The 144,179-nt window shown below is 38.2% G+C and overlaps 1 protein-coding gene across 4 annotated transcripts; it reads right to left on the bottom strand.

Moving 5' to 3' along the window:
- Positions 1-40,347: 40,347 nt before the first annotated feature.
- Positions 40,348-115,903, bottom strand: SNCA (synuclein alpha). 4 transcript variants are annotated; one of them, XM_012774024.3, is made up of 6 exons: positions 115,880-115,903; positions 113,249-113,394; positions 108,325-108,366; positions 102,382-102,524; positions 43,766-43,849; positions 40,348-40,956 (listed from the first exon to the last, which is right to left on the bottom strand). In XM_012774024.3, the coding sequence occupies exons 2-6, from the start codon at positions 113,367-113,369 to the stop codon at positions 40,924-40,926; spliced, it is 423 nt and encodes a 140-aa protein (XP_012629478.1). In that variant the 5' UTR covers positions 113,370-113,394; positions 115,880-115,903; the 3' UTR covers positions 40,348-40,923. The 4 variants fall into 4 exon arrangements, with proteins under 4 accessions (XP_012629478.1, XP_012629476.1, XP_012629477.1 ...); XM_012774022.3 differs by lacking the exon at positions 115,880-115,903 and adding an exon at positions 114,820-115,021; XM_012774023.3 differs by lacking the exon at positions 115,880-115,903 and adding an exon at positions 114,469-114,732.
- Positions 115,904-144,179: the final 28,276 nt, after the last annotated feature.

Below are 144,179 nucleotides of genomic sequence, written 5' to 3'. Positions count from 1 at the left end.
GCCTCCCGAGTAGCTGGGACTACAGGCATGTGCCACCATGTCTGGCTAATATATATATATATATATATATATATATTAGTATTTTATATATATATATATATATATTTTTTTTTTTTAGTTGTCCAGCTAATTTCTGTCTATTTATAGTAGAGACAGGGTCTCACTCTTGTTTAGGCTGGTCTCAAACTCCTGAGCTCAATCTGCCCGCCTCAGCCTCCCAGAGTGCTAGGATTACAGGCATGAGCCACCATGCCTGGCTAATTTTTCTATATATTTTTAGTTGGCCAATTAATTTCTTTCTATTTTTAGTAGAGATGAGGTCTCACTCTTGCTCAGGCTGGTTTCAAACTCCTGACCTTGAGTGATCCTCCTGCCTCGGACTCCCAGAGTGCTAAGATTACAGGTGTGAGCCACTGTGCCCAGCCTGCTTTCTATTCATTTTAAAAGCTAATTCGATTGGCTAAGGAAAGACACCTGCATTTGAGATGGATTGACGCCATATTGGATGGTGAAGACTGACCCAAACAGGCCTTATCTATATAGGGGAAAGATGACTGCTAAGTGTGAAAAATAGGAGAGGGTAAAAGAGAGCGAGCACAGTATGCTGATTTAGCAAGGGTGCTACGCATAATGAAAGGTACAAAGCCACATAGTTCTGGTTCTTTATCAGGTTTTCTTAAAAGTTTTTAGGTTCTAGAATTACAAACCCTCTTACTGAAAAGTATTCAGGCAACAATAGAAAGACTCACTGCTGTTTTTTTGGTTTTTGTTTTTTTTGGGCATATTATGGGGGTACAGATTTTAAGGTTTCAATAAATGCCCTTCCCCCTCCCCCCACAAGTCTGAGTTTCCAGCATGACCATCCCCCAGATGGTGCACATCTCACTCATTATGTATGTATATACCCGCATCCCTCTCCCCTCTCCCCTCCCCAATACCCTATTACTGTAGTACCTATGTGTCCACTTAGGTGCTACTCAGTTAATACCAGTTTGCTGGTGAGTATATGTGGTGCTTGTTTTTCCATTCTTGGGATTCTTCACTTAGTAGTATGGGTTCCAGCTGCTGATTTTTGAGTGCCAACTCTGAACTAGGACCTGCACCAAGCACTCCATTCAGTCCAATCCTACCAAAAGCAACTCTGTGTGGTATGAATAGTTGCTGTAATTGTTTACTGAGGCTTGATGAGATGAATTAAATGTATACATTCATAAATGTATTCTGCAACAAGGATGTGATCCAGTCAATGTTCTTCACCATTACTCCTACTACCTCCTACATTGTTACATAACTAAGACAGAGGAAGAGTTAATTGGCACAGAAATGTATTCTACCCTTGATTTAATCTCCATCCTGCAAGATAACAGCACTAGACGTTTCAGATAGGAATCAAAAATAGAAAAAGATTGAGTTCACTCAATAAATGTATCATGAAATTACATTTTTCATTAGCAGTCTAACTTTCAATATGCAGAACTCCAAATTTTGTTTTGTTTGAGGGGGTATGAGGGCAACATTTTCATATAGGATCCATGATAGTGTATCTTGAGTCTCGCTCCTGTTTTACAAAAGAGGAGATCTGTTAGGAGGCATTTTTAAATGTCAGAAGCAAATTTCTACAGTTGTTAAACAGAGAACTGCATATCCAAAGACAACGTTTTGCCAGCCATTAAGCTAATGATAATAATAACTAATATTTACTGAGTACTTGCTCCATGAGAGGCATTCAAGTATTTTATTTAATTCTGACATAAAGTTTATCAAGTAGTATCTTAAAATCTGTCTCATTACTCACTCATGACTGAGACTCAAACTGACAAATATACCAAGGGATCACAGCCCCATCTTCTCCTAGAAGGACAAATAATTAATGACGGTTGCACTAAAGATGCAGAGAATTCTATGTCTTGCTACTTTATTCGAGAAGCTAATGTGCTTCTTCTTATGTCATCATAATATTAAAGACGACTCAGTATCTTGAATGCAATACATTTCACTGTAGAATTTTTCTATTTGAAGAAAATACTTTTTTTTGTTTGTTTGTTTGTTTGTTTAAGACAGAGTCTCACTCTGTTGCCCGGGCTAGAGTGCCGTGGCATCAGCCTAGCTCACAGCAACCTCAAACTCCTGGGCTCACTCAAGCGATCCTCCTGCCTCAGCCTCCTGAGTAGCTGGGACTACGGGCACGTGCCTGGCTAATTTTTTTTTCTATATATTTTTAGTTGGCCAATTAATTTCTTTGTGTTTTTAGTGGAGACGGATCTTGCTCTTGCTCAGGCTGGTTTCGAACTCCTGACCTCGAGCGATCCGCCCGCCTCGGCCTCCCAGAGTGCTAGGATTACAGGCGTGAGCCACCGCGCCTGGCCAAGAAAATACTTTTTAAAAAGTTGGAGAAAGTTAATGTGCTATGAAAAAGTTCTTGTTTATCTACTCACATGTGGCCAGCTCCACGTCCCTAAGTTCTCAGTCACTTACAAAGATGGTGCCATTATTGAATGGAAACAGCTGTGTGTGTTGGGTCAGGGGTGACTTTGAACTCTTCACTCAGCCATTATCCGAGGGTGGAAGGCAAGGATGTGCATTAATTAGGTGTGATGTCAGATTTTGCTGCATTCTGGCTTTCCGACAAAAAATTCAACCAGTAGATGGCACTCTTCATTTCAGTGAGAAGAGAGCATGTTCAGGCTGTACAAACAATTGCTGAATGTGAAAATGAGTGGAATCCTTCACAGATTACTGTGAGTCTCTTCCGACTGGCTTGCATTCTAATGCCACAAAGAGACAGAAAATCAACACAGGTCTCCTCATTTGAGAACGGACCAGCGTGCTTGCTTCTGGGGCTTTCTATATGTTTTTAAAATAACAATGCAGGAAAAGATATGATAAATTTAAAAATATTAATTCAAAGACTTTGTTATCAACCTGAAAAATATAATGTGTGTATATATATATTTTTATATATATTTGTGCATCAATATATGTGTGTGTGCTTGTATATATACATACACATATATTGATGTACAAATCTATCTACTTTTTTTTTAAATTATATTTTTTACATAATCGATAATAAAATATTGTTACTTTTCTTTTTGGGGGGGCCGTTCTGAGCATTGTACAAATCTATCTATTTTAAAATGTAACTCAGAAAACCTTTCTCTAGCACTAAATTCGCCTTAGGTGATAATACTGGAAGTAGCATAATTATGTATTTTTTGTGTGCGTGTTTCTATAAGCCAGAAAATCTAATTGGACTATTTGTGGTGTTTGAGAAAACATCTAAATTGGCAGTGCTACTAATGAAGACAAATTAGCCTTTCCCAAATTTAAGGCTTACTTGATCCACATAACTAGTTTGGCACATAAATAAATTTAAACCTGAGCACACTAAAGGACATCAGGGGTTACCCTTAGGTAAGGGATCTTATCCCAATACCATACAACCTCTACTTCTGATATGAATAAGATTTTCAAAATTTCAGCTTTGCATAAAATCAATCAATAATTCTCCCATGGAGAGAAAAACTACCTTGTTTATATTCAGAGGCAGCCAAAAATTATGCTTGGGCGCAGGACGAGGTAAAATAATTACAGAAAACCTTCGAACACCAATAGGACTTGAAAGGCCTGATGGGAAAAAGTAAACTCAGGTGAATAGATTAGAAAAAAGCAGCGGTGGCAGGACTCGAAAAGACAGATTGAGCAGCACACACTGATTCTCGTAGCCTGCCAGCAATTCTACTGATGTAACAGAAAGAAAATATATTTATAAAGAATAAACCTGGGAACCCATACTACTAAGTGAAGTATCCCAAGAATGGAAAAACAAGCACCAGATATATTCTCTAGCAAATTGGTATTAACTGAGTAGCACCTAAGTGGACACATAGGTGCTACAGTAATAGGGTATTGGGGAGGGGGGAGGGGGGAGGGGGGCGGGTATATACATACATAATGAGTGAGATGTGCACCATCTGGGGGATGGTCATGATGGAGACTCAGACTTTTGGGGGGAGGGGGGGAAATGGGCATTTATTGAAACCTTAAAATCTGTACCCCCATAATATGCCAAAATAAAAAAAAAATAAAAAAAAAAACAGCAAAAAAAAAAAAAAAAAGAATAAACCTGTAAAACAAAGAATGGATTTCAACAACCAGCCAGGAATTGTGGGAAATTCTAGAAGCTGGAAAGTAGATAGGATCAGATGGTAGAAAAACAAGGATAGATAAAACTACATCTACATGGAGAATGTATGCAAAGACAAGGAAAGGGTGGTTTGTCTCACAAAGCCTGGAGAAATCCCACCGTTCAGAATACACAAAAACAAAGCAGGAAGCAACTCTAGAACAACCTCCGGCATCATCCAGGAAAGGTTGCAATCAACACAGGGGCTGCAGACAGACCTTCCTCCTGCTCATGAATGTGGAATGACCAACGATCCCTACAGTGATGACCTGTCCCCTCCATGAGTCAGTGTGTGGCCCACAAGGAGAGAACAGGGAGAATGGAGGGGAACAACATTTCCAGAGGCAAGAAAAGATATGTCTTCAAAAGGGTCTACATAGTGTCAAATAGTATTAATAAAAGAATAGTTATATTTCTATATGTCCTAGAGAAATTTTAGAAGCCTAGTGCATAAGTTTCCTAGGACTGTCAGAACAAATTATTAATACCACGAACTGGGGGGCTTAAAACAACAGGAATTTATCTTCTCACAGTTATGAAGGCTAGAAGTCTGAAATCGAGGTGTTGGTTGGCCCAGCAGCCCTCCTCTGAAGGTTCTAGAAGATCTTTCTTTGCCTCTTCCTAGTTCCTGGTGGTTGCTGGAAATTCTTGATGTTTCTTGACTTGTAGACACATCACTCCAAACTCTGCCTGTGTCAGCCCATAATATTCTCCCTGTGTATGTCTGTATCCAACTTTGTATTTTTTAAGGACACCAGTCAGCAGGATTATTTACCCTAATCCAGTCTGCCATTATTTTAACATAATTACATCAGGAAAACCCTATTTTCTAAAAAGGTCACAATCATAGATTCCAGGGGTTAGGACTTGAGCCTATTTAGGGAGGTCAATATTCAACCCCCAATACCTAACAATAAAAAAATCCAAAATCTTCCAGAATGACCATCACAGTCAGCACAAATACAGGTTACTTATAAAGAAACAAAAATCAAATCAGTGATAGCCTTCTCATAGACACTGCATGGGAGAATAAACTGGAAGAATGTCTTCATTGAAGACATTTAACTTAATTTAATTCAATGAAATGCTATAGTTTGAAGCTAAAATACTGTATCAGAAAGCAAAACAAAACAACTATTACTCAAGTTGAGGACAGAATGAAGACTTTTTTCCAGTTATGTAAATTGCCTATAAGCATCTTGGACAAATTGCTGTTTCCAAGCCCCATTTCCATTCTTTTTCCCATAGTTAGGGTTGCTCACATTATATGGTTTTGGCCAGTGATAAGAAGAATTTGCCATAAGCTTCCTGGCAGAGTTTCTGATTTCCTGATGCAGATGCTATTCTTTTCTTTTTCTCGTAACTCTCACTACAAGGCTTGCCTGAGACCTGTAGTGGTAGCTATTTTGCCACTATGAAGAAAATAAAATTGCAGAGATATTGGACTGATATTATATAGTCCTGAATAGAGTCCAGCAGCCACCACCTCCAGTCTTCTAGTTATAGACACAAATAAATTCCTCTTTATCTAAGCTATTGCCACATGAGTATTTTATAGGTAAAGACATTCTTAATTAATACATCACCATTGTATTTTTTGGAATGATTATTTTATGAATCTAGCCTCCAAAAGGAAAAGAGAATCTAAGAGAAGGATAAAATGGAAGGCAGAAAACAGTGGTGAGCAAAAAAAAATCAGTAAATTTATAGTTTAACGCTATACAAATGTTGATTGAATTTGAACGAATATATAATAACAATTTTGAATTCAATTCCAAGACACTTTCGAATATGTGAGGTGGTAATTTGGGAAAGCAATAAGAAAAGTACAAATGGAATAAGGCTTTTGATATATTAGGAGAGTTGATATTAATTATTAATATGTAGAAGGGAACATAAGTCTAAATTTTTTTTATCAAAATTAAGATGATCACTGAAAGAATAAGAACAAATTAAGTTATAAGCCAATAGAGAGAAAAACGCAATAAAGAAAACATAATTATACCAATGAACTGCAGAAAAAGTAAAACAGAAATAACAAAATCATGCTAAATAAAAAAACACAAAATAAAGTGTAGAAAAAATTCTAAACATTATCACTTCTCATAAATATTCAGTAAATTATTCTAATCATATTTGGTAGCATATAAAATATACAGCTACAAGCTGTTTTTAAGAGCAATACTTAGTACAAAATGAATTAAAGCCTGAAAACAAAGACATTAAAATAGAAATCTTATATAACTAACAAGTAGAGCAAAAATGACAATAAAATAACATACAAAATAATTTTTAAAAATCATAAATTTTTAGCATTAAATAATATGCCATTTAGACAAATGAAGCAAAATCTGATAGAAATATAAAGATAATTTAATAAATTCCCAATTGTAATGGGAGACAAAGATTATTTTTCAGAAACCAACAGATTAAATATATAAAAATAAATTGGAAAATGAAAGATTGAACAAAGCAATCATGAGTCTTTATCAATAACCATATGATAAACTTTATATATAACCAAGCAAATTCTTTTTTAAAAATATCCAAGAGATATTTATAACAACTGACCATACATTAAGTCATTAAGAAATTTTCCAAAGTACAAATTATCTCAGCATTTTCTCTATACATAATATATTTAACAAAATATTAAAAATAAAAAGAGAACAGAGAACAGTTATAAAATAAAAACTTATCCACATTAACATAAAAATTTAACAAAATATGTGCAGTACTCATACATAGGAAATTAAAAGACATTGTTGAAAGAAATGGGAAAAGACCTAAATAAATGGAAAGAGGCACCATATTCATGAATTGGAACACACGATATTGTTAAAATGTAAATTTAAGCCATAAATACATTTATCAATAGAAATGGCTAGCATTGGTGAGAACCAGTGACCAGAAGCTGTCATTTTCCCTGAGTTCATTGTTAGAAATAATTTTTCATTAAGGCTGGCCTTTCAGCTGTTTACTCGAAGCCACTTTACATATATTAATGCATTCATCTTCATAACATTGTTATGAGGAAGGTATTTTTGCCCATTTTACAGATGCAACTGAGGCCCAAAGACACGAATCACCTTTCTCTAAAGAATATCACTGCAGCAAACCGAAGAACAAGAACGAAATTCCAGGTCACTCTTCTTGTGTCTGGGAAGCAGCAGAGATTGGGGCAGGCAGGTGGGTGATATGGTTCCGGGTTGATGAGCCTGGAGCTTTAAAGTGTGGGGTGTTTGGAAAGGGAACTCCCGTAGAGTGACAAGTCAGGATCAGACAAACAGGTGACAGTTAGGAAAGATCTGGGAGGAAGTTATAGATTCCTGGGTGTACAAAAGGAAGAAATGGAATCCTTGCCATTCCAAAATGCACACTGTCTGTAAGAGGGAGATGATACTTAATAAGAGCATTTGATTATGAAAGACAAAAACTGGAGGGAAGGCTGGGAAAGGGTGAGCAAAGGGTGACCAGAACAAGGCACAGAAGACCAGTTTTGGAGACATCAGTCCTTTGCCTAGAGTTTGTGTTGCTTCCCCTTTTCTGGGTAGAGACAGAGCTGTGCTGTATTTAAACAAACTTGGTCATGTTCAGCTCTGAGTGCAGGCAGCTCTGCTTAGAATAAGACTTTATTATAAGTGCAGCATTTTCCCAGGGCTATGTGGTTACTTGAGAAAGTGATATTAAGCCAGGGCTCCTTAAGTTTTGGGGTGTGGTTAGAGTGGGTCTCAGTGGGGACTTCCTGAAGGGCAGGGAATTGGGAGATCGCTGGAGAAGAGGCAGGGGACAGGATGCAAAGGGCTGGCAGAAAGGTTGGTGGCATTTCTCAGTTTCCCTCTCCTTGGTCCATTGGGCAGATCAGATGGACCAAGTCAGTTGGAACACCATTTAATTTAGGTACGAGGCCTCCAGGCAAAGGAAGAATTCCTGCCTGTAGCAGTCATGGGGTCTTCCTTTAATAATGCATATGTTCTGAGAGCAAATTTGAAATATTAATAAGCTCATTCCCCTTGAAGACCTTGAAGCAGCTTTTAATTATTATGCCTTCTATTTTATAATCTGATTTCTTGGTCTTTTTCTACTTTCAGCACAAGGCCCAGATACAATGATGAGATGGGCAAAGTTTCTTTTTGAGTCTCTTTTTTCCCAGTTCACATAAATTTATTTCTCAGACTTGCTCCAGCAAGTGCCTAGAATACTCATGGCCCCTCACCCAGATGTACCCAGCTTCCTGTCATCACAGTGGCTTGTCCCTGGTCCTTTCCCTTGCGAATCACATCGGGAGAGACTCCTTGCAGGTTTGGAAGGCTGCTTAAAGATCAGTGCATTATGCCTAGCAGAGGTATTTACATTTTATCTAAAGATACCTGAAGACTGAGGAGCCTTCTGATTTACAAATGAATCTTTTTTTTTTTTTTTTTTTTTTTTTTTGAGACAGAGTCTTGTTCTGTTGCCCGGGATAAAGTGCCATGGCATCAGCCTAGCTCACAGCAACCTCAAACTCCTGGGCTCAAGCGATCCTCCTGCCTCAACCTCCTGAGTAGCTGGGACTACAGGCCTGCACCACCATGCCTGGCTCATTTTTTCTATATATTTTTGGTTGCCTAGCTAATTTATTTCTATTTTTGGTAGAGACGGGAGGGGTGGTGGTCTCATTCTTGCTCAGGCTGGTCTCGAACTCCTGACCTCGAGCGATCCTCCCGTCTTGGCCTCCCAGAGTGCTAGGATTACAACAAGTGTGAGCCACTTTGCCTGGCCCAAATGAATCTTTAAAAGTGGAATTTCAGGTATAAGGCCAGCTATGGTAAAAAGATTTGTAAACTTTGCAAAAAAAAAAATAATAATAATAATAACTGTGTGTATTTGTGTGTGTGTTTAAATCTACAAACCAAGAGAGTTCCTTTATAGTGGTAACACATTATTTTGAGCTGCATTATAGAGTATTGGGAAGATACGTTCCTTCCAGGCATTCCCTAATTATAGTACAAAGGATTACTGCAAAGCTGCATACTTCGTCTGTGCATAAGGCTACTTCTGGCTATTGCTATTGGACACATAGTACAAGCAATGCCAACAAACTGACTTTACCACTTTCTACCTTTAGGTCAGGAGAAGTCCCATATTCCTCCATTATAGTTTTCAGGAAACATGTGAGAACACGATTCAACAGACCGTATAGCTTTCTTTCAATACATCGTGAGAGTTTTCCTTTATTTGGGAAGGAAATTCAGATAGGTGATGGTTGTGATAACTTCCCCGGTGAATGAAAATAGCCACGTGTTTGGAAAAATCACAACAACTTTCAGAAATGTAAACATCATGGTCAAAATTGGCTTTGGTAGTCATTGTCATTCAGTCTTCAATTTCGGGCAAAGTTCATTCTATTTCATTCTATTTTATTTCATTCTATTCTAGTTCATTCTATTTTTTTTTTCATAAACACATGCATTTTTACTGAACTTTTTATTTTCATGGCCCATTCCTATCCAACTGCCTCCCTTTAACATTCCAAGACTAACCCCTGACATGCTCATTATTGCTAACAATTTAAAGTTAATTACCTTAAATTAACCTGCATGGAGAAAAAAGATGGCGGACTAGAAGCATCCCAGGAGCATGCTGCTGAGCATGGGAGTTGACCAGGTCACTGCAGGCCACTGGAACTGACCAACGCCCATGTGTCTTGTCATCTGCGCGGTCCCCAAGCCAGAGGTCCACCCCAGCACCTGCTTAGCCCTGGCTCTGCCCTCCAGGCCAGCCCAGCCCACCATTCACCTGGCCCTGCTTCTGGCCATGAATGAAGTCTGCTCAGAATGAAGTCAGTACCTTTTTTTTATCTTTGTTTTCATTGGCCAGCTAAGAAAGAAGCTACCTCACAATTGTCCTGTAACAATACCTCCCAAAGCATGGTGGCTTATAACACAGCAATTCACTGAGCTCATATATCTGCAAATTGGCCATTTGGGCTGAGCTCAGCTGGGTGTTTTTTCTAAGTTAATAATGTGTCTAGAGTCTGCTGCTGGGTCAGCTGGAGACTGGGAGGCCCAGGGTGGCCCCAGCTGGGACAGCTCCTTGCTTCTCTGTATCTCTGGTCCCAGCTGGCTAGACCAGCCTTGTCCACACAGCAGTGGGAGAGTTCTAAAGACAGTGTTCCATGAGGGCTTTTGAGATCAAGCCTTGGGAATAGCACCTTGTCACTTCTATGGCATTCTATGTACCAAGCCAGCTCAGATATAGAGGCGAAGAGATTGCCTCCATCTTTTGATGGGAGGAATTGAAAATCCATTGAAAAAAGGGCAGGGATAAAGAAAGGAGTGGGGACTGTGACCATTTTTGCAATGTACTGCACTTATCATTGGCCAGGAAAATTGATGGTATGTCAACACGGAGAAAAACTGATCTTGGTTGAAGGCAATGACTTAGGTCATCTCCCATTCTGGTAAAAGATCACCTATGTCGCATCGGATAGGTTTGAGGCAGGGAAAGGACCACACATCGGTTTCTGCTTTGTCAGCAGATTTTAAATCATGTGCTGTCTTGTTGTAATTGTTCTATGGAGGAAAAATAAGAAACATTTCCAAAATGTAGCAGCATGCAACTCTATGCTTCCATCAGCATTAAATTAAAATTTCTTTGCAACAAAAGACAAGAGAGAGAGAGAGAGAGACATACAGACAATCATGACTGTTCTACTAAATTAGCTTCTTCGTATCAAAATCTGTCAAGTTTGTGATTCATTCCGATGGCACTTGTTTTTGGTATAATAACTGAAGTGTTGATTTAGTCTACTGCCTTCTCCTCTATTATTCTGAATTCTCCTCCTCATTATTTTGTTCAAGCAGGATATTGTGCTGAATTGAACCATGAAATGAACTGCATTGAACAATATTAACAACAGAAATGTTCTGGGGTGTCATTGGCATTCTCATTTCTGGCTGTTCAATTCTTTCTACAGTTATCACTTCGATAATAATGTAATGTTTTTCATTAGAGATATCAAATCATAGAAGATGATCACAAAGATGTGTTAAGTTAGCACAGTTTAATGCAATAAAGGAATCAACAGCAGCAGTAAAAAGCAGCAGACACCCAATAAATCTTCCCATTCCGTTATTTTACAATGTACTTTTTGCTGACTGTTCTTGGCCAAGGATCGTTGTTTAACCTGAATACATCATATTTGAGAACGGCTTGAAGCAGGTGAGAGAGTAAGCCAAGCAGGTGTTAAGGGAAGAGAATAACAGCAGTGGGAAAGATCTAGAGTCAGGAGGACTCCTGGTGTCCCTAGGGACAGCAAGCTGGTCATTGTGGCAGGAAAAAATTGAGTTAGGGAAAAAAGAAGCAGATAGCATCAAAGGGGCAAAATGGGGGACAGATCATGTAGACGCTGTAGGCCACTGTGATGAGTTTGCCTTTTCTTTTTGAGACAGAGTCTCACTCTGTTGCCCTGGCTAGAGTGGTGTGGCGTCAGCCTAGCTCCCAGCAACCTCAAACTCCTGGGCTCAAGTGATCCTCCTTCCTCAGCCTCCCCAGTGGCTGGGACTACAGGCATGTGCTACCATGCCTGGCTAATTTATATATATATATTTTTTTTTTTTCTTAGTTGTCCAGCTAATTTCTCTCTCTATATATTTTTTTTCTTTTTTTTTTTCTTTCTTTTTTTTAGTAGAGATGGGGTCTCGCTCTTGCTCAGGCTGGTCTCGAACTCTTGAGCTCAAACCATCCACCCGCCTCGGCCTCCCAGAGTGAGTTTGTCTTTTACACTGCAAAATGGGAAGACAATTGCAGGATTGGGGGTAGCAAAGTGAAATGACTTGTCTTTATGTATGAAAGGATCGCTTTGCCCACTCTGTTGGAACAGAACATATATGCATTAATTGGGGAATGGGGTGAATGGACAGCTGTCATGGAAGCCGGGGGACAAATTAGGAGGTATGATGTTTTCTCTCAAGTTCATTCTCTGCCTTTCCTCTCACTAGATCCATACAGTAGAAGTCTAATCCCTGCAAAATGTATTTCCCAGGCTCCCTTGCTAATGGGGTTCAAGTTGAGTTTGGCTAAAGAGAAGTAGTGTCATAAAGTTAAAGGCACAAAGAAGGAAGAGGGTAGGGTATCGCTCCTTTTATCTGTTTGGGTTATGCCACTAGTGACTGCTACACATGCTCTGTGTCAAATCCCTGCTGAGCAGGCCATGGTAGTTGACACGTGTTGGGTGATCTTGGCTCTTGGGTTCCAGTAATACCACCTCTAGGGGTAGCAGCTGCCTGTAATAACTGATGTCTAGATTATCCTAACTCTGTTCTTCCAGATATTCTAACATTTTTGTAACTAGTTGACTTCTATTAATTCCCCAGGGTAGGCTATGTTATCCTACTGGACCTTGACTAATAGAGTGGGCTATGACAATAATCAATAATCAATATCAATTGTAATCATATTACAATGATCAAGGCTAAAGATGCTGGTGGCTTAGAAAGAGTGATAACAACGAAAGTGATGAGAAATGATTGCATGCAGAATATATTTTATGAATAGACTATGGTATGATAAAAAATAAATATGTGGTCTTGGACCCTGGTTTCCAATATACAGCTCCTAAAGATGTTGGCGTCTCCAGAGTGATGAGCGTCTTTTCTATGCTGAGGTGACCGGTGGCTATGAGCACTTAGAAAGTTTCAGGCTGGGACCCCTAGAAAGTTTCAGGGTGGGGGCTGGTCACCAGAAAGGTCATGGCATGATTAAAGGGTTGGCACTTTCAGCCCATTCTCTGACCTCTGGGGAGGCTGGGCATCTCTGGGCATTGCTGGGCGTCTCTGGGCACCACTGGGCATCTCTGGGCATTGCTGGGCATCTCTGGGCATTGCTGGGCATCTCTGGGCATTTCTGGGCATCACTGGGCATCGCTGGGGATCTCTGGGGATTTCTGGGCATCTCTGGGCATTTCTGAGCATCTCTGGGCATCACTGGGCATCTCTGGGCATCACTGGGCATCTCTGGGCATCTCTGGGCATTGCTGGGCATCTCTGGGCATTGCTGGGCATCTCTGGGCATCTCTGGGCATTGCTGGGCATCTCTGGGCATTGTTGGGCATCTCTGGGCATCACTGGGCATTGCTGGGCACATATGGGTATCAATGGGCATCACTAGGGATCTCTGGGCATTGCTGGGCATCTCTGGTCATTGCTTGGTATCTCTGGGCATCGCTGGGCATCTCTGGGGATTGCTGGGCATCTCTGGGCATTGCTGAGCATCTCTGGGCATTTCTGGGCATCACTGGGCATCGCTGGGGATCTCTGGGGATTTCTGGGCATCTCTGGGCATTGCTGGGCATCTCTGGGCATCACTGGGCATTGCTGGGCACATATGGGTATCAATGGGCATCACTAGGGATCTCTGGGCATCGCTGGGCATCTCTGGTCATTGCTGGGTATCTCTGGGCATCACTGGGCATGGCTGGGAATATATGGGTATCACTGGGCATCGCTGGGCATCTCTGGGGATTGCTGAGCATCTCTGGTCATTTCTGGGCATCTCTGGGCATTGCTGGGCATCTCTGGGCATCTCTGGGCATTGCTGGGCATCACTGGGCATCGCTGGGCACAGACAGGTATCTCTGGGCATTGCTGGGTATCTCTGGGCATCGCTGGGCACAGACAGGTATCACTGGGCATTGCTGGGTATCTCTGGGCATTGCTGGGTATCTCTGGGCATTGCTGGGTATCTCTGGGCATCGCTGGGCACAGACAGGTATCACTGGGCATTGCTGGGTATCTGGGCATTGCTGGGCACAGACGGGTATCACTGGGCATTGCTGGGTATCTGGGCATTGCTGGGCACAGACAGGTATCACTGGGCATTGCTGGGTATCTGGGCATTGCTGGGCACAGACGGGTATCTCTGGGCATTGCTGGGTATCTGGGCATTGCTGGGCACAGACGGGTATCACTGGGCATTGCTGGGTATCTGGGCATTGCTGGGCACAGACAGGTATCACTGGGCATTGCTGGGTATCTGGGCATCGCTGGGCACAGACCGGTATCACTGGGCATTGCTGGGCACATATGGGTATCAATGGGCATCACTAGGGATCTCTGGGCATCGCTGGGCATCTCTGGTCATTGCTGGGTATCTCTGGGCATCACTGGGCATGGCTGGGAATATATGGGTATCACTGGGCATCGCTGGGCATCTCTGGGGATTGCTGAGCATCTCTGGTCATTTCTGGGCATCTCTGGGCATTGCTGGGCATCTCTGGGCATCTCTGGGCATTGCTGGGCATCACTGGGCATCGCTGGGCACAGACAGGTATCTCTGGGCATTGCTGGGTATCTCTGGGCATCGCTGGGCACAGACAGGTATCACTGGGCATTGCTGGGTATCTCTGGGCATTGCTGGGTATCTCTGGGCATTGCTGGGTATCTCTGGGCATCGCTGGGCACAGACAGGTATCACTGGGCATTGCTGGGTATCTGGGCATTGCTGGGCACAGACGGGTATCACTGGGCATTGCTGGGTATCTGGGCATTGCTGGGCACAGACAGGTATCACTGGGCATTGCTGGGTATCTGGGCATTGCTGGGCACAGACGGGTATCTCTGGGCATTGCTGGGTATCTGGGCATTGCTGGGCACAGACGGGTATCACTGGGCATTGCTGGGTATCTGGGCATTGCTGGGCACAGACGGGTATCTCTGGGCATTGCTGGGTATCTGGGCATTGCTGGGCACAGACGGGTATCACTGGGCATTGCTGGGTATCTGGGCATTGCTGGGCACAGACAGGTATCACTGGGCATTGCTGGGTATCTCTGGGCATCGCTGGGCACAGACAGGTATCACTGGGCATTGCTGGGTATCTGGGCATTGCTGGGCACAGACAGGTATCACTGGGCATTGCTGGGTATCTGGGCATTGCTGGGCACAGACGGGTATCTCTGGGCATCGCTGGGCACATACAGATATCACTGGGCATCGCTGGGCACATACAGATATCACTGGGCATCGGTTGGCATCGAGAGGTAACTTGTAGTACATTACTTGGCTCAGAATGAACACATCATGATGATGAAATTAAAATTTGTTGTTTTTCAATGTTTGATGAAATTTTGATTAAGCACAGATGAACAGAATATCATTTTTTTGTCCTTTTGACATTATAATAGTGACAGTATCTACATGGAAGCTTGAGAGGAGAAGATAATGATATGACAGGGTCATTCATGTCTGCCTATTACATGGCAGGTAGCTCAGATACTTGTCTAAAGCTACGATCATGAGAATGAATGGCTTAGGAATATGATTTAAAATTACTAAGGTAACCACAGAAGAGTTAAAATATCAAGTGTAAAAATGACAAAGGCAAGAAGAAATGGTAAATAATGTAAATCCTGATCCTTCAAAGAGGGAAGACAACGCATAATGTCTAAAAAATTGTTAATCTGGAAAATAGAGCTATAATTATTTTATTCAGAGGTAAGGAGATAATGACCAGAACAGCACAAAATAGAAGTGGCAAAAGCGGTCGCCTCTGGGAAATGTGATTATGGATATGATGATATTTTTTGCTGTCAAAAATTCTGTGTTTAACAAAGAGGAGGCACAAAGAAAAAAACTTTTTATTTGAAATTCATATTCTCAGGGAATGTCAACAAGTTTATGTATCCACAAAAGAAAAATAGCTGCTATTTGAAAAGATAGCTTTTTGGAAAGTTAAAACCGTCATAATTGTCTCAAAGTTTTTTTAGTTTTGATCTTCTCTTTATTCTAAGCTATTTAGAAGAGTGTTTATTTCAAATTACGCAGGGTTTATTTTACTGCTTTTTCCTTATTAAAATAGGGTTTTATCATGCTCATAAAATGTCATGCATTAAAAGTCTGCTTTTGGGGCCAGGCAAGGTGGCTCACACCTGTAATCCTAGGACTCTGGGAGGCCGAGGCAGGAGGATCGCTAGAGGTCAGGAGTTCGAAACCAGCCTGAGCAAGAGTGAGACCATGTCTCTACTAAAAATAGAAAGAAATTAATTGGACAACTAAAAATATATAGAAAAAATTAGCCAGGCATGGTGGCGCATGCCTGTAGTCCCACCTACTGGGGAGGCTGAGGCAGGAGGATCGCTTGAGCCCAGGAGTTTGAGGTTGCTGTGAGCTAGGCTGATGCCATGGCACTCTAGCTCAGGCAACAAAGTGAGACTCAAAAAAAAAAAAGTCTACTTTTGGGAATTTTTAGGGATTCTCTTTGTAGCTGAAGAGACTTTTGTAACTGTACCATAGGATTTTAAAAACAGTGTAAACAATCCTGTTTGTCGGGTATAAGGATTCATGAAACCTAGATTATTAGAATACTGTGTGATACTCTAATACTGTGTTACTCTTGGATATGTGTAATTATTTCCTACCATGATTGTCAAAGTCTTGGCCCTTGTAGCTCTATTTCTCTCTCTACATCTATATATTTTTTCAAAGCCATGTTTTTTTGCAAGGCAAAGACCATTCCTACTGCATATTTAATCAGAATAAAAATACTTCAGCTGTTTATGTTTTCACGTTGAATGTTATTTTGTTGAATATCAATGCTGTCGATTATACATCCCTTCATTATTATCAATCACTGGATATATTTGCCAATGATTGGAAAAGGAAGAGAGCAAAGCAACTGGAGAAAGATGGAGCAAAACCCTCCCCAAACTCCTGCTTCGTAAAAGCAGTGAGAATGCTGGCAAAAAGTGTGAAAGTCAACTTTTGTAGAAGTCTGGAAACTAACCAAAGGTTTTCAGTAATCTGAGAGACATTTATTTTATAAAAATTGTTGGAAATATTCCCAACAAAGTAAACAAAAATACAAAAGACAACAAAATAAACAAAATAAATAAACAAATAAATAAAAAACAGTGAGCTTTGTGGAGTTTTAACTTGCTTTATTCTCATTCCCCTTTCATCAGCTCCATGACAGCCTTGAAAATAACAGATTCATGGCCACGGTCATTGTGAAAGTCACCAGCCTGGCAGTCAACTGAGCCAGAGAAGGGGTCTAGAGCTCACCCGAATGTCCATCCCGTGTTACTGTAACCGCTTGACCTGTGTGGACGTCACCTGAAAAACTCCATTCTCAGGGCCTGTCCTTATTCATCCTGATTTAGAGCCTTCTCCATGAGAACGGCCATGTTCCCAGGTGTGTGTATAAAACAAACACTGGCAACCGTTTAATATCACGGTTTCCGGAAGTGGAGAGACCACTTAGCGCTAATAAGAAGCTAAGAAGCTTAAAAGGGGAAACTGAGGAATGAGAGGGCTTTTGAGGGCTTTGAAAACCTCTGCGTATTCCTGGAAATCTAGAAGGCCACATGCATGTGCAGGACTGTGAACATGTACAGGAAACACCCGAGGAGGCCCTAATCTCTCACCTGTGGCTACGGCTGACCTTGAGTCTTTGCACGATCAGGACATAAAGGTGAAGGCGGAGTCGTAGATTGTCTGACAGAAGGTTGAAGATGGGCCTGAACACAAACACAGGGTCCATCAACAAAAGCTGTGAGACTCATTGGTCCAAGGCATTTAAGGAGATCTCTCTCCAACCATGAGCTGATGAGGAAATTAAAGAATGCAGACCATGCAGCCTCCTGTTTTTCAAACAAAAAAAAAAAAAGAATGCAGACCTAATAGAATTAATTGAAGACAGTCACAAGTAAACAAACGAAAAGTTACAGACAGAGAGAAGCAACAACAACAAACAGCAACAGCAACAAACCTTGGGAGTCTGATTTCCATATCATTTCCAGAGTTGTCACAATATGTTGTTTTAAAGGCCTCATTTTTCAATTAAAAAAAAAAATAGGAGACACACAAAGAAATGAGATAGAAGCATTTCCCATACATGAGGGGTGTACACAGGCAATAGAAATTGCCTTGAGAAAGGCCACTTGGACTGGTAAGACATTTGAATTACTGGTCAAAAGATTTTAAATCGGCTATTATAAATAACTCCAAGAACTAAAGGAAACCAAGTCTAAAAGTTAAAGAAAAATATGAGACTATTTCAAATAGAGAATATCAATAAAGACATAGAAATAATTTAAAAATTAAGTACAAAGGGGGGAGGGGGGGCGGGTATATACATACATAATGAGTGAGATGTGCACCATCTGGGGGATGGTCATGATGGAGACTCAGACTTTTGGGGGGGGGAATGGGCATTTATTGAAACCTTAAAATCTGTACCCCCATAATATGCCAAAATAAAAAAAAATTAAAATAACTGATATAAAAAATTTATTGTAAGTCATGGGGTATGGTTCAGAGGAGCCTCTGCTAAGTCTGCTCCCTCCCCAGCCTAGGAGGGGCCAGGTGACAGATACTGCTGCACAGCTGAATCCCGAGCCCATCCGGGACCATGCTCCTGAGAGCACACGATGGCGTCAGCTGCACAAAGCTGGGATTGGCTGTCGCCGGATCCTTATTGCCCCTGCTGTCTAGCACAGTCATTCTGCACAGACTCTAGGTGGCTCCCTGGTCTGTGTAAAGTTTTCTGGTGGGGAAAAAAACACAGAGAGAGAGAGAGTGGGGCCAAACAACATGGCTTTATTGAGCACTCCTGGGCAAGGTTCGTGGGTCCCAAGAGAGGGGGCCCGAGAAGTCGCATCTGTTTGGAGGCGGTTATGGCTTTTATACTGTTTGAGGTGGACCAGGGACTTTTGGTGGGAAGAGCTGGGGATTTTCCACTGTGACTTTCAGCGGTTATTGAGAAATAGGAGGGGCTGGTGGTATTTGCGGAATCCAGGAACCGAAAGCTTTCTTATCTGGGTGGACATCCAGGTGTGGTTGTTTTCAGTGGGGCCTGGCAGTTGTCCTTGTCGGGTCTGGTCTCAGGAGCCTTTTCTTTTTATCTAGTGAGGGGAGGGGGGCCCCCGCCACCAGCCTTACAGTCTGTCCAGACAGAGGCTTGTGGCAGTGGGGGGAGCCCTCTCACAACTGGGCCACAGGCCCTGCAGGGTGAGCAAGGCTCCCCAGCGCTTAATCCTCCTCATTCTCCCCACGTGTAGACGCCTCCCCGCAGATCCCTTCCATCTTGTTGAATATGTCACCCGTCACCTTCCTTTGCACACCAAGTGTCCCGTGTTGCTTCCCTGTGATTTCACGATGCTAGAAGGGCTATCTATAGATAGGCATCTGCTTGCAATTTACACTCCTTTCCTGAGAGTGGTGCTCACAGACTGCTTCCAGTGCACCGTTTCCCCTCCTTCTGGTCAAAAATTTAAAAATTGCACCACTCTATGGTGTAGATGTTACCACCTGGCCTCCCTTCCTGGTGACAGTTAGGGAGTTGCACGTAATTCATCATCATGCTCTGTTCTCTAGCACTCAACAGAGCCTACTTTGTTCACATCCTTATTGTTTTCAACCATCACTCAAATGTAGACTCTTTGGAAATAAGACCCCCTGATCCTGTCTTTCTTCTGTTTCTTCTAAACTCCTTCCCCAAGTCCACTCTTCCATGATTAATGGACTGTGGAGGTCATTCACCTCTTTGCAAAATATTTGTCAAGCCTGGGATTTAAATGAAATCTCATTCTCCCTGAAAGACTGATGAACACATTTCCTCTTTCAAGCAAAGCTCTGTATTCTCCTGCCTTTTCCCTCTTAGCATTGAGAGGCAGGGTCTGAACACTCTTGTGCTCTTCACCGTCACTTCAGACCTTTATTCTTTTGCCATCTCATAAAAATCTCATGCTTCCTCATGGCTCATGCCAATAAGCCCTACTGTCTTCATCTGTTTTAGAGCTGAGGGAGGATGGAGCTGTTTTATAAACAACGAGGAGTTGCTTTATGAACAGTGTCTAATTCTCTGTGACGGATGACAGAGTCTTGTTCCAGAACCCTCAGGATTTATGCTGTGGAACTTCTACTGGGGTTTGTAAGAAATTTCACGTGACGTGTTTTTCTAATGCAAATGATGCGTTGCATTTTTAAGTTTGCAGCTGTGAGGATCTGAGATGTTACTCTACTTGTCATATAACAAGTTAGGCTATCTATCTATCTGTTTATCTAACTATCTACCTATAGAAATCTCTAGATGAGAGAAGAGACTATTTATTCACAGAGCATATCAGCACTATCTAAACTCCCTACTGAGTAATGCAATGAAAGGCAGATGTCACCTGTGCCTGAGGCAGAGGTTGCATTGCAGAAGCCTGAGATATGAGTCAGAGTTTCTACAGAGCAGCTAGCACATCTGTTCCTCCTCCTCTCTAGGGAGAGACTTGTGCTCTGCAATGTAAACAAATCTTCCTCAGAGAAAGGAAGAGAACATCTCTAGCTTTTGTTTACCATTTTGGGATATAAACAAATGGCTCCAGGGGACCATCAAATATCTTTACTAAAAGGTATTTAGTATTGCTGTTCCATCATCCTTTACTCCCAAAGCCCAGACAGTACAGAAATGGAAAATACTAGTTTCATGACACTTATGGTTCGGATGGCAGAACTGCTTTCGTAGCAGCCTGGATCTGCTGCAGGGCACCTTTCTGCTCTACCGTGTTTCCCCGAAAATAAGCCCTACCCATAAAATAAGCCCTAGCAGGATTTCTATGCATCTGCACAATAGAAGCCCTACCCCAAAAATCAGCCCTGGTGATGGGCGTGGCTATGAAAATCAGCCCTGGTGATGGGCGTGGCTATGAAAATCAGCCCTGGTGATGGGCGTGGCTATGAAAATCAGCCCTAGTGATGGGTGTGGCTATGAAAATCAGCCCTAGTGACAGGCGTGGCTGCGCAGCGCATCTGCACAACCCATGCGTGTCCTCGTGGAGCGGGAAAGAACACGAGCAGCCCTTCTCATCCGCCCCATAAAAGCTCTATTGCACGACCTGAGAGGATGGGGCCAATGGTTCTAAAGGAAATAGAGTCGCAAGAAATTCAGGATGGAATTTGGGGTTTGGAGAGTTATGATGATGTTCCAGAAGAGGATGACTTAATTCTATTTGAATAAATGTAGATTGTTGTACTGTACTTAAAAAATATAACACATCCTCTGAAAATAAGCCCTACTGTGTCTTCTTGAGGAAAAATAAATATAAGACCCTGTCTTATTTTCAGGGAAACACGGTAGATGCCTTCAAATGTGGCTGCCTTCCACGCCATCCACTAAGGGTCAGAGTACTATTCCCAAGGATGGAATATTCTGCCTTTTGGACACAAAGATGCTCTATACTTAGTGGTGGGATGTGCAACATGCAGTGATTTTTTTATTTATTTTGGAGGGGACGTTCAAGCATTGGACACCTAAAAACTTTCTAGTGTAGTTGGTTCTGATCCTTCACAAGGTTTCTCTCCCATCTTGTGTAGTCCATTTATTTAGCAAAAATCATAACTGGTTAACATATTTGTCACCTCCTGCTCATCTGATGACATTACATAATACTGTCCATATAGTGGTCTAATATGGTGTTCTGTAAATGTTCAGATGGTGTGAATCTTTTCAGAGCATGCTAGGAATGATGACAGGAGAGTTCACTTAATCTTGTGGCAAGACCATGGAAGTACATTACTGTCTGCATCAAATGAATGCTCCCCCCTTCTTTTTTTTTTTTTTTCTGAGTCAGAATCTCACTCTATTGCCCGGGCTAGAGTGCCATGGCATCAGCCTCACTCACAGCAACCTCCAACTCCTGGGCTCAAGCAATCCTCCTGCCTCAGCCTCCCGAGTAGCTGGGACTACAGGCATGTGCCACCATGCCCGGCTAATTTTTTCCATATATTTTTAGTTGGCCAATTAATTTCTTTCTATTTTTAGTAGAGACAGGATCTCACTCTTGCTCAGGCTGGTCTCGAACTCCTGACTTTGAGCGATCCTCCCGCCTTGGCCTCCCAGAGTGCTAGGATTACAGGCGTGAGCCACCGCGCCCGGCCTGCTTCCCCTTTCTTAATAGGAATGGAAATAAAACCATCTGCCAGATCAATGGCCACACACCGTGTCTTTGAGCCCATGTGAATTATTCCACATCCAGTACAGCAAACAGAATTAATCTGGCTGATTAGCGATTTAATTTAAGATATAAACGAGATGTATCCATCACATAAACCATCACTTACCTACATGAGTTATAAACCATCACACCTACATTTCTTAAGCCTTTGAAAGCAGCACTCATCTCTACCGTTCCCTGCAAGATGCAGTATGGTTTTTCGATTTAACAACTTGGCCAGCGGGGAGGGGGTTGTTGACATTTCATAGGCTCTGTGTGGCCGTCCCCATTACAATATATTCCACCAGTCGGGACAGGATCACACGTGGGAGTGCTAATAACAACGTAGCGTATCTCTGCCAACTTTAGATTTGGGGCTAGCACTAGAGAAGTAGTTCTGGGGACCCGCTGGACTCACTGTGAGGACAACCTGTCACAGTGCTGTGTTTATTATATGCTCCGTGAGTGTCGTTGAGTAAATAGCTGTAAGCCCCTTGGAGGAAAGATGCTGAGAGTCATTTTCCTCCGTACTTGCCCATTTGCAGGGTTAAGCAGGATTCTTCCTCCTGAGGACCCAGTTCGTCCTTTAGCGCATGGGTTACAGATCTCAAAACTGGCTCAGATTTGGAATCTGGCAAGTCTCTGGAGTATTTTACTAAGCCTGGTAGCCTCAGCCTCCTTTCTTGATTTATTTTGCGTATACGGACTGAACAATATCATCTGAAGTTACCAATGGATCTTGCCCCTAGGGAAGCTGTGTTTTGGTAACCATTTCCATGGTGCCTTCTGGTGTGGGCTTGCTGATGGCCAAGTCCATCTTGCTGTTAATTGCATCAGTTGTAACTGCCTTGATTCTAGCAGGTAAGCACCACCGTCTAATATCTATTAGTTTGGAATTCTGCCATTCCCAATTGTATTATTATTATTTTTTTTTTTTTTGAGACAGAGTCTCACTTTGTTGCCCAGGCTAGAGTGAGTGCCGTGGCGTCAGCTTGGCTCACAGCAACCTCAATCTCCGGGGCTCAGCAATCCTACTGCCTCAGCCTCCCGAGTAGTTGGGACTACAGGCATGCACCACCATGCCCGGCTAATTTTTTGTATATATATTTTTAGTTGGTCAATTAATTTATTTCTATTTTTGGTAGAGACGGGGTCTCGCTCAGGCTGGTTTTGAACTCCTGACCTTGAGCAATCCGCCCACCTCGGCCTCCCAAAGTGCTAGGATTACAGGCGTGAGCCACCACGCCCGGCCCCAATTGTATTATTGAGCCCAGTTCTGCAACAGAATCTCCTGCTATTTTTCCTCACCTATGGAGGAAAAGTCGCCGCTGAGTTTATCAGTAACTTTGATACCTTTCTCACTAGAGCATATTTTATTTATTACTTTGGTAAAAGAAGTGTCTTCCAGCTCCACCCATGGACTGTGGTCAGCTGGTAGGCTTTCTAACCTTACATCAATATTCACTCTAGCATGCTGGTTTCCCCTACCTGCCATTGCAATTGTTCCATTTCTATTTCACTAATTGCAGGCGACTGCTGTCTCCAGACTTCTAAGTGCCATCCTAACAGCATATTAGCATGATCTCCTGGAGTTCTTATCAGGTAATCAGACTGTGTATTATGGGAGCATATGACGACGATGTCAATAAATTCTTCATTATGTAGACTTTTGTTCCATCCAACCCCCAACACTCAATCCAGCACATGCAGGATCCAGAACCATCCATCTTTTTCTGGCTCCTGCAGTACATGTTGCCTAGATCGTGGAGCTTCTTTGGGGTGTAGTCCATTCCCCTTTTTCTATCCCCAGCACTTCACTGGCCAGTTTCTGCTGAGGCTTGATGGTATTTATTGGCCTGGCGGGTGGGAAGGAAGGTGGGGCTAGATTTTTAAGTGGGGCTGCAAGCATTGTCTTCAAGCAAAAGAAAACTGGTAAGTCTCCAACAGGAGGAGTGGGACCTTCCTGTAGACCCAGAGAATTTAAGAGGGTCTGGAGCTTCAATATTTTCTACTTACAGGGCTCCAACCCACTTCTCAGAGTCCCACTCCTCTCCAACCAGAACCTGGACTCGAGGTAGCTGAGAATTGAGCTTTCTCTCTGTTACTGGCCCAGATCCTCTGCTTTCTCTGTCTACAGCTGTGAATGATAAGAGTTGCTTTATAAGCAGCCAACGAGGACCTCTGACTTTCACATTGTGCTTTTTGATCTGTGATTAATTACCCTCAGCCTTTCAGTGTCTCTCTCCAATGCATCAATTACACCCAGCAAGAGCCATCTGATTCCATTGTCCTCGTAATTAGTACTTCCACGGAACCCCTCGAAAAAGCCTGGCATGTCGTGCTAGCTTGTGCAGTTCCATTTGCTGGTGTTTTCTTCCATTTCAAATGAGAAAGCTTAATAACCATCGCTGCCATCCAACTTCGCTCTATCTTCCTGTTTGGTACCTTTCTTCTCCACCAGGCGACATTCAAAATGAGTTGCAAGCACACAGTTCAGCGTCTGGCACAATGCAATTACTCTATTTATTGAATATGTAAATATGGGATTTCTTTTATGGCCTGTGGGATGATTTTCACTAAGCCCAATAATTGGTTGCTTGTTAATATAATGTAAATAGACTAAGGCTGATTCTAATAGCTGACCTGCTGGAACTGGATTCTGTCTATTGCAATCTGATTCCCAATAAGAAACAGATTGCAGTTAACCTAATGATCATCATTTCCCTAAAACTGACCTGATTAGGCCAATCCGATGTGTTGGGGGGCTAATCTAGACGTCTCCAGGCTGTCCCTCTTTTGTTCAAGCTTGTTGGAAATAGACACAAGGATTCTTGGCAGGGTCTCACCCGCCAATAATAACATAAACTCCAGTTAGAGCTCTAGGTTCATTTTAAAATCAACTATGTAAAAATTACTTGCACCAGACATTTTAATTACACAGAGACGTTATCGTCTTTACGTACACACAAACACATACGCACATACACATCTGTATTTCCTGCTAAAATCGAATGGCTATGACTCACAATGGATACCAGTGAGATTCCGGTAATGCTGCCTGAACCACTGGACCACAGTGAAACCAGTTGTCACAGCCCCCATTGTCTATACTTACAGAAGCCTCTGCTTTCATTCCCAGTGCAGTTCATTTCGAGGCAGCCTGGCAGATGATCAGGGAATGCTCTCTTGGCTTGTTTGCATCCTTAAGCGTGAGGTCTAGGGCTCCTAGATGTTTTCCTTCTTCCAAAGGAAAATAAAGGACAAGAAAGAAGGAGCTTTGTGGAACAACCGTAGTATTTCCAGCATGCCCAACAGCAAGGCTTTCATTTCCTCATTGGACATCCATGCTTGCTTCCTGTCTTCCGTGCACTCAGGCTATCTGGCCCTGAATCTAGCAGCACCGCTGCATGTAGGAATACAAAGCCTTCTGTTGTATTTTTTATCATTTCTGCTCTTTGCTCCAGCTCAGCAGTGAGCTGCTTAGACAATGAGAGCCTGTCTCTTCATCTTGCAATTTCCTGTTCTCCAAGGTCTCCTCCCAAGAGCCAACAAAAGGAATTCATTAAAGGAGTTAAGTGCTTGATTATTACGGGGAGAGGGGGAGACAAAGTTAGCTATTTTTGACCATGGAGGTCTTCACAAGAGCCCCTGAAGTCAGCTCTTTGATTAATTAACAGTAGTCATAAAAAGTCTCCCACAATTTCTACCGTTCATCTCATTATACTACTAGCAATGGGCAAAAGAGTATGGTTTTTGTTGTTATTTAAACATCAATGACAGATTATATAATTATTTAAAGAACTTATTTTTTTTGTTGTTCTTTGCTCACTCATGGGCCACTTGTACAGTCACTGAATTCCTTGGTAAGTTCTAAATATTAAAACAATAAGGCTAATACATGGTTATCAACTTTCCCGCAGAGCTAGTCAAATAAACTTCTTTACTAATTTCATCAAATGCAGTTAGTAACACAGTAAAATCTTTTAATCCAAGAGCAGCCAAAAGCTCTAATACCTTATAATGCAGAGAAGGAAACCCTAGCTAATTTCTAAAAAGGCATCAAACCCATATATTTTTAATAAATGTATCTGTATATAGAAAAGTGACTTCATTCTTTTCTCATACAATTAAGTTTCCAACTTCCTTTAAAATTCAATAGGGCTGAATGCTTGCATTTCACATCCAAGATTTTGCAAAAAACATTGGGTAGAAAAGAAAAAAAAATAAATAAAGCCAATGGAGCTGAGATTTTGATCAAAGTGTTTACTTATAAAAACAAAATTGAATACATTTTGTAATGTTGCCCTCCATGTACTATAAAGGAAGGCGGGGCATGTATTCTACTTGTGTGCTTAATAGGGTGATAACCTGCCCATAATTGGTGAATAATGATTAAGTCTTAAAGGTACAGTCATCAATTTTGATAATCGCCACAATTAAATTTGGTAAATCATCACACTCTTTGCTTTTGGATTGTAGAACTAGCTCTTGGGTTTAGTATATAGCAGTCAACAGTTCTGCCTCTCTGAAAACTCTCTCCGATACAGAGGGATGGGTCACTAGTCATGCCTCTGCTATCTAAACCACTTCATCTGCTACAGGCGACTGGGTCTGCTGTGAACACCTCATTTAAGCTGTGACAATCAGATGATGCCAGGAATTTAGAGAGTTGAACTGCAAGACACAGAGGTTGAAAGCTTCCGGTAACTGAGTTTTTTGCATTGAATGCAGTGCCCCTGACTCCTATGAAGTCCCATAGCCAGACCCTACCCCGACTCTTGCTTTACCCGAGCCTGGGCTGTTCGATTCTAGCCTAGCTTCTGTGACATGTGACAGCATCCTCCTAAAACATTATCTAATCTAACTCCAGTTGGCATCTGTTATTGCAACCGAGTGAAACTTAATTAATACCTTGTCTATTTTTATCATGCACATACATTTGTTTTCACGTTGTAAACATGTCATTTTGCATTTCTCCTGCCTACTGACAAATATAGAACAAATAGTTTTCCTTGAAAATTTGCACTCAGATGAAAATGTTTGCGTTAACCATAATGAAACAAAATTTCAAGTATATCAATACTGAAAAAAGAATCCACCTTTAATATTATAGTTCACCAAAATAATATTGCTGCCACAATATGCCCTTAATCTAAATATATGGAAGGTTTTCTATCAAGATGTAATGAATTTAAATAAATTCAGGTATGTATTTTAGATAAATATATTCTTAGAAAGCTTATTTCTGTTGCTTATACCACATTACATTTCCATAATTCAATGTTCTAGCTAACGACAGCGGTATAAAAGATAGCTGCTAAAGAATGCAGTATAATAAAGATCAGCTCAGTATCTTAAATATTGTTACACATCTAACACAGCACTTTTTAACAATGTAAATTTCCTAAAAATATTCATAATTCATAAGGTTCATAATTCTTTTTTAAATGTACAACCTCTTGCCATTTCACAAATAAGGAATAACATCATCTTCCAGAACAACCCTTGGGTCATATCAAAATAGCATTTTACAAGTGAAGAATCAAGTGAGTGATGCTATATCTCATTTACTACAAAAAAAAAGCCACTTATTGAAAAATTCATCTTATTCTTGGATATAGACAAGCTGCTATTTTTGTCCTTTGTTCCCTTGTGAGATTGTCGGCGTCCTTGGTTCCTGGAATAAGTCTTGCCAGACACATATATTCAGTGCCTTGCTCATCATAGATACTCCATAAATATTTGCTGAATGAAGGCTTACCTCTCTGGGAGGTTAATGAAGAACAGATGCAGGGCAAAACAAGACGAGGTCACTAGGTAAGAACATGGTAGCTGAAAAAAACATTAGTGGGAGCAGAGGGAATAAAAGAAAAATACCAGTTGTCAGCTTAAATGGAATCGGTGGATATAATTGAACCGCTGATAAAGTAGAAAGGAAGGAAAAAGAATGGCCTGCAATACTATTTTTTTTTTTCTTCAAGTCACAGCTGTGATTTTAGTTGAAATAAAAATACGTTTCCTATTCATTGATAAAGAACATCAATCCTACAGGTTTTTATCATTAAGATGTTAATTGCTCTGAAAAATACTGCAGTATAGAAGTTTAATTGTTCATCAAATTCTTTTAGATCTGTTTAGCTCCTGGGAACTTGTGTTTTACGCAATACATTTGGTGAAAATAAGGTTTTAGTCAGTGATTCTGAGTAATTACACAATATTCTTCTTCTTCACAAATTAATTCTCAATCTATTCTGGGTCACATCCACTTTAGAAGTGGATGAAGAACAGAAATGTTTTTAGCCAGAAAAAGTTATATGGACATATGGACATTAAATTTTATATATAATTCAAACATTTGCATATTATTTAAGGATGATACTTAAAAATCTACCATTGGCACTGTTTTGAGGAAACCTGAACCTCTTGGTTCACTTACAAAGTAAGCTTCCTTTTTGGTACTTCTATGGTAAGGTATATTTAGCTGTTGATATTGTGAGGTTTGCAAAGTTTTACTACAACTCTTTACTTAAGGTAAATGTGCCTTTCACTTTTGTCATGCCCTTTTGAATCGACTTGCAAGGGGAAAGGTAAAGACATTATCAAAGAACCAAGAACAAGAAAGCCAACGATGTTTATACCTCCTTGTATGTTTTCTGACATCCCGTATGTAGAATACTAAATCTTAGATGCATTTCTTTAGTGGATAAAATTCCAAAATATATTAAGGTTTCCTTACTCTGCTTAGATTACTGATATTGAAAAGAATAATATTGAGGTCAGTTCAACAATCTATAGAACATTTCTTAGTGCACTGTTGTAGCTAAAAGCAAGAAATGCAGACTGCATTTAGTTTGTGTGTAGTCTATTTCAAATATATCTAAGGATGAAGTACTTTTAGCTTTTCTATAACTTTCTCTTTTTCTCCATGTAAATTAGGATGGTATAAATATATAAAAAGATGTCGCTTTCCAGTGTTTTTTAAATCTCTGTGTCTGTGTACTTCTTACCAAATCAAAAGGCTTTTTGGAAATTAAGATAATGTATGGGAAGATATTCTTGTATTGGTAATAAAGAATGAAACCTTATTTCAAACGTATTTCCTTGGGTTTATTTTGCCCTAAACTCCTATTGCTCAAGGTTTTTTTTTTTTTTAATTTTCTTTTCTTTTTTTCATAATAATCACCATAGTAATATAACGAATTACTACATTGTAAGCCCAAACAGATATATTTATTTAAACTGCGTATTTATTTGAACAATATCAATATCATTTTAACTATATTACATCTAGCTCTTAAGAATTTGACTTTTTCTTATATCAGTGAAGATGAGAAAATGGAAATGAATAAATAATAGGTATTATTGGGTAATTTAATTATAGTAGATGTCACTTAATCTTTAAAATGAAGTACAGTGAATATCATTGTTTCCAATTTATATCTAATTTTTAGAGCGGCTGGAATATTTTTTAGGGTCACATAGCTGGAATGTAGTAGAGCTAGAAGTTGAACCCAGAGATTCTGATCGAAAAGACAGCCAATATAAATAATTTTGAAATAACTGGCGGGGCAAGTATTTGGGGTGAGGTGGTTGAAATCAATATTTGCCTTTAGAGAAGCATGTTAGGAAGGTTTAAAGTATAGTTAACTATTAAGTTAGTTTGCACAAAGTAGGCAGATGTAGCTTTCTCCTTTTTACTTTGATGCAGAACTCTTATCTCTGTTTTCCTTTGCAAGTACCTAGGATCTAGACAGGAATATATGTCATAAAAAAAAAATGCTGTCATGGATTTTAATGCATTTTACACATATACACACAAACAGAGACAATTTTATGTCCTTTCTAAAGTAAATCCCTTCCCTAACCTCAAACGTGAAAGACCTTAAGTGGCTGGCCTAGTTTGGAATCTTGTCTTTTGTATAGTTGCTGAGTTCACACCTGCTGCTTTTCCATCTGTTACACTTTCAGATCAGTAAGACCTTCTCGAAATATGTGGAAAATGTCAAACAGAGTCCCAAAAAAGCGCTGTCTTCTTTTAAGCTGATGGTGTCCTGAAATAACTGAGGTTTTCTCTTTCCTGAAGATTAGCACCCATCTCTTTTTTTTTCTTTCTTTCTTACTTTTTTTTTTTTTTTTTCCTGGTGACCTAGAGTTTCTTTATTTAAAGGATCAAGCCAACTTGGTCATGGTTTCAAGAACAGAGAAATTAGCATTTCCAAAGTAAATGTCATGGTACTGGATCATAGGCACTTGAAGGTCATCTGTCCCATACTTTTGAAGATATTAATTGTATACCTGAATGATACAGTAAGATTTAGTCATTTTTATTTAGTGAATGTGCAAATGGGTCTATTTCCATCTCCATGTTAATATATGCAGTACAAGAAATTTTATGTTTAAGAATAACATTTAATGGTGTTTGATTCATTCATTGAGATCTTCACTCTGAGCAAGATTCTGCCAGGCACTGGTAGAGCCCAAAAACGTGTTCAGTAAGGAACTTAATGAAATTATATTTGTGTGAGTGTATCGGGAATTCCTAACCTAAATGATAAGTTCTTATTTTTTGTGCTGAATATTCAGATATTGAATTGAATGTGTTTTCTTATACATTTACATGTAACTTCTATTGTACTTTTCTTAGATTACTTAAAAATTACATTTTTTTTTCCTACAGCAAGAAAAAAAAAGTTCAGGGGTAAGAGTGGCTCAAAGGAGCAGAAATTAGTGAATCCTGAATCTATTATATAGGAGAATTGCCAGAGTTTGGGAGTGTTATTATGTTTCCAGTTTATGTTGTGTCTCAGTGTGTGTGTGTGTGTGTATGTGTGTGTGTGTGTATATATATATATATTTGAGACAGAGTCTCACTCTCTTGCCCCAGCTACAGTGCCGTGGCATCAGCCTCGCTCACAGCAACCTCAAACCCCTGGGCTCAAGCGATCCTCCTGCCTCAGCCTCCCGAGTAGCTGGGACTACAGGCATGCGCCACCATGCCTGGCTCATTTTTTCTACATATATTTTTAGTTGGCCAATTAATTTCTTTCTATTTTTAGTAGAGATGGGGTCTCGCTCTTGCTTAGGCTGGTTTCAAACTCCTGACCTTGAGCTATCCGCCCGCCTTGGCCTCCCAGAGTGCTAGGATTACAGGCGTGAGCCACCGCGCCCGGCCAATGTTAATATTTTATATTCTTCTTACAGACATATTCTGGAATATTGTCACGATTTCAGATGAATTTCACTGGTTTTAGTATCTGTGGTAATGAAGTACTATTGGCTGAAAGTTTGTGTTCATTCTATGCAATATAACAGGACACAGTGTAATCTTGGGTGTTTGCTTATTGATAACATGAAGGCATTGGACAGTTATAAAGTTATGTGACTCTCTGACCCTCAGCCAAGCCACAGCTTTGTAGTCACACTGGGGTAGGGCTTCTTGATCACTGGGAAGGGTTGATGGGCTGAAAGAATCAGTCTTCCAGGCCAGCCGTCAGCACTAATTGTTGCCAGCCCATGATGTATGGAATGGCTCAGACTGATTTTTTTCTTCCTACATCTGTGTTAGATGCTAAATGCTGACCCGGTCTCACTCTTGATTTTTTTTTTTTTTTTTTTTTTTTTGTAGCTTTTAACAATCTAGACTCTTTTGCATTGTTTTCTCTTTGATGTCACTCAGGGCCTCTCCCGATAGCAATCCCACTCACAACTCCTGTCTGAACTTAGCTGGATAAACACATCCACCAGAACGAAAACAATGTTTAGCCATAGGCAACACCACCTGGGAGCCTGAACTTCTTCCAACCTACGCTTTGAAGATTTCCAGGATGCACAATGCCAATCAATTTGGTTCTTGGAAATGGCATGGTAGGGGGCTTTGGTTTTCCCCTGAAAGAAAACATAAGTGTGCATCTTATTTTAGAGAATACGAGTCCTAAACATGGCAAAATAGCAGTTTCCACACTTCTGCTTTATCTTGGCCTCAGACATGTATGGCAATATTTGGTCCTAAACAAAATTCTCAATGGCGACACCAACCCTTCTTAAACATTTAAAATTGCTCAAAGTCTCAAGAGCATGGTAAGAGCTTTGGTTTTAGTTTGCCAAATGCCTGTGAGTCAAGGATGACATTTTTTGGGCCAGCTGAAATGGTGATAAGGCATTTTAATAGAACTTATTGTTAATCTCTTCAGAACTCTTGTCTTTTAGTCTGTAGCCTGAACGTGGTCTTGCCAATTCACCGAAGGATCCAGAAACGCAGTGCCAAACCCCTGGCTGGGGGGAGTGGGGGTGCAGGATTCATGCAACTGCTTTGCTGTTAGATTTCCCTGACCCCACCTGAGTGACTAGCACTTGTTTCTATTTTTTAGTCCTGCTGCTGCCCCTATGTGCTTCTGGCTACTTCTTGTTGGACCATTAGTGCACTATCATTTATTGGATGTTCTTCTCCCTGTTGCCTACTCTAGACATCCTCCAAGTATTTCCTTCTCCCATAGATAAGTCAATTTCAGAAGGTTTTTTCCTACACCTTCTTGTACTACAAGTACCGGAGTCTTCTATACCTGAATGTTGTGAAATGACGTCACAATTTGCACAGATCTGGGCCTTTTTTTTGTAAGGAAAAGAAATGCTTTTAAATCTGTCACTAGGAAAGCAGCGCTTGGAACTTTTCGGCTAACTGCTTCTAGAAACTTAGAAGAACTGACAAAGTGAAATATTTGTCCCTGTCTAATTCTGGCCTTCCCGCCCTAAAGGGGAAGTCACTGCAGCTTGCCCGGGTGGCCTGGAACTTTTATTATGTCTTTCTCAGGAAAGATACTGGTTATACATATGTCTTTGACTATCTTTATAAAGGGAATTATGATTCAGAAGGGTGCCATTTGTGTTAGGTTTTTAAAAGAGCTGTTTGGTAATTTCTACTGGATATAAAAAGAGGAAAAATGAAAATGGTTCTTCTTCCCCTCTGCAAAATAATATTAATAATAATGATCACAAATAATAACAAAATGTGTTCTTTCTATAAACATTGAAAATTCATTAATCTTTGTGTTTCGTATACAGATTTGGCTACCAAGGAACTTAGATCTAAGTATAGGGTGTAAACATTATTCTTTACCATATGCTCAGCAATCTAATTCCTCCACCATCTATAAATGATATCTCACTTAAAAATGTAGCTTTATTTCAGGGTCCAATGTAATCTTTTGTTTGTTTGGTAGTTTGCTTGTTTGTGTTATTGAAAGTCAGATCTTGGTGTTTTGGGGATAAGTTGCATATAAATAAAAAATGTATTTAGAAGTCAGATGTATTATATGTATATTGTTAAGGATTAGCTAGCAATGTTTTCATATTGAACACTTTCCGTAATTAAATATGCAAGTTTACAAATGGGCCTGTCTTAAACGGGTAATATATGTGTGTGTGTGGGGGGGGATAGGATGGGAGAGGTTTGGCAAGAAAGAAACCGCTTGAGGAATTCAAGTCAATTATAAACTGTCAATATGAATTCTAATCTATAAAAAGGGGCCTATTATATGGAAATCATTGTTATTCCAGACAGAATTAATTTGAACAAACTGCTTCAAGCACACCCAGGAACTGTTGGCATGAAAATGATGACTAAAAGCTACATCTAGTGGCCTGGAATGAGGTCTGATTGTGAAAAACCAGCAGAATGTAGCATTTGAATGTACAACAGCCATCAAAAATTCCATAATATGGATTGACAGAACTGTTCTTAGATATAACTTTGGGTTGTGTTAGACTCCTTTTCACAATGGCACCAAATATCCACCAGTGTTTTGCCTCCAAACACTGCTGTGCTAATAAGAGCTCAGTTATTTAGACTATATTGTATAATCTACAGTTCATTTAGAGTGCACGTGTCTTATTTTGGTTTAGATGACATTAAGAATATTGTAGAAAAAGGTCCTTCTCTTGGCTCGTACCCCTTTGCTCATCACTCTCAGAGGATGGCCTAGCTAGAGGCATGGCACCAGCCACTAAGGGTGCCCAAGGCTGAGTGCTAGGGCAGTTTGCCAAGAAGACTTGCCAGGTTCCTCATCATTCAACATGGCACTCCATTTTCAGCAGTGGGAGTCAGTCCTGCAGAATTACAAATGTTTGGCAGCCTCTCAAGATGTGCTTTGACCATTTCCAGAGAGATCTGGAACACGCAGTAGATGCTCATCTGTCTGTACTGAGTCTTTGTTTGTTCTCACAAGAGTTAATCTTTGTTAGGAAATAATAGTATTGACTACTAACTTTCTACGACTCTAGCCTAGGCTGTGACAAAGTGTCCAGAGGGTAAAAAAGGGCAAGTGTGCATTGTCCTACTGATCGCCCTTCAACACTCCTGCCCAGCAAGCCTCTCACCTGCTCACTCACTCTTTTCTGATCCTGACTCCCAAGGACTCACCAAAGGACATAAGGAGAAAACAAACAATACATTTCCTGGAAACGTAATTACCGGTATCCCTGTTGTTTCTAGTGAAATGTAGAAATTGTCAGATAAACATTACCTCCTTTTAGGTCAAAAAGAGATTGAAGCAAATGGAAGGGGCACGGCAGAAGATAATGGGAAATGGATTAGATTCGGGAAATCAATGGAGATTCAAGTGGCTGATTTTGTTTCTTCCTTGCAGTTGGTAATCTGTTTTAGATCAGTGAGTTTTGCTTATATGTCTTGTCCTTTTTTTCTATCTATATATATATATATATGTAAAACACATCTCACTTGGATGAGAAGATATATGCTTTAATGAGTATAGCTAAGTCTAAAGATGTATGTGTTCTATAAACATAGTGTTTATGGATTCGGTGCATGGTCACCTCTTAGTAAACTATGCTTTCCCAACTCTTTTTGTACTTGATGATATTTACTATGTACACACAACTATGGCAATATTGGTTATAAAACTATTGAAATGTCCCCATGCTATTGGTAAATAGCCACTGCCTGATATTTCCACAGTGTGTCATCTTGATTTCAATTACTGTTTTGGTTTTGAGGAGATATAAATGAATGTACCTGAACATTTTAAAGCTTTGTTATTAATATTTCTTATTTCCTTTAGAAATACAGTATCTAGTACTGCTACTACTAGGCGCATCCTTGACTCATTGATCACCTTCTATCAGCCTAAGCACTCTACTTATATTAACCCACTTAGTCCACACGATGTTATGATACACTATTATCACCCATATTTTTTCTCCCATTATTATCACCCATATTTATCACCCATTTATCACCCATTTATTATCACCCATATTTATCACCCATTTATTATCACCCATTATTTTTTTTTGTTTGTTTGTTTTTTGTTTTTTTAAGACAATTGTAGAAGATGAAACACCCATTATTATCACCCATATTTTTACCAATGAGGAAACTGAGGCACTGAGAGATTATTGGCTCAAAGCAACACAGGAAGTGACATGACTGGGCTTCAAAGTTATATAGTCTGGTTTGAGAATCTAGAATCTTCATTATTACTCCTGCCAGCCTCATTAAGCAAGCATCCCTGACTATTGTAGGTAAAAAAATACTGTATTCTTTTCTAAGACAAACACACAGACTTGCTACTGTATTTGTTTAGATTCCACTTTCCTGGAGCCCAGCTTAGCTTTGACATTTCCAGACACGGTTTAGCTTTCATCTTCTGCAAGAGTAAAAGTAACTTGGTATTTAGTTTACCTGCAAAAGGGAGGGAGGGAGCCCTAGGGGAAACTAATTAAAATGCAGCACTTTTCCAAGGCACCTGTATCGTGCTGTGTTGCCATAGAAACAGGGAATTTCTGGTTGCGACCTTTGAGTGAATCTGAGGATACTTTTCCTAAGGTTCCTAAGAGAAGCCACCCCAGTATGTCAACTTATAGTGGAAGGATCAACATTTTGAAATGCCCTATGTAATCCTATCTGATTTTAGAACTAAACTATATTAGCAAAACTTACCAGAGGCTCAAACTAGGGCTTTTCGAAGGAATGTGTTTAACTGCTTCCAATATAGGATTTAAAATCATTAAAGAAATTGTAGTAGCAGTAAAAACATGAAAGGAAATCATAGATAATTATACAAGAAACATTGGAACTACAATCATAGTTAGAAAGTTTTAATGTTATATCTATTCTATTGCATTTTAGGTTCTTCAATTCTATGCTTACTTGAGAAATAAAATATATAATTTCTGCATCAAAAAAATACACCTAGAAAGCCAAAGCTTATTATAAAATATTAAGGTACAAATGTTATTTATACCCACAGATTCTTAATTCTTGCCCTTTATTGTTTAATCTGTTTATAAATGCAGTCATTAAGTTATTAAATATATATATATAATTGAAAATCCTAGTTATACCTTAATTTGTATTTTTCTTTGGCAATTTGACAGAAACCAAGTTCCCATGATTCAACAGGGAAAATGACAGTCTGCCTTCCTATAGACTACTGCTATTATTATTATTATGTCAACATATTGATTTTCTACTGAAAATAAATTACTTAATTCTATAATCAAAATAAGCATAGTTTAGTTACAAGGAAATAGGTATCGGATGCTGACGATTTTTTCCTAGAACTAGAAATATATCCCTCTATATATAATATCACTTATTCCAGACATAGACACCTAAAGGAAAATAGAAATACATTAATAATTATATTTAGAGAGTACGACTACTACCCCATTCCCCAGACTGCTGGAAGTTTCTCTCACATGGTTGTATATCCTCACTCTGAGAGCCTATGAGCCAAAAGCACAGATTATGGTGCTACATTGATGAAAAAAACTCCTTGATCTGCCAACAGCTGGGTGACCATGAGAATTAACTTAGTTGATGGGTGTCTCCGTTTGCTCATGTATAAAACTAGAATAATAATGGGGCCTCTTGGAGTGGTTTCGAGAATTAAATGACTTTATATGGATTAATCACATCTATACTTGACACAATAATTTTTTTAGAAAAGTATATCCAATTTCAGGGACAGAGATGGGATGAAAATGCCAGTCCTGTTGCACTCCTGACCTGCCCAAGACAGCAAGAACAAAGTAGGACGAACTCATCCCAGATAAAAGCAGAGTGTCATTAGCGTGGTGGACAGGGACAGTCTGTCAAGTTTGCAGTTAGAAAGATGTTTTTCTCCCTCAGTATGGACTTCGACAGCACTAACTCTGAGAATTAATGGTTGGCTTTGCGCTGTATGAGTTTGTATGTGGATATGTGAGAATAAAAAACTGTTTTCCTTTTATACTGTCACTCATGTCACTCAATATTTCTAGAACACTTCACTTCTGACACCAGATGTGTGTGGTTTTTTCCCCTATACCAAACAATTCTCCAATTCTCTATGCAAACCAGCTGGGCGTCCCATTATTCAAATCAGACACTATCTACCTGGAGTGAGACCAACCTATAAAGGCTCAGTCCCACAAGACTGCTCCTCCACTAAAGAGGCCAATCACAAGTGATGGGTCCTAAGGTGGCCCACAACTTTTGTCAGAAATGGCTGTCCATCCAAGGTACCCATGACCCTCTCCTCAGGTTTGGTTTTAATAAACTTGTCACAGTGGTTTATAGAACTGATGAAAAAAGTTTGCTTACTCATTACCAGTTGGGGTTTTTTTTTGTTTGGTTTTTTGAGACAGAGTCTTGCTCTGTTGCCTGGGCTAGAGTGCTGTGGCATCAGCCTCGCTCACAGCAACCTCCAACTCCTGGGCTCAGGCAATCCTCCTGCCTCAGCCTCCCGAGTAGGTGGGACTACAGGCATGCACCACCATGCCCGGCTAATTATATATATATATATATTTAGTTTGCAAATTAATTTCTTCGGTCTCGCTCTTGCTCAGGCTGGTTTCCAACTCCTGACCTTGAACAATCCTCCTACCTCAGCCTCCCAGAGTGCTAGGATTACAGCCACCATGCCTGGCCTGATTACCAGTTTTTTATAAAAAGGCACAAGTTAGGACCAGCCAGGTGGAAGAAATGGACAGCACAAGATATAGGGGAGGAGTGTGGAACCTTCTCTGGATATACCTCGAGCTTCCAGAACCTCCATGAGTTCACCTAGTCTGAATTGCTCCAAACCCTGTCTTTTAAAGATTTTTATGGAAGCTTCTTCATGTGAGCAGGATCAATTATCAACTCAATCTCCAGCTCCACTCCTCTCCCTTGCCCAGAGGATGGGGGTGGGGCTGAAAATTCCAAGCTTCTAATCCCTGCAGCTGGACCTTTCCAGTGACCAGAGCCCACCCAGGAACCCACAAAGAGTCACCTGATTGGAACAGAAGATGCTCCTAACACGCAGGAAGTTCCAAGGGATTTAGGAGCTCTGTGTCAGTAGCCAGAGTCCAAGATCAAATATTAGAGCAAAAGATGACCCTACCTACTTACTGCTAGGGAAATTGCAAGGATTTTAGAAGATCTTTGCCAGGAACTGGGGACAGAAACCAAATATATGTATTTCTTATTATTATGTCTCAAATAGCTACTTACTGGACGAACCAGAAAGATGAGGGGGAAACATACTTGCATCTCCCATTGGTGGAGAGATTTTGGAAAAGATCCCAACATTTCCAAGCGAAACCACACATTGGGTTGGTGTGCCGTCATTTGTGTGCCAAAGCCCTCCTTGAACTTTTAGGTAAAGCCCCCGATGGAGTCATTTGAGGCTGAATAACTCAGACTCGGGTGAACATACATCTGCATAATAAACCCAGGACCAGGCTTAAGTTCATGGTCACAACTTTTCTAATTTCAAAGTGTTCTTGATCACTGCTGCCAATTCTACTGTTCTCTTCTTTATTTTAATACTAATACTTTTTATTTTTTAAAATATGACACTTGAGGTAGATTTAAACTATACCCTAACTATCATTTTCTAACCTGCCTTGAAATATATTGTTCAATGATAATCCTATACTTGCTTAAATATAACAAATAAAACAAGAGACTTACCACTTGTCTGTAGTGCAAGACAACACACAGCTTAGCACTCTGTAGTAGTCTCTTTCCAATTAGGCAAAAAAAGGAAGTTTCGATGGTGACCATCCTTATAGTCACTCATTCTTCCTTTCTTCCTTGCCAATGCCTGATATACATCACATTATTCACGAGTACATATAAACCGCCAACACTTCTAGAACGTTCTTTCTTGAAATTATACCTGTTGACTTTTAAAAGTGACTATACCATTTTTTTCCTGAATAATTAAAAAAACTAAGACTAATTTTTCAGTTAATTTATATAGGGTTTTTCACAGTCAGGTTTATTGTCAGCACGCATGGGGAGTGATGGATTTTCCGTAAAGAGAAAAAAAAATCTTTCCTAAAGAAAGAAGCATTCTAGAATTAATGTATTTAGCAAAATTTTAAAAAGTCCACGAGATTTCTGCAAATCTAGAGAATTGGCATTTCTTAAGTTGATTCCCTAGCAGTTCCAGAGATGTTTTAAGTTATTTCCTGGAGAAGAATATTTCTGATTATTATTTTTTTTAAAAAAAAAAAGGGGTGGGGGAATGATGAGTTAAACAAAGTTAACCAGCTTGTCTCAGAGCCTTTATGTGCTAAGTGTCTTATGAGTATCTAAAGAGAATGTAGTCGAAATCATCTTTTACACTTCTTAGTTCCATATTACCCACTTTTACAGTATAGCCTCTTTTTTTTTTTTTTTTTTTTTTAAACAGTCTCACTCTGTTACCCAGGCTGGAGTGCCATGCATGGCATCAGCCTAGCTCACAGCAACCTCAAACTCTGGGCTCAAGCGATCCTCCTGCCTCAGCCTCCAGAGTAGCTGGGACTACAGGCATGCCCCACCATGCCCAGCTAATTTTTCTATATATTTTTAGTTGGTCAATTAATTTCTTTCTATTTTTAGTAGAGATGGGGTCTCGCTCTTGCTCAGCCTGGTTTCGAACTCCTGACCTTGAGCGATTCTCCCGCCTCAGTCTACCAGAGTCCACTGCGCCCAGCGTGTAGTATAGCCTCTTAGGGCACCAGTGCATAGCAAGACACACTTTCAACAGTGTTCAGGAAATTCACAGAGTGTAGGGTCAAGAGTCTATCTCTTCTAACTCCTGTAAAGTTGCTCCTTCTTCAAATGGCTGTTAAGAACTTTATATTTAAGTTCATCGTGTCAGTCTTCATTTCCATATTGTTTATAAGCATGATATCAATATTAAAATGAGATGGGATAAAAATCAAATAGTTTCGTAATGAGATAACATTTTATTTTAATTTTCACCATTTATATACAAACACAAGTTAATAAAACACATCACAAAGCAGTAAAACTTCATAGTTCATATTTATAGGTGCATAGTTTCATGCTCTTTTTAAACTATTATATGTATTAACAAATTTCACAATACGTCATTATTCTCGGACAGAAAGAATCATTAAAAGACACCTAAAAATCTTGTAATATAGGATAATAAATCACAACTTCTCAACAACAGCAACCAAAAAAAAAAAATAGTGAAGATTTAGAAATAAGTGGTAGTCACTTAGGTGTTTTTTAATTGGTTTTAACATTTTAGGTTTGAAGCCACAAGATCCACAGCACACAAGGACCTGCTACCAGGTATTCGCGTCAGCGAGAGGGGAGCACCGGAGTGGTGGGCGGGGGCAGGTATGGATAGTTCAATCACTGCTGATGGAAGACTTCAAAACACACTGTAAGAACTTTGAGCAAATGTCATGACTGGGCACATTGGAACTGAGCACTTGTACAGGATGGAACGTCTGTCAGAAGATCTCAAGAAACAGGGAGCAAAGATATTTCTTAGGCTTCAGGTTCATAGTCTTGATACCCTTCCTAGTATTAGGAAAATCAAAAAGACAGCACGCGGGGTTAGTGTGAGTGGTCCGCCGTCAGGAATTACAGCAAATGAGATAGAGGTGGCTTGCCACTTTGAATACAATGCATACTCACAGCAGTCCTGCAACTATTATGCTACAAACAAACATAGTCTTATTTTTAATAGTTTTGTCTTACCTGTCAGAGACAAAAGTGAATTACAGTAATAGAGTAACTAGGTTCTACTTCCAGATGTGCTATTTACAATCACGTACCTAATTCCATGGGACAAATTAGTTGGCCTATCTGGCTCTCACTTTCCTCAACTGTAAAATGTGTAAACAAAGTCAAGTGGCCTATTAAGCCACGGAGATGCTCTAATTCTTGGAAGGAAATTAAGGCATTTAAAGGTAAGGTACATTTGCTCTCCTCTCAGTCTCTCAACTGGAAATTTCATCTTCATTCGTGGCTTCAATTTTAATTTTTATTTCAAACCCCAAGCCCCTCCCCCATACAATAACTGATAACATTCACAGTAAAAATATTAACTAATTTAACTAAAGGGGTCAGATTAGCCCAGGCAACAAAGCAAGACGCTGTCTCAAAAAAAAATTTTTTTTTTAGTGTGTCTTTTCACAATATGATCCTTAATACCAGGAAATTAAGCTTGATACCATGCCATTCAGGTTTTTCCTGTTGCCCCATAAGGTCCTTTATAGCAAAAGTTTCCAGTTCAGCATCATGTGTGACATGACTTCTAAATATGATAAGCCAGTTACTTTGTAAAATGTTCCTCAACTTGAGTTTGTCTGGTGTTTCTTCACTTTGCATTCCTTTCATTGCATCCTATCAGGTGGTGCATGATTTCGTTTCTCCTATTACTTTGATGACTAAGAGAATATCTGCTGGCTTTCCCTACTGTGAAGTTATTATTTTTGCTTTTGTAATTAACTAATTAACTAGTTTTTTTTTTTTGATGAAGGTATTTTTGAAAGTAAATAACCCATTTTTGAAAGTAAATAACCCACAGATATCCCATTTTTGAAAGTAAATAACCCATAAATGATCCATTTTTGAAAGGAAACAACCCATAAATAACCCAACCCAGGCTGGGCATGGTGGCTTCCTAATGAACAACTCTAATAATATCAGTAGTCTGTTTAAAAATAAACAAACATACCTTCAATAACCCAAGTTGCTTTCATAGTAAAGTACAAACTGGAGATGGTAAGGTTATCCTGGTACTCTCCAATCTGCCTTTGGCTCATCTCTGGAACTTTAATCTTCTCTTTGTTCCCTAAGCTTGAATCATAATAACTCACAGTTCCTCAGACATGCCCATATGTATTCTCTCACACGTATGCCTTTGCTTCTGATATGTCCTTGTGCTAGAATGTTCTCCCTTCATTCTCATCTACCATATTTCCAACCCTCTCCCACCCAGATCGACACCACTTCCTCAATAAAACTCCTGAATGATCTAAACAGATTCTTTAAAATGTTATACTTTTTAGTGTATCTTGTATATTTTTGTCCCTGTGATGCCTGGTATATAGAAAACAGTAAATAATGTTTGTTAAAGGAATCATAATGAATAAATGAAGAAATGAATTTCTATATTTGTTTCATCAAACCTACTAGAGTGTAAACGTCTTGTGTCCCAGTATGATCAATGATTCTTCTTTGTATTTTCTAAAGTGTTTAGCACTGTGCGTTGCATAAAAAGACCCAACAATATTCATAAAATTTTATTAGGCAAATAAATAATATAATCCTATAAATAGGATTATTATCAATATGCCTTTAACAATGCCATTAAGAATAATATACAACATAACTACAACACATTTGAACTCAATTTTTAATGAAACAATAATACATTTTCTTTTCTCCTGATATCTTTGGTTTTGATATCAGGGTAATATATTGATCTCACAGAATTATTTAGAAAATGCTCCCTCCTCTTTTAATTTTCATAAGAGGAACTAATTGGCATTAATTCTAATTAATTGGTATTAATTCTTCTTTAAATGTTTGCTAAAATGCACCAGTAAAGCCAGGTGGGCCTGAAATTTTCTTTGTGGGTAGTTTTTTGCTTGCTAATTTAATCTCTTTACTGTGTTATAAATCCAATCAAATCTATTATTTCTTCTTGAGTCAGTTTTATTCATCTAAAAGTATTTTCTAACTTCCCTTTTGATATACTTTTTACTAACGACGTTTTTATTTTCACACAAAATAAAATTAACAAAATAATTATGCTCCTTAAAATGCTAGACTGAAAGATACCAATTGTGGCAAATCATGCATTTTTCCTTCTACTCTGTAACTTTTGCAGGGAACTTTTACTTGCAATCATCTCTCTGGAAATGTAGGGCAATGTATAATTATCTTCCTTTGACGTTCAGTTGATTTCTCTAACTTTCCATTTCGGAATTTATTTCAGAGTATAAGGTTTCTGATAAAATAATTCTCTAATGCAAGAGTTTGTAAACTTTTTTTCTATAGTCAAGGGTCCAGTAGTGAATATTTTAAGTTGTGTGGACCACATATGGTCTCTGCCACAAAGCATCATCATTCTCCTCTTCCTTCTTCTTTCCAAACCCTTTACAGATGTGTTATAAAAAACATTCTTAGCTTGCGAGTTGTTCCACACAATCCATATCCTGGATTTGGCCAACTTGTGCATGCAGAAAGCAAATGTTTCTCAATAAAGACTAAGGCAAGAGAAATCTGTAAGGGACAGAGTTTGGGTACCATCTATTAGAAAGACCCAACTTGAACTTCTACACTTTATTTTTGGAGCTTTATGTACATAAACTGTTACCTCAGAAGGCATTTCGTAAGCCTCACTGTCGGGATCCATGGGCGAATCTTCCAGAATTCCTTCCTGGGGGGCGCCTTCTTCACTCTAATGCAAAAAAAAGAACATGATGAGGGACCATTTTTTCACTTTTTAAAAGCACAAACCTATTTTGGAAAAATCTTATATAAATGTAGATAGGAATGTTGTAAAAATGGCACAACGTCATGGAGGAGGCCAGGAAATACCAACCAGCAAAAGGGGCAAGATGCTTGGAACCGAGGAGCTTATTAGCAGGAGTGTGTGCCAGGCACCAAGAGCAGATGGAGCCAGCAAACAAAGCCATGACACTGGATCAAGAAAGAGATGAAGCCAGAGGATCCCCCAAATCCAGCGGCTGAAATAGGAGATCAGAAGATGTGCACTTGAAAATGAAGGACGCAGTGCCCAGGCGCTCAATAGTAGGGCATCCAAGACAAGTATTATAGAGCAATGAAATGATCCGAAATAGTGGCTTGTTTTCACCATTTATCCCAGTCATTTTTTTTTTTTAGTTTTGCTGTGCAGTACTTCTTGGTTCCTAACTGACACAGGACACCTTGCAATCTGAGACTACAGAACTTAACTTCTATTCCACAATCCCCCAAGGATTTCAGTGGAGGAGATGGAAGGCAGTTGTCATTATGAATATGCTAAATATTCAAAACCACCCTTCCTCTCTTCTCCTTGGTCTTTGAAAAACCAAGAATGTTTATAATACAATAATGAAATAAAAATAAAGTCATTCATCAATAATAAAAAAAAAAGGCACAACAATATTATTGCAGGCATTCTAAACCACTCAATGCCTTTTGGAAAACATTGTGGTAACACAGGTTGCTTATTAATCCTGAGAGTGTACAAAGTTTTCACCCAAGTAGTTCACTATCCAGGAAATAATCCAGAGCTGTGGTCCAAAGACATTTTTCACAAGATCAATGATAGCAGCGAAACAATCAACAAAATGTGTCCAATAGATGATGAAGAGTTAAAAAGATTATCATTCGACTACTCTATATTACTATAAAGATGTGTATTACTATGACATGAGAACTTATTTATGGTATAATGTTTAGCAGGATATAAAGTGTTGTATATATGGTGGGCACAGTCTATGTAGAATTCAGATGCAAAGGTAAAAACACTGGAAGAAAACACAACAAAATATGAAAATCATTTTGCTGGGTAGTTATGTACGTTACTTCTACTCTTTTTCTAGATTTTTAACTTATATAACCATTTACAGCGTAAAAAGCATGCATATTTTATAAATTATTTTCAAATGACAGCAAAGAAACAAATTCTTGTCTAAAATTTGAAGACTGAGACTATACATATTGGGGAAAGAAAAGCAAATATATTGCCAGATAATTTTTCTAGGCATCTTTTCTTAGAAATTCAGTACAACAAAAATTCAGCCTGAAATGGTCATGGCTTTACCAGTATTCTTCATTAAATACTTTGGTTGCTTTGCATGTATTCCTGCAAGGTAATTTTGAAAGGATGCAGTTCACTGAAAATTGAAAGCACAGAGAGGCAATGCAACGAAATGGACTTACTCAAAGAGATCGAATACTCCCTCAGCCAGTGTGGCTTATGTTTGACAATACGATGTGACTAAAGCCACCCCATGTCCTCATCCTGGGCGTGACTACAGATAGGCAGAGGGATAAGGAAATGGCTGACAGAGAGAAAGGTCAGACTTAACATCATGTGTATGGTAGCTGAACAGAGAAGCTTATAGATATTCTCCCTGCCCAGTGCCCTTTTTATAAACCAAAAAAAAAATTCCAAGTCATTTATAAGTTAAACAAAATATAAACAATCCCCAAACCACCTCACTTGTAAATATGAAGTAAAGGTATCACTTCCATAGCATTCCACTTCTTGGGCCAAGTCAAGGATACAAGCTCTGCCGTGTGGTGGCTGGTCACAAGGTCTGTGGTGTCACAAGACTCAAGCTCAAATTCTAGCTTCTCCAGATGACAGATCTTCTGTGATGGTGACAAGTTTCTTAGGCTTTCTGTAAGCATCAACTAGCCTCAGTGACAAAATGGGGCAGCAATACCTTCTTTATAACTGGGAGAAGCAAATGGCATTATTAACCCTCTCATTAATATTTAGATAACTATTAGTGATCGCCACATACGAAGAAAATAAGGCAAATTTCCTGTTTCCACGAATTTTGAAACTGACAAGTAGAGATTTAATTTTCTAATATAATTTGTTAGATTTTTGCTACAGAATGGACAAGCATATATGGTATTAACGGATCCGGCTCATTTGATGCTTGGTTATCACAAATGCATTGTTGCTCTATAGCTAAGACTGATGAATGTTACTGGTTTTGTGTATGCATGTGGATTTGGGTGTATCTGTGTGTGTCCTTCACCGTTCAGCCAAGAAACATTGACTGTTGCTTGCGAATTCTTTGGCTAAATTGATCATGTATTGATATCAACTGAAATCCCATCCCCATTAACTTGAAATGGATTCACTCAAGTGGTGAGTACAGAATGGCTGCTTATTTTAAAAAAAATACATGCATTGCTGAGCATGCATTTACCTAATTCTTTTAAAATTGCACTCTATTTATCTACAGGTTATAAAGTAAAATATGTATTACTTATTTTAAACTCAATACAGAGCATAAAATTGTACTCTTACGCATTGTGCTTGAAGTCCATTGGACTAATCTGTTCTTTTTGAGGCAATTATGTAGACAAAGTTGCAACATTATTAATAATAGTTAATAGGCTGGGTGTGGTGGCTCACCCCTATAATCCTAGCACTCTAGGAGGCTGAGGAAGGCGGATTGCTCGAGGTCAGGAGTTCAAAACCAGTCTGAGAAAGAGCGAGACCCCCGTTTCTACTATAAATAGAAAGAAATTAATTGGCCGACTAAAATATATATAGAAAAAATTAGCCGGGCATGGTGGCGCATGCCTGGGACTACCCAGCTACTCAGGAGGCTGAGGCAGAAGGATTGCTTGAGCCCAGGAGTTTAAGGTTGCCATGAGCTAGGCAGACGCCACGGCACTCACTCTAGCCTGGGCAACAAAGCGAGACTCTGTCTCAAAAAAAAAAAGTAATAGTTAATATAAAATATCTGACATATTATCATATAATATAAATATAATTTATAATACTACATCTAGTGAAATAGATGTAAAAGAGAATGGTTTAAGAGGAAGGGCAAAGCGTCAGCCTTGTACAGAGTGACAGGCCTGATACAGTCATGCCAACAAGTCTATAATTAGAGTATTTTGAATATTTTACACTGCTCTATGAATACAGCAGTATTTTATTAAGACATTCTGTTGGTCTGACATTGCAAGATAAAAAGTTGCAAATTTTGATGATGTTAGTGCCCATTGTGTTTTAGATTCTAGAGTCCGTCATTTTCTATCAACATTTTCTATTCACTTCTTGTACGAGGCATGCTTTAGGATGTGGGAACACACACGCAGAAATTAAAGTAGACCACTGACATCTCTGGTGCAACCTCCTGAGATCATCTTGACTCTCCTAATTAAAAAGTGCAACTGTAGCATATGATTTGCATCACAAATTTCCTATGTTGCAACAAGCAAAACCTAGCAGCAAGGCTGAGTGAAGACGCAGCTCCTGGGTGCTATGCTGGCTTCCTTATTGGCAAACGGACTTAGTCTCCCTCAGCTGTGTTATACGCCTACTCAGATTGTGTCTCAGCAAATGTACAAATTAGTATGTCATCAACTATCTGGGTCACTTGGGAATAGTCAAATTGGTGAATACTGTAAGTCACAGAGTAAACACGTTATACATAGTTCCTACCTGCAGGGAACCTTTTCAGATTAAAGAATGCAAATCTATACTAATTAAATGACTTTTCTAGAGAATCCCGTCTTGCATAGAAATAATATGTATTTAGAAGCCATTCACGCTCTACTTTGGATAATCTTGGCAATCTCTTCGAAAGGAAAGAAAGATAAAGGGAACAGATGAAATGAAAACTAGTTTATTTTACTGTTTTTAAAGGTTTGGGAGTGGAGGAGGGAGTGAAGCTATTATGCTATATGAAATATATTTGCGATTATTTTTGGATGCTAGTTATTAGTGTTAAACCTGAATCCAGTTTTAAATACATTCAACCATACATTAAAAAAAATAATTGGTGTATAAAGCAGGAATGAGTGTAAAATCATTAAGAAGAAATTTCATTATACAGCAAAGAGGTAGTATGCTATCTTAAATCTTCATCCTCCTTGGCAAATGTAACAGGCAGTACAGTGCCTGCTGTATTTATGATGTACCATGTAATTAGCTGACTCACCTAATAAGACTTCACAGCACCCAACAATTGCCAGCTTTTTTCCCCCCTGTTCCTTGGCTATAGGCCTGGTTGCAAATACTAACACATAATAGGAAATCTGGGAATAAACTATTTTCACCTCTCCTATCTAAGAATCGATCCTCTTCTTATATTGGTGAAAAAATATTATTATGTATCTTTAAGTCTATATTTACATTTGTTTGCTATTTTAAGCTTGCATGGAATGGATTCTTGATGATCAGCCCCTTTGGTGGGGAATGAAGAAGACATCAACAGAATTGCAAGTGGATTCAGCTGAGAACGGTCTGCTCTCTCGTGTTGAGCTCAGAATCGTTGAGTCATTTCATCTTTGCGAACGCATTGATATTTGGAGGCAAGTCCTAAAGCTAGCAGCTGGGTAAGAGATCAGCCTGGAGAACAGGCCCTGACAAAGTATGAGATAAGGAGTCTGCTTCTGTATTTTAGAGAAACCTACAGAATGCTTAAAAATTCTTAGAAAAGAGGAGATGTGCTGGGAAGATCTTAGTGAACCAAAGCTTTCAAAGATAAATGGAGGCCGGGCGAGGTGGCTCACGCCTGTAATCCTAGCTCTCTGGGAGGCCGAGGAGGGCGGATTGCTCGAGGTCAGGAGTTCGAAACCAGCCTGAGCAAGAGCGAGACCCCGTCTCTACTATAAATAGAAAGAAATTAATTGGCCAACTAATATATATATACAAAAAAAAAATTAGCCGGGCATGGTGGCGAATGCCTGTAGTCCCAGCTACTCGGGAGGCTGAGGCAGGAGGATTGCTTGAGCCAGGAGTTTGAGGTTGCTGTGAGCTAGACTGACACCATGGCACTCACTCTAGCCTGGGCAATAAAGTGAGACTCTGTCTCAAAAAAAAAAAAAAAAAAACAAAGATAAATGGAAACTGGTCTTAATATCTTACTGGGAGAAAGTATTTCAGGCAAAACAAACTGCTCACATACAAAAGAGTGCATAGGACTTATCGAGTTCTGACAGTGAAGGCGATAGCTTCAAGATCAGTGGCTATAAAATCCAGAAGCATCTTAAAGAGTAAGAATGTGTCTTCATTCTCAAAGAAATTAAAGACTAGGAAAGGCTTTAAGAAAGCCAGAGTAGAAATACAGCACAGTCAGGCGCATGAGATACCAGGAGTCTCCAAGCTAATGGAAACAGACGCCAAGTGAAGTTTGAGGAGCCCTCCAGATCTAGAAGGAAAACTCTTCAAATGAACCTCAGCCTTCAAGTTGGAATAGCTTTGTTTATTTAGCATCTACCCCAGATAGAGGGCGCTGCAGAAGCAATGCCCGTATAGACCCAAGTAGCCAATTTCAAAAGGGGTTGCAATTACTTTATTTATTTATTTTTTTATCTTTTTTTTTTTATTTCAGCATATTATGGGGGTACAAATGTTAAGGTTATGTATATTGCCCTTGCACTCCTCCGGCCCGCCCGATGCCCGATAGATGTTATTCCTATATGTCCACTTAAGTGTTGATCCGTTAATACCAATTTGCTGGTGAGTACATGTGGTGCTTGTTTGTCCATTTTTGAGATACATCACTTAGTAGAATGGGTTCCAGCTCTATCCAGGAAAATACAAGAGGTGCCATATCACCATTGTTTCTTAAATCTGAATAGCACTCCATGGTATACATAGACCACATTTTATTAATCCACTCATGTATTGATGGGCACCTGGGTTGTTTCCACACCTTTGAACTGTGCTGCTATAAACGTGGGACCGCAGGTGTCCCATTTGTAGAGTGTCATTTACCTTAAAGTGATACAAGTGGATCTACCATTTGATCCAGCAATTCCTCTACTGGGCATCTACCCAAAAGATCAAATGACACTCTGCAATTAATCCTGTAAATTATTTTCTTGTTAAGTTCTGTCACACAGATTGCAGTTGTTAGAAAAAGTTTGGTTACTTAGAAAAAGTTTCCTCTAAAAAAACTTTATCTATCCATGCCTCAACAGATGGGCTAGGTGTTTTCCTAAAAGGTCATTCAAATGACATATTTAAATGCTTAATTTTCCATCTGACTCTGACATGGAATAACAATAATAGCTAATGGTTTTTTAGCGCTTACTCTATTTGGTACCATTACAAGAGATTTACATGTATTATTTGATTTTTAAAAACAACCCTATGAAGAAGTTACTACTATTATCTCCAATGAATGCACAGAGATAGAAAAGCTGGTTCCAAAGGCCACACTCTTAACTATTATGCAAGATCATTTCTTCTTGGAAAAAAAAAAATCTTCTTACTAAAACATTAAGCTGGGCTATTTAAGGTAAAATTAAGTTCCCAAATATTAAGCCTCTCAAAATGCTACATAAAATATTTTATGATTAAACATCTGAACTATCTCTAGCACTATTTGGAGTTTGTCACTATTTTTATCAGAAAAAAAGGGGAGGCTAAAAGAATTGTTGAGAGGGGTGTGTGCATATGCATGTGTGATATTTTTGCAAGAGCAGAAACCAGCCATACATATATGTACATAAATATGTAGTATATATACATGCACTATATTCCTATATGTACATATATACACACACACTACATGATTATTAAATCTGCAAACACTAAGTTGATCAACCTTTTGTTACAGAGAAAAATAGCTTTTTATGAATTCAATGCATAGCCTTTTCTGGTAGACCTTTCATTAGAGTGTGTTCTAACAGAGAAAAGACAATAAAGTTGTCAGAAATCAATTGTTCATTTTGTTCCCTAAATACATGACCCTAGAATTTTTTTTAGATTGGTTTGACATATCACTTGAGTTTCCTACTTCACTCCTTTTGACCAACCAATAACTCTTTTGGCTGGGTCAGAGGCCTTATCTATTTTAGCCTTACACTAGAAATGCTGGCCCTTCCCAAGCTCCTAAGTTCATTTTGATTATCACTATAAAATATAACGATCCATTAAGTCCATTGGATACATGTTTATTTATTTATAACCTTGCCTTATTCCACAGAAAATTTAAAGAAGAATAAAAGATTATTTCCTCATCACAACAAATAAATATCCTCTGCTTTGTCTAATGTTGTCTTTTCTCTTTCTTGAATTAGAAACTAAATGTTTATTTGTGTTCTTTTAATGACTTTTATAGCATCTATTCTCCCTTATTTCTGGATTACATTATTGAACTCTCAATAAATCAGTACACAGTTCTGTATTTAATTTTTTTAAAAACAATTCTCCCTTCTTTACTTTGATTCACTTATATCTTCCTTTGGGGTGTACTGAGTAAGAACTCTTGATTTATGTATCAGAGGAAGAACAAACAACACCACATAGATTGTTCTGTGTTCCTGATTCTATCATTTCATTAAGGAACTGAAACTGTGTTTACATAATCAATCTAAATACCTCGTACCCTAGTTCTCTCCCTCCAACAATTGCATACACTACACTATTTGTTCTTTGGAAACCCAGAAGACATACTTTTAAAAGCATGGGATTTGGGGGCAGACTGACCTAGTGGCAGATGGTAGCTATGAGATCCTGAGCTATGCAGAAGTCTCAACTGGAAACTGGTGATAATAAAGCCTTTTTTCAGAGTGCTATCATATTAAATGAGATGATATATTAACACATAATGTAGCCTATAATGACCAGTGCACAGTTTTAATGCCAAATGTTTACTGAGCATCTACTATGTGGTAGATTCTTTTAAGCACTAATTTTTAAAGTATCCCAATAAATGTATATTTATATACACTAATGTACAATAAATGAATATTATCTCAATAAAGATTACATCATTCTTATATTTCATCATGCCACTAATTTTATTTGTGAAACAAAATTTTTCTTGGAAAGGTTGGAAACAAATAACTCCATTATTTCAAACAATGGAAACTTGCGCCTTATTTCATTGACTGTCTACATTCGAGTCTGCAAGGAACCTCAGTGTTTTGCCTTTCTCAAGCTGTGCAAGGTGTTTCTCTTTGTTCATTTTCTCTCAGCTGCACAGGAATAGAGCTGAAACCCTGAGTAACAGACAATAGGCCTGTTGCCTCCTAAGTACATCCTAGTGACACAGACAAGAAGCAAATGCTACAGAGCCTCAAGTGCAAATGCTACAAGAACACTGTGTTACTCTTCACAAAGGCTTATAAGCAGAAACAATGAGCTAGTGATGTATTTATACCACAACGAGAGTGAGAAATACTCGCAGCACCAGTACTTGAAGATGAATATGCTTTTGTTGATATTTATAATGCTGGTAAAAAGCATCTCTTATCCTTGCAATAATTTCTTCTTTTAATTGAAGCAAAACAAGACACGCAGTATGTTAGAAGGCATGGCCTTTCCTTTGTAGTCTCTTGGCTCAACCTCACACGACAGTCATACTGTACCTGTGAAACTCTAAGCTGCTATATCAGGCAATTATAATCTTGACATAAGAAGCACAAAACAGGAAAAAAAAATATGGAATACTGAGATCTTAGAAATGTCAAATACCAATAATGTCATGTTAGTATTTATGACAATATGTCACAGTAACTAGGAGTACTGTGACTTGTTAAAAAATATGCAATACATTTGTGTTTAAAGGGCTCTAAAATTTTGGCAGGAAAATTTAGAATTCAAATTGTTTTGTACTAAAAATGGACCTAATAGTTATGGTTTTTGTGACATCATTATGATAAGCAATAATTAATAAGCAATATATTTAATTAATAAGCAATATATTTATAAGCAATAAATAATAAGCAATAATATTTTAATAAGCAATATATTTTAAAACGAGATGAAAAAAATTGAAATTGGGTCTTTGGGATTAAAAACAATATGATACAATTTATTTAATTTTTCTGAACAAATATTGCATTTGTTTTGTACCCTTTTTCTGTAGAAACTTGCCTTGTTTTGCTTACCTGCCATGTTTAGATTCCTCCTACTTTTGATTAATTTTGATATTTCTGAATTTTAAGTCTAAGGAATGATTTAATCATCACTAGCCCTAACTTTTCCAGTACTAGTATTTTTTTTTTTTTTTTTGAGCTGTGGCCTTCCTATCCCATTTTTCACATCTCAAACCACAATTTGTTGTGGAATACCCATTTGTCCCATCTCTATGGAAACGAAGACGTAGGCAGCACAAAGATGATTTTATTAGAAAGTCCACTAGAATGGAAGAGCCAAGCATACAACTGGCTTTCCTTGCAGACTCAGCAAATTTCACCTGGAAAAGAGTCTCTGCCCCTGTTGAGTTTTCCCAGGCAAATAAAATATTTGAAAGCCACTAATGTTCCAAACAAATTAACAACAAAGAACCCAGCCAGTTTATGAAGCTGCACTGGCGTTTTTCTGTGCTTATGTCCAGAAAAGAAGCACGTTGCAGCTTCTCTACGATTAAACGTCATTACAGTGTGCCAGTTCCTGCCCAGATGTGACAATCTAATCATTGAAACCTTTGTATCGTCATCCCATTATTAAGTATAAAAAATATTTCTTCCAAAGAAATTAAAAAAAATCTCTGTTGTAAATGAATAAAAGTGGTTCTTGCCCAGCATTCTTTCTCCCCCATGGGACAGGAGACTTAGGAGCATCAAAGGGTTCCTTGGAGCATGTGTGAAAACCACAGTAATGAATTAAATGAATGTCTCCATCAAAAGAAAGATATAAGGATATTACATCAAAAAAGCCAACATGATATAATGGGTTATCACTGATTAAGAAACTTGAGGCCACTTTCACGCCACATTGATAAATCATTATAATTTTTTTTTTTTGAGACAGAGTTTCACTCTGTTTCCTGGGCTAGAGTGCCGTGGCATCAGCCCAGCTCACAGCAACCTCCAACTCCTGGGCTCAAGCAATCCTCCTGCCTCAGCCTTCCAAGTAGCTGGGACTACAGGCATGTGCCACCATGCCCGGCTAATTTTTTCTATATATTTTTAGTTGGCCAGTTAATTTCTTTCTATTTTTAGTACAGATGGGGTCTCACTCTTGCTCAGGCTGGTTTCGAACTCCTGACCTTGAGCGATCCTCCCACCTCAGCCTCCCAGAGTGCTAGGACTACAGGAAATCATTATAATTTGATCAGAGTATCTGAAGTCCCTGGGTCTCTTCTGTGTACCTATAAAATGAGGACTTTCAAGACACACATTCCCGCCAGTTAGACTCAGATGTTACAAAGCAAATATTCAGTGAACATCCAAATGGCAAAGCTTAGAACTTGAGTTTTATTTTCTTCATGGCCTAGCACAATATGTAACTGAACGAGCTAATAAATTAATGAAACAGATTGACATGGGTTAGCTTGAATCCTATTCAGAACGGAAATCATTTCCATAGAATGTTTAAAGATGAACCCTGCACATTATCACTCCTAAATCTCTCAGTAGGCGATGCCCCAATTTCTCTATTAGCTCTTCAGCGTTGGGATGTTAAGCACACACTTTCCTCTGGTCCCTTCTTTAAATGTCACAGCTATTTCTGGCAGGCCGATGACTGCTTTGGGTAGTGTGAACACACACCACCTCGGAGCAAAAGGCACCTGAGAGAAAAGAAAGCCAACCCCAGAAAAATAACTTGGAAAAAAAAAAACTACAAAGTGCTGAAAATAACAACAGACACACATTTGTCTACTTGTAATCTAATGTATGTCAGTCATTAAAAGAATATAAGATGTTTAGAAAATACAGGGTTGCCTATGGCTATTCTTAATACTGGGACCATTTGCTACAAAGCCAGGTGTTCTTGCTCTCATGAAGGACAATTTAGAATTGAGAACTCAATCTCTAAAGGAGGGTTTTTATACTCTATCTCGAAGCACACTGAGGAGATTGAGTTTACCATTTTTAGAAAGCACTGCCATAATTCAAGTGAGGCAGAGGGCTGATGGAAGACATGTAGCAGACTTAGAGCAAGAGGGCAAGCTGGCTTTTGATGGAAACAAAACGTTTTCATGCAGTTTCCAAATTACTAAACTTATAAAGTCCAGAGACTTCCCTGAAGGCTAAAACCTTTATTTTTTTTCTTTTTTCATAATGGAGGAAAACCGGATATTAGTTAGACTACCAATTGTGAAGTGAGTAAAAAGGAGATTTTGCTAATGGGTGATTTTAATATTCATGAATATATAGTGGCTCCGCAAATTTTCTCCAATCTTTTTCATTGCAAGACCGTAAATTAATAATCATCTTTACAAATGGATTTGCAGATATTGCTCTCTGATACTAATTTTTTTCTTTGCCAACAGCAAATGCTCCTTCTTTTTAATATGTTTTATTATTTTAGTTCACATTTCTCCATTCATTTCTACCTGAGCATGTCTCGCCATAGAATTTTTAAAAGCTGGTTTATTATATTGAAATCCTCCCACCATGAATTCAGTAATTATGTTGAGTTCCAGGGTCCCATTGACATTAGGCTGACTTTGTCAAGCACAAACATCAACACTCAACACGAAAGAAAAGATTTTAAAAATAAGAGGCCTGAATCAAAATTGAGAGGTCAAATTTTGCAGGGTGTTTTGTGTCTTGAAAATTTTCCTGCTGTAATTATCTGAAGCCCTTGGTTGGATAATTATTGAGGGACTCTTCCAATTGTCCCTCTTCTCTACATAGATCACCACGTTAATTAAGAGAACCTCACTAGGGAAAGGTTGCTGTTCTGCCTCTTTAAGTATTTTTAGTCCTTTATTTTCAAAAGAGGGGAAAAAAAGCATTAAGAAAAAGATTGCTTTGCAGCCAAATTTTCTGATATGAAGATACTCTCAGAAAAGAAAAAAAAAAAAAAGAAACCTTCTGGAATGTGCCTTAACAAACTTATTTCTGCACGTTTTTAAAAGGAGGTCATTATGAAATTTTCACACATTTTATGACCTGTAATGTACCTTTCTAATCTGATGAAATTAGAGCTAATAAAAAAATATGAATCAGGTGGTTGCTGTGATCAAGATGCTAAAGTTATATTTACACTGTTTCACAACAGTAAGGTGTCAAAGCTTACTGAGGCAGGAAGTAAACTGATAATTGATTAGCCGGGAAGCAGTAGGAATCTACCTAGAGGAGAGGCCTGCTCAGGTTAATGCACTAATGGGAGAGAGAATTTAGCTCCTGGCTGAAGACATGCCAACTAAAGTCTACCAAACCCTAGACTTTGGAGGATGTGTTATTACATTGTGCCACGTTAAGATAAAAATACAAACAAAAACAAGTAAACTCAGTGATAAGAACAGATTCAGTCTCCTTACCATTTTCTCTAATTATCTCTTTGGGCCTTACACATCCACTAAAAGAAAAGGGATCTGAGAGGAGGAATCTATGAATAAAAGCATTCTTCATCACCCTATGCTTAGATCCCAGAAGATGTATGCAGTTAGTAAGTGCCAAGCAGGCCGGGCGCGGTGGCTCACACCTGTAATCTTAGCACTCTGGGAGGCTGAGGCAGGAGGATCTCTCAAGGTCAAGAGTTCGAAACCAGCCTGAGCAAGAGCGAGACCCCCGTCTCTACTATAAATAGAAAGAAATGAATTGGCCAACTAAAAACCTATATAGAAAAAATTAGCCGGGCATGGTGGCGCATGCCTGTAGTCCCAGCTACTCTGGAGGCTGAGGCAGGAGGATCGCTTGAGCCCAAGAGTTTGAGGCTGACGCCATGGCACTCACTCTAGCCTGGGCAACAGAGTGAGACTCTTGTCTCAAAAACAAACAAACAAAAAATAAGTGCCAAGCAATATTCAATGAATGACTGCACCTTTTCTATAAATTCTTCTTTGATTCTCTTCCAACAAAGCTAACTTCTCTTTCCTAAGTGTTCCCTTAAAAGCTCTCCCTATGGATCTAGTTCAGCACAAACTGCCATGTTTTGAGATTATTGGTGTAGGTGAGTGTCTTTTACCAGGTTGCGAGATTCTAAGAGCAAGGACGACATCACATACATTTTTATCTTCCTTGCCCAGTGCTTAACAAATAAGGCCAAGTAAAAAAAATGGGGGAAAAAACAATGAATAAATGTTTATAAGACATAAGTGGAGAAAACAGAAAATAAAGAGTTACTAAAACAACTAACTCAATTCAATTGTTTTGAAAATCCCTCAGTGATTTAGCGCTGATACTGTTCCCCCCAAGAAGATATCATAAGTTGTTGTCTAACAGACAAAAATGTATATTGTTTGATATTAAATTCTTACACCGCATTTCAAGTTTTTAAAAACATTATCTAGCTTTTATGTATATATAGTTACAGAGCACTAAGAACAACTCACGTGGGTATCACCTGAGGTATTTATTATAAATGTAAATACGTAGGTATTTATTATAAATGCAAAAGGGGCTCTCAAATCCCATTATTGATGGGCTCATCTTCTATTTCTGGTGTTACCAATGGGACTCTCCCAGCAGCTTAGGAATCTGGATAAAGGAAGGCGTGCATAAAACTTACAGTACTTCATTTTAAAAAGTGGTCTTTCAGAATTGCAAAAAAAAAAAAAATTAATATAGAAAATGTGTAAATGGAAAGTATCTTAATAATGGTCACTAAGATATTTTAAAGATTTATTACTTGTTAGATACTCATTAGTGGCTTTACCCATAAACTTAGGACAGGCGTCCTCAAACTACAGCCCAAGGGCCACATGCGGGCCACCTAGCACATTTATCCGGCCCTCCGGGTGTTTTTGCCACCGCTGCCTGTCCTGCTTAGCAGCCGACTCTTCCCAAACCCACAGTGTGCACTTTCCAACGGTCTGAGGGACAGTGAAGTGGCCCCCTGTTTAAAAAGTTTGAGGAACCCTGCGTTAGCAGATAGGTACGAGGATTAGGCCCACTCTACAAATATAACTAATTTACCCCAATTATCTCAGTTTGTAGGAAATGGAACCAGGAAGCTTGGCTCCACAAGCTATGTTCTGAACTACCAGGCCAGACTGCCTCTCGAAGCACACCTGTATGTACCTGAGCACGTGCTTGGGCATAATGCATACCAGAGTGTTATTTATTTTGAAACTGCATGTTTAAATTAATGGCTGGAATTCCAGATAAATAAGAAAATATTTGTACCTTCTAAACCATTAGTAGTTTATTGGAATTCAGCACCAGCCTGTATCTCTCTGTATTTCAGCAGTACATTTAAAGTATAACAGCTAGATGGGAACTTTTATAACTGTATGATTTGAACACAAGTGCAAGAAATATTCAAGTTCACACAAGAAAAAAAAAAATGCTTTCTGTAGATAACATTTACTTATGTACTCATAAGCCTTTAGTTCCCCCTGGATTGGAATTTAAGTCTTGCTACATTTCCCAATAACTAATATCTTCTAGCTGACTTCTATTAAAGATTCAGGAAAAGAAAAAAAGATTAAATACAACTGCAAGAGATTATTGTAATACTGTCTATTCTCCCATTCTCTCTCTCTCTCTCTTTCTCTAGAGCATACCACTTCCTCCAAAATCAGTTAATAACTTTCTAACTCCCAGAAAGTTTTCTTTAGTTAAAAATATATATATACACAAATAGATGGGTAAATACACACTTTTATATGAGACATATGTGTGTATATTTGCTTTCTTCTTGCATGTGAGTAGAATGCTTTCTTGGAGATGGTTTTGGGGCCTGGGTTTGTCTCTGTTGTTATTGTTTAAAAACTTCTAAGCATTCTTCCTCATGAGAAAAATTATTGAAAATTTGGAAATAAAGAAAGAGAACAACTAAAAATCCTTTAAATGTTATTTTTGAGGGACTCATTCAATGCAAATTAATTTATCTAAGAGAAAAAAAACCTGAGTTTGACTTTGCTACTATTTGAGTAGAGCTCCAACACCTTGAAATTATATGTTAACTTGTAGATTTCTGTTCCGTAGAAAACATAATTCCAATAGGTACAGCTATTGTCAGGAAAAATCTTAACCAACTTTGAATCTATTAGCCAATTCATTTCAGAACTTGGCTCATGTTTCTATAAGTTTTTATTTCTCAGATTTTCCTTTAAACAAGTCTTACCAGCTTCCTGGTTCCAATGTTAATTAATTAGTTGAATAAAATCTTTGACAGGTGTTCATTTTATTTTTGCACAGAAGTCATTTTTTTACATTTGAAAACTATACTTTGGCATACTATAGAGAGATCAATTGCTAAGTTCAACTGAAGCACTGTTGTGTTGAGGAAAGATGATTGAGAAACGAATGAGATGTAGCTCATAAGATTATTATTTTACTGTGTCGCCCAATATTGCTATATTAAAGACAAATGATTTCAGGAGTTTTGCAGGGCTTTTCCCTAAAGGAATATGTGAACTCATTAGTTTGCATATCAAGGGCTGCCTTGCCTTGGGAGGACTCTCAAAGCTGTGGTCGATGTATTCCAAGAGGCTTCTCATGTCTCAAACCTGTGGTGCTCCCCACTTCTTGAAAGACAAGACAGGTATATGCATGAAGTCACAGGATGGGAGCCAGAATAATGAGCTTCCCAGCTCAGAGAAGAACCCCTGTGGTTATAAGCAACTTAGCATGAAGAGCTGAGCTTCCTGCTTTCTCCTGCCTGCCTGTCTCAAATCCACGATAACTAGATAAGAGAAATATAGAGCCACTATATCTGTGTGTTACTCCTCTGTTAATTGATGGCTATCTCTAAGAACTTAGAAGTTAGTCTTTGAAAGATTTTGTAACTGTTTGTTCACATAGATAGAATAGATTACAAATTGTTAGAAGCCCTTTGAAAAAACTTTTTAACGGGAACTGAACTACTTGATATGTAAATCTCTTACTCATAGCAACCAAACTACCTGTTATTATGTAAAGTGGTTACTCTCAAACCCGAACTACCTATTATGTAAATCTGTTACCACTGGCAACTGACAACTGATATCTGTGATTATGAAACCTATGTGAAACTAACCTCGTGGCTGGCTTCCCTACTGATGGAGATGTAGTGGAGACCCCTGAGTACCCTCACTTTTTCCTAATTTCATTGTACAAACCTATAAAACTATACCTTCATCTCTGTGTATTCTTTTAGTTCTTTTATTCTCTCTATGTCCTATTAATTTCTTGTCCTCTGTGATGACTACTACCTAAGGAACTCGATTTTTCACAGGGAGAAGTAACTGATCTGCCCAAGGCCTGCCGGCATTGTTGAATTATTTTTTCCTCTTTTAGTTTTGAAATTCTATACAATTTTAAATTATTTAAAAGCTCAGAAAATGTTTTAGGCTCCTATTTATACACTTCCCAAGTAGTATAATCTGTTACTTAAATTAGGTAAGTAAACTCCCTTGAAGATTTCCATAAACAATGACAAATACATAAAAAAGGTAGAAATTGTTTCCCAGATGTCCAAGCCACACTCAATATAATGAATTCCTAATAGGAGCTCATTGAAAAGATTAGGTAGATTTTTTTTTTTAAAAAAATACATATTCCATGGGGTGTTGCTGTAAGTTACTTATAAAAATTATATTGTGTCTTTCATTTCTCTTTTTATTGGCAATGCATTACACACATTGGCGATTTTTGAGAAAGTATGCAACTTACTCCAAACACCATTTCTGAAGAGTACAGGTAAGTGTGCTAAAAGAAGAACATGGACAATGACTACCCATCCAATCAACTGGCCTTGGAAGGACAAAAGCCAGAGGATCTAAAGCAAAAAGAAGGAGTCTGACCACTGGGAAAGCTATGGGGAAGTAGCTGCTTCATTTCCTAGTTCAAAAGCTTTTCATACACAGTATCTATCTACTCTCCTGCAGGGACGAAGTGAGCTCCCTAGACAACCATCGCTTTTCCCCAAACCCCATCCCTCCACTCGACATATAAACCCAAAGAGATTAATTAACACTTGATCCAGGAAGAAATGCAGACAAAAACATCCGATATCGGAATATTCCTTTGTGAATACATATAAAACTTATAAAAAGAGAGGGAGATATTTTGAGAGAGGAAAATATCATTGCACTTTACCGCTTAAAGCCAAAAAAAATTTGTTATTTGTGATAAAAGTAAAACGATGTAATTTTGTGCTGTCTGCTGCGTTTTTGGTGGTGCTCTGTTATCCTAAGAGGCTTACGTAAAATGATCAAAATTGTACCTAAGACACCTACTATTATAGCAAGCTCTGAGGACCTAAGGACCTTCAAGAAATAGTTGTGATGCTATAAGCAGGCATATATTTATTTAGTAAGGCACAAATAGATGGGATTCTTTTTAACTGTAGCATAAATAATTTTATCTAAAGTAGTTATTTTTGTAATTTTAGTAATTTTATATAATATAGTTAGAAAATACAGTCAGATTTAAGAGATCTCTACTCTGAGATAGAGTTAAAATTTAAATTTCACAATTTAAATTCAAGACTCCTTGCTTTTTTTGAAAAAAAAAATCTATGAAAGCAAATGCATCTGAGCACTTGGCTGAAGCTGAGCTCATTTTGATAAGAAGGTTCCACGTTCACTTTTGAGTGATGCCTTGGAAGCTGTCAAGACCTACCAGTTACAATCTTTCTATTTATAGCATTACTTGAAAGTGTGTCACAGACATTATCTAACAATTTCTTCTCATAGCATTCTAGGAAGATAAAAATGTGCATGCATTTAACTCCATAGATATTGAGATGTTTCCCATTAGCAAGTTGCAACCATCAATAAATGCCATGCTTAGAAATATTCTCCAATAAACTTCAGTAATCATAAACTCACACATACCCATATTTATGTGAAAACTTAAAATAGTGAAATATTTTTGCTTCATGAAAATGGATAGATATGTATGCAATTTGTGGCCAAAACCATCGACACACTTCCATTGTTGTTGTTCTTCTTTTATTTTTTTGTTTGTTTTTTTGTTTCTGGCACATTTTGGGTTATAAATCAGAAATGACATGAAAACAACAATGTTAATCCTCTTTTTATTAAACCCAGTGCTTTCCCATAAATCTATTCATAAAATCCAAACTTCTCACTATGGCTTATAAGATCTAGAAGAGTCTGTCCTATCTCCAGCCTTCATCTCTTCCCATACTCACTAAATGCTAGCTACTCTGACATCCTTTATGCTATAAATAACACCAGATTCACTCATCCTCAAAGCCTTCATACGCTCTGTCTTGGATACTTCCACGCTAAGCATTCTACTAAGCCCACACCCAAATATTCTGTTAATCATCCTATGGTTGGACCCTTCTTACCCTCCCGATTTCAATTGAAATGTGACTTTCCTGTATCAACTTTCCCTAAGCTGGGTTGTCTGACTGAATCCAAATGGCTAATGGGTTTTCCTTTTCTTATTACCTTCTCTCTATGCTTTGCTTGGGGAAAAAATGGGAGGAGGCAGTACATAGAGTAAGAAAGTCACGGTATGGAAGCACAAGAGGGGAATGGTGTCTATTCCCCAGTCTGGCTCTTGGGATTGGACCTAACATCCACAGAGAGAGAGAGAGAGAGAAAGAGAGACAGTGAGAGTGCTTCAGTAACTGCTGATGCTATTGCTCTGATTGTAGTAATTGGAATACATAGGGCACATGTAAGACACAAGGTCACTGGCAAGGGTGGCAATGGCATGATTCTTCCCTTCGTAACTAGAAGGCAGCAGTTTTCAAACATGAAAGCCAAGCAGCTAAAAGTGAGCAGATTTGTTCTTGAGCACGTTGAGCTACCCTTGGAGATGCCAATGCATCACTGGGGAGATTGTGAGAGAGGTGTAGGCCCTGCTGATGGAGCTTGCAATGGAGGGAAATCATGTCTATATCCTTGGGGTGTCAGGTCTGAAGATACCCGGGTTAAGTCAATAATCTCTTGGACAGTAACAGTCAGTGATGATTAGCAGTTACAGATGCATCTTGGTACCAAAACAAATAACAGCATCCAGGAACTATGCAAAGCCACCCATCAATCTAATGTCCTGTTGTGCACATACAAGACATTTTCCTTTTCTTCCTAGCTACTTAATGGATACAGACAAACTGTCAAATAGACAAACAAAGAAGTAAGAATAAATGTTGCTCCCAAATTTAAGGTGAATCATTAGTGAGACTGGGTATCGTCAGGGAATTGAGTCTGTTTTCTAACTAGCTTTATTTTAGCACAGCCATAAATCTGGCTGTAATTGTCTTTTAACTCCAGTGACTCATACATCTGAGCATTTCACTTGACTCTCAACCGTGAAAAATTGCAACTGATTTGACAATATGACTGTGCTCTCACTCACATGCATGTGACCACATGAAGCTGGCAGTACATCTGTTTTTGTTCTTGGGATGTTGATGGACTATCATGAACCATCCTATATCTTTTCCAGTCCCTTGTGGGTCCAATAGGATGCACTTGAGAGGCAGGAAGAGTTTGGGGTCAGTAACTAGATTTTTTTGAATACCAAACAAATGGGCATGTATGGCAATTGAATAGAGCATGAACTTTTTTTTTTTCCTTTACAGATTTACCTACTTGAAACATCACCTTAGTTAATGAAGAAACTATATATATGTATATGAAGAATATGTATATGTATATGTATGAACTACATATATGTATATGAAGAAACTAATATATATGTATATGAAGAAACTATATATATATGTTCTATGACTGATAATAAAGATTATTATTAACTGAGGTATAACACACAAAATTACTGTTTTAATCACAAGGATCACTATTTAAAATAGGTGAACAGGCTGGGCGTGGTGGCTCACGCCTGTAATCCTAGCACTCTGGGAGGCTGAGGCAGGCAGATTGCTCAAGGTCAGGAGTTCAAAACGAGCCTGAGCAAGAGCAAGACCTCGTCTCTACTATAAATAGAAAGAAATTAATTGGAAAACTAATATATATATATATATATATATATATATATATATATATATATATATATATATAAAGTTAGCCAGGGATGGTGGTGCATTCCTGTAGTCCCAGCTACTCAGGAGGCTGAGGCAGGAGGATTGCTTGAGCCCAGGACTTTGAGGTTGCTGTGAGCTAGGCTGACGCCACGGCACTCACTCTAGCCTGGGCAACAGAGTGAGACTCTGTCTCAAAAAAAATAAAAAATAAAATAAAATAAAATAGGTGAACATTTACTTTTTCATCTAGAAACAAGTTAAAGCAAATAATAACTTATATTTAAATCACATTTGACATTTTTTTCTAATGAATAGTAAATGGTTTCAAACTTTAAACCATTAAAGTTTAAACCAAGATGTATTTGATATTTCTTAGGTATTCCTGAACATGATCAAGATTTCATTTCTCCAGGTACTTTTTTTTCCACTCACAGAGCCAAAATATCAAGGCTTCATAAGGTTTCCTCAAGTGTCCATTTAGCATTTAAGTTTTCATAATTAATTTGTAAAGGAGATAACAATGCGAATCATCATCTCATCTGGACAACTCCATTTCCAGATTCCAACAAAACCATCAACACATTTACGGCACTGAGACTGAATCAGGTGGGTCTTATGCACTCTCCTGTGTGGCCAATATTGGGTAGCAGTGAGGGGTTTAGAATAATGAGGTTCAGTCAATTCGGGCTCCCATTGGAGCTCAGGCAACTTCCATTTGTGGTTATGATGATAAATTTCAAAAGAGATGCACTATCTGTAGAACCATGTTAAAAATGATGCAGTGAAACTAAAAAGCCACCTATTTTGAAAATAAAAAGGCACCACTATATAAATACAAAAGAAATTCATTAGAAGATTTGAAATACTTAGTTCAAATGTATCATAAAATGCAAATATAAAATAATAGAATATATTTGTCAACATTATATTTTCATTTCATCAGTTCTACTAAGAAAAATATATGAATTTTTTGTATACATAAAAGAAACTCCACAAAGCATACTCCATGTGACCACTGAATATGATTTTTGATGATTATTAGCATGGAAAAATTGTGAACACAATGGATTTTAAATAATTTAAAATTATTAAATATTTTCAATAAATATTGGAATATTATTTTGTCAGTATTAATAATCTCAATTTTTAAATTCACATATGACCCCAAAACATATAATGTTACTTTGTCCTGAAAGTAACAACTTTAAAAGAATTCAAGCTTAAACATTCTTCTAAATGCTTCATGGGATTTATGATAAAATATAGTCCTTCAGAACTCCTGACAAAGAGTGACAATAAGAAGCAAAGATTTGTATGGAGTTCAGGGAAAGTTGAAAAGCCTTTGTTATATATTCCTTACATATCTACACAGTAAATGGATAGATAGCTTTCTAGGGAGTCTGTAAAAGTGCCAAAATTAAATATTTGGGCATAAATATGGGATGCAGAATTAGCTACTCTTTTTAAAATTTAACTTTTTCAAATAAAAATCAAAAGCAATTATGTATTTTTAATTACTCAACTCTAAATGAATATTATATGAAACCGAGACTTATAAGAATAATATATTTAAAAGCCCTAGATGACATACAATACAAAAACAGGTATATTTACAAATGATGCATTTATTTTAACTGTAATTGTCTAGCATTTTCAATATCCTCCCCACTTTTGACCCGTTTTATCTTGACATTCAGCTAAAGGGTGAGCAAAAAAATTAAGTGGAATAATTGTGAAAAAAAAACAATTAAATGAATCATTACCTGATAACCTAAACAATAGTAATGTGAGATAGGTATTTTAGGCATTATTTGGACTTATAAACTGTCTAGTGATCTAACAAAAGACATAATGGTTTATTCACTAATTGTCGCTGTCATCCTTAGAGGCTATTAACAACTCAAAGTTGTGAATTACACCCAAATAAAGGGTGCTTTTGTATAGGCATTTGTTCCTATTGCTAGTCATTTATTCTTCAAATCTCTTTTAGGCACCACTTACAAAGATAACTAAAAATATAAACTCTGTGTATATAACAGAGAGAGGCAGGTAGTCAGTCATTGAATAGAATAAGGTGTATAGTGCCAGGAAAAGATTTTTATCTAATGCAATCTGAACTGGACAACATTATTTCTTTGTTGGAGCTATTTCTATTTCTAGTCCTTAAAAAGTCACACACACTTACATTGATGGTTTAGTTTATTACCTCCCTTCAGGCCTTGTGTTAAGCACAAGTATACACAATTCGCAGCAATATCTCTGCATAAGACATTTCTGATGGGATGAGAAGGTTTAAAATATAGATGTTTATTTCAGAGATGCTGAAATGGTTTATAAAAATTCCATGACTATAAGGAGTTCATACAGAATGCAATTTACCAGGAAGGAACAATGTCATCTTTACACAAAAATAATATGTGCGTGAGTGTTTTGAAAGGTTGGGATTCACTGTTCTGTGTTATTTTTTAAGATGCGCTTGACTCACTACTGATGGCTTGAAATAGCCTCTAAAACAATGCCTATGGATCAGTGCAGTGAATCCTGACATGGAGTTTGTTGGAGTTGACCGTGGTACCCATATACTCAAAATATTTACGGGGGGAAATGGAACATTTGGAATTGAGGCATTAAGGGGTTGCTGTGATAGTTACTCTAAACAGTTGAGTTCAAAATTAATGTGTCAGTTCTGTTATCAAATGTTATAAAACAGGAGGTTAAAAATAAATGTTAGGTACAATTATAAACTACAATAAAACTTATTTCAGAAACCTGCTCATTTCCTAATATAGGCACTGTTTTCAGTGTCTCTAAAAACTGTCACCTCTGCCAATGTGACTCACAGATGAGGATCAAGTGGTCTGTGTGATATTATCAATTATACAGAAAGGAATCGAAGTCTTTCTTTCATCTTATAAGCTGTTTGGGAAGGTGTATGCTTGTATAATGGGGAGCAAGAGGAGATTAACTTGTTAAGCCTTTATCTGATGCAAAAAACAGACGTTTACTAAGTCACCTATAAAGAGATGGTTCGATAATAGCTGAGCATTCATATAAATCTTCAGGGACACAGATTCTCTCAAGTGTGACAGAATACTCATCTCAACTGCCAGCACTCCTATTTAAAAAGATCCCATTCGGCAAGTGGCAAATGGTGTTTTGAGGTCGGCTCAGTGACAGGTTTGTTTTCTATTTGATTAACATTATCTGTCACCCGAAGACGATAAAATGACCTTCAATGAAAACCCCTTTTAAATTTTGTCCACTTGAGCTCCACCATTGGCTGTACTTTAAGAGTGATCTTTAAAATATTCAAAGGTTTTTGGTTACACTTTCTTGTCTGAAAAAAAAAAAAAACAACAACAAAAAAAAGATAAAATATTCAAAGGTGACTACGAAAGAGAAATATGGGAAGCCACAGAAGATGACCACTAACTAATTCTGTTCTGGGAACCACTAGGAAAGGACAAAAATATATCTAAGAAAGAGAATATTGTCTACCCACCAGAATCCAAAACAGATTCAGCACAATCGAGCAATGCACGAAACAGATTTGCAACAAATAGCAGATGATGTTTACCTGCACAGTCTAAGGTGCTTAGTTAATTCCTTTCCAGCCCGTAATCTATTTGACATCTAGTCTTTTAATAATACAGTAGATGAAAGAAGTCCCTATTATAGAATTTTTAGGCACACACTACACATTTCTTGAAGTGTGCTTGTATAATCACAAACAAGTGGGCAAATGCTTCACCAGGCTACCTTAATATCCCTGTCTCTACTTCCACATTGGTTTTGGTTTTGTGCCAGGAAGGTAGTGGTTTGCTAAGAACTACAAGCTTTTTAAAGTTGACTTTTTGAATATTTTCTAATTTTTAATTTTCAGGGATACATAACAGTTGTACATATCTATGGAGTGCACGTGATACCTAGCAACAGCATTCCCATGTTCATTTGCAATTGCCAAGATGTGAAATCAACTTGAATGTCTATCAACGGAAGAATGGGCAAACTTGACTTTGATCTGTGCTAACTGCAGGTTCCAGGGAACCGTTTGAAGTGAAGAAATGGCGAATGCATGAGTCAGTGAGCTGCCTGGTGGGTTATTCTTCCACATAACACTTCACCTAGAAGTTTTGCCTTTCCTCACAAAGCCATGATAGGCAGAGCCAGTCCTAAGGTCCAATTGGTATGAGTCAAATAAATAGAGAACTAGCAGTTTTATCTGAATAGTATTAAATGGTGGCTAGGAATGACAGTGGGATGTACACTAGATGTGTACCTTTTTTTTTTTTTTTTTTTTTTTTGAGACAGAGCCTCGCTTTATTGCCCAGGCTAGAGTGAGTGCCATGGCATCAGCTTAGCTCACAGCAACCTCAAACTCCTGGGCTCAAGCAATCCTCCTGCTTGAGGAGGATAAAGCCTCCTGAGTAGCTGGGACTATAGCCATGCGCCACCATGCCTGGCTAATTTTTTTTTCTATATATATTAGTTGGCCAATTAATTTCTTTCTATTTATAGTAGAGACGGGGTCTCGCTCTTGCTCAGGCTGGTTTCAAACTCCTGACCTCGAGCAATCCGCCCTCCTCGGCCTCCCAGAGTGCTAGGATTACAGGCATGAGCCACCAAGCCCAGCCAGATGTGTACCTTGATATGGCTTGTAGCAAAAGGTGAGGTATTAGGGGCACTCCTAAAATGACATCTACTGTTTAGAAATGGGGTCAGGAAAACCTCTAATTATATTATTATTGTAACATTTCTAATTAGAAATATTTACATACAATTTGTTCATAAGAGAACTCTTCCCCCCAAAATGATGACAGTGCATAAAAAATAAATTCCATTTGCTTCTCAACCCCAAAGTACATAAAAATTGAAATATTTTCTAGCTAAATATCAGTTATATGTTCTAGCATCAGCTTTAGTTTCTCCCACATCCATTTTCTGCTACAATGAAGTGACAAAGCCAACTCACATTGCATGCACATTTGTTACATCTAATCCTTTGTTTTTCATTTAGATAAGTATGCTTTATATGCTAGGTACCATAGGAAGTCCCAAAGCTCAGAAAATCGCTAATGAGAATGGAAGGAATTAACCATCATGAAAGCTGCAGCATGTAGTACTATGCAACATTGCTCAGAGTTCATGTAGTGGGTTAATTAGTATAGCAGCTGTTCAATGAGCTTTATTGCAACTGGAGTCTTGTATCCTAAATCTGACATATCTATTTTTTTTTTTTTCAAGACAGAGTCTCACTCCTTCGCCTGGGCTAGAGTGCCATGACACCAGCCTAGCTCACAGCAACCTCAAACTCCTGGGTTCAAGCAATCCTTCTGCCTCAGCCTCCCAGATAGCTGGTACTACAGGCATGTGCCACCATGCTCGGCTAATTTTTTCTATTTTTAGTTGCCCAGCTCATTTTAGTAGAGACAGGGGTCTCACTCTTGCCCAGGCTGCTCTCGAACTCCTGAGCTCAAGGGATCCTTCCACCTCAGTCTCCCAGAGTGCTAGATGACATATCTTTTCTTAAGAAAGATAGCAACTTTATGCCTTGCAAAGAAAATAGTCCTCCAATGTTATTTTGTAATGAATTAAGCCTTCATCTTTCCTCAGACCTTTTCTCTTCTTTCTTTTTCTAGTAACCTCAAAAATATTTAAAGGATAATCCTATAAAATAACTTACACTGCGTAGCCTGAGTACAATGTCTCATACATTGTAGTTACTCGACAGATATTTGTTTAATAAATAAGTGAAGGTCGAGTGGGAAATTATAGTGTCGAATTAAAAATGGGCTTAGAGGTCATCACTAAGTTAGTTGAATTATTTACTATTAGCACCCTGTCATATTTTCACTGTTAAATTTCATATTATTCATTAAGGAAATGTGGTGTTGGACAGTAATGTAGTTATAAATTATCTATAACTTCTAATATACCCAGATAACATGAGGTTCCTAACATGTAACTTTTCAAAGGTAAATTCTCCACCATTTAGATTTATAACACTTTTTATTAATCTTTTAAGAGCCTGCAGATCAATACTTGCTGTCTATAAGTAAAAGCCTATTAACTTATATAAGATGAGAAACTCTAGTGCAATATAAATTACATATACTACTTCTACAATAAATCTATAGGCATAAAATCATGATTATAAAAATCGGCAGACCTAAACAAATGAGTATATATTTCTGTAAAGTTCATAGACACCAAAGACACTCAACTTGTAAAATCCCACCGTGTAAAATTAAATGGAAAATTATAAAAGGATCAAAGCTATGGTTACTAATATAATGGCTGCCTACCCAGAAACTAATTTATTTTAATAGCTGTGCTGGAACTAGAATGTCCCCTTCTGTAACCTTAGCTAGAAAATATCAATACAAACCTTTTTATGCAGAGCTATCTTTAATAAGAGCCATCCCATTGAGAAAAATTTAAAAAAAAAAGAAACAGAAAGATAGGAAAATTTTCACCTATTTCCAATCCCATCAGATATTACTTCATTTATATGCCATTTCTGTATAAATTCACATAGAATATGGACATTCCTTATAGTTCAGTTTTACCAACAAGTTGCCTAAATCATTTTAGGGCTATGTGCTATCCACAGATATTGTACAGTTAATTGGCATCATTAAGTAACATTCTGAAATTAAGATGAGTTTAAATGTATCAGCTAAAGGCTTGATTGAACATTGATAAACCATGCACTAGATGTCTAAAGAGATGGAATTCATCTCTTAGTAGGTTTTCTCCTTATGTACCTGTCTCTAATTTGGAAGCCACGTCTTTTAAGTTGCAAACGTTATGTTCATGTTGGAAACTTAAACTATAATTTTAATAATTAAAAGATGATTTGAAATGTAATGCTACCCATGGGTGCTTCTTATCTGGGGAGTTTCTTACAGATTCTTTTAAGGAACAAGAATGCTATGGAAACCAGATTCTACCATTGCTCTAATTTTTAATTCTGAATTTTCCATTTCCATTTTGGCAAAGGAGGCCAAAACATAAATAACCTTTTTGATCTGTTTTGCCCATGTGTCGGTTCCCAGGAGACCAATGACTTCACTTTTCCCATTATTGAAGGTTTACATTTTGCAGCCATCTTTTATTCTTCCATTGCTATATTCAATCATCCTGTGGCCAATTTTTTCCAGGTCATTCTCTAACTTTAACCTCTATTTCAAAGCTGTATATCTCTATCTATCCAAATATATTAAACTTGAAAATAAAGTGAGTCATAATATTTATGATTGCATATAAAATATAATAAAACATTTATTTGAATGAAATTCATTTATATCCTTGCAACTATATTAGCCAATAGCCTTAAACTAACAGGGTTCATTAAGTAGTAAAAGTAGATTCTTGTGTGGTGGTTAGGAGTGCACAGAAATATGCTTCATCAAGGTTTGGAGAAAAGATGAGTATATAAAAATATGAAATTACATAAACAGTATCATTAGAAATAGCTAGCAAAGTTTAAGTATTTTTATAATCACATCACTTAAAAAGTGACTTAACTATTTTCAAAAAATTTAACTAGTTAATTCCACACATATTCATTATAACATTTATATATGTTTTGGAGGAAAATACTTTTACCCAGTCAAATTTATCAGGTTAGAGAAACAATTTGTTTACCTCAAATATTTATGAAGATAAATGTTATGCTAAAAGTTTATTAGAATATAGATAAAAGTTTCACCCATACTTAAACATGATTTGAAAATAAAAAGGCAATAAGCTTTTCATATAGGGTTCTGGGGTTAAGTAGAATTCACTTGTTTTTGCTGGTCTCAGATGCATTAATTGGAATTTGGGCTGGACTCCTTTGTCAAATCAGAATATGAGAGAGTTGATAAAGTGAGCATTTATATGCCTTCATTGTTTTGGCCACAGTTGCAACTGATAAGTTGCAAGCATTTTGCTTTGTTTAAAAGTGAGTGTTGTAGTCTGTTTGTGTTGCTATAAAGGAATGCCTGAGGCTGGGTAATTTATAAAGAAAAGAGGTTTATTTGGTTCACAGTTCTGCTGCCTGGAAGACTGGGCATCCAGGGAAAGCCTCACTCATGGAGGGAAGCGACCCTGCATGTGCAGAGATCACATGGCAAGAGAGGAAGCAAGAGAGCCAGCACAGAGGTGCCAGGATCTTTTTAACAGCCAGCTTGCACCCACGGGAACTAACCTAACCAAGTGAGAACTCATTCCCCTCCTCTCTCCAGGTGGTCCTTAACCTATTCATGAAGGATCAACCCCCATGACCCACATACCTCCCATTAGCACCCCTCCCCATTGAGGATAAAGTTCAATGTGAGATTTGCAGGGGATAAATATCCAAACTATATCAGTGAGTATTAGGCCTGATTAGGTCAAATACTCAAATTTTCATTCACTCCTTAAAAACAGATCCACACTTAGTCATTCTTCACACTTCTCTCCATCATGTTCTCACACCCAAATTGTTAACTTGTTTCTCTGTTCTCACATTTGCAATTGGGTTCAGACCTTTAGTGATCTCTCATCTATGTGCTTACATTTCTGAAGTGGAATTCCTATCTCTAATATAATATATTCTCTTAATTCTAGGCATGTCATTAGAATTTTCTTTCTAAAACCCAAATGGGATTTTACTAGTCCCCTATAGAAAAACTGTCAATGTGTCCACATTGCCCACTGGCTATAGAGTTCAAACTAGTGTGACTAGTTTGTCATTCACAAACTAGTGAATGACATAAAGTGTCATTCACTACACGGCAAAATAGTCCTTCCAGCTTCCCCTCTGGGCATCCCTTCTCTTGCTCTCAGCGTGGTGTTGAGGATATAAAGGCAAATTCAACAGTCATTCCTGTCAATGAGCTCATAGTTTAAGTGAGGAGAGAGATAAGCAGATCATTATAACACAATCTGGCTAGGACAATGACAGAAGCTTGCACAGGTGCCATGGGAACAAAGAGGAAGGATATGTAAGCCATACTGGGAGGGAAAGAGGAGTATGGGAGACTTAGCAGAGGGCACAATGCCTTCGGGAAGTCTTGAGGTAGCCTCAATTTGTACAGCTAGGATGCTACTTTCATTCCTTCTCCTTAATGCCAAGAACCTACACTCACTTAGGCTGGGTCCATGCCATGTCCCCATGGCAACAGAAAGCCACTCCCTGATGGCCATTTAGGATGTTTAGCTGATCTACAATGGACCTCCCTCCCTGCCTCATAGATGAATCTGTGTGTGTGTGTGTGTGTGTGTGTGTGTGTGTATGTGTGTGTGTGTATGTGTGTGTGTGTGTGTGTGTGTGTGTATGTTTGAATGCTCTTTTGAGAAAGACCTGTCATGGAATTCCACTCATATGCTCATGTGTTCTGCAACCCTCAATGTAGACCTCTGCTGTACCTCTTGTGTGGTGGCTCTTTTTGCTGTCCTGTTATGATGAGTACAACCCTAAGCCAAACCCCAAACACAAAGATAGTAGTAAATGCTAAAGATGAAAAATATCCTCAAGAGTTTTTTTAAAAAAAACAAAAAACAACTGACTGTCACAGAATTGTTTGTGGTCAATACCTCAGAACCAATAACAAATATTTCACATGTTATTTATAACAAGGAACCTCAGGAACACCCTACCAGCTTATAAAGCCCATTGATTAGTAATATGCAAATTATTTTTCAAAAGTGTTTCTAAATCTATTCCATAAAATAAGGAGAATATTATTTAAGAAATTATTATGCATGGGCCATTGTTGCAATTGAGTAGAGAGAAGCGCAGTAAGTGATTGCTACATTGAATTATACTTTCTGTAGAAGGTCTCATGAATAGGGCTTCACTGTAGAAGGTCTCATGAATAGGGCCTCACATATGCCCTTACATAAAATATAAGCATCTACTATGAATCAGTTGATTGATTAATCAACTTGTACTCTGTAACAAGGTTTGCATAAATAATATCTTGCAAGAAAAGTGTGAAATACATCTCACTAATCTGTAAAAATGCAACTGGAAGTCTTGTGGCTTCCTAATATGAATTTTTCTCACAAAGACAAAGACTATAGCCTATAGCTTCACCCAGAGGTATTGCTCTTTCATACACAGTGAGATTATCTCTAAGCCTAACTAGTTGCATTGTAATGCAATCTGTGGTCATAAGAGAGGCAGATATCTCAGATTGCTCAATGCTATTCATTGAAAAAGAAAATTATGTGTCCAAGAGACTACAGAATCGGGACTGTAGCTACATTCAATATTAAACAAGAAGCCCCGTTCTTATATTCTCAGTTAAGTGACTCTGTAATAAAACAACAGGGTAGTTTTTACCTAACAGCAGTGAACCCCCAACTTTCCTTTACTTTACGACTATTTACTAGCCTCAGATATTTTTAAAATCTTAAACTTTTATAACTTTGTTTCTAACTAAGAACATAAAAGGAAAGTATTTCTTAACATTTATTTTATGTAACATAATTCTCAAAGTATTAGAAGATATAGCCAAATACCTGACTTTTGCTATTTTTCTTCCAGTTGTGTTTTATGGACATGGCCAGAAACCACTTAGAACTGGTGCACAAACAAGCTAAGTAGCACAAATGGCATTTGATTTTTTTCTCTGTCTCAAAGGGAAGTGTTTCATTAGGAATTATTCATTAAAAATAAGGCAGAAGGTGTTACTTTTACAGTTTTCGTGTCTTTCAATATGATGAAATGATGTGAGAATGAGGGTAATCTGGAAAAGAAAAAAATCTTTTGATTTGAGAACAGATGGGTAATAATCTTTACAGTGAAGAACATATCTAAGGTTAATGGCCTACATGCTAAACTCATTTTAATTTTTTAAAGCCATTCCCAGTTGAAAATGCCATGCTTTAGCTGAACCAACACTTACAGTATTTTAAAAAAAATATCTTTATACTTTCGGAGTACTCTGCTGCTACTTCTCACTAGAGCAACAGTGGGAAGCCCTGGATGGTTATTCCTTTGTGAATACAAGCACCCATATGATATTGGTTGTTTTTGCATGAATAGGTAAAAATGTTTTGTCATACTAATGCTTTAAATACAGATTTTTCTAGAATCATTTTATTCCTTAGAACTCCAAGCCTCGTTCTAACCTACATCAGTAGTTAAATTATTGCTTATCTTCTAACCAAAGTCCACTTGAAGGTCCTACCATTTTGATGTTGGAAGAATTGGGTAAAAAAAAAAAAGAATTATGCTTGTCCCAGTTATCAACAGAATATTAAAAAAGATTTTTAAAAATGAGAATAGCAGCTCCGGTTTTCAGCTATTTGACACATTTCACTAGGAAACAGGAAGGCTAACAGATTGGGTCTGCAATGTATTTTTAAGATCACACTTACAGTCTCCTAATTTAAAATTTTTTTACAGGGATGACGACTTGAGAAAACACATACTCCTTCTTAGTCTTTACACATATATTTTGATGGATCATACACTCTTACCTGAGCTAGGTGATCATTACCTGTTGTTACTTACAACTGTTTCTGTGGTCAAGTGAATGGGCCATTGGCCATCAAGAAAAACAATTTTGCCTTCATACCCGATTTTAACATTCAGCTACAGACGTGGCTTTAGAATGGTAGAACAGACAGCTTCCATTTTCTTGAGTCCAAATTTAAATATGGTTAAGGCTACACTATGGGAAAAATGATTCATCATTTCTTTGTTCACTTGTGGGATGAAAAATGCAATTTAAACATTTCATTATCTCTAGCTTCAAAACTGCCTTTATGAAAATTTGAAAAAATATTTCTTTTGAAGAAGCAAAACATAATATTTTCCATTAAATCTTAAAGCCTGACAGCTAAGTGATGCTTAGGAGACCATATTCTAACTATGGGTTTACGAGCTTTACAAAGAAACCCATTTACAATCATGGGCCTTTTTCCAGGATGGACATCCTAAGACAGATTTTCTTTTTAAATACTGGCCTGGAGAATGGGAAGAGGAAGTTAAAAAAAAAAACCCTATTTATATTATTTATAGGAGACATATCTTTTTTCAATATCTTTATTTAAAACACTTTATCTGTAAATACACAGTACACAGTATTACATAGTTTATGGTCTGTGACTTACAGTGATAATTTTGGGTCATTTTTCTGAGTTAATTTTATAAGTGGGGAAACAATCAAAGCGACCGAGAGAATGATCTATGCTGCAGAAATGCAACAAAGGGGTCAGGGACTGGGATAGAGAAGATGGAAGTAAATATATGAAAAAGGGGAAGAAAAAAAGGAGAAAAGAGTATGTTGTACCTTCTCCCCACATTTCCCCATGGCAGAAGGACAGAAACTAACTCTAAGGACCACTCAGAAGTAGCCAATAATCGTCAGCTGGAGGGATGGATGAATGGGTGGTTGGATGAATGGGTGAGGATATTTGTGCCTGGGACCCTCCTGTCACCATGAATAAGCAGTCCCAATGAAATTGTCATTTGCAATGCTTTCTTCACCTGTGAAGAAACGAACTTAAACACAGGCACTAGGAGAACGTGGGACCACAGAGCTCAGATTTTTATAATAAAGGGAAGGAAAGAAAGCTTGAAAGTTCCTTGTTGAAGAAAATTTTTGCACTCTGGTAGCGTGTAATGGTTCTCCTAATGAACAGAGCAACCTTGCCTTGGAGTGAAAGGAAGCACTTATATCGGGTGTCATCACGATCAAGCATCTTGTAGGTAAAGGAAAAAGGATGATCGTAAATGAAAAAAGAAAAACATCGTTCCTTCTGAGATGGGTTGAGAATAAGGACTATGGAGTTGGTATCTCCATTGCTTGAAAATACAGACTGAGAAAAGGGGTGTCGCTAGCAGAGAGAGTCTTCAATGCTTTCAGAACATAGAAGTGTTCATAAGAAAGAGAAAATGATATAAGAAAGAGAAAGTGAAAGAGAAAATAATAAGGAAAGTGATATTCTAGTGCTCACTTTTCCACTTCTGGTTTTGTGACCTCAGGCAAGTGAATCGATTATTCCGAGCAGACGATGAGTCTGAAGATGAGGGTCTATAGTGGTCCCTTCCAACACCAAGACTGTTGGTTCTGCAGCCACAGCTATATCTGGAAACTCCACTTGCATTTTTGAAGCTTTCCAAGACTATCCAGAATTTATTATCTATTTATTTAAAAAATCTATGGTGAAATTCTCTAAATAGAACACTGTCCTGTGTGTAAAGAGATGTCTTTATTAAAATTTCTTTTAGGCTGTTCCTTCCCAAGGTAGTGGAAACTGTGCAAATCTTAGAAACTCATTTAGAGTTGATATTATTTTACTTGACTATAAAAACTTAAGAATCCAATCATTTGCCTTTTGTACTAACAATATACTTTGACAGATCTGAATGGTTACTCAGTCATTTTAATCTAGATGCATAATTTTTTTTAAATTTCAGCATATTAGGGGGTACAAATGTTTAGGTTATGTATATTGCCCTTGTCCCCCCACACACACACCAGTCAGAGCTTCAAGCACGTCAGTTCCCCAGATGGTGCACATCGCACTCATTATGTATGTATACATCTATCTCCTCTTCCCCCTCCCATCTGCCCGACGCCTGATAAATGTTATTCCTATATGTCCACTTAGGTGTTGATCAGTTAATACCAATTTGCTGGTGAGTGCATGTGGTGCTTGTTTTTCCATTCTTGAGATACTTCACTTAGTAGAATGGGTTCCAGCTCTAGCCAGGAAAATACAAGAGGTGCTAGATCACCATTGTTTCTTACAGCTGAGTAGTACTCCATGGTATACATGTATCACATTTTATTAATCCACTCATGTATTGATGGGCACTTGGGTTGTTGCCACATCTTTGCAATTGTGAATTGTGTAGATGCATAAATTTAACTTCTAAGGAATTCTATTTTAGAAATATATCCTGAGTCTAACAATATTTATCAAGCAGTGTTTATGCTTCTAATATAGCATGGGAAGAGAATGTAGAAGTCTAGCAACACAAAAAGGACTCATTTCAAATCATATTATATAGGTTTTGGAAACGGGGTGGCAAAATTTTATTGTTTTTCAAACACCAAGCTGTTCTTCAGGAGCAAGAACACTGCATTCCCTGGCTTTCTCCGTCTAGTCCTACTATACCCCTGGCATCATATCACTTTTGTCAATCAATTGCATCCAGAAGGTGTGACAAAATGCCAAGTAATACTTCCGGCAGAATTCCAGGAATTCTCAGATGGTTTTTTTCCCTTTCCCCTCTTTAAAACTGTACCATATGAGCTAGGTTTCTTTCTTTTTTTTTTTTGAAATGTCCATGAAAAACAAGTCCAATTTTTCTTAAAATTGGCCTCTCTTAGAGATGAAATGATTTTGGAGAAGCTTCATAAAAGTCCATTTGTTCATCTTATTCCTTTTAATATGGCTCATACATCTGTCCTCTATAAAGAGCTTCAAAATGTCACCATGTAAGATGCTACTGTAAAATATATATCTAGCATGTCTGATTGAAAGACAATGGTCAATCTGTTTATTAGGAGAAATATCTTATTCATTAATCTTAAAAAAATATTAGAGGAAAATCAATATAATCTGAAGTTGAAACTAAGGATCATTAAATAAATTTGATCATTTTATTTATCAAAAAATAAAAATAGTGTTTTACTGCTTTTAAAGTACTTTTACATATGTTTCCATTTGTCTCTCATGATAACCCCACTATTATACATAAGCATGTATGCATACATGCATGTATATATATATTATATACAATGGCCCCCTTATATATAAGTTTTAGAAAGGGTACATAACATGAATAAGGTCACAGAGCACTTAAATTATGTGTTAATGTTTATAATTTCTAAATTACTTCTATAGGATCCACTGGCTTTAGTGACATTAAAAGATTATATACAGCTATAGGATTTTATAATATTCTGCTAATTTCTCAGTTACTGTGTGTGCGTTTGTTCAGGAGAATACTGTAAAAGCAAGAAGGTGCAGCAATTAAAAAATGAGGAATATTTACTAATTAAGCATTAGGAGTTTTCAATATTTTAATGGGAGATATGCATCTCCAATATTTACTTCTCCAATCTTTCCTAAGGAATTGATGAAGATGTAAACCAATATTCAGATGTAAGGATGTTATTTATATGTACAATTTTTACTTGTCGATTAAAATAAATAAAAGAAACAAAACATTATTTATAATATGTCTAAATTAGAAATAGAAAACTTTGGTGTCCAAAAATATTGTAGTATAGTTTGAAGTAAAAAACAATAAAACAAAACAAAAAAACAGGTGGATGGCATTGCATTCACAAGTAAACTGAGACCAGACCACAAGTAAATTGATCTGATCACTGGTACTTCAGCAGTTAGCAGATTTGGGACTTAAATCCATGTTAGCTATCTCCAGATAGAGAACTCTCTCTACCAAGACATTTTTTATATCATACCCTAATTGTAGGACTGCTCATTTGCCCAGGTGTTCATTGTGTATGGGTAGGAGCTTGTGCATAATTGCAATTAAAAATCATTATTCTTTTAAATTGGAAGAAAAGCAAAATAAGTGGGTAGATAGATTATAGCAAAGCCAAATAGTAGGTTGCAAGGTGTCACATGTACTGAATGTTAGATAATACACTTCATACTAAGTATCTTTTGGTTTTGATTTTTCTCTTTTGTTTTGTTTTTGTTTTTTAGAGATGAGGTCTCACTATGTTGCCCAGGCTGGCCTCGAACTCCTGGGCTCAAGCAATCCTCCCACCTTAGCCTTCCAAGTAGCTGGGACCACAAGTGTGTGCCACCATGCCCGGCTCGTGTTAAATATCTTTCCAAAGTCTTTATCTCTAGCAGAAGTCACAATGTTGTGTGATGCTCTGGTAGATACTAAAAACCGTGAATCCAGAACGTCTCTTTTATATGACAACAAAACATCTGAATTAAATGGAGCTTAAAATTAAGTCTCTTAAAAGGTTAGAGATAAGCCAAAGTCAATACTTCCACTGATTTTTTTTTTCATAAATAAACTTTACTTACCAAAATAATACTTTGGGTTTCTTTAGGGAAGCCAAAGAGGAATAGCAGAGAAAAGATAACTCAGACATAATAAATAAAAGAAAGTTCTGAGCTAACACTCATGGAAGTTTCAAATGCTCTTGTGGCATTTGATACTGGTAAGAGTAAATTATTTCCAAGAAGCCAAGTTCAAGCTGGTACAAAAGCTGTACATTAATGACTTGAAAAAATTCCCAGTGGGGCAACATCTAAATATATTTCCGTGAGAATAGCATATAATTTTGTTATGAAGTTGATGATTTAGCCAAGAAGGTGTCTGATGTCCAAAATACATTCACTAATGAAAATCTAAGGAGCATTTGGATAAATGAGTGGATGAGAAAATTTGCAACACACATGAACGTTACATTTTGGTCATGATGACACAGTTGGCCAAATCAATCTCAACAGTCCTTCCTTGCAAAGCTAACATGATTAGCTCGATGCAAAAAAAATATATATATAGCATTTGCATTATTAACATGCCTTATTCTTGCCATGGTTGTAAACATACAGACTGTATCCCTTGAATGTTAGCAAGTATAAATATATTTAGATTTTTAAAATGTAAGACTAAAAAATTAAGAACTCTTTTGAACTACAATTATGAACCCCCCAACCCAAAACATCTTCCTTAACACAGTAGCAGTCAAAAATCACTTTTAACCATCCCACAGAAATGTATCGCTAAATGGTACTCAAAAGGTTATTTCAAAAGGCACAAATCCTATGAACACATGACTGCATGCTACGTATCCATTCTTTGTGAGCTTATTGAAAGAAGTGACTTCGTCTTATAAAATTTCTATGCCTGCATCACCTAGCTCAGTTTCAACCCAAGGGAAGGTTTGTGTTCAGGTTATATTTGCAGAAGGGAAGATAATCTTGCTTAGCATCTGTCCACAGACAATGCTTAATTACAGGTTGTTTGAGTTTGCTGGCTGTCCACTAACGTCTGTTCTCAGTCCTTTGTCAGGGCGTGTGTCTGTAGACCACATTTTCCAGTTGACGTTGAATTCTTCGTGGCCAGTGTTCAGAGTGAGCAAGGAAATAATGCATGTTCCTTCAAACTGAAGATGGATGCGTCCCCCTAGAAGGCAGTGGGGCTGCACCATGAGAGGAGTTTGGGTCCCTCAATCCCCCTAGACAACAATCACCCACCTGCCAAAAACACCTTCCGTGGAATTAGGTGAATGAGAAATAAACCTCTATAGTGGTTGAGCATTTTTGTAGAAGTTCACGCTACAGCTTTTTATACACAGACGGTCAGCAGATGTTCAATAAATGAATGATTTTTAGGTAGGTTTTTTAAAAAAAATGTTGAAATATATTCCAACCTACAGAAGAGTTTCAATAACAATACAAAGAGTGCCCATGTCTCTTTCACCTGGAATCCCTAATAATTAACATTTTTTGAACCTAATTTGCTCTCCATGCCTAATATATGTATGCATTTGTGTGTGCATGTGTGTAATTTCTTTCTGGCACGATGACACCCTAACCCTAAATACTTCAGCACGTACCTCCCCCAAATCAGGATTCTTTTCTATACTGGCACAGTGGGACCCCCACAGCCAGGAAGTCAACACTGATACGACGCTGCCACCCAAGCCGGAGACTTATTATATGCTTATTGTTTGCTCAATCACGTGTTCAGCGTGACAAATGTCATAGCCACTCTGGCTTCCTCTTTCACCCACCGTCTCTGCATACCTGTCATTTCCCTCCCACTGCTTTGCTGCTGGGCATACTGCCCATGACCTCTGCTTGGCACCCTCTTCCCTGATCACCATGGGTGCTCAGACACCAGCCACCAATGTTTGCATGTCCCTATTCCAGGAGGGGAGGAGGAGATGGGAATAGGAAGGGCTGGGGAAGGTGGAGGAAGGAATTCATTTTTAATATAATGCTCCACGAAAAGAAATGCCAACAAGTGACATTTTTGAAAGTCAGCAGTAAGGAGGCTACCTCATAGGGATATTTACACTCACTCAAAATTCTGTTAGAGTTAAAAAAAAAAAATAGTCGAGGGGGCTGAGAAATCAGAATTGGCTGCCAAACTTATAATTCTCTTTGCTGACCAGCCTTGTGTTTTTCTACCTCTTGAAATAATGGGATCCAGCACCCAGCGTGGAATTCACCACTTGGATCGAAATCAAAGTCTTCCTTCCCTTACTCCTTTGGTTGTAAACTATCTTCCCAGACAGTATAAAGGCCACAGGAGAACACTGAACATTCTTTCACTTGTGAGGTGGCATAACTCAGATTACCAACAAAGCCTTATTTATGTGTGCTTAACGTTTTTATCTTTTTATATCTTATGTCACGAACCAAACACTGCTTGCTTATGGAATATAAGTGTAAGCCAACATGATTTTTTTTTTGTCAAAGCAAAGCTTTTCTCTGAAATATAGCTACCCAAGAGAAGAGGTTTATAAGAAGTGTGTAGTACACATTCAGAAACATTTCGTCTCATAGATGTTTCAATAAATGCCTCATTTCTATGTAGGAGGTATAAGATTCCTGCTAAAAATACATTCCCTTCCTTGAATAGTCACAATAGCTCGCTGAAAATTCTCAGGAATGCATAAAGATGCAACTGATTATCAGTATCTTATTTAATACAATAATTATTTAGGTTCCAAGTAATTTCAACATCTTTTCATTATGTTAATCTTATCAAAATCTCTTGATTAATGTGCTCTGTATAAAATTTTATCAAGTACTTTGATGAATTAACAGGGAAGTAAAGGTTTCCCTCAATGTCTGCAATAATATTATTAAGCTAAGCTAAAAAGAACCAAGACAAATGAGGATATATAAGAAAATGAATCATGATTTAAAATTATGACAGGAAGACAACATTTTTACCTAGGGCTCTGTCTCCTCAATTATAAATGTATTTCCTCCCCACGTGTGTTTGTATGTCTTTTGCCTGAGCGAAGAAGTTATTTCCACGATAGAAAATTACATTAAGGATGTCTTTTAGCTCCCAAGGAAAGTCCAGAACAGTCTTTTTTATTCATTGTGTCAAGAAGCTATAACATTGTATTACTAGCACTATATTTCCAACTAAGAAATTCTAATAGTCTACTCTCAAGATTGAGGTTTCTCTACTATTTCTAGTTGTACTAGTTATAGCAGCTCTCAGCAGTTAGCTCTCCTAGTTCTTAAGACTGAGATGAGAGGTCCTGGGGCCATAGGCAGGGGAAGGGTCTTAGATAAAAGCTAGGGTTGCTATAGAAAGGGACTGAGTCTCCTCTGGACTCAGCACCTTTAGAAAGCAACAGTGGTCCAATTCTTAGCAGATTGTAAATGCCACTAAGACTGTCTGTCCTAGGTCTCCAGGAGCAATTGGCAGGGAAAGGACCATGGCTTTGGTGACAAAAGTGACAGTGGAAGAAGAGTGGGAAGAGGTACGAGCAATGAGTAAGGACAATGAAACAAGGGTAGAGGGACAATTCCAACAGTAGCCTACCTGTGCAATGTGATCCTGGTCTGGGGAAAATCATCTCAACTGTATATATATATATATATGTATACACACACACGTATGTATATTCATTAGGTATCCATTTAATACACTAATTGGAACACATTGCAAGCTAGTTCCAATTGCAATATTCAGTATCTTCAACTGCCCAGCTTCAGTGTTTTATAGCATGCTGTCTGACATGAGTCAGAACTAATCACACCATACCTATTGAAGGCATGCTTTGGTTTATAGCTGCTGTGAAGGATTTATGTGCCATGTATTATTTGTGGTCTTCTCTCACCCACCTCAAAAGCACAATTGACGTAACTGAGGCAGCTCAGCGTGTCCTATGAAAAAATCTCATAAAACAAAGGTCAAAGATTAGGTAGGATAGTCATTGTATTCATTTGTTTTTCTTACAAGGTGTTCTGAGGTCAAAACTAAAGTCTCTGAGAGATAGATAGGTCTCTCAGTGTTCTCCTGGAGGGCAATTTTGTTGATTTCCTTTGGTGGACTTTTCTAGTCTCAGAAGAATAAATTAATAAATTTTGAGCAGCTGTGATTTTGTATGAAAAAAATGAAAAATGTGTTTCTCTGTACACAGAATGACACAATATGAATCCTGTCCCGTGACCCCCTCCTTTGTCACCAGCGCTTAGCCTGGGACAATATTCTTAACACAAATCACTTTAAAAAGTGACAATATAGTGTTGCCTCAAAATCATTCTGATTACAATTTTCTAGTTTTTTTTAAATACATCTCCTACTGAATTTCTTGCTTCTATGTTACATGCCAATAGTTCCTACAGGTAAAAACATCCTGTAAACAATTACTTTTGACCCAGCTACCTTCAAACATGGACAGTGACCCCTCAAAATCGCTGTCATTTGAAATAAAAATGAAAAGGACTCAAAAATGAAAAGGGCTTTCCAACTTCAGGAAAGCAAGTTCTTTTTAATTTGTACTAAGACTTTGTACTAAGACAAAATATTCTCTCCTCCAGATGGTTTGTATTGTGGATGATTTTGGTAGAGAAACAAAGACATATAGAATCTCCATATTACCTGTGTTTATTTCTAGAATGCTCATTTCTGCATTTTGTTTTTGAAATAAATATTTTTCTATTAAATTATAAAGTAATGTTTAAAAATGTACAATGTGCTGGGTATCTATTGTTTATCTGCAAGTTTTATCTAAAATATTAACTTTAGTTTTATGGATAGAGAAGAAACTAAGATTTTTAAAGGATTGGGATACAGATATTAATGCCTAACATTTTTGAGAGCTTACTAAGTGCCATTTATACTCAAATGCGTAATCCTACTTAATGCTATGGTGTCACTCGGGAATTTACTCCTATTGTCACCACTTTATAGATGAAGACACAGAAGGACAGTGGGTGAGTAACTCTGCACAGGTGGGCAGCACAGGTTTTCTGACTCTAGATCTATGCTGTTAACCTGAGGCACCATGTTGCTCCTCGTGGGAAGGAAAGCTATGTTTCTTGAGCCATTTAGAGATCCCATAATGTTTAATCAAAGTATTCAATATTTATGTTAAAAACAGCAAAAGCTTGGACACAAGGTATACCAAACTCAAACAATCATGCCAGGTGTTCGAAATAGTAGAAGAATAATGAGCTCTACTCAACGTAGTACACTATGCAGCAGACAATTGGATGTTTCTGGAAACCACAGTGCTAGGAAAAGGTAATGATAGAAAACAAGGGCAAATTTGAACACATATACTTATTTTAAGAAAAAGTTCCACCGGGAGAGCAAATGAAAAGCAACATGAAGGTGTATGAACATCCTAGGAATTTGGCAAGTGAATACTAAATTCCTGAGTTAAGCGTTCAGATAACTTGGGTCCTCTCCTGTGGCCTAATTATTTAGTCAAAAGATGAAAACCCTTAATTAAGCTGCTCTCTCCCATTCCCATGATTAAACTGTATACGTAGACATGGCAATCAACTTTTGGAATAATATGCCATCATGTAATCGTAAATATTTCATGTGATCACATTGCTTATAGCACACATTAAATACTCATGTGCATTACCACCTATAGCAACACTGTCCAATGTAATTATTATGTGAGCCACATATGTAAATTTAAATTTTTAGTCACCACATTTAAAAAAGAAAACAGCAAAGAGTGAATTTTAGATTTTATTTAATACAACTTATTCAAAATGTTATAGTTTCCACATGCAATCTATACAAAAATTATTGAGGAATATTATGTTCTTTTTTTTATATACGACATCTTTGAAATCCCGCGTGCATTTTACACCTGCATCTCAATTCAGGCTAGCTATTTTTCAAGTGCTTAGTAGCAACATGTATCTTAGTGGCCACCATATTGGACAGTGCCCCTGTAGAAACTGACAGGAAACATTTTATTTGGACGTACCTATCGTATGCAACAAATTATTCTAGGTACTAGGGAAACCAAGAGGAAAAAAGCCACCTTTAAGAAGTTCAGCAGAAGCAATTTGGGCAACAGTTTCCATAAAAATTTATGGCAGGGATTGTTGTAATCTTGGGCAGAAGTGAGCGTCTTAGATATTTGAGATTTAAGAAAGAGTTTTAGGCCAGGAGCGGTGGCTCATGCCTGTAATCCTAGCACTCTGGGAGGCCGAGGCGGGCGGATTGCTCAAGGTCAAGAGTTCAAAACCAGCCTGAGCAAGAGTGAGACCCTGTCTCTACTATAAATAAAAAAGAAATTAATTGGCCAACTAATATATACAGAAAAAATTAGCCGGGCATGGAGGCTGAGGCAGGAGGATCGCTTGAGCCCAGGAGTTGGAGGTTGCTGTGAGCTAGGCTGACACCACGGCACTCACTCTAACCTGGACAACAAAGCGAGACTCTGTCTCAAAAAAAAAAAAAAAAGAGTTTCAGGCACATAATATGTGACAAATATATACACAAAGATAGGAAAACTCTAACATGTTCTGTTAACAATGGATGGACCAGCATTAGAGAATTCATTTGATAGATACTGAATTTCTTGGGCATGCAAGGGTTAGCTAACTCTTAAATGCATGAGTGAACAAATGACAAAAGATAAAACATTGGAACAAGGATGGAGAAAAAAAGGTAAAAACTTTAAAATATCAGTCTAACGACAAACCCCAGCTTCTAATGAATGAAGAGCCAGTTAGATATGTTCGGATGAAAGATGTGTGAAGCAATACATATGGCAGGTAAGAGAAGTTAAGAGGGACGAGAAGGTAAATCACAGCTAGACAAGCTCAGCGTCTATTGCGCTGGTCTAGGCATGAGTTGATATGAGTCGATATGAGTCCTGCCCATCTTCCCAGTGGAAGAGATGGGAGAGGGAATAAAAGAGACTGGAAAAGACGAGAATCTTAAAACCATGTTACAGCTCAATATGAGAGAGAGGGGTCTACGAACCAACACATCAACGACTTATATTGTGGATCATAAGAAAAGGACTGGTGTCAGTAGTGGTAACTGACATGGATGGACTCCTTGTTTGGGGTAAAGATCAAGTTCAACTTAGAGACCTTGAAATCAAAGTGATAGTGTGATATCTAAGGTCAAATGTGTAGCAGACAAAGCAACATAGGAGAGTGTATATTAGGCAAGAGATCTGATGAGAAATATAGTCAAAGGGATACACAGTCATAAGAACACTGCTGAAGAAAAAGGAAAAACTTGGAGACTGAGCCAGGAATAAGAAACAGGATTTGTGCCGAATGCTCTCGGGGACTAAAGTAGAGATGAATAAGAGAATCGAATATCAACTAGATAGAAAGGCCACGCACCTGGGTGCACACAAACACATGAGCTGTATAAATGTCACGTTTGCCGTCTTCCCTGGCTACAGCACTGTGCAAACTATCAGCGCACAGCAGCACACAAGTGAACGCGGTGGAAGGTTATCTGTGTCACCATGAGATCCTTTTGCGAATACACCACATTGTCCTTTACGTTCGTGTCCGTGTTTTACATAAGCAGACTGTAATATGAGTATGGTGTGTGCTCTTTATTGATAAATCCTTGTCTAAACCCCACCAGGATTTCTCGAAAGACAAACCTCACTTGCTAAATGTTACTAACTCCAGGTTAAATTTAAATACATGCCATAAAACACTGCCAGATTGATTCCTGAGACTTTTGCATCTTCCGTGCTGTCTTTTACCCACGTCTGCTATTTGCAAGAGTTTCTTTTGCGGGACATACTGATTTATTTCTTTTTTCCCCCTTTGGAAACTCTCTCCCCCTTGACTCCTGCTTTGTGCCCTGGGAAGATGGACCGTATGGACTCCATCAGGGTTTTTGGACCAGTGACATTTTACACAGGACGCTTCATCATCAGAGGATGCCCTGTGCCTTGTTGGGAAGAATCCTTGGGCTCTATCCATTGCATGCTAGTAGCACTGTCCTTCCTGCTCCCCAGAGTTGTGACAATGGCAACTCTCTCCTGGGAACAAGATTGCTCCTGGTTTAGAAGCACTGCTACATCAATGCACTCCTTTGCCTTTTGGCTACCCTGTGGGCTTGGCCAATGGGAGTATTAGAAAGATGGCACAGGGAGGTACAGAAGTTAAGGACGGGTGATTTGCTTCCCAGATGTGCACCACATGCTCTGCCCAGCCAGTGCAGGCAGCTGTGCTATCTACAGACCACAGCTCCTGCGGGGCTGCCATCCATTCCCACACGGCCCTTGCTTGCTTCTCTCTCTCTTTGGCCTAGTGATTGCAATAGCGCCCTCTGTGGCCATCCTGCAGTACTGCACTTATTCCTGGTGTTTTTCCTAACCCTGCCCAAAAGTTCATATTAGTCCTTTTACAAAGTTCCCTAAAATTATCTAATTTATGTGCACCATCTGTTTCCTGCAGGAATTATAATTGATACAGCAGAAGTACACATAAAAATATTTGCAGGGCCAGGTGTGATGGCTCACACCTATAATCCCAGCACTCTGGGAGGCTAAGGTGGGAGGATCCCTTGAGGCTTAGGAGTTCAAGACCAGGCTGTGCAATGAAGTGAGACTCTTGTCTCTACAAAAAAATTTTTTAAAATTAGCTGGGTATGGTGGCACATGACTATAGTCCTAGCTATTTGGGAGCCTGAGGTAAGAGGATCACTTGAAACCAGGAGTTTGAGGTTGCAGTGAGCTATGATGATGCCAGAGCACTCTAGCCTGAGTAACAGAGTCAGACTCTGTTTCTAAAAAATAAAAAGTAAAAAAAAAAAAAAAAAAATTTACAGAAAAGCAAAATACTAAATAATCATTGAGATGTTTTCTTCATATCAGTTCCAATCATGAGAATGTTTTGTTCACACAGCCTTATTACGATCTTGATTCCTACCTATATTACTTGTTATGCCTTGATTTGCACAATGAAGATGAGCTATGAAAGATCATTAAAAACACTCACTCACCCTTGCTACGCTCAGGTGAAATGGAAATATGAATTTATATAAAGAGTAGCAAGTCGGTGAAATTGTACAATAGTACTATACACATGAAAGAAGTATTGAGATTGTAAAGAAATGAGATTGAGTCCCTAGGTACTGCAAATCTGTTTCAGTATTTTATTGTCATACCTTGTAAATAAGCCGGGAAATAGAACTAGGTTATTTTATTAATTTAGCCATGTGGTCACTCACTGAGTCAATAAATTCTTGGGGCTTACTGTTTTTGAAAGCATTGATTGTGCTAGAGACTGTGGAGATTGCAAAGATGAGTAAGACATCTTAATCTGTGGAAGAATTTACAGTCCTCTGTAAGGCTGTAGGTGAGGTAAAATATGAATGTGATAACACCAAAATGACAAAGACAGTCTTCTCAATGCTGAATGAGGGGCCACATAATAGGCCCACAAAATACTTGTTGAATATGTGGTTAAATGATATTTGAAGAAAGGAGAAAAAAAATACCATATCACGACTCACAGAGCTACGTGGAAATTATCAGTATGACACACTTTTCTCAGTTTCTAATTGCATATCTTATGTATATCATTCTTCTGTGATCAAATGAAGGATTAACTGCTCTATTCGTGTCTACTTTAGAAGAAGGACATTAATTAAAGATTATTTTGAAATACACTTTCCCCATAAATCTCAAATCCACATATTTGAACACTGAGTTTTACTAAGGTGGAGCACAACAATACGTTGTAGGACAGGTGAAATAATGTAAAATGAAGCTCCTACTAGTCTGCTATTTAATCTGGGCTTTGCATCTTTTGGAGTAGACTTTGTTTTTGAGAGAATTTTTAGCTTTGCAGAATCAATGCACAGAAAAACAGCAAGTTCCCACATACTCCATTTCCCACCGCCCAATTCCCTTACTATTATCATCTTGCATTAGTGTGGTACATTATAAAACTGATGGACCAATATCGATATATTATTATAACTAAAATCCATGGTCTACATGAGGATTGGCTCTTTGTGTTGTATAGTTCTGTGAGTTTCCACAAATGGATCATGTCATGTGTCCACCATTACAGTATCATTAAGAATGGTTTCACTGCCCAAAACATGCCCTGGTCTGCATAGTTCTGCCTTTTCCAGGATGTTATGTATCTGCGATTCCAGCTATACGACAGTATGCAATCTTTTCAGACTGGCTTATTTCACTTAGAAATGTGTATCGAAGTTTCCATATGTGTTTGTGGCTTGATAGCTCATTTCATTCACCTATTGAAGGACATCTTGGTTGCTTCCAAGTTTTGGTAATTATGAATGAAGCTATGTAAAAATGCAAGGTCATGTTAGTGATAGTCCTGACACCAAAGAGTTTGTAGTTTGCCAGGGAAGTATGAATCTAACCGGAGCACAATTTGATTAGTGCTACAGTTGTACTCCAACAAACTTCCTTTAGGAACAGGAAAGAACTATAAATATTAAGCTCTTTTTTTGCCAAGGACCACATTTATCCCATGTAATATCTACCACATTTCTAAGATGTACATTTTCTTATTCACATTTCATACAGATGACATTAGGGAATAATGGAGCAATTTATTCATAGTCACATGACTAATGAAGACACTGAAATTCTATTCTTAATAGAAAACTAGAGAAGGTTACACCTTATCTATCCCTAACTGCAGGGGCCATTTCTTGAATCCAAATTTCTAGAATTCAAACCATACCACATCCCGTTACTTACACATTACCCTATAACTTGTCAACGGTGCTAAAATAAGGGACCTCTTTTCGTGGAAATCTTTAAGGGCAGAATTCCTATTTATGCAAGAATCAGTTTTTGACATTGACTCTGTGCTTGTGGTGTTGTTTATTTTTTCTTCTATAAAAAAAAACAAAAAAAACAGCTTTCACAACAATAACCTTATTCTATTGGCGACCTTCAGTACCAAGTACGACTGGATAGAGTATCAAGGTGAATTTGTGGCAGATTTAGTGTCCTCTCTGTCGCATTATCATGGTTGCCTAGAAGTTAAGAGGCTTGGAATTATTCCAGTCTGATAAGGAGAAACAGACATTGAACTAAGTGTCTGGAGTTTAAAATAGATCTGGGATAACTATTACTTTAGCTTTTCTGATCTCTAATATGGGAATGAGGCAGAGAAGAGGAGTTTGAATAACTGTTACACAGAGATACCATATTCCTTTTTCCTAAGATCTAAGAACATTTCTTATCCATTCTTGTATCCTAGAATTTATAATAGTGCTTGGCGTTGCACAGAAATTCACATTAAATATTAGTCAAATTTTGCATGTGAAAGGAGGCAGTGGTATAAACAGGACGTAATATAAATTTTATGGGCTCACTTATATTCTGTATTTGCCTATAAGGTTGCTTTTTTAGATAATTTTGCTGTTAGAATCATTACTGGTTTCTATCTCAGGATCACCTTCAACCCTCCTTCAAAATGCAGTGTTTCAAAACAATAAAAACTAAAACTGTAAGCGTATTCTAGCTTAGATTGCAAATAAAGGTTCTGAAATGGACAGGTAAAAGATGGCAAGGTTTAATATATACTGTATGCATTCATAGGTCTTGAAAAAAAGTATTGACACCTATGAGCTTGTGTCAAATGTGCCTGAATGAACCAAACAATGATATTCTCAGAAATAACGCATCTTAGAATAATAAACATCAGCCAAATATATCTTAACAGTATCATAGTAATTTCCCTCACAATAAAATTCATAGAAAACATTAGCTCTACCTGGAAAAACACCAATGCTGTGCTAACTGGTGATTCCATTTAAAATATTTTACAACACATTCCCCAAGGTAACAAATATAATTATGGAAAACACTAAATCTTTCAATCATCCAAAAAAAATATAGAAAACAAATTAAGAAAAGCATACTCAGAATTGAGAGAGAGACTCATAGAAACTAACATAAAAAGAAGGTTAAAAATCAATTTGAACAAGGAAAAAAAAGCAACATATAATCAAAGGAAAAGGAGGGAAGTGTGCATGAGAAACGCTAAACGAATGCAAATTTTCAAAGCCGTATTTTACCAAATTTTTAGAACTCACTTTTAAAGAAGAAATTAACATGGATGGCAGCAAAAACCATGTCTGTGTGTCTGTCTGGCTGATTTGGGTTCATTTAAAACTCTGGGGAGAGAACAAGGAAGCGAAAATGTAGGGCAAAAATAATTCCCTACAAAATATAATGACTAAATCAAGAAAGAAATTGGCATGTAGATTCATATAGCCAACTTCCCAATATTTTTACCATGGTGGAAAGTATTAATTCCAAGCTGATATCCAAATCTATCTGGTAAGAAAAGGTGAAGTGTGGCCACCACCACTGTGGTGGCCATTACTTCCGCCTTTGGGAGGCAGACTAAGTAGAGTCCCATGGACTTCTCTCGGGCTCTTCTACTTTCACTCCATGGATCAGAAGAGATCTGAGAACAGGAAATGAAAAGAGCTGTGGCCCTTAAGCCACCTTGCTCAAACAATTTTCTCTGGCATCTAGAGCCGACAGACATATTTTGGATTAGGAAAGAGTCATTATGTGCATAATTTGCATTGGATGCCAAGCTAAGGGCCCTGCCACATAATTTTGCTGCAGGATATCAATTAATTCCCTCTTGCAGAGGAGAAATTGGTAAGCTAAAACGGTTTCGACTAGATCAAAGAGTATATAGCAGGCAGAATTTACCTGTAGTTTTGAATAGATTCTTCGTTTATTACGAAGAACATCTGTCATACCTAAAGACACCTCCTGAAATTGGGATTTTTTTTTTTTTTTTTAAGATTCATCAGTATAACCTATGGAGAACATAAGTTACAAAGCCTTCCTCTTAAATCTTGATAGGTTTTCAGAGATGACTATTCTGCATTACAAAAGCTAACTCATTGTAAACCTTTTTCTCTGCTCCGAATGAAATCCTTACTGCTGAAGTGTGAGTGTTCTGAAGAGATAAATAAAGGAGCCTCGTGGTTCAGCCAGTGCCTCTCAGGGTTCCACACAGCTGATGAATCCAGGCAGTGACAAATGACCCTGTATTCCTCAGTGCACAACCTTTCTCTCCCTCTCGTCTTCTTGCAGCTGAAAGCTGTTACATCCCTTGCAGAGGAAATGTATTGCACACTTCATAGCTGCCACCCTGGCATGAAGGGGAACATTCTCTTTCAATCTGCCTAAACATTCCATTTTATTATTTATATAGCAGTAACCAAGAGAAAGCACGATGCTTGAATATAAATTGTGGAACCGTTGCTTTGGAAAGCGTCACTTTTCAAAGGAAACACACAGTAGGGGGCCAGGGTAAAGGATCAACATTTTCAGAGTCCCCCGGAAGCTCCCTGCCTTGATATTCCTAATCTTCTTTCTGGCATCTTCCGCTCACCAACTGCCTAATATCAGAGGCATGTGGATCTTCCCATCTGTCCAACAGCCATTCTACGTTATGTGGTCTGCTCACAAAATATTTGTTGGAAAATGAATAATGCATAAGCCATTTTGAAATCTCCAAGATTCATCTCATGAGTGAAATGGTTGCTTTGTTCTTAAGGAGAAAATTAATTTCATGTATCCATGCACGATAACGAGAGCCATCATGAAAGTATGAGAATGCAAGAGCTTTTGTGATGAGTGTAAAACATATCGCTAAGCACATTAGAACACCCTCGGGTTCTGTAACTCACAAATTACTAGTACGCAGTGAGATCACATGGAATTCTGATGTAGACAATGATTTCTTTGCTATTTGACACATTCCTGGAGGTTGTCTTTTTAAAATTAAGATGAGGAATTCTGAGTAGTCAGTTTTTTTTTTGAAGATGACCATGTCATTTATCTTTGCTTTCAGAAGGAAATAGTTCACATTTAACTGATGATTCATTTTCCATGTATTTACTGAATATTAGAAATGTGGCTGGCAGATTCAGAGAATAGGGAGAAGGGGACCAGGGAGCAGTACAGCTGGAGGCAGGAGACTGTGTACAAGAAGAAAAAGGACAGAAAATAAGAATTTGATGAGGGTCAGATAACACAGGGCCCTTAAATCACAGCAAAGACTTGGATTTCATTCTGTGCATGACAGGAGGCCATAGGATAGGGGAGAGATGTGATCTGGTTTATCTTTTAAAAGAATTACTCTGCCTGGGAGGCCGAGGCGGGAGGATCTCTCAAGGTCAGGAGTTCGAGACCAGCCTGAGCATGAGCGAGACCTATCTCTACTAAAAATAGAAAGCACTTACTTGGACAGCTAAAAATATGTAGAAAAAATTAGCCGGGCATGGTGGCACATGCCTGTAGTCCCAGCTACTCAGGAGGCTGAGGCAGGAGGATCGCTTGAGCCCAGGAGTTTGAGGTTGCTGTGAGCTAGGCTGATGCCACAGCACTCTAGTCTGGGCAACAGAGTGAGACTCTGTCTCAAAAAAAAAAAAAGAATTACTCTGCCTGGTCAAGAATAGATGAGCTAGGATGCAGGGAGATGGGTTTAGAGGCTGGAGAAGGAATCCAGGTTAGAAACAATGAAGGCCTGGTCTAGGGCAGCAACAGTGGAGAAGGAAGATGTAGTTAGATTAGGGATATGTTTTGAAAGACAGTATAGGGAAGATGATTAGCTAAAGGATTAGACAAAGGGCATGAAAGGAAAAGAATCAAGGCTATGCATGATAAGCCTGCAAATGTTACAAGATCAAAGTAAGGGGGAAATTACTATGCATTTTAGTAGTTAGGGAAAGCTTTTTGGAGTTCTGGAGGCTTGATTTTTTAGCATAGGTAAAATTCAGACAGGAGACTTAAAAGCCTTCTCAGAGGTAATACAGAGTTGAAAGATGCATGTTGTAATTACGGTAATTGGGAGGTATTTTGAAGATACTTGCCCACCTAGAGTAAAGAGTAATTGTAAGATGTATGGTTAAAAAGAAAGAGAGGCCAGATAAAACAGGCCCTTAAGTAATAGGAGCAGGCCTTGAGCCTTGAACCTACAAATAGTGGAAAGCCATTGGTTAATTTTCTAGAACTAAGCTGGCTGGTAGCGATTTCCAGCACATTGTATTGAAGGAAGTATTGCCAAGAGCCATTTCATGAATTCCAAAGATAGAGGTCAATGTAGACACATTTATAAAAATGCCTGAGCTCTGAGAAGACCAAGCAGATTTCTAAAAAGAAAAATGCTACCATAAATTGCATTGCATATACACACACACCCCCAACATGCACACACATGCACATACAACACTAAACCCCCAATCATAAGATAAACCAGTACCAAAAACTAAAAAAAAGTCAGTGTCTTGCAGTTTCTTTTTATAAAGGCACCAATTCATTTCTAATAAGAAAGCTAAATGTGTGAAGGAGAGAGAAATTTCATTCACCCAATTAAGAATAAAGACACAAATATTTGTTAGCTGCCAGAAATACACATTTTCTTTTCCTCAAATAGTTTCAGGATATTTATCACATGAAAAACAGGCACTTAAGGGAGTTTTTGCCCTAAAGCTTTCATTTTTTAATATATTTTTTTTTAATCTGAAGAACTAACTTCTATTTACAGTTGAATTTTACTTCCAAATACATATAGCTTTGATTCAGTCCTTGTTACATCAATAAACTATTAGGTTCAAAAATATAACTTATTTTAAAACGCGAACCTAGACATTTGGGATGATCAGACACACTAGTTACTATTAACATAGTAGTATTTTCTAACAAGATCATAATCGGAGATTATAAAGGAAGCACTAAAGAACAAAAATGACCCAGTGTATGTATAAGTTCTTTGTTCATACATAAAATAAATCCATACATGGTGGATGGGATTATCTAACTACAGTAGAAATAAATTGATGACAGCAAAAAGTCTGTCAAAAAAGTACATTTCTGCAACTTCCTATGTCTTGCCCAGCAGGTTAACAAAAATACTGAAAGGTTATTTGTAAGCTCAGGGATTCTGGCATGCTGTGGATAAAGTATATTAAAAATGAGAAAGGCAGAGTTTTAAGGATACATGAAAATAAGAGGATAACAGCTACGATGGGGAAAATTCATGTGTTGGACCTGAATCGTCAGGGTGATCATAGTAAGAGGTGGGGTCTTTAGGAGGTAATTAAGCCATGAGAGCCACCGAGCCCTCAGGAAAGGGATTAGGGACTTTGTAAAAGGGCTTGAGGGGGGTGAGTTTGCCACACGGGGACACGGCACTTGTCCCTTCCAGAGGATGGAGCAACAAGGTCCCCTCTTAGAAATGGGGAACCGGCCCTCCCCGAGGGAGGACCCTGAATCTGCCCACACCTTGATCGAGCTCCTAATTATTTGAGACAGTGTACTACATCAACCATTAGAAAACACTTAATAGAGAAAGTTTACTACCAATTAGAACATTGCACTAATATTGTCATCCCATGACTACCTTCTGATAAATGATATTCAGAGTATGCCTACAACCTGTGTGTGCTTCGTCCAAGAAACAGGACAGGTTGCCCGGGACCTGTGGCTTGTTTGTGAAATCAGCACGAGATGATTCAGCCGGAGGCAGCATACATCATCTGATTCATCCTTTAATCAGAGGGTTCATGACACTGAAGCGTTTAAAAATAAATTCGCATGAAGTGAAACATGACAGGTCTGGTAAATCAAAGGAAATACATAGAGGAATACTTCAACGTTATAGATCGTGATGTCAAACCTGACATTTGTCATTATGCCTTTATTTTATTCATCTAGGACACAACTGCTTAGTTATCCTTGTAGGAATTAAGTCAGCATTGCAGAGTATGCATGCTTTTATGCATTTGAAATCAAGAGTTTTAAAAGCTCTTTATGACCTATTTTGAAGAAGAACAAATAACACCAGTGAACCTGGATATTTCAAGGATCTGAGGCAATAGATATTTCAAGCTTATGTTTTGCGTGAAAACTATTAATCGTCACGTAGATAAGTCACCGCCTAAATGGGCTATGATCACGAAGCTGACTGGTGTGCTATGTGTCAAGTACTGGCTTCACAGTTTATTCGGGACTTTCATCTCTAAAAATCCAGAAAAGTACAAAACTATAAAAACGGCAGGATCCAACTCTTCTAGAACATTCCATATAGCATTAACGGGATGTTCAGCAAGGATGTCTCTGAGTAGCAGTGACATGCAAGGCATTGTCGGGGAGCTGGGACTGACCAATGTTCTAGGGACTAGTTCTACGCTGTATACATAGCAGCACTGCAGAATAATTCTGTTCTTTTCTATATGCAATATTCTTGCTACAAGCAGATCTGTCTTCCTCAAGAGAACTAAGAAACATAAATTTTGTCTGTATAACCTCACAATTGGTTTAAAATTAAAATTTCTTACAATGCATTTGTAACCTGTTTCTGCTATGTCAATAAAATGAATAAGCGTCAGGAAATTAATTGCATGACCAATAACTTCTTGTGTACATAGGTAAAAACATAGATTAAAAGATCTATTATTCTGGTGTGTTAAATAGAGAAGCCCATAATGTTTGATAAAACAAATTCTCAAAATTTAAGATAGCTTATTTTTTCTCTGAGGTTTCATAAGTAAAAATTATTACCAAGGGTAGCTTCATTTCTATGATCGATTTCACAAAAACAATGATCTCCTTTGATTTCTTTTTGACCCATTGGTTTGTCAGATCTGTGTTATTTAATTTCCACATATTAGTGATTTTTCCAATTTCCTTCTGTTATTGATTTCCAGTTTTATAGCATTGTGGCCACAAACAAATAATATTATTTCAATCTTCATAAATGTATTAGGACTTGATTTGTGGCCTCATGTCTGATCTATGCTGGAGAATGTTTCATGAGTGCTTGAAAAGAACGTGCATTTCTGCTGCCGATGGATGGAATGTTCTGTGAGGATGTGGAGAAAAAGGAACCCTTGTCCACAGTTGCAAAGAATGTATATTGGTGCAGCCATTTAAAAAAAATACAAGGGTTTCTCAATATATTAAAAGTAGAACTCCCATGTGATCCAGCAATCCCATTTCTACATACACGTCCAAAGGAAAGAAAATCAGTGTGTTGGATTAAAACCTACACTCCCAAGCTCACTGCAGTCTTATTCAAAATAGCCAACACATGGGACTAACCTATGTGTCCATGAACACGAATGAATGAAGAAAACGTGGTCTATACAGTCAGCCCTGCGTACCTGCAGGTGCCTGATCCACAGATTCCACCAACCCCGAATCAAAAATATTTGAAAGAAATAATAAAAATGCAACAGTAAAAAGTAATACAAATAAAAAAGCAATATAGTATGACAAGTGTTTATACAGCATTTACATTGTATCAGGTGCTATAGGTCATCTAGAGATGATTGATTTACAGTAAGTGGGAGGAAGTGTGCAGGTTATATGAAAATACTAGGCAATTTTATATAAAGGGGCTTGAGCATTCAGGTATTTTGGTATCCATGGGGTCCTGAAACCAAGCCCCCAAACCCGTGGGGGCTTAGAGGTGACCGTGCACACAATGGAACACTATTCAGCCTTTTTTTTTTTTAAACAGTGTCTCACTCTGTTGCCCGGGCTGGAGTGCTGTGGCATCAGCCTAGCTCACAGAAACCTCCAACTCCTGGGATCCAGCGATCCTCCTGCCTCAGCCTCCCGAGTAGCTGGGACTACAGGCATGAGCCACCATGCCCGGCTAATTTTTTCTATATATTTTTAGTTGGCCAATTAATTTCTTTCTATTTTTTTAGTAGAGACAGGGGGTCTCCCTCTTGCTCAGGCTGATTTCGAACTCCCAACCTTGAGTGATCCGCCCGCCTCGGCCTCGCAGAGTACTAGGATTATAGGCATGAGCCACGCGCCTGGCCAATGTTCATCCTTTTAAAAAAAGGAAATCCTCACGTTTGCCACAACATGGATGAACATTGAGGAGATTACAAAAAGACAAATCCAGCATGATCTCATGTTGATGTGAAATCTAAGAAAGTCAAACTCATAGAAACAGAGAGTACAACAGTGGTTAACAGGCCTGGGGGAGGGGAGGAAACAGGGAGACGTTGGTCAAAGAGTACAAAGTTTCAATTAGCATGGGGATTACAGTGAATACTACTGTATTATATACTTGAAATTCCCTAAGACAGTAGCTCTTACATTTTGCCACTACAAAAAAGAAAAAGACAGCTATGTCAGGTGATGGGTATGTTAATGATCTTGATTTTTATAATCACTTCACAGTGTGCATATATATCAAAACATAGTATTATACACCATAAATATATATAGTTTTTATTTACCAATTATACTTAGTAAAACATGTGGGGGGACCACTTAGATTTCTGTGGTCATTATCTCTCTTTTACTATCAAAAGCAGATAGAGCACATCAAAGCAAGTACGTCCCAAAAAGATCAATTTAGCAAATAGAAAATCAAAATAAAAATGAGCGACTAGAGTCTTGATGTCAAACAAAACAAAACAAGAAAACAAAAGGGAAGGAAGGAAGGAAAGAGGGGGACTTGGTTCCTCATCAACAAGAGGGTGACAGGCCAAATACCCTCAAAGAGCATGAAGGGTGAAAATCAATGCCATCATGCCACCATTCCTCCATTCTTCTTCCAGTGTTCCTGCTCACTCTTTCTCTCTCTCACTTTTCTTTCTTTCTTTCTCTTTCTTTCTTTCTTTCTTTCTTTCTTTCTTTCTTTCTTTCTTTCTTTCTTTCTTTCTCTCTCTCTCTCTCTCTCTCTTTCTCTCTTTCTTTCTCTCTCTCTTTCTCTGTCTCTCTCTCTCTCTCTTTCTTTCTTTCTTTTGAGAGAGACAGGGTCGCCCAGGCTGGAGCCAGTGGTGCAATCATAGCTCAAACTCCTGGGCCCAAGAGATATTCCTGGCTCAGCCTCCCAAGGAACTAGGGAGTAACTAGGAGTACAGGCACATGCCACCACGACCTGCTATTTTTTTTTTTTTCTTATTTTTTGTAGAGACAGGGTCTCACCAGGATGGTTTCAAACTCCTGGCCTCAAGCGATCCTCCCATCTTGGACTTCCAAAGTGTTGTTAGAATTACAGGCATGGGCCACCGCAACTGGCTAATGTTCCCGATCTTAAAGACAGGAACCAACTACCACGAGAATGGCACGGTTATGAATCTACCTCCACAAGCTACGCATCTAGGAGTCCTGCTTGTCACACTCCTCTTCCCCAAAGTTTCTGGCACTGTGTGAGCAATCATTATTTCTTGCATGATAAATGAGTGTCTCAATAAGGTCACTAATAAGCAGTTAAAGCAAAAAAAAAAAAAAAATTCTTATTTATATTCTCACCAGGATCATTTTTATTAGAGTCTGAAAGATGAAGTTAAATTATTTCAAATTTCATAATGAACAAATTTAATGATTCTATTTAAACTCTCCAGGTTTTCTGGCATCCCATAGGCATGGCCAGAATAACAGGTGTTCACTAGCGTATTCCTTGAGTTATTACAGAAACTCAGAACTTTATTGCTAAACTGGGCTTTAACAATTTTTGAGTAGAGTTCCTTTGTTATTTGAGAAAGAGTTTTAGGAGATCTGCGAAAGTTTATCCAGGTAGTTGATAACAGAGCACAGATAAAAACCAGTCATTTTTACTTCCAGTCCGATGGTTTTTTTCACCACCATGCTGTGATTTTTAGGTTTTATGGCTTCATTTTCATGTTAGAAATTTGTTAAGAATCTATAGTGCCGGTAAGAGAAATATCTCCTAATGGTATTGTGACATCATTTAGATTGCCGCTTTGAAATATTAAAATAAGCAGCAATATTATTTTTTAGAAGGATGGAAATCAAACCCAAGTGTTTAGAAGATGATGCACTTTCATGCCCCATTTGCAATTTCCATTGCATGCCTTAGATGGGGGTGAATTGGGAAGGGTGCACGTCTCCCTGATTTCTTAATATTCTGAAACAAACGAAATTCTCCATTTAAATCAAGTTCTTCATAATTCAATTCATAAAAACCTAAAGGAAGGTAGATTTTGAGGAAGTGGTTGGGATAGTGATATAATGTCCCAGTCCCCAACCCCAGGTCCCTAAACTGGGACCCACAGCAGGAGGTGAGCGGTTCAGATTTTTCCATAATTAGCATCAATGTAATCAGACAATGTAACTACAAGTGGTCAATCTAAATATATCACAGGTTTCTCTTCCTGTCTTTTTTATTATCAATATTTTAACGGGCTGTCAAGGTAGGGCTGCTAGTTAGGACTGATTCCATGAAGTGAAGACACACAGAGCAGTCTGCCAGCAAATAAAACTTCTTTTTAACAGTTCTCAGGGTATCCATCCATCCAGAATCATTTTGATTCTAACTTTTGGATGGTGGGATGGCTTAATATAAGCCATGTTTCTTATATTAAGCATGTGATTATAAAAGACCCAGAAATAAAAGTCATTCTGCTTATTCACTTTTGTCCTTCCTCCCCTCCCTCCTTCACTTAATAAATATTTATTAATTGTATGTATGTGTCAGGAACACTCATAGACACTTGTGAAACATCAGTGAACAAAATAAATATGTTCTACTCTCATGGTGCTTAACATTCTTCAAGGAAGAAATAAAATAAGCAACAAACATAAGAAATAAGTAAATTATTATCTTTATAGGTGATAAACACTTCTGGGGGAAAAAAAGAGTAGATTGGGAATAGCAGAAGTGAGAATGGTTCCAGTTTTACATAGGTCAGGGCATGCCATGCTGAGAATCCAGTGTCATTTAACAAAGCAGATGAGGTTGAGTACAGTATATGGTTTTGGGAAAGAGCTTTTTAGGCAGAGAGGGATGGGATAGAGCCAGGGTAAGCTTGATTTGCTTGAGGAATAACAAGAAGGCCATTACGACAGGGAAAAAGCAAAGATTATCTTGCTGTCATAGTCATGACATCTTACAAAATTTCTCCTTTCAAGTGACACCCCACACTCTGTTACTTCCATGTTTAAAATGAGAGTCATAACCTTTATAGAATCATACCCAAGTTGCATATTTATCCAAAAACGCAGTCAAAATTCTTCTGAGAATTTTTAAATCACGCCAAAACCGTGATCTCTGGTTGGCACGTATTTTAAGTCTCTTAGCTCCCACAAATATGTATTTGGTGGTGAACTGTTTATATGATATGCAAATATGCCATTTCATGAGAGATGATGTCATTACAAAGAAGTCGAGAAAAAGATCTTCATTTTGGAAGTTTAGAGATTAGGCACAAAGAGCTTTGTTATTCCAACAAAGAAATTCCAAGATTTATAGTTAACATGAGAGCACCCATTCTTTCTGAAATGTCACCATTCCTTTTGGCATTTTACCACATTTTTCGTATCATTAACTTTCTTCCAGAAATTGAAACAACTGTGATTATTGTACGAGTTGCATGGCATTTATCTGGATTAATAGTTCAAAAAAACAAGATGCATATAAAGGTAGTTCTTTTTTTAAAAGGGGAGGGTCGAGTAGGATAAGCATCTTGTTTCTACCTCAATGCATCACATTGAAAATGAACCATAATTTCACGAGCTTATAAATATATCGTAAGACACATGTAGCCATACCTTGCCAAATTGGTCCTTTTTGCCAAAGCCAGTGGCAGCTGCAATGCTTCCTGCTCCCTCCACTGTTTTCTGGGCTACTGCGGTCACACCTGTCACCACCGCCCCTCCGACATTTGTCACTTGCTCTTTGGTCTTCTCAGCCACTGGGAGAAATCAAGAACAACAACAGATTGAAAGATGGTGGAATGACAGTGACTTAAAAGAATTCCACTCTCACTAGCCATCAAGTTCTACACAACTATATTTACACATGCTGTAAACAACTGAGGGGTCAGAAGAAATAAAAGCTACTAAGATTTCCTTTTTTTTTTTTTTTTTCCTATTTTTCCTCTTTTCTTTTCATGCCACTTTCCTAACTGGGAAGCTACCAAGATTTCTAAGTGAGTGGGATTCAACCACACATTTGCTAAGGTATTTTGTTGTCACCATGCAGGTATCAAAAAGCACTTCGGGTTTAAAGATCAGGAGTATAAAGCCATGCACAATTTGAGTTTGATTTATATTAAGGAAAATTTACAGGAAGTAATGTTTACAGGTGCAGTTATATTAGTAGTTGACTCAGACTCAGCACGAAATTTATTTCTTTATTTCAATTCAAAGCCAGTCTTTCGACCTCACTCGGCAAGTTCATTTTCACGACACCTGAGTAACAGAACACATACTACTTAATACATACTCATGTATGGGATTAACACATATGAATGAACAACAGCGTAAGAGATGGGTATGAAGGAACTTTGATCCTTTTATGGCACTTCAGGTAGTGAAAACAGAGGGTTTATCATAATAAAATGGATTTTCAGTAATGTTAATGGGAACAAAGAATCTAGACCAGGATGGGGAAGCTTTTCATGTTGGAAGGGTGCATTAATTTCGCTGTAATCAAACAAGGCCGCATTCTAGAAACTTCAATTAGATATCCTTAAAAATGTACATTATTTAGTATAAAAAAATCTAACTACTATGTACTTAATAATTTCAAAAAAATGGAAACTATTTGTTAATTTTAAAGTTAACCAACCTTTTGATGACTTGGTTGTGTCTGCTTTTTGTTGGAAAGCGTTTGAAAATTTGGTCGCAGCATGGAGGGTCACAGCTTCAGTTGATGCTCTAGATGGGGTATCAGTCGTTTGTGACTTTCAGGGCGTCTTGATTAGGGTTAGGTGGGAGAATGCAGATTCGCAACAATAAGTGGTTGAAAAGCAAGAAAGAATTTTTGGGGGGGCATGTTGCCCAAGGCATGGGTATTCTACTGCATTTTTCCATATTTCAATTGGATCTTTCTTAGCATGGAACAATGACTTTAAAAAAGTCATCTACTGAGACCTCAATCAATTCCACCTGGAGTTCTTTAGGTGGCTTGATGATATCAACTAGTTGAGGCTGAAATGCTAATTTGAGTGTGATGTCATGACTCTCAAAGTCAGCGACCCTTTCATTGCATTCGCCAATTAACAGGTCTATAACAGCTGCGTATTCTTCAAATGATTTGCATAGGTCATCCTGCCCATCGGTGACTTTTGCTAACTGGGGAAAATGTTCATCTGAAATTTCCTTTTGAAGAATATGTGTTTTGAAAAAAAGATAGCTTTTATCAAAATGCTTGGATTTTTTGCCACATATCCTATAGAAAGACTTATGGGTGGTTTTTTTTGGCATTTTAATGATATTTTTTATTGAGATATGATTCACATAACATAAATTCCACGACTTTACTTTTTTTAGGGTTTGCACTGTCTCTGAGACGTTATTTATTCTTTTAAATTTAAGAATATTATGGAGGTACAAACATTTTGGTTATCTATAATGCCTTTGCCCAACCCACAGTACAAGCATGCCCATCCCCCATACAGGGTGCTCCCCACCCAATAGGTGTGAGTTTACCCATCCCCACCACCCCCGTCCCACCCACCTGGCACCCAATGAATATTACTTCCATGTGAGCACCTAAGTGTTGATCACTTAGTACCAATTTGATGGTGAGTACATGTGGTGCTTGTTTTTCCATTCTTCTGATACTTTACTTTGAAGGATGGGCTCTAGCTCCACCCAGGAGGTGCTAGTTCACCATTGCTTTTTATGGTTGAGTAGAACTCCATGGTATACATACACCACATTTTATTAATCCATTCATGTACTGATGGGCACTTGGGTTGTTTCCACATCTTTGCAATTGTGAATTGTGCTGCCACAAACATTCGAGTGCAGATGTCTTTATTGTAAAATGTCTTCTTTTCCTTTGGCTAGATGCCTAGTAGTGGGATTTCTGGATCAAATGGTAGTTCTTCTTTTAGCTCTTCAAGGTATCTCCGTATTACTTTCCATGGAGGTTGCACTAGCTTGCAGTCCCACCAGCGGCGTAAGAGTGTTCCTGTCTCTCCGCATCCACCCTAGCACTTGTTGCTTGGGGACTTTTTGATAAAAGCCATTCTTACTGAAGGTAGGTGATATCTCATTGTGGTTTTGATTTGTATTTCCCTGATGATTAGAGATGTTGAGCACTTTTTTATATGTCTGCTGGCCATTATTCTGTCTTCTTTTGAAAAGTTTCTGTTCATGTCCTTTGCCCACTTTTTAACGGGGTTGTTTGATTTTTTTCTTAATTTTCTTAAGTACTATATGGATTCTTGTTATCAGCCCTTTATCGGATGTGTAGAGAGCAAATATTTTCTCCCATTCTGTAGGTCATCTATTCGCTCTAATGATAGTTTCGTTGGCTGTGCAGAAGTTTTTTAATTTTATCAGGTCCCATTTATTTATTTTTGTTGCTGCTGTGATTGCTTTGGGGGTCTTCTTCATAAATTTTTTGCCTAGGCCAATTGTCTATAAGAGTTTTCCCAACATTTTCTTCTAGAATTCTTAAGGTTTCATGCCTTCGGTTTAAGTATGTTATTCATTGTGAGTTGATTTTTGTGAGAGGTGAGAGGTGGGGATCCAGTTTCAATCTTCTGCATGTGGTTATCCAATTTTCCCATCACCATTTATTGAATAGAGATTCTTTTCCCAAGTGTATATTTTTGTCTGCTTTATCAAAGATTAGATGACAATATGAGGATGGTTTTATATCTGGGTTCTCAGTCCTGTTTATTTAGCACTTAATATGTGCCCATAATAAACATTTTAAACCAAGCATAATAAGCAACCAACTCTCCTTTTCTTTAGCAAACACTGAGGTAAATTATCTTATTTCTCCTCCTCATTGGAATGAAGAATTTTATATTACATAACCCTATTAAACAAATTAATGCATTTATCTGATATGGGAGAGGAATGATACTTATTGCAGCTGATTTCTCCCAATGCATTTCTAATAGTCAGACTAGTTAGGACAGCATTTTTTTTAGGCACAGGGTCTCACTCTGTCACCCATGCTGGAGTGCAGTAGCCCCATCATAACTCACTGCAGCCTCAAACTCCTGGGTGCAAGCGATCCTCCTGCCTCAGCCTCCTGAGGGGACTATAGGAGCATGCCACCACATCCAACTAATTTTGTTATTATTATTGTTAATATTTTGTAAAGATGGGGTCTTGCTATGTAGCCCAGTCTGGTTTCAGATTACTGGCCTCAGGTGATCCTTCTGCCTCGGCTTCTCAAAGTGCTGGGACTACAGGTATAAGCCACTGTGCGTAGCCTAGCTTTTTTTTTTTATATATCTCCCTACTGCCAGGGTGGTTAACTGGTGCAATGGCTGTAAATATTGCCCATGCCAAAATCATCACATCCTTGCTACTCAGCAGTGTTTCCCATAGTTTTCTGTGGAACGTTAGTTTTATTTGACCCTAGTAACTATTGAAGAAAGGTTTCACTAGTCAAATAGGTTTGAAAAACCCCTGAGTGAAACTATGTTTATACAAACTTCTTTACTGTAGAACATCTCAGATTCTTTAACATGCTCAAGAGAAGAGAGGGTATGCAAAATTTCCCAATGTTATAAAACCATGGAAATAGAAGCTTGTGGGCTACTGTCCTTCAGAGAATGTTCTGTAAAATGTTGCCAAATTATACAAACTTCTTTCTCTCTCTTACGCACACAAACATGCATACCCCAATTCATGTCTGTGTTCTGGCATTCTGAGGAAGACTAAAATATTCTGGGCTTGTCAACAATGATCCTTGCCCATCTCCATAGCCACCATTAGGTCTTTAGGTGACAGTATTAGTTGGGTTCTTTAATTTCTACCACAATCTCTGAAACTTGCTACATGCTTAACTGCTTGCTAAGGTTGAGGTTTCTCGCTCAACTATCAAAATGAAACACCATTAATCCAGGTTGGCCCTCTTCAGATAGTACAGTCCCCAACTATCTGCTACCCAGTTCTTGTTAAAAATTAAGTGTAACAATATCATATTTATAGAAGGTCACTAGAAGGCAACACAGTCTATTTACTTGCCTAGTTCTCTGTATTATATATTGGATTGCAACAGAGCCATTGAAAGCTGCATAATTAGCTTCCAACAGAATCAGGTTCAAAACTATTCTTTTTTATTTTTAAGCCCTTGTTTTTTTATCAGAAGTATACATTTAAAATGTTGTATGAGGCCAGGTGCGGTGGCTCATGCCTGCAATCCTAGCACTCTGGGAGGCCGAAGTGGGAGGATCGCTCAAGGTCAGCAGTTCGAAATCAGCCTGAGCAAGAGTGAGACCCCATCTTTACTATAAATAGAAAGAAATTAATTGACCAACTAAAAATAGATAGAAAAAATTAGCTGGGCATGGTGGCACATGCCTGTAGTCCCAGGTACTCGGGAGGCTGAGGCAGGAGGATCTCGTGAGCCCAGGAGTTAGAGGTTGCCGGGAGCGAGGCTGACACCACGGCACTCTGGCTCAGGCAACAGAGTGAGACTCTGACTCAAAAAAAAAAAAAAAAAAAGTTGTATGAAATACTTTTCTCTGGTAGCTGTAAAAATGTTGCTGAAGAAAGTCCACTATAAAGTAATAAATAACACTTATATAATACATACTATATATTAATTCACTTAATTCTTTTACACCCACATAGAGGTTCAGAATCTTGCAGAAAATCACACAGTTTGTAAGAAGTAACCAGGAAGTTGAACCAAGGAGATCTGAATCCAGTGTTTATAGTATTAAGTAAACACTGCATTAAAATTCCCATTTCATTTTTTCCATTTCTATTTTATAACTTAGTGATAGGAACATCCTATTTTTATGAAGCACTATTATGTTTAATGCTTTCTGATCATATGAATTTTGTTCCTGATTATATCTTTGGCTTCACCACACCTGGCAGGAAGTGTGGAGTAATGACAACATGAAACTCAATGATAGCAAGTCTCTGGGCTCTTAATTTGTTAAATTTTGGTTTTCCTTTGATTTTTTTTATTTCTGTTATGATTTTCCTCATCGATCTCATAATCTGATGATGATCATCATTATTTTTGCTATTTCTTTATTGGAAATCTTCTTATAGACTTACTCAAATTCTTGTTGTACAAATATACAAGTATAAGCACAATAAATGATTTATCGATCATCCAAGGTGTGCCCTAAAATGTACTCTGAATCATCAAGGCAATATAATCAGTAGAGTTCAGGGTTAGAATATTGTCTTGTACTCTGCAGAAAATTTTACTTTGATCTTTTGAAAAACAGTAATCTTTACATTTTATTTATACCAGCAGTTTGCCAATCCATTTTTGGTCCTAATACTTAAATGCCAACTACTTTAAATGAAATGCAACCGGTCAACTCAAATTCATCATTCTTGGCAATTAAGTATGTTTTATTTATTTATAATAAATATTTACCTGTTTAAAATATTTCATAAAGAATTAAGCTTAAACAAGGCTGATGCTGGCTTAACATGTTCTGTGGGCACAGTGATGGTTTGCAATGACATTGTGAATGTTCAATGCTGGTGCCACACTGGCTCCTAGATGTCTTGAATACCATCCCTGGACATAAGCCACATGGCTCTTACCTGTTGTCACGCCATGCACCACTCCTTCCTTGGTTTTGGAGCCTATAAAAACAAATAAATTCAAATCATAAGTCTCAAAATGGCCTTATATTGCTAGCTTTAAATATTATACTACTAATTAGGAAATCTTAATCTTCAGATATTCATGTATGTGATTTTTGATGCCCATATCTTTTGAGGGCAAAAAAAAAAAAAAGGAAGAGGAAATCCAGGAACCACTACAACAAAGAGAAGAGAGCAAAGCTAATTGGAGGTTCTTTCTAATGAAGGTTTTAGCACAAAATGATGACTTATCCCTTGCTTCTCACTTCACATATCCACTTACAGAGGGAAAAAAAGGCGAGATAACACTGGTTCTTGGTAAGAAGATGATGTTGGACTCATAACTGTAGAAGCTTTAAAAGTACAGCACAGCAGAGAGATGAGTTAATGTATGAAATGCAAATAGAAGAGGGAGGAAAGAAGCCATTAACATCTGTTGAGCACTCATTATATAAAAGGTGTTTTACATTTCATCTCATTGAATCTCCGTAATATCCATGGATATTATGAGTCTTTCCTCTATGCCTCAGTAGGAGCTGAGAATTTGACCCTGGGTTAAGTTGTGGGATGTATTCTAAACCAGAGACAAATGAGATACAAGTAGAGAGTACAACCGTGGTTATTGGAGTTTGGGAAGGGCAAGGGGAGGGAGAGGTTGGTTAACAAATACAAAGTTACAGCGAGATAATAGGAATAAGTTCTAGGTTCTATAGCATTGTAGGGTGAATATAGTTAACAATAATTTGTTGCATATGTTCAAAAAAATCTAGAACAGAGGATTTTGAATATTCCCAACACCAAGAAATGATAAATGATTGAGGTAATGGATCTGCTAATTACCCTGATTTGATCGTTACACGTCGCATACATGTATTGAAATAGAATTCTGTACCCCATAAATATGTACAACTATTATGTGTCAAATAAACATAAAAGAAAAAAAATTAAAAATAATACTACCATAAGACGCAGGAAGCCCTATTTGGGGCATATACCCAAAGGAAATGAAATCGCCACCTTGTAAAGACATGTGTACTCCCAGGTTCAAATCAGCATTATTAACAATGGCCAAGTTAAGAAAACAACCATATGTATTCATCGATGGATAAATGAATAAAAAACTGTGGCACATATACACGATGGAATACCAATCAGCTCTGAAAAAGAACAAGATCTTGCCATTCACAACATGGATGAACCCGAAGGACATTAGGCTAAGTGAAAAAAGCCAGACACAGAAGGAAAAATATCACATTATCTCACTTATATATGGAATATTAAAAAGAAAAATTCACATACACAGATAGAGATCCAAACAGTGGCTACCAGAGGCAGAGGAAAGGGTAGGAAATGGCGAGACACAGGTCAGAGGATCCAAAGTAGCAGGAAGGTAGGATGAACAAGTGTAGGGATGTAATGTACAACATGAGGATTGCAGTTAATAAAATTGTACTGTATGTGGGAATCGTGCTAAACAAGTAGATTCTAGCTGTCCTTGACACAAAAACAAACGTAACTATATGAGATCATGGATGTATTGACTTGCTTTACTATAGTAACCTTTTTACTCCCTGTATATATCCCATAACTTCATGGTGCATACATTCAATATACACAATAAAATTTATTTTACAGAAAAGAGAGAATACCACTAAACCAAACCATTAGAAATTATAATTAATTATATTTTATAAATATCTCATGTGGCATATTTTATATTATTTGTAGAACCCCAAATAAAGAGATGCATATGTATCCAGAAAAAAAAAAGACAAATTAAAGTCCTGATGAGGTTGCTATGTATCAGGCCAATCGTCTGTTCTTTGCTGAATAGTAATCTGTAATTGATGATTGGCCTTTAATTTATAAGTATTCTGTAATTGATAAGACATGGCTACAAAGTGGGTACCAATTGGATATGGGACTAGCGAGATATAAACAAGCTGAAGGGACACTAGAGCTGGTGGCTTCACGGAGCTGAGGTGGCCCACACCCAACACCCTGCCTTGTCCCCTACAACCTCACAAGAGTACAGAGTGGAGAAGATCAAAAGTAATGTCTGGAAAATGCGAGAACTCAAGCTATCCCGCTGTTGTGCATGTCATGTTGACTTTGTCAACTTGGCGAGGTGAATGAAGCACATTGTGACTTGGGAGTTTGCTACTGATCACACTGATGACCACTGCTGTCATTGAACAGAGTGGCACTGGAAGAGTTTTGAAGATGATCATTTTCTTGCAATTATCATTACAATACTTGGTATTATATGCAGATAATCAAATTTTTTTTGCTTTTGAACTTAAATCTATCTTGTAATTTCTGAGTCATTTGATGAAGGCAACTTTCGCCTAATAAACTAAAGTATATTGATTGGAAATTTGTGTACACAGATAACATAAATGGAGGGAAAAAAAACCATAAAAACAACACCGATGATTATGGCCAATCTTCAATTAGTTAAAAGGTAGTTACCAAAAGCATATTCTTATGAGGAATGAGATTACATTTTTTTTTTCTTATAGACTTGTCACTGACTTGAAGAGATTACATTTCTTATGAGGCTTCTGCTAAAATTCTTCAGCCATAACAGAAATCATAAAATTTTCTTTGGTCACATCCAATCTTTCATACTAGTTATTAGTAATAGTTTTGGTAATGAAGTGATGCTCCAACTTCTTCAAGACCCTAAAGGTAATAATTGATGTAACCTGGACCAAAATTTTGGATTGTATGACATAAGTCCATTTTCTTTCCAGTAGTCAGTAAACTGCAACCTATGGACAATTCCAGCCCATCTTCTCTTTTGGTAAATATAGAAGTTTTATTGGAACACGGCCACACTAGTTATATGTAGTTGGGTTCACACTTCAACAGCAGAGATGAGTAGTTGAGACAGAGATTTTACGACTTAAAATACATGCTATCAAGTTCTATACCAAAAAACTTTGCCAACTCCTTGACTATACTATTGTCTCTTCACATGGTCTCTTTTCATCTTGAATCCTATGCATGAGTTCATCTTTCAGTTAGACTTCAGAATATCACCAATAAATAATGTATAGAACATGCTATGTGTTAAATACCATGACCGACAGAGGAAATGATTTCAGTGAAATGTTATAAAGTAACTGAAGTCATAGAATGGATGCAAACTTCTACTTGCAGAACTTGGAAAATCGAGGGGGGAAAAAAACAGAAAGATATTGAAAATCTGCATGTGTCACCTATTCAGTATTCCAAATTCCATCTAAAAAATACATAATTCACATGCCACAATATTAACCCCTCATTTTTTCCCTCTTGTAACGCTATTTCGATGATTTTCTGAAAACTATGCTTTCAGGTAGAGAAAGGAAGAGTAATTTCACTGAAGATGTGTGAGAAGATTAATATGAAAAGAGTCTAGGAAGACTGAGCAAAAAAAGAAATCTGCTGTAAACGTTGATGAAAAGCATTCATTAAAAAATCATTCCAAGTTTAAATTTTCTCCTGCTAATCTGTAATATATTGAGGAGACAGTGTAGCTTTCTTCTACCCCATAGACATAGGCACCCATATCATCTATGCCACCCAACAGGCTCATCCGCCACCTGTCTGTTCATCCGGGTACTCCTGCTGCCCTAGTTCCCACCAGAGAGTTTGGAAGAGCTCAGAGGAGCAGAGGAGAGGAAGAATGGGCAGAGTGTGTGTGTGTGTGTGTGTGTGTGTGTGTGTGTCTATTCTTTCCCCCAAAGACTTTGAAGTGGTTTGTAAAACAACACCCAATTTCACAGGAGAATTGAACAGAAGTTAACAGCTCAAATGAAGAGCCTTGGTGGATTCTCCAAGATGGAAATTGAAGAACTAGTAAGGTGATAGGCACCAATCTCTTTATTAATAGCACGTGCCATTTGACAGATGAACTATATAAACATTTGTAAGACATTAGTAGCAGCCCTCAAACGCTTCCTTCAGCACTTAATCCCTCGTGTTCACAGTGACCAAGTGACCCCAAGGGTAGTCCCACCAAAGACTAATCTTTGTTTCTACTTCAGGTTCACAATAGGTCTCTTTTTCCACATTGCAGGGCCATATCAAAGGCTTATTTTAATATCAGAACACATTAAAATTAGCAACTATTATTCATTATCTATGATGATAATAGAAATCAAAGGCCCATGATCAATTTTGATTCTGAAGAATATTCTTGATTATTTTTTAAACGCCTATGAAGGCCGGGCACGGTGGCTCACGCCTGTAATCCTAGCACTCTGGGAGGCCGAGGTGAGAGGATTGCTCAAGGTCAGGAGTTTGAAACCAGCCTGAGCAAGAGCGAGATCCTGTCTCTACTAAAAATAGAATGAAATTAACTGGCCAACTAAAAGTATATAGAAAAAATTAGCCGGGCATGGTGGCACATGCCTGTAGTCCCAGCCACTCGGGAGGCTGAGGCAGGAGGATTGCTTGAGCCCGTGAGTTCAAGGTTGCTGTGAGCTAGGCTGATGCCACAGCACTCACTCTAGCCTGGGCAACAAAGTGAGACTCTGTCTCAAAAAAAAAAGCCTATGAGTTTTAGAACTGTCCTCTGCAATACAGTCACTTAGGCACAAAAACAGTCATTAAAAAAAAAAAAAAGAAAGAAAGAAAGAAACGAAAAAGTCCAAAAGATGATCTCAAAATTAAATAATCTGGAAAAGCAAACAATTAGCCCCACTTTTTACTATTAGCTCACATACACACACTCAGGTTCACTAACCTACGCATGCCTCTGACTCAGGGCATCCTTTTGACAAGCCGTGATGCAAAAATGAATTTCGGGGAGAAGGAACAACATGTAGAATATTGAATATTCTAAGCCATCGCTCATAAATAAATACCAACATCTCATGTAGGGGTTACCTACCTACGTAGAGAACGCCCTCTTTTGTCTTTCCTGCTGCTTCTGCCACACCCTGTTTGGTTTTTTCTGCAGCAGCCACGACTCCCTCCTTGGCCTTTGAAAGTCCTTTCTTGAATATATCCATGGCTAACGAATTCCTTTACACCACCCTGGAGAGTATAAAATACACTTGGAATGAGAACTTTTGGGTAAAAGAAAACCAAACTGAAACCACCCAAAGTTAAAAAAAAAACAAACCACTAAAAAATCAATAGAACACCCCCCTCCCCAAAAAATGCAAGACTCTTTTAAAAAGTGTACCCTCATTTCAACCATTGGACAAAGCAGCCTTTTTTTTTTTTTAGCTTTGGCATTAAACATGTAGCATCTCCCATCCATCTTGGCTAGTAAAAGTCTAAACATGGATTCATTTCACAAGTGGAGTTGCATGAAAAAGACCTCTCTTGCAACTTCCCAGCGTCCAAAAGGTGACGGTGGAAGTTAGAAGCATGCGTAGAAGGAAAAGCAAAGGAAAAGAAAGGGAGTCCGAGACTGAGGGTCAGGGACCTCCTTAAAAGGAATCCCGCAAGAGAGCTAACAGGTGCATCTTGGAAAGGGGCAGGAAGGCAGCTACTCACTCCGGGTGTGGCTGAACCTCAGGCAAAGAGCGGAGAGCCCAGGGGCGCGAGTTCCAATCCATCAGCCCACCCACCCACGCCCGCCCTCGCCTATCTCCCCGGAGCAGGCGACGCGGGGGTCACACCGCGGGCAGTCTGGGGACAGCGCCAGCCACCCGAGGGGGCGTTCTCAGCCGGAATCCTAGCGCACCCGGCGCCTGCACTTGTTAACCCCTTACCACCTGTTGACTCGCCCTCCCATTTAACGATTTGCAAATGCAAAAAAAAACGATCAGAGGAATATAAGTGACAGAGAGACACAAAAGTTGGAGGCTCTTGCTCCTGGGAGCATCCCCCGTTTCCCGAAGGACAAGCGTATCCCAGAGAAGCAGCCTGACCCCTCAGCCTTTGGGGAGGACCCGAGGGGGACGCGGGGAGCAGGAGGAAAGCCAGGTCAACTTACTGTCCCCAAGCTCGTCTAAGCGACAAGCGCTCACGCGGGGGACAAGGCACAGCGGGTCCTCACCGCGGCGCCACCCCCCCTCCCAGCGATCACGACGCCTCCTCTCCCACCCAGGTTCTCCAGGATTTCCAAAGATGTCCCCATTTAGGTCCCCAAGTCCTTACCTGAGTGTCTCTGCTTCTCCACGACTCCGATTCCTCCCCCCACCCTCTCTTTAAAAAAAAAAATAATAATAATTAAACGATTCCCAAATATGATTTAAAAGGGACGAGGGGGGGAAAGGAGCGCACAGGAAGGAAGGGCGGAGGCGGAACCCGGAGAGGGACGGTCCCCAGAGGAGGCTGCCGGCAGCACCGCCCGGCGACAGGAGGCTGGGGGCGTGGGAGGCAAACCCGCGAACCTGTCGTCGAATGGCCACTCCCCGTCCCCGCGCTAGGCCGGGGGAGGAGGCCGCGGGTCGCCGGCGCGGGCGGCCGGGAGCGCGAAGGCCGCTCGGGGCAGAAGCCCGCACTCACCTGGCTCGCGCGTCGCGGCGCTCGGTCGCTCGCCCGCTCTCGCCCGCCCCTGCTCCTCGCCGCGGTCCTCCTCCTCCTCCTCCTCCTCCTCCTGCCCTTCCTCCCGCCGGTCCTCGGCTCGCCGCCCCCTCGGCTGATCTGGCAGCGCCTCTGCCCGCCCCTGTCTCGGCGCGCGCTGCTCTCCCCGCCGCGTGCGCCCGCTCCTTCCCTCGGGTGGGGGTGGGGGTGGGGACGCGGGTGGGGACGCGGGGTGGGGACGCGGGGTGGGGACAGCGGGAACCACCCACTGCTGCAGCCGCGCGCCGGGCCCGCGAGGCGGGAAGGCGGGGAGCCCTGCGCTCCAGCTCAAGTTCAGGGTCACCGGGACTCCAGCGGCCACCGGGGGAGGGGGGGACACGGGGGGGGGCGATGTCTCTCCTCTCTCCCATGCCCCTCCCTTCCTGTCCCCTCTGGGGATCCTCTCGGAGACCCCCTAATCAGAGCCAACCTGGGGGTCCCGGGGACGTCCGGGATCGGCCCCCAAAGGCAGAGCCTGTCACTTGGGGACCTGCAGAAAGGGACAGGCGGCCCGGGAAGGCTGCTCACACCGTCACACCCGCACACGTTCCGCAGAAATTCGATAAACGGTCACAGGGCACAACGCGAAAGGGTCACTTTAGTTCAAAGGGCCTCGGGATTTGAACTCGTCCCCGGCGCGGGACTCGCGGGGAAGGGTCGCGCGGGGGCAGAGGCGGCTCGCGAGCGGGAGTCACAGGTGGAGGAGGCAGGAGGCGGCGCCGCGAGTCCTCGTCCCACCCACTGTCACCATCTCCTCCGCCGCCAATCGGCGGCCGCCAGGCTCTGCTTTCCCCACCGGCGGCGGAGCGCGGGGTAAGCGCGAGCGCCCCGGCCGTCTAAGCCCCGCGGTCACAAGGCTCTGCCTCTCCAAATGGGGACCCCCTTCCAGACCCGGGTCTGCAGTCCAGGCGACAGATTCGGCGCGGTGCACCCTCCTCCCGGACCATCGCTTGCATGCATGCGGCTCCTTCTGGAAGGGACGTGCGTTCTGCACACCGCTCACCTTTCTGCCTTCGGATGCACAGCTGTCCCCGGAGTCCCCACCCGCCCCTCCTCCCCGCCACGCGCGCAGTCACACGCGAACTTCAAGACTTTTTTTTTTTTTTTTTTTTTTTTTGCATCGCTTAACACATTTTCACCTCTTTCCGAGCTCCAGGGGAAGACAGCTGTTGCAGATCACACCAGAAAAGGGAACCAAGCTCCTCCCACTAGCAGATTGCCTCTGCTCTCCCTGCCTGGGCTGGAACATGAGTGCAGCACTGGAAGGAAAAACAAATGTTTGCTGCATGGTTTTTGGATTTTTTTGTAAATTTGTTTTGGTTTTATTTTTGTAGCAAATCATGCTTTTCTACAATCTCTGATCCTTTTCTCTGATCCTTTCCAACTCCTTTGGGTTCTGAAAGTTGAGTCAAATCCAGTTTAAATCTACAAAACAACGGTTTGAAGCCACAAGGAACAGGATGCAAATGCTTGTATATAAAATAAAATGGACGAAAGAAAGAAAGAAAGAAGGTCACAAGTATTTGTTGCTAAAATCACGTCCTTGCACTCTTGGTCTGCCCTTTTGAAGATCAGCCTGTCCATAATGCAGTAGCTCGTATTTCGTGCTTCTTTGGGGTCAGAGAAAGAAGGTTGGACTTGGGAACAGGTTTGCTGCCTGGCTTTGAGACCTTCAGCAAGTTGTGTTTCTCTATTTCCAGTAGTTTTCTCTTTTGCAAATGAGGGGATGAACGCAGATAATCCCTCTCTTCCACTTTTTTAATGTGAAAAATATTCAAACATATATAAAAGTAGGGAGAAGAAAGGATTCCCATGTGAAAATCACTCAACTTCCACAATTTTTCGATGCTTGGCTAATCATGTCTCATCTATATGCTTACACACTTTGTCACTACCAACTCCTCCCTCTACCGTTTTACTAATTTCAAGCTTAACATATATTTTTTTCCTTTGAAAACATTTCAGCATACCCCTGTAAAATACAAGAATTATTTAAAAATAACCACAATAGGCCAGGCGCACAGTGGCTCACGCCTGTAATCCTAGCACTCTGGGAGGCTGAGGCGGGAGGATTGCTCAAGGTCAGGAGTTCGAAACCAGCCTGAGCAAGAGCAAGACCCCATCTCTACTAAAAATAGAAAGAAATTAATTGGCCAACTAAAAATACATGTAGAAAAAATTAGCTGGGCATGGTGGCGCATGCCTGTAGTCCCAGCTACTCGGGAGACTAAGGCAGGAGGATGGCTTGAGCCCAGGAGTTTGAGGTTGCTGTGAGCGAGGCTGATGCCACAGCACTCTAGCCTGGGCAACAGAGTGAGACTCTGTCTCTAAATAAATAAATAAATAACCACAATAGCATTAGACGATTTCTAATGAAAGTATAATTTGCATACAGTGACATGCTCAGATCTTGAGTGCCCCTTTAAATCAGTTTTGAACAATCCATGTATTAACATAACCCATGCCATTTTGAAGACACAGAACATTTTCATCACTCCAGAAAATTCCCTTGTGCCCTCATTGTGCATATTCTAGAATTTCATAAAAATCTAATCATACTCCATGAACTTTGTTTTGCCTCTGTCTGACTTCTTTGCATCAACATAATATTTGTGATGGTCTTTCATGTTGTTACATGAATCAGTAGTCTGTTTCTATTTATTACTATCAATAATAAATGTCTTCTGCAATGACCCATCACAACTAGGTACCTCAATGGACTATTTTAATAGTTATTTAATATATTATTTCCTATGACATACTTATAGTTTACCACGGTCCTGGTACTTTCAGTCAAAGAGGTGAATACAATGACAGCTATTTTAGGTCTCATTAGCAGACAAAAAAGGGAATTATTTGGGGACAGTGGTGCTTCTTATAAACATAGCACGATTCCACACTTTTATATGGCACTTTCTGTTTGGCTGAGGACTAATGTCCTGTGTCATTTAATCATAACAAGTGGATAAGTTAAATTTTATGTACCTTTTATAGACAGAGAATCTGGGGCTCAAAGAATTTTAGTGATAAAGGCTGAGATCACTTAGCTTTCAAGTGACAGAGCTGAGGTAATCTAACAGGGATTGTTCCAGAAGGCACAACTGCCTCCCGAATTAGCAGTTACTCTCTGAAGACTCAAAGATCGGGTGTAGTAAAGATGGGAATGAAAAAAGTAGAACTCAAATGTGTTATAAATAGCCTTTGGATTTGTATGTGACAATGGAAATCTGGGAGAAGTTTTGCTATCATAAAAGTATGCTTTTATATGTGGAATTTTACCTTTTCTATATTGGCAATATGGGGAGATGATGTCTCACTACCCACAAAAAATTGTCAAATAATATTTTGTCATGTTGAATTATAATTATATGATTTACTTTGTCACTCTTCAAAGTGCCTTGAACACAGTAAATATTCAATGAACCTTTTTTTTCTTTCTTTTTTTTAATTTCATCATAGTATGGGGGTACAAATATTGTTAAGGTTACATATATTGCCTCAATGAACTTTTAATTACAAATAATATCAATAAGTGATATTGCTCATGTTGTATGGTCTCTTAGCTCTGTATTCTTAAAGAGGCAGAGCTACTCAAGGACAAAGAAGGGAAGTAGAAGCTATAAGAAAGTGTTTTCTCTTTTTCTTTTCATCATTAAGTAACAGTATGGTCTTGAGTAAATCTTTAGCTTCTCTGAATATTACTTTAAAATTTAAACTAATTGAATGGCCTGTAGGAGTCGGAAATAATAACCTACTGGGAAACATTACTAATAGGCACATTTTGTTAATGTGCACCACATGGATATTTGGTTTTCTCGCTGATGAATGAAATCTAAACATCCTTAATAGGATTGTTTTATCTGGGTTTAATTCAGTGATTTAACTATAGGGTAACATTCTATGAAATGGATGCTTAATGTAGATTTTCTGTGTTTTTCCCACAACTGAATTTTTAGGTATGTTATGTGATGAGCTTGTGCTATAGCAATGACAGCAGAGTAGAATGGCATGAAAATAAGGAAGCAGCTCATGACCAAATGATTAAAATTGATTGGATATGTTTAAGTAAGGAAAATGCATCTTTACTATCTTTGGATGATATTCCATGTTTGTTGAACACAAGGGGCAATGTCATGTTGATCTTTGGTTCACCTGCTCTTAGTCTCTATCTGTACCATCCTCTCATCTTTTGTAAGTAAATGTGATATACAGTAGTGGGATCTCAGTAGGCTTCTCCTTTAATTTCATAGTGGGTACAAGAGGCAAAGCCTAATGTATACTGTTGAGATGGCATTACATATAATTTCAGAAAGGGAGTGAGCTTGAGACAAGGCAATAGAATTATTCCAAAGGTATATGAAGAGAAATGTGTGCCCAAAGAAGATTCTCTGATTTGATCCATGGGCAACTTCATATTGTTTCTACAATACCATAGACAGCAAAAAATAATGGGCAACAAGGCCGGGCGCGGTGGCTCATGCCTGTAATCCTAACATTCTGGGAGGCTGAGGCAGGCGGATTGCTGGAGGTCAGGTACGGTGGCTCACACCTGTAATTCTAGCACTCTGAGAGGCAGAGGCAGGCGGATCGCTTGAGGTCAGGAGTTCAAAACCAGCCTGAGCAAGAGCGAGACACTGTCTCTACTATAAATAGAAAGAAATTAATTGGCCAACTAATATATATAAAAAAATTAGCTGGGCATGGTGACGCATGCCTGTAGTCCCAGCTACTCGGGAGGCTGAGGCAGGAGGATCACTTGAGCCCAGGAGTTGGAGGTTGCTGTGAGCTAGGCTGGCGCCACGGCACTCACTCTAGCCTGGGCAACAAAGGGCGACTCTGTCTCAAAAAAATAAAAAATAAAATAATAGGCAACAATGTAGAATGGCTATAAATTGTAACTGCTGGAAAATACTGTGTTAAACATGGTTAAAATTCAGCTGAATGTCAATTTCAATAGCCCTGTGGCTTTTGTGGTCATAAGAATATGAGGACATGCAAAATTTCAAGATTAAAAGTTTAAAGCCAGATGGGAAATATATGTAAATATTTTTGGGTCTAAAAAGTTGAAATGATTTTAATACTAGACAAAAAAAAAAAAAAAACCATATTAATGAGCCCAAGAAGTACACTCAACTCTGGTGAGTGTGGTAGATTTCTGGGAGCAAAGGTACTAAGTACAACTTCAATACAGGGACTTATCAAGGCTCTACTACTCGTTAGCAGTGACCCGGATCAAGTGTCTCACTTCTCTGATCTCTAGGTTTCCCATCTATAGAAGTAAAATGATATTTTACTTGTCTTGTGTGGTTGTTGTAAGAGATAAATAAAAGGGTTCTTAGCAAAGAGCCAGGCACAGTGGAATCGCTCAATACGAGTAGCCATCATTATTATTACTATCTGGCCTCCATGTTTTGGGCTACCCTACGAAGCACTTTCTTGCATTGCAGTTGTTTTCAACCTTATTCTCAGCCTTTCCCAGTCTCCCATCCCAACAGCAAACCACAGGAGGTATCCGATGCTTTCCATCAATCACTAGGGATGGAAGTTGTGGACAGACACAGAGGGAGAAGTCAAGGAAGGTTGAGAGAGATCACGAATGAAAAATCTAACAAACACCTCTTTTCTCTCCCTAATATGTGGGTTACAATAACATCAGCCATAGCAGTTTGCATTAGCAGCAGTGATGAAATATAGTAACAGTGACAGAATTAACATTCACTATCTTTATTGACATTTTTACAACCTTCAGCCTGGTTTACTTAAAGGGATGGTGGCAGAGTTCTTCTGTATGAGTTATGCTGATTTTCTAAAAGAGAAAAATAAAATGACACAAAAAATGGTGTTCCAAGTTTGCCAGATTCTTTGTTCGAGTGGCTCAGAAAGGCTTCAGAAGGAATATCCAATCCAGAGATGAGTGAAGAATTGATAGATTGATAAGACAATGACAGACCTAGTTGTCAAAGGCATTTGTATTCAAAAAGGCAGAAAATAAATGAATTTTTAAAATCTCAGAGGAATTTATGTCTTGTGTATTGTTTTGAACTGAAGTTACAATGCCTTTTTAAACGGAGAGATCACAAGCAATTAATAAAATGAGCATGTTTCTTATAACATCAAAAATATCCAGGCATCTAATATATTTTCCTCTTTAGTTAATTTGAGAGTACGAAGTGACATTTAAGAGTTTTTTTCACCACTATATAAAAAGCACATCATTAATGTTTTGAAAACTTGTTATTCCACATAACACTGAAAATTTATCTTATTAAGAAATTTAAAAAAGGAAATTATTCAGAGAAGAAATTATTTCTTAGTGGTTATTTGATAGCGACTTTGAAATGAAAATGTATCTATGTCAATCAATACAGATTTGTAACATCGTTTTGACTATAAAATGTTACATTACAGCATGTGTTTAATCAATCATCTATTTTTAATTATTTATATTTTTAACTTTTAAATATACACAATTGAATTCAATTTCTCTTCTTTTGTCTTCACAAGAGTAAGACAATTTGTCTATGTACTCAGTCTACTAATTCTTTATACATATTTAAACATCATTATGTTACCCTTAAATCAACTTCTGCATAGTAGAAAATGATTCCTCTCTAAGTCTCACTGGTTCTTTTCTGAGTCCATTTCTATTTAAATTCTCTTTAACTTTCCACATTACAATATTGGGCTAAAAGTTGTTAAGTGTGATTTTTTTTCTGGGGCAGAGGTGTATCAGAATAAGAAGATACTCCAAGTAATCACCTTTACCATGAAGAGTTTTTGATGGTAACACTTGAAAATGGTTGAAAAAGTTGTGAGTTCTTATTTTACTTATCAAAATTTAGAGTGCAGAAATATATCTGTTTCCATAGTAAATCGATTCCTATAGGAAGTCTAGCTAGACATTTCACAGATATATTTTTAAACGCATGTATGACAAAGAAAAGATAGTATTCAAACATCTTCACATAATGTAATATTCAAAAGGAAAAACTGATTTATATAAACAAACCTCACTGTTGTTACTCAAATGTGTGCAGCTCATTTTCAAGTAGGGAAGAGCATATACTTGGCAGATCATTAAGATAGAGACAAAAGAACAGAATACAAGCCTGTGCACACACAAACACATACACTCACACACACTATGCAGATGTTATATATGCTAAAGAAAGAATAGTAGTGAAATTATGTGTCAAGTCTTTTTAAATGTAAAGGAGACCTGGGCTTAATGGCTTTGTTTATCTCTGTGTGAGTGTCTGCAACAACAATCAACTAAATGAGAATTCAATCTCCTTAATCATATTGGATTATGGTCCTGACCTATAGGGAGCATTTAAATGGCTAAAATCACATTCTCAAGGTAGGTTAAAAGACAAAGTAGATTTCCATGCCAAAAAAAAAAAACTGCTGTAACCCTGCACAAATATAAGTCTTCTTTATTTTCTCATGTTATACAAATAGTACATGCTCATTAAAGAAAAGTAAGTAAATGCAGATAAGAAAAAGGGAAAAAACAAGCAAAATATCAGTATGCCCAGCAATAAGAGATAACCTTTTATCTTTCCTATTAAAAATTACCTTTCCTAATAGACCACTTAAAAATATGTACTAAAAGCATTCAATATACATCTTGACTCAGCAATTCTACTTCTAGAAATGTATCCTAAGAAAAAGTGACATATATCAAAAAAATGTATTTTATGACTTTTTTTTACAATTTTAAATAGGCACAACTAAAAATAAGTTCTGGAGCTTGAGTTTGAGCCTCTAAAACCAGCCTCATCAATATCATATTGCTGTTATGATTTCAGTTTTCACTCTTTAAAACGAGGGGGTTAACCTCAAAAATCATCAGTATAGTAAACAAAGTTTAGGTGTGAGAACATAAGGAATTGAATTATAATCAAGTTATAAAGAATGTGTTTTCTTTTTATATTATTATTTTTTATTTATTTTTATTTTATTTATTTATTTTTTTGAGACAGAATCTCGCTCTGTTGCCTGGGCTAGAGTGCCATGGCGTCAGCCTAGCTCACAGCAACCTCAAACTCCTGGGCTCAAGCAATCCTCCTGCCTCAGCCTCCCAGGTAACTGGGACTATAAGCATACACCACTGTGCCCAGCTAATTTCTTTCTATTTACAGTAGAGATGGGGTCTCCCTCTTGCTCAGGCTGGTCTCAAACTCCTGAGCTTAAGCAATCCTCCCACCTTGGCCTCCCAGAGTGCTAGGATTACAGGCGTGAGCCACTGGGCTCAGCCAAGAATGTGTTTTCTGATTTTGCCACCCTTACTAGAACCATTTGGAAGAACAAAAGCATCTATTAACTCTTGAACTTCCTCCTCTGTGGGACTTTCCATTCTAAACTGTCTAGACAATTCGGTAGCAAGTGCACATGTTGATTGCTAAATAGGGCAGAGATAATAGAGAATATTCTAAGGGATTAACCTTTTAAATGTCTTTAAGTGTGTTCTTAATATATTTATTAAATTTAGTAAATTCAATTAAATATATTTATTAAAAATAAATTTGTTTAAATGCATTTTTCTGAGCTTTGAAATTTTGATCATGGACTGACAGGTTACGAAATATTTAGTGCAAATCGATGACAATTTATCGGACAATTGAGGACAACACATTCTTTTACATCTCCTGTGCCTGGTGTGTACTTAGAGCAAGTACCCAGGAGGTTCCCAAGCAATTCTGCACTGGCCGATCTTCAGTTTATACCGTGTTTCCCCGAAAATAAGACCTACCCATACAATAAGCCCTAGCAGGATGTCTAAGCATGTGCGCAATAGAAGCCCTACCCTGAAAATAAGCCCCAGTGATGGGAGTGGCTATGAAAAAACAGCCCTAGTGGTGGGCGTGGCTATGAAAATCAGCCCTAGTGGTGGGCGTGGCTATGAAAATCACCCCTAGTGATGGGCGTGGCTATGAAAATAAGTCCTGGTGGTGGGCGTGGCTATGAAATCAGCCCTAGTGATGGGCGTGGCTGCGCAGCGCATCTGCACAACCCATGCATGTCCGCGCAGAGCGGGAAAGAACACGAGCAGCCCTTCTCATCCGCCCCGTGAGAGCTCTAGTGCTCGACAGGAGAGATCGAGGCCAATGGTTCTAAAGGAAATAAAGTCGCAAGACATTCAGGATGGAATTTGGGGTTTGGAGAGTTATGATGATGTTCCAGAAGAAGACGGCTTACTATATTTGAATCAATGTAGATTGTTGTACCATACTTAAAAAAAATAACACATCCCCTGAAAATAAGCCCTAGGGTGTCTTCTTGAGGAAAAATAAATATAAGACCCTGTCTTATTTTCAGAGAAACACGATATTTCCTGTGCACACAGGGGCTGCATTCCAGGAGAGGCACCCTGAGCTTAGGGACCTAAGCATGTCAGCACGATTCTGACTGCCCAGTTTTGCCCAACACAAACCTCTCTACCCAGTGGGAAATAACTCACAGCTAGGCTTCCCTCCTGGACCTGGCCTGACCAGAGAGCACCAGAATGATTCTTCAGGTGTGAGCCCCAGGCTTCTTCGGGGCATCTGGCTGACTCCACAGCCGGTGGGTCTAGGATATCAGAGTAGAAGCTGGAAAGGGAGAAGGGGCTGGCCCCAAGGGACCCTTTTCAGGCTGGAAGTGCCTTTCCTGAAAACCACTGCATGCCCTGCAGATCCTGGCACAAGTTGCCCAATTTAAAACCACCAGAAAAAAAAATGGCTAAATTTTACTTCTTTCGTTAAGCGACCTCCATTTATTTATTTATTTATTTATTTATTTATTTATTTATTTATTGAGACACAGTCTCTCTTTGTTGCGCAGGTTAGAGTGAGTGCCATTGTGTCAGCCTAGCTCACAGCAACCTCCAACTCCTGGGCTCAAGCAATCCTCCTGCCTCAGCCTCCCGAGTAGCTGGGACTACAGGCACAAGCCACCATGCCCGGCTCATTTTTTCTACATATATTAGTTGGCCAATTAATTTCTTTCTATTTATGGTAGAGACGGGGGTCTCGCTCTTGCTCAGGCTGGTTTCGAACTCCTGACCCCGAGCAATCCGCTGGCCGTGGCCTCCCAGAGTGCTAGGATGACAGGCGTGAGCCACCGCGCCTGGCCAAGCGACCTCCATGTCTACCATGACTTGTGAGAGGAGGGTAGCCTTCCAACTGAGGTCCAGAGTACTGTCACACGTCTCTAAGGTATAGTTCCCCTCTCGATTGGAATCTAGGGCACGGAACCCATAAACGAGGATTTACACAAGCCTGTGTTACTGTCTAGGGAATAAATCGTGGACCATAAAAGTGAAATATACAATTCCCAGTGCCTTTTAAATGTATAAATATGCACGGGCAGCTCCGTGTGCTTTGCATCGGATTAACAACATGCTGTTGCACCATGACACCACCGAAAGCACCTTGTATTTCAAAGCAGGATACATTAGTGCTAGAGAAAGAGGAGCAGAGCTCTAGGGTATTTGCCTGATGCCTCTGTGAATTTGTTGCCTAAGGCAGAACAAAAGAGCTCCTGGCCAGAAACAATGCTCCAGGTCGGCCCCCACTGGGTCCTCAGCCCCAGTCTTGGCCTTGGTGACTGTTTCCTTATCTGCAAAGCCAGTATCCTAGTTAATACCCAGCCCGAGTCAGAGGATTAAATGAGATTAATTAATTTAAAGCACTTAGGGCACAGCCTGGGCCATCATAGGATATCAATAAACACTTATTCATGTGGGACATGGAATGACAGTATATTTATAACTTACATATATACATAGAATTAACATAAAAAAACCTATTTTTTAGAAAATAGCCCAAAGTGCTCAAAGAAATAGAAATTATAGTAGCAAAATTGTAATTTAATTTAGCTTGCGTTTGTTTGGCACCAGCCACCTGGACGTTTCAGTCAGTTTAGTGCGACAGTCGTTCGCCAGGTGTGGTTCTTGGGACAACGGTATCTGTGTCACCTGGGCAACGTCCAGAAATGCCAGTTCTCAGGCCTCCTGGGCTGTAGTGTATGGAAAAGGAAACCAATCAGTACACTTAGCATCATTTGTGAAAAAAAATAAATCTGATATTGATAGATGCTTTCTTCACCGTGAAACGTTTCTTCTTACAGAAACTAGATGTGATTGCATTGTTAAAAAGAAAGTTGTCATTTTTTTCACAATGCATTTCCTGCATGGTGTCTATGTTTAGGGAAATAGTCATGGTGGAACCCAACGGTATACCCCAGGGTCAGCCTGTTTTCTACTTATATGTTTTTCCCCTTCTCGTCTTCCTTCCCCATTGACCCACACCCTCCTCCCTTGCCCTCTCAGAGCTCTTTTTCCCTGGAGCTTTTAGCTGGTTCTGCTTATTCTTCTATCCAAATATGCTCACCAATGCAGTCCTCTTCTTTCCCCTAGTCTACACAGCGTGTGCCTCTAGTGCTACTTCAGAACCCAGGGAGGCTGCGATCACATCAACCTAAACGCAAAGTCTTTCTACCGAATGGAAGATTCTCAATCCTAGTAGTGGTGGCTCTGTCTTCAAGCTGTCCCTTCTGCCTAGAATGGTATTTCTTTGTATTTTCATAGCATGGCACATAATAAACGTAAGCATTTTGAGATGAAATGTTGACATGCCTTTTCTTGCAAAAAAATAGTATATACATGGTACATGGTACTTCAGTACAAATTTATTGAGTGTCTAATACCTGCTGGGATTTGGACAATGCATGGGGTAGAAAGAATAACAGTATTTTCTCCCTACACTGGAATAGTGTGCACCCAAACAAGGGGGATATGTGTAAATATATCACATATATATGTTACTTACACATGATGTCATAGGTGTGGCCACAGTATTCACAGTGGCTTGTGAAAACTAAGGCAAACTTGAGAGGTCAGGAAAGGTTTTGGGGAGGAAATAATGAAGCTCTGAATCTATTTTACACATGCTAAATATGTCTTCAAAGGGCAATAAACACTCATAGGTTCCATAAATATTAAGACTAGCATGCTTATTCAAATTAACTCAGATTGTGTTTTCAAAAGCAAAATAGATCTAAGTCTCACTTACCCTTTCCTTCCAATAAAATGTTCATTAAGTCAAAAGTATTACCAAATAGGTCCAGGAGCTGTCTTCTTGTTGGAGACCATCAAATAAGAGGATCAAATCCCTTTTCCCCTGTTTCTAGTATTCTCTAGGGTCCTCAGTTGGCGGAATCGTATAGAAAGTCAACCAGCCCAAGAACACAGTTTGCAGAGCCTACAGCCCAGGACCAGAACAAACAGAAAAGAAAAATAGACTCAGACTTAAAGAGCAGTAGCTTTGTAACCAGCACAGTGACATTTTGTAAGTTTAGAAAAATCTTTCTCATCAGCAGTTTTGTCCAGCAAATTCACTTATTCAGGTATTAATATATGCTGGTTTTGTGACAATCTCTCAGCAAAGCATTGAGTATCTGGTGTTTATGGAAAGAAAATTAATGTCTTCATATAATTTTCAATTCAATATTCAATGTCTTGATTTAATACAATCAGAGAACTGTTGAAGTATCACCAACTGTTCAATTGATTACCCAAATATGAGGATCTAGTTGTAAAACTGGCATTAATTCTGATAAACTATGACTTGTCATCATAATCTTAGATATTCATTAACAGGATACATCTTCTGTTTTAGGACTCTAAACAGATTAATAAGTGGATTATTACTAATATCTACTGCATAAATACCCTGCTGTGTTATTTATTTAAACACCAGTATCTGATACCCTGAATCAGTCCAATATTGAAGTAAATCTCCTCTATTTACTGTGTCTGATAGTAGAAAATCTGACAGTGATCTGATTGGGATCATAAATATTTGATTTTAGTTTTCAAAGGAGCCTAGCCTTTCACGTTGCCCAAATACTTACTGCTATTATAATCATCTTTATTCCTGGTGCTTGTTTCAGCAGCTATAAAACCACATTTATTTTAAAGTTCCACTTGAATCACAATTCTGCCACTTGGACATAAAGAACACTCTGTTGTTCTTAGAAGGACAGGCAATTTGAAGAATACGGCGTAAAACTAACATGGTAAGCAAAGTCCTCTCATTTTTCCCAATAGACCCATGAATCTACACCCCTCTGGATAGCCGCTCTCAAGTTTTTGTTTTCTTTGCAGAGTGTTCAACAGTTCTGTCGTTGAAAAGCATTGCTTCCAGGCTTGATGGTGTTAAATAAAATTTATAGGAGCCATTGGTTTGGACTAAGCTCCAGCACCAGGCCCATGAGATCAAACCAAAATGGAGTGACTTGTGCTACCATCCCACCTCACCAAACCCAAACCAAGTTGTTTATCTGACCTTCCTTGAAATCAGGAAAGTGAGAAAGAGCATGGCCAAATCCCAAGATAAGCCTGTTTTAGGGGGCATGATTTGGAAGTTCCCTGTGCCTTAACTTTTACAAGAAAAGTAACTTCAAAATGACCGATCTAGTTTTTGTTTTATGTTTCTACTTTCCCCTGTCCTTTTCTGTCTATAAATTCCTCCACTCAGCTCATTGGAACCCTCATCCTCTTTTACAGAATGAAGTGTTGCCTGACTCTAGAATCACAAATAAAAGCCAATTAAGGTCTTTACACTAAATTTGCTGTAATTTTGTCTTTTGACAATAGTTTCTGAACTGAGTCGGGGAAAGAAACTATCTGACATCCAGGTGAAAAGAATGGAAACAGATGAGTGAGTTCTTCAAAGCTGTCTTTTCTTATTCTGACAAGTTCCATCACTCTACAAAAATAAATAATTCTACTGTCTGGATAAATTTGGTTCACGAATGGGAGAATAAGAATAATGTCTTCAGTAAAAGTGGAAATTGTGGGTAAGAAAAGGGAAAGAATTAAAGTGCCTGAACCAATCTTATTCTCATGAAAATATCAAACAGCCAAACTAGTATGATGCAATAACATTTTGAATCAAAAGTAGTCTTTCCATGCAGAAAAAAAATTTGTATTTAGGAAGCCTTTGGGACTAAATGCCAAGTTCCAAAGACAAGTACTATCTAGCCCTCACAGGGATCCCTGGAGTAAGTTGACAGTTTTGTACTGCAAGAGACAGTGGAACCAAAGGAGAGGCTGAGTGCTACCGTGTTTCCCCGAAAATAAGACAGGATCTTATATTTATTTTTCCTCAAGAAGACACCCTAGGGCTTATTTTCAGGGGATGCGTTATTTTTTTTTTTTAAGTACGGTCCAACCATCTACATTGATTCAAATAGAGTTAAGTCATCTCCTTCTGGAACATCATCATCACTCTCCAAACCCCGAATTCCATCCTGAATGTCTTGTGACTCTATTTCCTTTAGAGGCATCGGCCCCGATCTCTCCTGTCGAGCACTAGAGCTATCACGGGGCAGATGAGAAGGGCTGCTCGTGTGACAACATGCATGGGTTGTGCAGATGCGCTGCGCAGCCATGCCCCTCACTAGGGCTGATTTTCGGGGTAGGGCTTCTATTGCGCACATGCTTAGACATCCTGCTAGGGCTTATTGTATGGGTAGGTCTTATTTTCAGGGAAACACGGTACCTGGCCCTCTTTGTGCTGTCCTGTGGGAATCAGGGTGGGAACTGAAGGAAATGCAGATATTCTGGCCCCTGCTATTCCTATGGGTGATAAACTGTCTTTCATCTCTGACCCAGGAATCTCGTGTCTTTTGCAAGAATCCATAAAATCGTGGCAGGCTAACTTGTTAGCTTGTAAGCAAGGTAACATCTCAGGTCCTTTAGAGTTCTTGACTCAGCATTTTGAGAAACAGAAAATTTGGAATCAATGAGAACTCAGGTACACATCATATACTGTTCTCTAGAACAGATAAAAGTCAAAAAAGACAAAAATATTAAGTATTGACAACTCATACACCACTGGTAGGAGTAAAAATTGATACAACCATTTTGAAAAACTAGCAATACCTACTAAATATGAATATGTGCATATTTTATGACCAATTCCATCCAAGAAGAAGGACTCCTGAAGATGTTTATATCCTAATCCCCAAGATCCGTGAGTACGTTACCTTACATGGCAAAAAGAACTTTGCAGATGTGATTAAGGCTGAAGATATGGAGATGGGGAGGGGATCTTGGTTTAGCCAGGTGGGTCCAATCTAATCACATGAGTTGTTGTTTTTTCTTTTTTGAGACAGACTCTCTGTTGCCCAGGCTGGAGTGCCGTGATGTCAGCCTAGCGCTCACAGCAACCTCCAACTCCTGGGCTCAAGTGATCCTCCAGCCTCAGCCTCCCGAGTAGCTGGGACTACAGGCATGCGCCACCATGCCAGGCTAATTTTTTCTATATATTTTTAGTTGGCCAATGAATTTCTTTCTATTTTTAGTAGAGACTGGGGTCTCGCTCTTGCTCAGGCTGGTTTCGAACTCCTGACCTCGAGCAATCCTCCCACCTCGGCCTCTTGAGTAGCTGGGACTACAGGCATGTGCCACTATGGCCAGCTAATTTATATATATATAGATAGATAGAGATAGAGATATTTAGTTGTCCAGCATTTTTTTAGTAGAGACAGGGTCTCACTCTTTCTCAGGCTGGTCCCAAACTCCTGGGCTCCAACAGTCCTCCAGCCTCAGCCTCCCAGAGTGCTAGGATTACAGGCGTGAGCCGCCACACCCAGCCAAGTTCTTAACAGTGTAGAGACTTTCCTTACTGTAGTGGGAGGGAGATGTGACTATGTGGAATAATGATCTGAGTGACACATCATTGTTAACATTGAAGGTAAAGAAACAGTACCACCAACCGAGGACTGTGGGTGGCCCCTAGAAGACAGAAAAAGCCAGGAGACAGTTTCCCCCTAGAGCCTGCAGAAAGGAACAGGGGTTTGGCAACTCCTCAATTTTAGCCCAGTGAGACCTGTGTCAGACTTCTAACCTGCAGAACTTTAATATAATAAATGTGTATTGTTCTAAGCCAGTAAATTTGTGGCAATTTGTTACAGCAATAGAAAACTAATATGATACCCCAAAGAAATGTGTATATGTGTGTGTGTGCGTGTGTGTGTGTGTGTGTACGATTAAATTTATATAAAGAATAAAAACAGTAAAAGTGCTCTCTACTCTTGGGAGTCAGGAAAGTGGTTACCCTTGGGAGTGATTACTAAGAGAACAGGGCGGCTTTTCTGGTCATGGTTAATAATCATCTCTTTCGTGATCTGGGTACTGGTTACAGAGCTATGTTAGGTTTATGAAAACATACCAAGAGGTACATTTGGAGAATAGGAAAGAGAACAATGTTAAATGGCCAACTTCCCCACTGTCTTCCTCAAGCGCAAGAATTTCATCTTAATTCTTTGTGAATAAAAGTGTTTAGTAAATACAGCCTGGAGTAAAATGTGCTTTCGATTTGTTGAACTACACAGAACTGAGTGCTGGAGTTCAGTATTAAGCTTTGCGATGCTCCAACTTGTATGTATGTACATGGGAAGGGGGTGGGCCTCAGGGGAGGCCCAGAGATATTGACATGCACTAGAAAAATCTTATGGTGCTTCACGGAGTGAATTATGCAAGCAGCACCCAGAGGCAGCGTCTATGAGAGCAAGCTGAACTGGAAGGATGCAATGGAAAGGACCGTTGAGTGTAAACAATACACCTGTATCTCAGCAACAAAAGCATGCATTTCTGAGTTAATTTTTTTTTTCTCTTAGGCATCTGGAAAAATAGTGGCAGTTTTAATTGTGAAAAAAAAAAAAAAGGCAGGAAGAAACTTTGGTTTTGAGGAAGGCTGACTTCATTTTTCTCTTTTTCAATGTTTTCATGAAATGCTGGGATAAACACTTCTGCTTACTTACCCTTCAAACCCATGGGTCACTGTTCATGGAAGTAGCAGGTGCTTTGCCTAAGATAGCCTGGCACAGGGAACGAGAGGCTGGGGAACTGTATCATTTCCTGACACATAGCAGATCCTTGATATCTCCATGCTCCTGCTGTATACTTTAAATGCTGAGTGTAACCATGTGTTTATATGTTGGGAGATAACATGGACCCACTTGAGGCCGTTGATAAGGTTGAATGCGAATGACTTAAAACAACAGTCATATTCAAACTAACTTTAGGTTTATTCTTTGTCTTCTTGTATGTAACCTTATTAATATATTAACATGAACCCAATGCAACTTTAGAAAAATGTTTCTAATATATTTTAAGACTGAACATATTTAAAATGTTTTCTTTTGAAATAATATGAGATTTCCAAAAGAACTGGAAAGTATAAAGAGTTCTTGTGTATCTTGCGTTTAGTTCCCTGTAATGTTAACATCTTATACAACCATGGCACATGTATTTTAAAAATGATCATTTTGTTCCTTGTTTGTAATTTCAAAATATTACAGGAGTACAAATGTTTTTGATTACATGTATCGGTTTTGTTGTGCTTGAGTAGTTTACATTTTGGTTTTGAAAAATGAAAATTGTGACTGTAGACAAAACTTTAGGAATTTTTCATGACTTTATCTCTTTATCCACATGCATGCCTCATACATGTACACATCTTGTCATAAACAAAATTTTTTTTCCTAATATTTAATATATGAGTTATAACATTTTGTGGACAATGAGACAGAACATAATCTACAGGTTACTTTAAATCCCTAGTAATATTGGAATTTATCATGTTCTCTTTGAGATGATTCGTATGCAGTGGAAATATTTATTTATTCTGCTAGTGAATTACAAGTGAAAATTAGAAGTCATTCAACCAAAAATATTCAAATTTTAACTTCTCCTCTTTAGACCATTAGATTTTTATTTCCAATAACTCATCGTAAAAACAACATTAAAATTTAATTTAATCAAATAAATTACAGATCTGCTAAAAATCTGTCCAATTAGTAAAAACAGTATTTTTGCCAACTGAGAAATGAATATTCCATTATATTCTTGTCATTAAGCAAACCCTGTGGCAATTTCTTAGAATATATGGTTAGCAATGTATTATTTGTGCTGTGAAAATAATATATACATTTCAACCATTCCAGTTACCATAACAACAGAGTCTAATGCATTTTCCTTGATTTTTTTTCAATCAAATTCGTTAGATTTGATTGCCAAAACCAAAAATAAGAGAGAGAGACAGACACAGAAAAAGAGACTGAAAATATAGCATTTCTACTTCCAACTAGAGGTAAAGGATTAGTTTTGTGCTCACTCTTAATTTTCTGTATTGGTTACATAGGCTTGTATGTTAAGTGATACTCTGTAATAATGTCCAGGTAGAGTGAAAAAGGGTACATTTAGCATCTCTTGCAGCTTGGTGTGATATAAGATTAAATTTTGGCCAGTTAAGTGTTAGCAGAAGTATTTTATAGCAGCTGCTGGGACCTTCCTTAAAAGACATCTTGTGCATACTCTTTGCTTCCTTTTCTTTTCCATCTATTTTCTGTCCTACTTCTTTGAACACAGAGATGATGGAGAGAGCTCTACTGTCATTTTGAATCCTCAAGACACAGGATATAAACTAGAGATGGCAGAGAACTGGCTTAGATGTATTCGAGTCCTTGAGAACTTTCCAGAACAGAGTTGCCATTCTAGCACTTGACTGTCTTTGTTAGAACTTTTCCAAGGGAGAAATTATTTCTATTTAAGCCATCGTTCTTTTGCATTTTTCTGCTTTTTGCAGTTTATACTAATCCTAATGTCCTATAGCTCTATGAAAAGTGGAAATATGAAAGACGAACTAGATATCTATATTTTTCAAGAAAAATTGATCTTTATTTACATATATGGCTGTCACCTGTAAACATTTGAGTTTGCTACTCCTGTTACTGCTACTATTGTTTGAGTGGACTCTAGATTGTCAATAGGATGCTAGCAGCTTTCAGTGATTTAATCCCACTGCTACCTGACACCCCCCATCAGAGATCTCAACACACCTTAGACACTCTTATATTTATCTTGTTTTGCTTGTGAGAACATCATGACATTCCAAGACAATTAATACAGCCCTAGACTTTTGCATAACCAGAAATGGGGAGTGACTACTTAAGGATTTTGTTTCTCAGTCTTGGGAAAATAGGTAAAGATAATTAAATCTTACTCTCAATGTTACTAAATTAGTAGAGCAAATGTATACTGTTCATAGTTCTCTCAAAATAGTTGAACAATCCATTTATATAAATTCAACAGAGAACCAGGAATAGTGAACATATAGACTAAAATAGGGGTCTCTTTTAAGCTACATATGAAGAGATATATTGAAATAGAAGAAGTATATTAAGTGAGATTAAAACCATTTAGCTACATTCAAAATCTATTTTGTCAAGCAAAAATAAGAATTTGAAAGGAATGGGGCAGGGAAAACATTAAAGGATAAACTATTAATATTTTGCTAAGTGAGGAGAACAAAGATATGTGATAAATTACTTTATCATAAAGAAAACATTAGACAAAGAAAACATTAGAGAGGAAAAGTATATATTTTTTTAAGAAAAATGATATTGGTAAGAGAAATGGGATAATGACAGATCAAGAATATTTTAAGACTGAATATCCAGAACGTTGTTCTAAGGAAAAACACTTGGCACAACAGAAGGTATATCCCCAGGATTGCTGAAAGTAGGGTGTAATAGGAGACATAAGCAAATAAATGGTTAAAGTTGGCAACACTACCTCTGGCCCTCACTGACAGCCCCAAGATGGACCAGAATAAGGGAATCATCGAGATCAAGTTGCTGAGTTTAAACACTCCTGCCAAAGAACTCAAGTCCATGGCAAAATTCGACAATAAATGAGAATGCTTTTCCTACACCAGACAGGGGTATTATTATCTTCTGTTAGAACAAAACAATTTTTTTTTTAAATCTTTCTTCCTTCTTGGCTCTTTCCCCATATGTTCTACCCTTGACTACAATCCTTGAGGGAAAGAAAAAGACAAGTTGACGATTTTGCTACTTTATTTTATTTTACTTTGTAAGTTCCATGTGACTGTCAGGCACTGGGCTTCCCAATGGCTATGAAGTTCTAGTGTCCAACCCATCCTTAGCTCCATCCATGCTCAGAAGAGAATATCATAGTTTCAAAGTAAAGGGTTAAATTTCTATTGGACTAAATCAGTTGTATTATGAGCTTTGATTTCATGTGTTTTAATGTTATTGCTTCTAAAATGTGATCAATTAGCTTCTCAATCACTATTAGATGTTAATTCTGAAAAAGCAATATTTTTATCAAAGATAGTACAAAACGTTTTTCTTCAAGGTTGAACGCCAGAAAAACTTATTACTGAATTAAATCTACTTGTGTTTCTGAAGCTGAGGCAGTCATTATGAATTTTTTTAATAAAAAAGAAAGGAGAAAAATAGAAAAATAATTATAATGTGAATCTAGAATTTGATAGTGCCATCTGCTGTTCAGAAACAAAATTGCATGTGCTTTAAAGCTGCAATTTCTCTGTTAATTTTCAAGAAAACATTTTGTTCATGTTCTCAATTTATTCCAAACAGAGGAAGATATAGTGTTTTATTCAAGCTGTATTTCTGACTGCAAGGGCATGTGTCATTTCTTGAATAAAGCATAATATGTAGAACTTTGAAATTGTTATAAATATCCCCTACTTATCTAAAAGTTAGCAACTACTAGAAAATATGCTTAGTTCAGATTATGTTTTCAAATAAAAAGTAAAACAGTAGCCTTAAGAAATGATAAGGATACATTTAGTATTGAAAGATAATGGACCTTAATTTATATCCAAATGTTAAAGATGAGGGACTTTTAATTCTGAACAATGAAGATAACCAACTATAGATAACCAACTATAGATAACCAACAATTAGATAACCAACTAAGTAAATATGTTACTATAGTAACACATATATAAATATCTTAGGCTTGGAAAAATAAATTTAACATTTTAAAATGTTCAATTTGTTTGATAATGTGCATCATATAATTTCCTCTGTTTAACATATCTTTGAATTTTTCAAATACTTTGTGTAATTAATCTGACAGATGAAGACAAAACTAAAATAATACTTTATTGATTCATTAAAAATAGTTATTTGGATCTTTTTATGTGAAATAACTTTTCATAAACACTCTATACTATATATATCTAATCTATTTAATTTCCATATTTTTAATTTAAATTTTCCAGAAAATCTTAAGTATTGATAATAAAAAATAACTTCTTATATAAATATTGCTATTCAAGGGGAAAATAGAAAATTTAAATTATATATAATTGTTTCTGTGATTAATTCATTACTCAAAATCCTAAGCATTTATTTCAGTATTTTAAAAAATAAAATAATTCTAGAATAGTCTCTATAATGCCAAAGAAATATGTTAATTTTTCTATTTCATGTTGTTTTTCATAATCAGCTAATTTACTGCATATGTAAATTATTTAATGCTTTATCTCTGTCACCTTCTTCTCCACAGTTTGTCAAAAATATTTGTGGGTATAATGAAGTCATTAACATACTAGCAGACAAAAGGAAACCCAGGAAAGTTCTGAACGATTTAAGTTTGTGATGTTACAGAAGAATCCTTAGTCCCGGCTACATTTCCAATACTTTCTTAGTGCCATTGTTCACAGAGTTAGTATAAAATTTCATAGTAGGTCATTTCAGCTTAGCTTGAGGCAGAGTCTTTTCTCCTGTTATTAAATGTGTAGGTGGAGTTGTAAACTACTTTTTAGAATTAGCTTCTTCTCCATAGTTATTTTAAGAGTGCTCTAAAATGCTAAAAAAATAAAAATTAGAAGATTCCTGATTTTTTGCAAGAATGAAGGAACATGTTCATCTGGCCACAAAACATATCTAAACAAATTCAGAACAATTGAAATCATAACCTTGTATCTTCTCAGATCACAGCAGAATAAAACTAGAAATAAATTCCAAGAGAAACACTCAAATCCACACAAAATCATGGAAATTAAACAACTTGCTACTGAACGATCCTTGGGTCAATGATGAAATTAAGACGGAACTCAAAAGATTCCTCTAACTGAATGACAAAGGAGACACAGCTATCAAAATCTATGGGATTCAGCAAAAGTGGCCCTAAGGGACAATTTTATAGTAACCTTACATGTCTACATCAAAAAGACAGGAACATCACACATTAACAACCTGATGTCACATCTCATGGAACTGGAAAAGGAAGAGCAAACCAGACACAAATACAGCAGAAGAAAGGAAATGACAAAGAGCTAGGAACAGCACTATACAAAACAGAAACCAAAAAGCAATGCACAGTTCCAATGAAACAAAAAGGTGGCTCTTTGAAAGGATAAACAAAATCAATAGTCCTCTTGCGGAATGTGAGGGGGACTCCATGTTGCTGGCTTTGAAAACAGAGGGGGCCATGGGGCAAAGCATACAGGTGACCTCTAGGAGCTGAAAGTGGCCTCCAAGTGACAGCCAGCAAGAAATCGGGAACCTCAGTTCTCCCACTGCAAGGAATTAAATTCTATCATAAGCATGTGGCTTGGACAAGAGGACCCTGATCTCCAGACAAGAGAACAGTTTAGCTGGCACCTTGATTTTATCCTTAGGACACTGAATTGAGACTGTTGTGTCCAGACTTCTGACCTATAGAACTGTGAGCTAATAAATGGATATTTTTTTAAGACATTAAGCTTGTGGTAATCTGTTATGCAGCAACAGAAAACTGATACTGTGCATAAACATTTAAAATTGTGATGTCCTCTTGATTAATTGGACACTTTATCATTATGAAATGACTTTCTTTATCACCGGTAATGTTTTTTGTCTGAAATCTACATTGTCTTATATTAATATAGCCATTCCACTTCTCTTTTGATAAATGTTAGCATAGAATATCTTATTCCATCTTTTATTTGTAGCCTATTTGTGTTTTTATATTTAAATTGAATTTATCATAGGCAGCATATATTTGGGTTTTGCCGTTTTATCTAATGTAACACTGTATGCCTTTTAATTGTGCTGTTTACTTCTTTATGTTTAATGTGATCTATTATATGGTTGAATTTAAAACCACCATCTCGACACTAATATTTGTTTTCTATTTGTTCTAACTGTTCTTTGCCCCCCCTTTTCCTTTCTCACTTTCTTTTGAATTAATAGAGTACATTTTATGATACTACTTATGATTCTCCTCTGTTAGCTTATTACTATAACTTTTTATAGTCTCATTTTAAATTCTGTAGGGTTTATAGTATCATCTTTAACTTATCACTGCTTACCTTCAAGTGCTATTATACTACTTCTCTACTCTTCCAGAATGTGTACTATTGTCATACATTTTCCTTCCACATATGTTATAAACCACACAACACATTATTATTATGTTTGCATTAAATAATTATGTTTTAAAAAGATTTAAGTTATAAGAAAAAGAGTTTATGCATTTATTCATGTAGTTACCATTTCTGGTGGTGTACATCTTTCTGAGTAGATTCATATTTTCATCTGAAATTATTTTCCTTTTGCACAAAGAACTTTAACATCTCTTGTAGTGCAGGTTTGCTGAAAAGGAATTCTTTCAGGTTTCATATGTCTAGCAAGGCTTTATTTCACTATCCTTTTGAAAGATATTTTGTCTGGGTGAGGAATTCCAAGGTAATAGGTATTTAATTTTTTTTTTTTATTTCTGTACTGCAAAAATGTTGCTACAAAGTCTGCCAGCTTGCATTTTGTGTGACCAAAATAATAATAATGATAACAATAATAATAAAGTATGCTGACATCCTTATCTTTGCTTCCCTGTACAAAATGTATCTTTTTTTTTTTCCTTGGCTGCCTTTGCCACTAGTTTCAAGGTGTGTTTTTAATGTTTCCTTGGATCTTGGATCTTTTTTGCTTGGAATTTTCATCAAATGTGGAAAAAAATAACCCTTATTTCTTCAAATATATTTTTCTTCCTCCACCTTTGAGGATTTTAATTACAAGTATATTTGACTGTGTGAAGTTACCTTACAGTTCCCTGATGCTTGTTAATTTTTTTTTATTTCTTTTTCACTCTGTCTTTCATTATGCATAATTTCTGTTACTACGTCTTCAAGTTGAGTAATCTATTTTTTTTGCAAAATATCCAGGCTTTCATCAGGACATTTGCCTCTTTTAAGGGCTCACCTGATTAAGACAGGTCTACAGGAGATAACCATCAAGGATTTTATAGGGCATGTACATCACGGGGCAAGATCTTGGGAACTATCTTAGAATTTTGCCTATTCTGTGTATATAACAGAGCTGCAGAATACATGAAGCTAATACTGATAGAATTGCAAGAAATCATAGACAAATTTATAATTATAGTTATGGATTTCAATACCCTCTCAATAATTTATAAAATAAGTAGACAGAAATTCAGAAAGGATGTAAAAGGCATAAATAACACTATCAATCCATTTGACCTAATTGATATTTGTAGAACACTACACCCAATCTCAGCAGAATACACACTATTTTCAAGTGCATATGGAACATCCAACAAGATAGACCCTATCCTGGACCATTAAGCAAGTCTCCATAATTTTTTTTAAAAAATTGAACTTACACAAAGCATATTCTCTGAACACAATAGAATTAAATTAGAATTCTCATGTGATGGGATCATGTTGGTGGCTTAATTTTCCCCACCACAGTAGCCACGGTGGGAGTACGTATACAACAGAAATTGACCAAAATTGGTAAGTGATACAAATCAGCCCTTCACTTTATCCACCCCTCTATCAACCAGGACTGCTTGTTAAACATTTGCAAGACACCACTGACCTTAGGGATCATTAGCTGAGCCCCTTTAGTTTGTATCTAACAAAACTTAGGCCCAGCTACTTAACAAAAACACACAGCTAACTAGTGATAAAAGCAGTTCAGAAAACCAAGAGAGCTCTTTCAATGAGTGTAATTACCTTCATCCAATAAGTTTTTTATATTGTTGCTTCTTCCACTTCTCCTCTATATTCCTTTTCTATTGAATATCTCCTATTTAGGAACTTGTCTGACTTTGGCATGTATTATATATGTACTATATAATACATGTATAGGTAATATATAATATTATATATGTGTAATATAATATGTTGTATATTAAGTTATGCATTAATATTAAGAATTTTTGTGTTGTTTGTACCGTTTGAGTAGGGTACTAACTGTACTACAATAATTTTCACAGTGTCATCTTGGTTTCACCTGCATCGTGTCCAGACAGTACTCTCTGTTGAATTCACAGACTTGTGTTTATATGTTGCTATGATATGAACTTCAAGTTTTTATTCCATTAGGCAATTATTGCTTTCAATATCTTTGCCTTTTTCAATTTTATGTGAAAATAGGTGCACCCAAGCATAATTTATTTTAAAATGTAATGCTTAAGTCAAGCATTAAGTGTCAAAGCAAAAATATTAGTTTTTACGTATGACTCATTAATTTAGTCTACTGTGATGGGCTAATGTATTCATAAAGCCATTAAGAAGTTGTGTACCCTGACTCTAAATTGGATAGGCTGGTGGCAGAGAGAGAAGAAGGGGAAGACAGTGCTTTTCCTATATTAGGCAGGTCGTATTGGTGGAGAATTCTGTGATAGAACTTGAATTATTTTATGAGAGAGATTTATAATAGTGTATTATGGTTCTACTCATTTCATAAAAGCAGGGCAACTAATGGAATGCCTGCTTCACGTAAAAAAAAAAAAAAAAAAAGAACACCGTGTTCTAGTTTTTCTTTCCCCTCAATAGATTTTATATTTTCTTTTTTCTTTATCTATGAAAAGCAGACTAATTTAAAAATTCACTGAAATGTCGATACAATGAACACTTTCACCCGTAAAAGTCTAAACTTTCAAAAAAGCGTTTTCAGGCAGAGTGATCTGAATGGGCCAAAGTCTGGAGACGTTTCCAGCAATGAACAGCCCGGAGATTGCTTTTCACTGGCGAATAATGTACTGGGTTGGGGAGTTTCAGCAGATCAGAGAGTCGAAAAATCTATAAGGAAGCAAAATCTATGTGAGGAAGAACCCAAACTCATGTCACTGTTTCCACTACTTTGAGCTGCAAAAGCAAATAGGAAGTCACTTCAGTTCAACATACTTATTGATCAGCTATCATGCGCGAGGTTGGGCCTTCGATATTAAAAAGGTGCACAGAGCACAGGTCCCTGCCCACCATCGGTTTGCACAGGAAGATCTATTATGTTTACTTAACAGAAGAAATGTCACAAAAAAATGCTGTAACAAAGAAGCTAAGCGTAAAGGGATTCCGCTGACTAAAGCACACTGAAGCTCCTCTATGACAAAGACTCTCAATAACTTTTTCCCCATCCACTTAACTGAAGCTGTAGGAAAAATGCTATCCTGCTTCAGCAACATCTTAAGAGATTTTATTAGTGGGTTGCGGGTGACAATGAAAGGTGACCAGGAATGCAATCCAGGGCTGCAATCATTGTGCTAATCAAAAAGCCAGAGCAGGAGATTAGCCCAGTTTCCACTATTTTTTTTTTCTTGTTTCTAAACTAGGTGGAATTAAACGTCTGAATCTTAATATATAAGATTTACATATTGTGCCTATTTTCCGGCTTAAATAGTATTAATTAACAAAATATAATACCATCCATATATTGGAGAAAATTCTCTTAGCTTTATATTATTCTGAACACTTTCATCATGGTGGTAGCTAAACCTTCAGGTTGGATAATACTTTTCACTAAGAGCTCTAGGGTCCAGGGCTAACAGAAAGGAGAGAAGACAGGCTGGGGGTCAGTGCCCTCGGCATCTAAGTTTCTAGGTCCCTGGACTTCTGTTGCTAGGCATTCCCTGAGAGAATAATGGCAGGGCCATTGTAAGAGTGGCTTTCTCTCCCGCCCTCTTTAAACTCCCCCTTCTCTGCTTCTGAAAATAAGTGAATCTTTTTGGAGACAGCCTACAGAGACGTCAACAGAGGTTTCTATATGTTAGCATCTAGGATACACCAAGGACAACGATTATTAAGGTAAGAGCTATCAATATATATATATATATATAATTTTAAATTAATATTCTGCTTTTCTCAAAAAAAATAATAGCTTGCTATTGTTGCTTCTAATGAGATTACAGGTCTGTTTGGAGTACTAATGTTTCTATGCTTTGTGTAACATTCATTGACTTTTTTGAAAAAGTATTATATTTAAAAAAAAAAATGTGTGGCATTTATAATCCAGTAATGTGTGTGCAGAGAAAAATCTTCTAGCAGAATTCCACAAGACGTATGAAAATAGCCCGAAGAAAAGCATTTATGTCGACTACTGTTATCATGTTATCACTTAAAGTACTTTTAGCTGACAGGGCTTCACCAACCACTAAATCAACAAATTTTGTGCTGTGAAACTGTTCATCTTTGGGACGTGGTGTGTTGCTGGTTTAATTTTATAGATATTCTGATTGCTCTGAGTATAGAAATCCTGGGGGAAGACAATTGGTATATTTACAAATATAACTGCTTTTTTTTTTCTTGTTCTTTTGAAACCAAGCTCTGGGTTTGCTGTTTCCAACCATTTTCTAATGTAGCAGAAGTTGACTTCTGTGTGTCAACAAAATGACTAAGAATCTGAATTAAAATATGAAATCAAGTTACCTTGCGGGGGGGGGGGGGGGAGGGTTTACTTTAAGCCTTAAAGTAAAAGGGCCTGGGATCTGATGGCATTTCTGTAGCTTCCCGGCTGCCGTACCTTGGCCAGTTACTTGGCTTCACGTTAAAAATGGGGATTCTGGGTCACTGTGTCACAGGGTTGCTAGAGAAATTAAATACGATATTATAATATAGTTTATACTCCAATAATAGAGTGCTTAGCACAAAATCAGTGCACAAGTTAACAATTACTTCCTATAATTACATGGAGAAGGTACAGGAGCATTCATCTGCCCTTCTGTTGGCATAAGAACACTCAGAAAATGTGTAACCCATACAGTGAGAATTTATAGAAAAGGTGAGTAGCAAAGAAGGCTTTCTGGTGCTCAGAGTAAGAATAACATTGCCTGGAAGATCAAAGAAATGCAAGGCTAAGTGGGTTCAGGCCATGGCAAGGGGAGAGAAAATATAATGGAAATTAAACAGAGGCTTGATAAAGTATAGGTCTGGTTTCTTCGTATAATGTCCTAACCTTTGCCGATGTATTACTTTGCAATATATAGAACAGTCCTAGGCAGGGACCCGTGTAATCCTGGAAAGAAGAATACAGAGGAGAGAACTGAAGTTTGCTGAGATCAAGGGGCACATCCCAGATCACACCAGCCAGTGCTTGACAGAGTAGGGATGTTAAAGAAAAAGGTTTCAGGGTCAAACCTGATATTTCTTTCTACACTGCATGGCCTGTGGCTCTAAAAGAAATAGTTAAAGGATTGGGAGGGAACAAGTCCATAAAAATATGAGAAAAACTATGTGCTTCATTAAAGTAGATGTATGTATTATCTACTGGGATTTGGGAGCGGGAACACTAATAAATTAAGGAAAAGGCATTTATAGGCTCCTTCAATGCAAATCCAGAAAATTTCTTTGCCTATAATTCATTGGAACATTTTGAGTACTTAACTTCCTTTACCTTTTCTTTAATTTAACCAGAGATAACACAGTTTGCATAAGGTAAGCTAAGCAACAAATTCACTGCCAGTGAAGGGAATTTGTTAATTTTATTGGAGTATGTGCTAGCAGTTATTTCAGAATATTCCAGAATATTATTTGTTTATTTCAGAATATTAGTCCAAAGGTTTAGGTTACATATATTGTCTTTGCCCTGCCTGAGTGAGAGCTACAATCATGTCCATCCCCCAGAGAAGGGGATGGGTATAGTCACACCTAATGGGAGCGGTGCACACCCAGCTTATAATTTTGTCCTTCATTTTAACTACAAATGCTATCAATTCTTCCATACATTACTGTGATTTTTTATTTCAATTGGATTTTTCTTTTTATTGAGGGTTTCTTTCTTAACCATAGATCATGTTTTGTTTTTTTTTTTTTCTTCATTTGTCTCATAATTTTTAGATTATAGGAATAGGGGCATTGTGAATTAAAAAAAAAAAAAAAACCCAGTTAAGACTGTAGTAAATAATCCTCATCTCGGAGCAGGACCGACACCGTATCCTGTCAAGTCTTCACTGTGGGAGCTGAGTTACCCCCATTTGCAATTGAGCTAGGTCTACTCTAACCCAAAGTTGTCGTAGCTTTCATTAGTTTGAACTCATCATGGTCTTAAACTGCTTTGAGGGCATGGTCAGAATATTTGTTTGTTTCTCCAACTAAGCTTGAGACCTGAGCACGGGCAAAGCTCTGGAGAGCTCTCTATCCTTTTCCAATACAGAGAAAATAAAAAAAGATTTCTAAATTGTGCGT

Source organism: Microcebus murinus, chromosome 29 (genome assembly GCF_040939455.1).
Source record: "Microcebus murinus isolate Inina chromosome 29, M.murinus_Inina_mat1.0, whole genome shotgun sequence".
Taxonomy (NCBI): domain Eukaryota; kingdom Metazoa; phylum Chordata; class Mammalia; order Primates; family Cheirogaleidae; genus Microcebus; species Microcebus murinus.
This window is presented reverse-complemented; position numbering and strand designations above follow the sequence as displayed.

Coding starts and splice junctions, on each gene's coding strand:
- SNCA (XM_012774024.3), bottom strand. CDS start 113,369: ATGGATATATTCAAGAAAGGACTTTCAAAGGCCAAGGAGGGAGTCGTG. Junction 108,367..113,248: donor AGAGGGCGTTCTCTACGTAG/GTAGGTAACCCC, acceptor TTGTTTTTATAG/GCTCCAAAACCAAGGAAGGA. Junction 40,957..43,765: donor CTTACGAAATGCCTTCTGAG/GTAACAGTTTAT, acceptor TCCTAATACTAG/GAAGGGTATCAAGACTATGA.